Source organism: Rhamphochromis longiceps, linkage group LG3 (assembly GCF_057381845.1).
Source record: "Rhamphochromis longiceps isolate RC_006_pf linkage group LG3, R_longiceps_female_GT1.1, whole genome shotgun sequence".
Lineage (NCBI taxonomy): Eukaryota > Metazoa > Chordata > Actinopteri > Cichliformes > Cichlidae > Rhamphochromis > Rhamphochromis longiceps.
Genome location: NC_140559.1, coordinates 65215535 through 65359713, shown reverse-complemented (window position 1 = coordinate 65359713; position 144179 = coordinate 65215535).

Sequence of the window (144179 nt, the reverse complement as noted above, 5' to 3'; positions counted from 1 at the left end):
TAAGACTTCAGTGCACATTCGCAAAGATCAGCTGAAACAGATCGCTGGCACAGGCTGGTTAGTTATTTAATTGTTTCAGCTTAGTTTATCTAAAACTTCAGTGCACGGTTGCAGGGATCAGCTGACACAGATCGTTGGCACAGGCTGGTTAGTTATTTAATGGTTTCAACTTAGTTTATCTAAAACTTCAGTGCACGGTTGCAGGAATCAGCTGACACAGATCGCTGGCACAGGCTGGTTAGTTATTTAATGGTTTCGGTTTGGTTTATTTTATCTAAAACTTCAGTGCACGGTTGCAGGGATCAGCTGACACAGATCGCTGGCACAGGCTGGTTAGTTATTTAATGGTTTCAGCTTAGTTTATCTAAAACTTCAGTGCACGGTTGCAGAGATCAGCTGACACAGATCCCTGGCACAGGCTGGTTAGTTATTTAATGGTTTTAACTTAGTTTATTTGATCTAAAACTTCAGTGCACGATTGCAGGGATCAGCTGAAACAGATCGCTGGTACAGGCTGGTTAGTTATTTAATGGTTTCAGCCAAGTTTATCTAAAACTTCAGTGCGCGGTTGCAGGGATCAGCTGACACAAATCCCTTGCACAGGCTGGTTAGTTATTTAATGGTTTCAACTTAGTTTATTTTATCTAAAACTTCAGTGCACGGTCGCAGGGATCCGCTGACACAGATCGCTGGCACAGGCTGGTTAGTTATTTAATGGTTTCAGCTTAGTTTATTTGATCTAAAACTTCAGTGCACGGTTGCAGGGATCAGCTGACACAGATCGCTGGCACAGGCTGGTTAGTTATTTAATGGTTTCAGCTTAGTTTATCTAAAACTTCAGTGCACGGTTGCAGGGATCAGCTGACACAGATCGTTGGCACAGGCTGGTTAGTTATTTAATGGTTTCAACTTAGTTTATCTAAAACTTCAGTGCACGGTTGCAGGAATCAGCTGACACAGATCGCTGGCACAGGCTGGTTAGTTATTTAATGGTTTCGGTTTGGTTTATTTTATCTAAAACTTCAGTGCACGGTTGCAGGGATCAGCTGACACAGATCGCTGGCACAGGCTGGTTAGTTATTTAATGGTTTCAGCTTAGTTTATCTAAAACTTCAGTGCACGGTTGCAGAGATCAGCTGACACAGATCCCTGGCACAGGCTGGTTAGTTATTTAATGGTTTTAACTTAGTTTATTTGATCTAAAACTTCAGTGCACGATTGCAGGGATCAGCTGAAACAGATCGCTGGTACAGGCTGGTTAGTTATTTAATGGTTTCAGCCAAGTTTATCTAAAACTTCAGTGCGCGGTTGCAGGGATCAGCTGACACAGATCCCTTGCACAGGCTGGTTAGTTATTTAATGGTTTCAACTTAGTTTATTTTATCTAAAACTTCAGTGCACGGTCGCAGGGATCAGATGAAACAGATCGCTGGCACAGGCTGGTTAGTTATTTAATGGTTTCAGCTTAGTTTATTTGATCTAAAACTTCAGTGCACGATTGCAGGGATCAGCTGAAACAGATCGCTGGTACAGGCTGGTTAGTTATTTAATGGTTTCAGCCAAGTTTATCTAAAACTTCAGTGCGCGGTTGCAGGGATCAGCTGACACAAATCCCTTGCACAGGCTGGTTAGTTATTTAATGGTTTCAACTTAGTTTATTTTATCTAAAACTTCAGTGCACGGTCGCAGGGATCCGCTGACACAGATCGCTGGCACAGGCTGGTTAGTTATTTAATGGTTTCAGCTTAGTTTATTTGATCTAAAACTTCAGTGCACGGTTGCAGGGATCAGCTGACACAGATCGCTGGCACAGGCTGGTTAGTTATTTAATGGTTTCAGCTTAGTTTATCTAAAACTTCAGTGCACGGTTGCAGGGATCAGCTGACACAGATCGTTGGCACAGGCTGGTTAGTTATTTAATGGTTTCAACTTAGTTTATCTAAAACTTCAGTGCACGGTTGCAGGAATCAGCTGACACAGATCGCTGGCACAGGCTGGTTAGTTATTTAATGGTTTCGGTTTGGTTTATTTTATCTAAAACTTCAGTGCACGGTTGCAGGGATCAGCTGACACAGATCGCTGGCACAGGCTGGTTAGTTATTTAATGGTTTCAGCTTAGTTTATCTAAAACTTCAGTGCACGGTTGCAGAGATCAGCTGACACAGATCCCTGGCACAGGCTGGTTAGTTATTTAATGGTTTTAACTTAGTTTATTTGATCTAAAACTTCAGTGCACGATTGCAGGGATCAGCTGAAACAGATCGCTGGTACAGGCTGGTTAGTTATTTAATGGTTTCAGCCAAGTTTATCTAAAACTTCAGTGCGCGGTTGCAGGGATCAGCTGACACAGATCCCTTGCACAGGCTGGTTAGTTATTTAATGGTTTCAACTTAGTTTATTTTATCTAAAACTTCAGTGCACGGTCGCAGGGATCAGATGAAACAGATCGCTGGCACAGGCTGGTTAGTTATTTAATGGTTTCAGCTTAGTTTATTTGATCTAAAACTTCAGTGCACGTTCGCAAAGATCAGCTGACACAGATCGCTGGCACAGGCTGGCTAGTTATTTAATGGTTTCAGCTTAGTTTATCTAAAACTTCAGTGTACGGTTGCAGGAATCAGCTGACACAGATCGCTGGCACAGGCTGGTTAGTTATTTAATGGTTTCGGTTTGGTTTATTTTATCTAAAACTTCAGTGCACGGTTGCAGGGATCAGCTGACACAGATCGCTGGCACAGGCTGGTTAGTTATTTAATGGTTTCAGCTTAGTTTAACTAAAACTTCAGTGCACGGTTGCAGGGATCAGCTGAAACAGATCGCTGGTACAGGCTGGTTAGTTATTTAATGGTTTCAGCCAAGTTTATCTAAAACTTCAGTGCACGGTTGCAGGGATCAGCTGACACAGATCCCTGGCACAGGCTGGCTAGTTATTTAATGGTTTCAGCTTAGTTTATCTAAAACTTCAGTGCACGGTTGCAGGAATCAGCTGACACAGATCGCTGGCACAGGCTGGTTAGTTATTTAATGGTTTCGGTTTGGTTTATTTTATCTAAAACTTCAGTGCACGGTTGCAGGGATCAGCTGACACAGATCGCTGGCACAGGCTGGTTAGTTATTTAATAGTTTCAGCTTAGTTTATCTAAAACTTCAGTGCACGGTTGCAGGGATCAGATGAAACAGATCGCTGGCACAGGCTGGTTAGTTATTTAATGGTTTCAGCTTAGTTTATCTAAAACTTCAGTGCACGGTTGCAGGGATCAGCTGAAACAGATCGCTGGTACAGGCTGGTTAGTTATTTAATGGTTTCAGCCAAGTTTATCTAAAACTTCAGTGCACGGTTGCAGGGATCAGCTGACACAGATCCCTTGCACAGGCTGGTTAGTTATTTAATGGTTTCAACTTAGTTTATTTTATCTAAAACTTCAGTGCACATTTGCAGGGATCAGCTGACACAGATCCCTGACACACGCTGGTTAGTTATTTAATGGTTTCAACTTAGTTTATTTTATCTAAAACTTCAGTGCACATTTGCAGGGATCAGCTGACAAAGATTCCTGGCACAGGCTGGTTAGTTATTTAATGGTTTCAACTTAGTTTATTTTATCTAAAACTTCAGTGCACGGTTGCAGGGATCAGCTGACACAGATCCCTTGCACAGGCTGGTTAGTTATTTAATGGTTTCAACTTAGTTTATTTTATCTAAAACTTCAGTGCACGGTTGCAGGGATCAGTTGACAAAGATTCCTGGCACAGGCTGGTTAGTTATTTAATGGTTTCAACTTAGTTTATTTTCTCTAAAACTTCAGTGCACGGTTGCAGGGATCAGCTGACACAGATCGCTGGCACAGGCTGGTTAGTTATTTAATGGTTTCAACTTAGTTTATTTTATCTAAAACTTCAGTGCACATTTGCAGGGATCAGCTAACACAGATCCCTGACACAGGCTGGTTAGTTATTTAATGGTTTCAACTTAGTTTATTTTCTCTAAAAATTCAGTGCACGGTTGCAGGGATCAGTTGACAAAGATTCCTGGCACAGGCTGGTTAGTTATTTAATGGTTTCAACTTAGTTTATTTTCTCTAAAACTTCAGTGCACGGTTGCAGGAATCAGCTGACACAGATCGCTGGCACAGGCTGGTTAGTTATTTAATGGTTTCAGCTTATTTTATTTGATCTAAAACTTCAGTCCACGTTCGCAGGGATCAGCTGACACAGATCGCTGGCACAGGCTGGTTAGTTATTTAATGGTTTCAGCTTAGTTTATTTGATCTAAGACTTCAGTGCACGTTCGCAAAGATCAGCTGAAACAGATCGCTGGCACAGGCTGGTTAGTTATTTAATGGTTTCAACTTAGTTTATTTTATCTTAAACTTCAGTGCACGGTCGCGGGGATCCGCTGACACAGAACGCTGGTTAGTTATTTAATGGTTTCAGCTTAGTTTATTTTATCTAAAACTTCAGTGCACGGTCGCAGGGATCCGCTGACACAGATCGCTGGCACAGGCTGGTTAGTTATTTAATGGTTTCAGCTTAGTTTATTTGATCTAAAACTTCAGTGCACGGTTGCAGGGATCAGCTGACACAGATCGCTGGCACAGGCTGGTTAGTTATTTAATGGTTTCAGCTTAGTTTATCTAAAACTTCAGTGCACGGTTGCAGGGATCAGCTGACACAGATCGTTGGCACAGGCTGGTTAGTTATTTAATGGTTTCAACTTAGTTTATCTAAAACTTCAGTGCACGGTTGCAGGGATCAGATGAAACAGATCGCTGGCACAGGCTGGCTAGTTATTTAATGGTTTCAGCCAAGTTTATCTAAAACTTCAGTGTACGGTTGCAGGAATCAGCTGACACAGATCGCTGGTACAGGCTGGTTAGTTATTTAATGGTTTCAGCTTAGTTTATCTAAAACTTCAGTGTACGGTTGCAGGGATCAGATGAAACAGATCGCTGGCACAGGCTGGCTAGTTATTTAATGGTTTCAGCTTAGTTTATCTAAAACTTCAGTGTACGGTTGCAGGAATCAGCTGACACAGATCGCTGGCACAGGCTGGTTAGTTATTTAATGGTTTCGGTTTGGTTTATTTGATCTAAAACTTCAGTGCACGGTTGCAGGGATCAGCTGACACAGATCGCTGGCACAGGCTGGTTAGTTATTTAATGGTTTCAGCTTAGTTTATCTAAAACTTCAGTGCACGGTTGCAGGGATCAGATGAAACAGATCGCTGGCACAGGCTGGTTAGTTATTTAATGGTTTCAGCTTAGTTTATTTGATCTAAGACTTCAGTGCACGTTCGCAAAGATCAGCTGAAACAGATCGCTGGCACAGGCTGGTTAGTTATTTAATGGTTTCAACTTAGTTTATTTTATCTTAAACTTCAGTGCACGGTCGCAGGGATCCGCTGACACAGATCGCTGGTTAGTTATTTAATGGTTTCAGCTTAGTTTATTTTATCTAAAACTTCAGTGCACGGTCGCAGGGATCAGCTGACACAGATCGCTCGCACAGGCTGGTTAGTTATTTAATGGTTTCAGCTTAGTTTATCTAAAACTTCAGTGCACGGTCGCAGGGATCCGCTGACACAGATCGCTGGTTAGTTATTTCGTGGTTTCAGCTTAGTTTATTTTGATCTAAGACTTCAGTGCACATTCGCAAAGATCAGCTGAAAGAGATCGCTGGCACAGGCTGGTTAGTTATTTAATGGTTTCAGCTTAGTTTATCTAAAACTTCAGTGCACGGTTGCAGGGATCAGCTGACACAGATCGTTGGCACAGGCTGGTTAGTTATTTAATGGTTTCAACTTAGTTTATCTAAAACTTCAGTGCACGGTTGCAGGGATCAGATGAAACAGATCGCTGGCACAGGCTGGCTAGTTATTTAATGGTTTCAGCCAAGTTTATCTAAAACTTCAGTGTACGGTTGCAGGAATCAGCTGACACAGATCGCTGGTACAGGCTGGTTAGTTATTTAATGGTTTCAGCTTAGTTTATCTAAAACTTCAGTGTACGGTTGCAGGGATCAGATGAAACAGATCGCTGGCACAGGCTGGCTAGTTATTTAATGGTTTCAGCTTAGTTTATCTAAAACTTCAGTGTACGGTTGCAGGAATCAGCTGACACAGATCGCTGGCACAGGCTGGTTAGTTATTTAATGGTTTCGGTTTGGTTTATTTGATCTAAAACTTCAGTGCACGGTTGCAGGGATCAGCTGACACAGATCGCTGGCACAGGCTGGTTAGTTATTTAATGGTTTCAGCTTAGTTTATCTAAAACTTCAGTGCACGGTTGCAGGGATCAGATGAAACAGATCGCTGGCACAGGCTGGTTAGTTATTTAATGGTTTCAGCTTAGTTTATTTGATCTAAGACTTCAGTGCACGTTCGCAAAGATCAGCTGAAACAGATCGCTGGCACAGGCTGGTTAGTTATTTAATGGTTTCAACTTAGTTTATTTTATCTTAAACTTCAGTGCACGGTCGCAGGGATCCGCTGACACAGATCGCTGGTTAGTTATTTAATGGTTTCAGCTTAGTTTATTTTATCTAAAACTTCAGTGCACGGTCGCAGGGATCAGCTGACACAGATCGCTCGCACAGGCTGGTTAGTTATTTAATGGTTTCAGCTTAGTTTATCTAAAACTTCAGTGCACGGTCGCAGGGATCCGCTGACACAGATCGCTGGTTAGTTATTTCGTGGTTTCAGCTTAGTTTATTTTGATCTAAGACTTCAGTGCACATTCGCAAAGATCAGCTGAAACAGATCGCTGGCACAGGCTGGTTAGTTATTTAATGGTTTCAGCTTAGTTTATCTAAAACTTCAGTGCACGGTCGCAGGGATCAGCTGACACAGATCGCTGGCACAGGCTGGTTAGTTATTTAATGGTTTCAGCCAAGTTTATCTAAAACTTCAGTGCACGGTTGCAGGGATCAGCTGGCACAGATCGCTGGCACAGGCTGGTTAGTTATTTAATGGTTTCAGCTTACTTTATTTTCTGTAAAACTTCAGTGCACAGTTGCAGGGATCAGCTAACACAGATCCCTGACACACGCTGGTTAGTTGTTTAGTGGTTTCAGCTTAGTTTATTTGATCTAAAATTTCAGTGCACGGTTGCAGGGATCAGTTGACAAAGATTCCTGGCACAGGCTGGTTAGTTGTTTAGTGGTTTCAGCTTAGTTTATTTGATCTAAAACTTCAGTCCACGTTCGCAGGGATCAGCTGACACAGATCTCTGGCACAGCCTGGTTGGTTATTTAATGGTTTCAGCTTAGTTTATTTGATCTAAAACTTCAGTGCACGGTTGCAGGGATCAGCTGACACAGATCGCTGGTTAGTTATTTAATGGTTTCAACTTAGTTTATTTTCTCTAAAACTTCAGTGCACGGTTGCAGGGATCAGCTGACACAGATCGCTGGTTAGTTATTTAATGGTTTCAGCTTAGTTTATTTGATCTAAAACTTCAGTGCATGGTTGCAGGGATCAGCTGACACAGATCGCTGGTTAGTTATTTAATGGTTTCAACTTAGTTTATTTTCTCTAAAACTTCAGTGCACGGTTGCAGGGATCAGCTGACACAGATCGCTGGCACAGGCTGGTTAGTTATTTAATGGTTTCAACTTAGTTTATTTTATCTAAAACTTCAGTGCACGGTCGCAGGGATCCGCTGACACAGATCGCTGGCACAGGCTGGTTAGTTATTTAATGGTTTCAGCTTAGTTTATTTGATCTAAAACTTCAGTGCACGATTGCAGGGATCAGCTGAAACAGATCGCTGGTACAGGCTGGTTAGTTATTTAATGGTTTCAGCCAAGTTTATCTAAAACTTCAGTGCACGATTGCAGGGATCAGCTGAAACAGATCCCTTGCACAGGCTGGTTAGTTATTTAATGGTTTCAACTTAGTTTATTTTATCTAAAACTTCAGTGCACGGTCGCAGGGATCCGCTGACACAGATCGCTGGCACAGGCTCGTTAGTTATTTCGTGGTTTCAGCTTAGTTTATTTTATCTAAAACTTCAGTGCACGGTTGCAGGGATCAGCTGACACAGATCGCTGGCACAGGCTGGTTAGTTATTTAATGGTTTCGGTTTGGTTTATTTTATCTAAAACTTCAGTGCACGGTTGAAGGGATCAGCTGACACAGATCGCTGGCACAGGCTGGTTAGTTATTTAATGGTTTCAGCTTAGTTTATCTAAAACTTCAGTGCACGGTTGCAGGGATCAGCTGAAACAGATCGCTGGTACAGGCTGGTTAGTTATTTAATGGTTTCAGCCAAGTTTATCTAAAACTTCAGTGCACGGTTGCAGGGATCAGCTGACACAGATCCCTTGCACAGGCTGGCTAGTTATTTAATGGTTTCAGCTTAGTTTATCTAAAACTTCAGTGCACGGTTGCAGGGATCAGCTGACACAGATCCCTGGCACAGGCTGGTTAGTTATTTAATGGTTTTAACTTAGTTTATTTGATCTAAAACTTCAGTGCACGATTGCAGGGATCAGCTGAAACAGATCGCTGGTACAGGCTGGTTAGTTATTTAATGGTTTCAGCCAAGTTTATCTAAAACTTCAGTGCACGGTTGCAGGGATCAGCTGACACAGATTCCTGGCACAGGCTGGTTGGTTATTTAATGGTTTCAGCTTAGTTTATTTGATCTAAAACTTCAGTGCACGGTTGCAGGGATCAGCTGAAACAGATCGCTGGCACAGGCTGGTTAGTTATTTAATGGTTTCAACTTAGTTTATTTGATCTAAAACTTCAGTGCACGGTTGCAGGGATCAGCTGAAACAGATCGCTGGCACAGGCTGGCCAGTTATTTAATGGTTTCAACTTAGTTTATTTTATCTAAAACTTCAGTGCACGGTCGCAGGGATCAACTAACACAGATCCCTGACACACGCTGGTTAGTTATTTAAATGGTTTCAGGTTAGTTTATTTGATCTAAAACTTCAGTGCACGATTGCAGGGATCAGCTGAAACAGATCGCTGGCACAGGCTGGTCAGTTATTTAATGGTTTCAGCTTAGTTTATCTAAAACTTCAGTGCACGGTTGCAGGGATCAGCTGACACAGATCGCTGGCACAGGCTGGTTAGTTATTTAATGGTTTCAACTTAGTTTATTTGATCTAAAACTTCAGTGCACGGTTGCAGGGATCAGCTGACACAGATCGCTGGCACAGGCTGGTTAGTTATTTAATAGTTTCAACTTAGTTTATTTGATCTAAAACTTCAGTCCACGTTCGCAGGGATCCTCTGACACAGATCGCTGGCACAGGCTGGTTAGTTATTTAATGGTTTCGGTTTGGTTTATTTTATCTAAAACTTCAGTGCACGGTTGCAGGGATCAGCTGACACAGATCCCTGACACACGCTGGTTAGTTATTTAATGGTTTCAACTTAGTTTATTTTCTCTAAAAATTCAGTGCACGGTTGCAGGGATCAGCTGACACAGATCGCTGGCACAGGCTGGTTAGTTATTTAATGGTTTCAACTTAGTTTATTTTCTCTAAAACTTCAGTGCACGGTTGCAGGGATCAGCTGACACAGATCGCTGGCACAGGCTGGTTAGTTATTTCGTGGTTTCAGCTTAGTTTATTTTGGTCTAAGACTTCAGTGCAAATTCGCAAAGTTCAGCTGAAACAGATCGCTGGCACAGGCTGGTTAGTTATTTAATGGTTTCAGCTTAGTTTATCTAAAACTTCAGTGCACGGTTGCAGGGATCAGCTGAAACAGATCGCTGGTACAGGCTGGTTAGTTATTTAATGGTTTCAGCCAAGTTTATCTAAAACTTCAGTGCACGGTTGCAGGGATCAGCTGACACAGATCCCTTGCACAGGCTGGTTAGTTATTTAATGGTTTCAACTTAGTTTATTTTATCTAAAACTTCAGTGCACATTTGCAGGGATCAGCTGACACAGATCCCTGACACACGCTGGTTAGTTATTTAATGGTTTCAACTTAGTTTATTTTATCTAAAACTTCAGTGCACGGTTGCAGGGATCAGCTGACACAGATCCCTTGCACAGGCTGGTTAGTTATTTAATGGTTTCAACTTAGTTTATTTTATCTAAAACTTCAGTGCACGGTTGCAGGGATCAGTTGACAAAGATTCCTGGCACAGGCTGGTTAGTTATTTAATGGTTTCAACTTAGTTTATTTTCTCTAAAACTTCAGTGCACGGTTGCAGGGATCAGCTGACACAGATCGCTGGCACAGGCTGGTTAGTTATTTAATGGTTTAGGTTTGGTTTATTTGATCTAAAACTTCAGTGCACGGTTCGCAGGGATCAGCTGACACAGATCGCTGGCACAGGCTGGTTAGTTATTTAATTGTTTCAGCCAAGTTTATCTAAAACTTCAGTGCACGGTTGCAGGGATCAGCTGACACAGATCGCTGGCACAGGCTGGTTAGTTATTTAATGGTTTCAGCTTAGTTTATCTAAAACTTCAGTGCACGGTTGCAGGGATCAGCTGACACAGATCGCTCGCACAGGCTGGTTAGTTATTTAATGGTTTCAGGTTAGTTTATTTGATCTAAGACTTCAGTGCACGTTCGCAAAGATCAGCTGAAACAGATCGCTGGCACAGGCTGGTTAGTTATTTAATGGTTTCAACTTAGTTTATTTTATCTTAAACTTCAGTGCACGGTCGCAGGGATCCGCTGACACAGAACGCTGGTTAGTTATTTAATGGTTTCAGCTTAGTTTATTTTATCTAAAACTTCAGTGCACGGTCGCAGGGATCAGCTGACACAGATCGCTCGCACAGGCTGGTTAGTTATTTAATGGTTTCAACTTAGTTTATTTTATCTTAAACTTCAGTGCACGGTCGCAGGGATCCGCTGACACAGATCGCTGGTTAGTTATTTAATGGTTTCAGCTTTGTTTATTTGATCTAAAACTTCAGTCCACGTTCGCAGGGATCAGCTGACCCAGATCGCTGGCACAGGCTGGTTAGTTATTTAATGGTTTCAGCTTAGTTTATTTTATCTAAAACTTCAGTGCACGGTCGCAGGGATCAGCTGACACAGATCGCTGGTTAGTTATTTAATGGTTTCAGCTTTGTTTATTTGATCTAAAACTTCAGTCCACGTTCGCAGGGATCAGCTGACCCAGATCGCTGGCACAGGCTGGTTAGTTATTTAATGGTTTCAGCTTAGTTTATTTGATCTAAGACGTAAGTGCACGGTTGCAGGGATCAGCTGACACAGATCGCTGTCACAGGCTGGTTAGTTATTTAAATGGTTTCAACTTAGTTTATCTAAAACTTCAGTGCACGGTTGCAGGAATCAGCTGACACAGATCGCTGGCACAGGCTGGTTAGTTATTTAATGGTTTCAGCTTAGTTTATCTAAAACTTCAGTGCACGGTTGCAGGGATCAGATGAAACAGATCGCTGGCATAGGCTGGCTAGTTATTTAATGGTTTCAGCTTAGTTTATCTAAAACTTCAGTGCACGGTTGCAGGGATCAGCTGACACAGATCCCTGGCACAGGCTGGCTAGTTATTTAATGGTTTCAGCTTAGTTTATCTAAAACTTCAGTGCACGGTTGCAGGAATCAGCTGACACAGATCGCTGGCACAGGCTGGTTAGTTATTTAATGGTTTCGGTTTGGTTTATTTTATCTAAAACTTCAGTGCACGGTTGCAGGGATCAGCTGACACAGATCGCTGGCACAGGCTGGTTAGTTATTTAATGGTTTCAGCTTAGTTTATCTAAAACTTCAGTGCACGGTTGCAGGGATCAGCTGAAACAGATCGCTGGTACAGGCTGGTTAGTTATTTAATGGTTTCAGCCAAGTTTATCTAAAACTTCAGTGCACGGTCGCAGGGATCAGCTGACACAGATCGCTGGTTAGGTATTTAATGGTTTCAGCTTTGTTTATTTGATCTAAAACTTCAGTGCATGGTCGCAAAGATCAGCTGACACAGATCCCTGGCACAGGCTGGTTAGTTATTTAATTGTTTCAGCTTACTTTATTTTCTGTAAAACTTCAGTGCACAGTTGCAGGGATCAGCTAACACAGATCCCTGACACACACTGGTTAGTTATTTAATGGTTTCAGCTTAGTTTATCTAAAACTTCAGTGCACGGTTGCAGGGATCAGCTGACACAGATCGCTGGCACAGGCTGGTTAGTTATTTAGTGGTTTCAGCTTAGTTTATTTGATCTAAAACTTCAGTGCACGGTTGCAGGGATCAGCTGACACAGATCGCTCGCACAGGCTGGTTGGTTATTTAATGGTTTCAGGTTAGTTTATTTGATCTAAGACTTCAGTGCACGTTCGCTAAGATCAGCTGAAACAGATCGCTGGCACAGATCCCTTGCACAGGCTGGTTAGTTATTTAATGGTTTCAACTTAGTTTATTTTATCTTAAACTTCAGTGCACGGTTGCAGGGATCAGCTGACACAGATCGCTGGTTAGTTATTTAATGGTTTCAGCTTAGTTTATTTTATCTAAAACTTCAGTGCACGGTCACAGGGATCAGCTGACACAGATCGCTGGTTAGTTATTTAATGGTTTCAGCTTAGTTTATTTTATCTAAAACTTCAGTGCATGGTCGCAGGGATCCGCTGACACAGATCGCTGGCACAGGCTGGTTAGTTATTTAATGGTTTCAGCTTAGTTTATTTTATCTAAAACTTCAGTGCACGGTCGCAGGGATCCGCTGACACAGATCGCTGGCACAGGCTGGTTAGTTATTTAATGGTTTCAGCTTAGTTTATTTGATCTAAGACTTCAGTCCACGTTCGCAGGGATCAGCTGACACAGATCGCTGGCACAGCCTGGTTGGTTATTTAATGGTTTCAGCTTAGTTTATTTGATCTAAGACTTCAGTCCACGTTCGCAGGGATCCGCTGACACAGATCGCTGGCACAGCCTGGTTGGTTATTTAATGGTTTCAGCTTAGTTTATTTGATCTAAAACTTCAGTGCACGGTTGCAGGGATCAGCTGACACAGATCCCTGGCACAGGCTGGTTAGTTATTTAATGGTTTCAACTTAGTTTATTTTCTCTAAAAATTCAGTGCACGGTTGCAGGGATCAGTTGACACAGAGCGCTGGCACAGGCTGGTTAGTTATTTAATGGTTTCAGCTTAGTTTATTTGATCTAAGACTTCAGTGCACGGTCGCAGGGATCAACTAACACAGATCCCTGACACACGCTGGTTAGTTATTTAATGGTTTCAACTTAGTTTATTTTATCTAAAACTTCAGTGCACGGTCGCAGGGATCAACTAAAACAGATCCCTGACACACGCTGGTTAGTTATTTAATGGTTTCAACTTAGTTAATTTTATCTAAAACTTCTGTGCACGTTTGCAAGGATCAGCTGACAAAGATCGCTGGCACAGGCTGGTTAGTTATTTAATGGTTTCAGCTTAGTTTATTTTATCTAAAACTTCAGTGCACGGTTGCAGGGATCAGCTGACACAGATCGTTGGCACAGGCTGGTTAGTTATTTAATGGTTTCAGCTTAGTTTATTTTATCTAAAACTTCAGTGCACGGTTGCAGGGATCAGCTGACACAGATCGCTGGCACAGGCTGGTTAGTTACTTAATGGTTTCAGCTTAGTTTATCTAAAACTTCAGTGCACGGTTGCAGGAATCAGCTGACACAGATCGCTGGCACATGCTGGTTAGTTATTTAATGGTTTCAGCTTAGTTTATCTAAAACTTCAGTGCACGGTTGCAGGGATCAGCTGACACAGATCGCTGGCACAGGCTGGTTAGTTATTTAATGGTTTCAACTTAGTTTATTTGATCTAAAACTTCAGTGCACGGTTGCAGGGATCAGCTGACACAGATCGCTGGCACAGGCTGGCTAGTTATTTAATAGTTTCAACTTAGTTTATTTGATCTAAAACTTCAGTGCACGGTTGCAGGGATCAGCTGACACAGATCGCTGGCACAGGCTGGTTAGTTATTTAATGGTTTCAGCTTAGTTTATCTAAAACTTCAGTGCACGGTTGCAGGAATCAGCTGACACAGATCGCTGGCACATGCTGGTTAGTTATTTAATGGTTTCGGTTTGGTTTATTTTATCTAAAACTTCAGTGCACGGTTGCAGGGATCAGCTGACACAGATCCCTGGCACAGGCTGGTTAGTTATTTAATGGTTTTAACTTAGTTTATTTGATCTAAAACTTCAGTGCACGATTGCAGGGATCAGCTGAAACAGATCGCTGGCACAGGCTGGTTAGTTATTTAATGGTTTCAGCCAAGTTTATCTAAAACTTCAGTGCACGGTTGCAGGGATCAGCTGACACAGATCCCTGGCACAGGCTGGTTAGTTATTTAATGGTTTCAACTTAGTTTATTTTATCTAAAAATTCAGTGCACGGTTGCAGGGATCAGTTGACACAGATCGCTGGCACAGGCTGGTTAGTTATTTAATGGTTTCAGCTTAGTTTATTTGATCTAAGACTTCAGTGCACGTTCGCAAAGATCAGCTGAAACAGGTCGCTGGCACAGGCTGGTTAGTTATTTAATGGTTTCAACTTAGTTTATTTTATCTAAAACTTCAGTGCACGGTCGCAGGGATCAACTAACACAGATCCCTGACACACGCTGGTTAGTTATTTAATGGTTTCAACTTAGTTAATTTTATCTAAAACTTCAGTGCACGTTTGCAAGGATCAGCTGACAAAGATCGCTGGGACAGGCTGGTTAGTTATTTAATGGTTTCAGCTTAGTTTATTTTATCTAAAACTTCAGTGCACGGTTGCAGGGATCAGCTGACACAGATCGCTGGCACAGGCTGGTTAGTTATTTTGTGGTTTCAACTTAGTTTATTTTGATCTAAGACTTCAGTCCACGTTCGCAGGGATCAGCTGAAACAGATCGCTGGCACAGGCTGGTCAGTTATTTAATGGTTTCAGCTTAGTTTATCTAAAACTTCAGTGCACGGTTGCAGGGATCAGCTGACACAGATCGCTGGCACAGGCTGGTTAGTTATTTAATGGTTTAGGTTTGGTTTATTTAATCTAAAACTTCAGTGCACGGTTGCAGGGATCAGCTGACACAGAATCGCTGGTACAGACTGGTTAGATATTTAATGGTTTCAGCTTAGTTTATCTAAAACTTCAGTGCACAGTTGCAGGGATCAGCTGACACAGATCGCTGGCACAGGCTGGTTAGTTATTTAATGGTTTAGGTTTGGTTTATTTAATCTAAAACTTCAGTGCACGGTTGCAGGGATCAGCTGACACAGATCGCTGGCACAGGCTGGTTAGTTATTTAATGGTTTCAACTTAGTTTATCTAAAACTTCAGTGCACGGTTGCAGGAATCAGTTGACACAGAGCGCTGGCACAGGCTGGTTAGTTATTTAATGGTTTCAACTTAGTTTATTTTATCTTAAACTTCAGTGCACGGTCGCAGGGATCAACTAACACAGATCCCTGACACACGCTGGTTAGTTATTTAATGGTTTCAACTTAGTTAATTTTATCTAAAACTTCAGTGCACGTTTGCAAGGATCAGCTGACAAAGATCGCTGGCACAGGCTGGTTAGTTATTTAATGGTTTCAGCTTAGTTTATTTTATCTAAAACTTCAGTGCACGGTTGCAGGGATCAGCTGACACAGATCGCTGGCACAGGCTGGTTAGTTATTTAATGGTTTCAGGTTAGTTTATTTGATCTAAGACTTCAGTGCACGGTCGCAGGGATCCGCTGACACAGATCGCTGGTTAGTTATTTAATGGTTTCAGCTTAGTTTATTTTATCTAAAACTTCAGTGCACGGTCGCAGGGATCAGCTGACACAGATCGCTGGTTAGTTATTTAATGGTTTCAGCTTAGTTTATTTGATCTAAGACTTCAGTGCACGGTTGCAGGGATCAGCTGACACAGATCGCTGGCACAGGCTGGTTAGTTATTTAATGGTTTCAACTTAGTTTATTTTATCTAAAACTTCAGTGCACGGTCGCAGTGATCAGCTGACACAGATCGCTGGTTAGTTATTTAATGGTTTCAGCTTTGTTTATTTGATCTAAAACTTCAGTCCACGTTCGCAGGGATCAGCTGACACAGATCCCTTGCACAGGCTGGCTAGTTATTTAATGGTTTCAGCTTAGTTTATCTAAAACTTCAGTGCACGGTTGCAGGGATCAGCTGACACAGATCCCTGGCACAGGCTGGTTAGTTATTTAATGGTTTTAACTTAGTTTATTTGATCTAAAACTTCAGTGCACGATTGCAGGGATCAGCTGAAACAGATCGCTGGCACAGGCTGGTTAGTTATTTAATGGTTTCAGCCAAGTTTATCTAAAACTTCAGTGCACGGTTGCAGGGATCAGCTGACACAGATCCCTGGCACAGGCTGGTTGGTTATTTAATGGTTTCAGCTTAGTTTATTTGATCTAAAACTTCAGTGCACGGTTGCAGGGATCAGCTGAAACAGATCGCTGGCACAGGCTGGCCAGTTATTTAATGGTTTCAACTTAGTTTATTTTATCTAAAACTTCAGTGCACGGTCGCAGGGATCAACTAACACAGATCCCTGACATACGCTGGTTAGTTATTTAAATGGTTTCAGGTTAGTTTATTTGATCTAAAACTTCAGTGCACGATTGCAGGGATCAGCTGAAACAGATCGCTGGTACAGGCTGGTTAGTTATTTAATGGTTTCAGCCAAGTTTATCTAAAACTTCAGTGCACGGTTGCAGGGATCAGCTGACACAGATCCCTTGCACAGGCTGGTTAGTTATTTAATGGTTTCAGCTTAGTTTATTTTATCTAAAACTTCAGTGCACGGTCGCAGGGATCAACTAACACAGATCCCTGACACACGCTGGTTAGTTATTTAATGGTTTCAACTTAGTTAATTTTATCTAAAACTTCAGTGCACGTTTGCAAGGATCAGCTGACAAAGATCGCTGGCACAGGCTGGTTAGTTATTTAATGGTTTCAGCTTAGTTTATTTTATCTAAAACTTCAGTGCACGGTTGCAGGGATCAGCTGACACAGATCGCTGGCACAGGCTGGTTAGTTATTTTGTGGTTTCAGCTTAGTTTATTTTGATCTAAGACTTCAGTCCACGTTCGCAGGGATCAGCTGAAACAGATCGCTGGCACAGGCTGGTCAGTTATTTAATGGTTTCAACTTAGTATTTTTTGATCTAAAACTTCAGTGCACGGTCGCAGGGATCAGCTGAAACAGATCGCTGGCACAGGCTGGTCAGTTATTTAATGGTTTCAGCTTAGTTTATCTAAAACTTCAGTGCACGGTTGCAGGGATCAGCTGACACAGATCGCTGGCACAGGCTGGTTAGTTATTTAATGGTTTCAACTTAGTTTATTTGATCTAAAACTTCAGTGCACGGTTGCAGGGATCAGCTGACACAGATCGCTGGCACAGGCTGGTTAGTTATTTAATAGTTTCAACTTAGTTTATTTGATCTAAAACTTCAGTCCACGTTCGCAGGGATCCTCTGACACAGATCGCTGGCACAGGCTGGTTAGTTATTTAATGGTTTCGGTTTGGTTTATTTTATCTAAAACTTCAGTGCACGGTTGCAGGGATCAGCTGACACAGATCGCTGGCACAGGCTGGTTAGTTATTTTGTGGTTTCAGCTTAGTTTATTTTGATCTAAGACTTCAGTCCACGTTCGCAGGGATCAGCTGAAAAAGATCGCTGGCACAGGCTGGTCAGTTATTTAATGGTTTCAACTTAGTATTTTTTGATCTAAAACTTCAGTGCACGGTCGCAGGGATCAGCTGAAACAGATCGCTGGCACAGGCTGGTTAGTTATTTAATGGTTTCAACTTAGTTTATCTAAAACTTCAGTGCACGGTTGCAGGGATCAGCTGACACAGATCGCTGGCACAGGCTGGTTAGTTATTTAATGGTTTAGGTTTGGTTTATTTAATCTAAAACTTCAGTGCACGGTTGCAGGGATCAGCTGACACAGAATCGCTGGTACAGACTGGTTAGTTATTTAATGGTTTCAGCTTAGTTTATCTAAAACTTCAGTGCACGGTTGCAGGGATCAGCTGACACAGATCGCTGGTTAGTTATTTAATGGTTTCAGCTTAGTTTAATTTATCTAAAACTTCAGTGCACGGTCGCAGAGATCAGCTAACACAGATTCCTGACACACGCTGGTTAGTTATTTAATGGTTTCAACTTAGTTAATTTTATCTAAAACTTCAGTGCACGGTTGCAGGGATCAGCTGACACAGATCCCTGGCACAGGCTGGTTGGTTATTTAATGGTTTCAGCTTAGTTTATTTGATCTAAAACTTCAGTGCACGGTTGCAGGGATCAGCTGAAACAGATCGCTGGCACAGGCTGGCCAGTTATTTAATGGTTTCAACTTAGTTTATTTTATCTAAAACTTCAGTGCACGGTCGCAGGGATCAACTAACACAGATCCCTGACATACGCTGGTTAGTTATTTAAATGGTTTCAGGTTAGTTTATTTGATGTAAAACTTCAGTGCACGATTGCAGGGATCAGCTGAAACAGATCGCTGGTACAGGCTGGTTAGTTATTTAATGGTTTCAGCCAAGTTTATCTAAAACTTCAGTGCACGGTTGCAGGGATCAGCTGACACAGATCCCTTGCACAGGCTGGTTAGTTATTTAATGGTTTCAGCTTAGTTTATTTTATCTAAAACTTCAGTGCACGGTCGCAGGGATCAACTAACACAGATCCCTGACACACGCTGGTTAGTTATTTAATGGTTTCAACTTAGTTAATTTTATCTAAAACTTCAGTGCACGTTTGCAAGGATCAGCTGACAAAGATCGCTGGCACAGGCTGGTTAGTTATTTAATGGTTTCAGCTTAGTTTATTTTATCTAAAACTTCAGTGCACGGTTGCAGGGATCAGCTGACACAGATCGCTGGCACAGGCTGGTTAGTTATTTTGTGGTTTCAGCTTAGTTTATTTTGATCTAAGACTTCAGTGCACGGTTGCAGGGATCAGCTGAAACAGATCGCTGGCACAGGCTGGTCAGTTATTTAATGGTTTCAACTTAGTATTTTTTGATCTAAAACTTCAGTGCACGGTCGCAGGGATCAGCTGAAACAGATCGCTGGCACAGGCTGGTTAGTTATTTAATGGTTTCAACTTAGTTTATCTAAAACTTCAGTGCACGGTTGCAGGGATCAGCTGACACAGATCGCTGGCACAGGCTGGTTAGTTATTTAATGGTTTAGGTTTGGTTTATTTAATCTAAAACTTCAGTGCACGGTTGCAGGGATCAGCTGACACAGAATCGCTGGTACAGACTGGTTAGTTATTTAATGGTTTCAGCTTAGTTTATCTAAAACTTCAGTGCACGGTTGCAGGGATCAGCTGACACAGATCGCTGGTTAGTTATTTAATGGTTTCAGCTTAGTTTAATTTATCTAAAACTTCAGTGCACGGTCGCAGAGATCAGCTAACACAGATTCCTGACACACGCTGGTTAGTTATTTAATGGTTTCAACTTAGTTAATTTTATCTAAAACTTCAGTGCACGGTTGCAGGGATTAGCTGACACAGATCGCTGGCACAGGCTGGTTAGTTATTTAATGGTTTCAGCTTAGTTTATTTGATCTAAAACTTCAGTCCACGTTCGCAGGGATCAGCTGACACAGATCCCTTGCACAGGCTGGTTACTTATTTAATGGTTTCGGCTTAGTTATTTAATAGTTTCACCTTAGTTGATTTGATCTAAGACTTCAGTGCACGGTTGCAGGGATCAGCTGACACAGATCGCTGGCACAGGCTGGTTAGTTATTTAATGGTTTCAACTTAGTTTATTTTCTCTAAAACTTCAGTGCACGGTCGCAGGGATCAGCTAACACAGATCCCTGACACACGCTGGTTAGTTATTTAATGGTTTCAGCTTACTTTATTTTCTGTAAAACTTCAGTGCACAGTTGCAGGGATCAGCTAACACAGATCCCTGACACACGCTGGTTAGTTATTTAATGGTTTCAACTTAGTTTATTTTCTCTAAAACTTCAGTGCACGGTCGCAGGGATCAGCTGACACAGATCGCTGGTTAGTTATTTAATGGTTTCAGCTTAGTTTATTTTCTCTAAAACTTCAGTGCACGGTCGCAGGGATCAGCTGACACAGATCGCTGGTTAGTTATTTAATGGTTTCAACTTAGTTTATTTTATCTAAAACTTCAGTGCACGGTCGCAGGGATCCGCTGACACAGATCGCTGGCACAGGCTGGTTAGTTATTTAATGGTTTCAGCTTAGTTTATTTGATCTAAAACTTCAGTGCACAGTTGCAGGGATCAGCTGACACAGATCGCTGGCACAGGCTGGTTAGTTATTTAATGGTTTCAGCTTAGTTTATTTTATCTAAAACTTCAGTGCACGGTCGCAGGGATCCGCTGACATAGATCGCTGGCACAGGCTGGTTAGTTATTTAATGGTTTCAGCTTAGTTTATCTAAAACTTCAGTGCATGGTCGCAAAGATCAGCTGACACAGATCGCTGGCACAGGCTGGTTAGTTATTTAATAGTTTCACCTTAGTTTATTTGATCTAAGACTTCAGTGCACAGTTGCAGGGATCAGCTAACACAGATCCCTGACACACGCTGGTTAGTTATTTAATGGTTTCAACTTAGTTTATTTTCTCTAAAACTTCAGTGCACGGTCGCAGGGATCAGCTGACACAGATCGCTGGTTAGTTATTTAATGGTTTCAGCTTACTTTATTTTGTGTAAAACTTCAGTGCACAGTTGCAGGGATCAGCTAACACAGATCCCTGACACACGCTGGTTAGTTATTTAATGGTTTCAACTTAGTTTATTTTCTCTAAAACTTCAGTGCACGGTCGCAGGGATCAGCTGACACAGATCGCTGGTTAGTTATTTAATGGTTTCAGCTTTGTTTATTTGATCTACAACTTCAGTCCACGTTCGCAGGGATCAGCTGACACAGATCTCTGGCACACGCTGGTTGGTTATTTAATGGTTTCAGCTTAGTTTATCTAAAACTTCAGTGCACAGTTGCAGGGATCAGCTAACACAGATCCCTGACACACGCTGGTTGGTTATTTAATGGTTTCAGCTTAGTTTATCTAAAACTTCAGTGCACGGTTGCAGGGATCAGCTGACACAGATCGCTGGCACAGGCTGGTTAGTTATTTAATGGTTTCAGCTTAGTTTATTTGATCTAAAACTTCAGTGCACGGTTGCAGGGATCAGCTGACACAGATCCCTGGCACAGGCTGGTTAGTTATTTAATGGTTTCAGCTTAGTTTATTTGATCTAAAACTTCAGTGCACGGTTGCAGGGATCAGCTGACACAGATCCCTGGCACAGGCTGGTTAGTTATTTAATGGTTTCAGCCAAGTTTATCTAAAACTTCAGTGCACAGTTGCAGGGATCCGCTGACACAGATCGCTGGTACAGGCTGATTAGTTATTTAATGGTTTCAGCCAAGTTTATCTAAAACTTCAGTGCACGGTTGCAGGGATCAGCTGACACAGATCCCTTGCACAGGCTGGTTAGTTATTTAATGGTTTTAAGTTAGTTTAATTTATCTAAAACTTCAGTGCACGGTTGCAGGGATCAGCTGACACAGATCGCTGGTTAGTTATTTAATGGTTTCAGCTTAGTTTAATTTATCTAAAACTTCAGTGCACGGTTGCAGGGATCAGCTGACACAGATCGCTGGCACAGGCTGGTTAGTTATTTAATGGTTTCAGCTTAGTTTAATTTATCTAAAACTTCAGTGCACGTTTGCAGGGATCAGCTGACACAGATCGCTGGCACAGGCTGGTTAGTTATTTAATGGTTTCAGCTTAGTTTATTTGATCTAAGACTTCAGTGCACGGTCGCAGAGATCAGCTAACACAGATTCCTGACACACGCTGGTTAGTTATTTAATGGTTTCAACTTAGTTAATTTTATCTAAAACTTCAGTGCACGGTTGCAGGGATTAGCTGACACAGATCGCTGGCACAGGCTGGTTAGTTATTTAATGGTTTAGGTTTGGTTTATTTAATCTAAAACTTCAGTGCACGGTCGCAGGGATCAGCTAACACAGATTCCTGACACACGCTGGTTAGTTATTTAGTGGTTTCAGCTTAGTTTATTTGATCTAAGACTTCAGTGCACGTTCGCAGGGATCAGCTGACACAGATCGCTGGCACAGGCTGGTTAGTTATTTAATGGTTTCAGCTTAGTTTATTTGATCTAAAACTTCAGTCCACGTTCGCAGGGATCAGCTGACACAGATCGCTGGCACAGGCTGGTTAGTTATTTAATGGTTTCAGCTTAGTTTATTTTCTCTAAAAATTCAGTGCACGGTCGCAGGGATCAGCTAACACAGATCCCTGACACACGCTGGTTAGTTATTTAATGGTTTCAGCTTACTTTATTTTCTGTAAAACTTCAGTGCACAGTTGCAGGGATCAGCTAACACAGATCCCTGACACACGCTGGTTAGTTATTTAATGGTTTCAACTTAGTTTATTTTCTCTAAAACTTCAGTGCACGGTCGCAGGGATCAGCTGACACAGATCGCTGGTTAGTTATTTAATGGTTTCAGCTTAGTTTATTTTCTCTAAAACTTCAGTGCACGGTCGCAGGGATCAGCTGACACAGATCGCTGGTTAGTTATTTAATGGTTTCAACTTAGTTTATTTTATCTAAAACTTCAGTGCACGGTCGCAGGGATCCGCTGACACAGATCGCTGGCACAGGCTGGTTAGTTATTTAATGGTTTCAGCTTAGTTTATTTGATCTAAAACTTCAGTGCACGGTTGCAGGGATCAGCTGACACAGATCGCTGGCACAGGCTGGTTAGTTATTTAATGGTTTCAGCTTAGTTTATTTTATCTAAAACTTCAGTGCACGGTCGCAGGGATCCGCTGACATAGATCGCTGGCACAGGCTGGTTAGTTATTTAATGGTTTCAGCTTAGTTTATCTAAAACTTCAGTGCATGGTCGCAAAGATCAGCTGACACAGATCGCTGGCACAGGCTGGTTAGTTATTTAATAGTTTCACCTTAGTTTATTTGATCTAAGACTTCAGTGCACAGTTGCAGGGATCAGCTAACACAGATCCCTGACACACGCTGGTTAGTTATTTAATGGTTTCAGCTTAGTTTAATTTATCTAAAACTTCAGTGCACGGTTGCAGGGATCAGCTGACACAGATCGCTGGCACAGGCTGGTTAGTTATTTAATAGTTTCAGCTTAGTTTAATTTATCTAAAACTTCAGTGCACGGTTGCAGGGATCAGCTGACACAGATCGCTGGCACAGGCTGGTTAGTTATTTAATGGTTTCAGCTTAGTTTATTTGATCTAAGACTTCAGTGCACGGTCGCAGAGATCAGCTAACACAGATTCCTGACACACGCTGGTTAGTTATTTAATGGTTTCAACTTAGTTAATTTTATCTAAAACTTCAGTGCACGGTTGCAGGGATTAGCTGACACAGATCGCTGGCACAGGCTGGTTAGTTATTTAATGGTTTAGGTTTGGTTTATTTAATCTAAAACTTCAGTGCACGGTCGCAGGGATCAGCTAACACAGATTCCTGACACACGCTGGTTAGTTATTTAGTGGTTTCAGCTTAGTTTATTTGATCTAAGACTTCAGTGCACGTTCGCAGGGATCAGCTGACACAGATCGCTGGCACAGGCTGGTTAGTTATTTAATGGTTTCAGCTTAGTTTATTTGATCTAAAACTTCAGTCCACGTTCGCAGGGATCAGCTGACACAGATCGCTGGCACAGGCTGGTTAGTTATTTAATGGTTTCAGCTTAGTTTATTTGATCTAAAACTTCAGTCCACGTTCGCAGGGATCAGCTGACACAGATCCCTTGCACAGGCTGGTTACTTATTTAATGGTTTCGGCTTAGTTATTTAATAGTTTCACCTTAGTTGATTTGATCTAAGACTTCAGTGCACGGTTGCAGGGATCAGCTGACACAGATCGCTGGCACAGGCTGGTTAGTTATTTAATGGTTTCAGCTTAGTTTATTTGATCTAAAACTTCAGTGCACGCTTGCAGGGATCAGCTGACACAGATCGCTGTCACAGGCTGGTTAGTTATTTAAATGGTTTCAGGTTAGTTTATTTGATCTAAGACTTCAGTGCATGGTCGCAAAGATCAGCTGACACAGATCCCTGGCACAGGCTGGTTAGTTATTTAATGGTTTCAGCTTACTTTATTTTCTGTAAAACTTCAGTGCACAGTTGCAGGGATCAGCTAACACAGATCCCTGACACACGCTGGTTAGTTATTTAATGGTTTCAACTTAGTTTATTTTCTCTAAAACTTCAGTGCACGGTCGCAGGGATCAGCTGACACAGATCGCTGACACACGCTGGTTAGTTATTTAATGGTTTCAGCTTACTTTATTTTCTGTAAAACTTCAGTGCACAGTTGCAGGGATCAGCTAACACAGATCCCTGACACACGCTGGTTAGTTATTTAATGGTTTCAACTTAGTTTATTTTCTCTAAAACTTCAGTGCACGGTCGCAGGGATCAGCTGACACAGATCGCTGGTTAGTTATTTAATGGTTTCAACTTAGTTTATTTTCTCTAAAACTTCAGTCCACGTTCGCAGGGATCAGCTGACACAGATCCCTTGCACAGGCTGGTTAGTTATTTAATGGTTTCAACTTAGTTTATTTTATCTAAAACTTCAGTGCACGGTCGCAGGGATCCGCTGACACAGATCGCTGGCACAGGCTGGTTAGTTATTTAATGGTTTCAACTTAGTTTATTTTATCTTAAACTTCAGTGCACGGTCGCAGGGATCCGCTGACACAGATCGCTGGTTAGTTATTTAATGGTTTCAGCTTAGTTTATTTTATCTAAAACTTCAGTGCACGTTCGCAGGGATCAGCTGACACAGATCGCTGGTACAGACTGGTTAGTTATTTAATGGTTTCAGCTTAGTTTATTTTATCTAAAACTTCAGTGCACGTTCGCAGGGATCAGCTGACACAGATCGCTGGTACAGACTGGTTAGTTATTTAATGGTTTCAGCTTAGTTTATTTTATCTAAAACTTCAGTCCACGTTCGCAGGGATCAGCTGACAAAGATCGCTGGCACAGGCTGGTTAGTTATTTAATGGTTTCAACTTAGTTTATTTTCTCTAAAACTTCAGTGCACGGTCGCAGGGATCAGCTGACACAGATCGCTGGTTAGTTATTTAATGGTTTCAACTTAGTTTATTTTCTCTAAAATTTCAGTGCACGGTCGCAGGGATCAGCTGACACAGATCGCTGGTTAGTTATTTAATGGTTTCAACTTAGTTTATTTTCTCTAGAACTTCAGTCCACGTTCGCAGGGATCAGCTGACACAGATCGCTGGTTAGTTATTTAATGGTTTCAGCTTAGTTTATTTGATCTAAAACTTCAGTGCACGGTTGCAGGGATCAGCTGACACAGATCGCTCGCACAGGCTGGTTAGTTATTTAATGGTTTGAGGTTAGTTTATTTGATCTAATACTTCAGGGCATGGTCGCAAAGATCAGCTGACACAGATCGCTGGGACAGGCTGGTTAGTTATTTAATGGTTTCAGCTTAGTTTATTTGATCTAAAACTTCAGTGCACGATTGCAGGGATCAGCTGAAACAGATCGCTGGTACAGGCTGGTTAGTTATTTAATGGTTTCAGCTTAGTTTATCTAAAACTTCAGTGCACGGTCGCAGTGATCAGCTGACACAGATCGCTGGTTAGTTATTTAATGGTTTCAGCTTAGTTTATCTAAGACTTCAGTGCACGGTTGCAGGGATCAGCTGACACAGATCGCTGGCACAGGCTGGTTAGTTGTTTAGTGGTTTCAGCTTAGTTTATTTGATCTAAAACTTCAGTCCACGGTCGCAGGGATCCGCTGACACAGATCGCTGGCACAGGCTGGTTAGTTATTTAATGGTTTCAGCTTAGTTTATTTGATCTAAAACTTCAGTCCACGTTCGCAGGGATCAGCGGACACAGATCGCTGGCACAGGCTGGTTAGTTATTTAATGGTTTCAGCTTAGTTTATCTAAAACTTCAGTGCACGGTTGCAGGGATCAGCTGACACAGATCGCTGGCACAGGCTGGTTAGTTATTTAATGGCTTCAGCTTAGTTTATTTTCTCTAAAACTTCAGTGCACGGTTGCAGGGATCAGCTGACACAGATCGCTGGTACAGGCTGGATAGTTATTTAATGGTTTCAACTTAGTTAATTTTCTCTAAAACTTCAGTGCACAGTTGCAGGGATCAGCTGACACAGATCCCTGGCACAGGCTGGTTAGTTATTTAATGGTTTTAACTTAGTTTATTTTCTCTAAAACTTCAGTGCACGGTTGCAGGGATCAGCTGACACAGATCCCTTGCACAGGCTGGTTAGTTATTTAATGGTTTTAACTTAGTTTAATTTATCTAAAACTTCAGTGCACGGTTGCAGGGATCATCTGACACAGATCGCTGGTTAGTTATTTAATGGTTTCAGCTTAGTTTAATTTATCTAAAACTTCAGTGCACGGTTGCAGGGATCAGCTGACACAGATCGCTGGCACAGGCTGGTTAGTTATTTAATGGTTTCAGGTTAGTTTAATTTATCTAAAACTTCAGTGCACGGTTGCAGGGATCAGCTGACACAGATCGCTGGCACAGGCTGGTTAGTTATTTAATGGTTTCAGCTTAGTTTATTTGATCTAAGACTTCAGTGCACGGTCGCAGAGATCAGCTAACACAGATTCCTGACACACGCTGGTTAGTTATTTAATGGTCTCAACTTAGTTAATTTTATCTAAAACTTCAGTGCACGGTTGCAGGGATTAGCTGACACAGATCGCTGGCACAGGCTGGTTAGTTATTTAATGGTTTAGGTTTGGTTTATTTAATCTAAAACTTCAGTGCACGGTCGCAGGGATCAGCTAACACAGATTCCTGACACACGCTGGTTAGTTATTTAGTGGTTTCAGCTTAGTTTATTTGATCTAAGACTTCAGTGCACGTTCGCAGGGATCAGCTGACACAGATCGCTGGCACAGGCTGGTTAGTTATTTAATGGTTTCAGCTTAGTTTATTTGATCTAAAACTTCAGTCCACGTTCGCAAAGATCAGCTGAAACAGATCGCTGGCACAGGCTGGTTAGTTATTTAATGGTTTCAGCTTAGTTTATTTGATCTAAAACTTCAGTCCACGTTCGCAGGGATCAGCTGACACAGATCGCTGGCACAGGCTGGTTAGTTATTTAATGGTTTCAGCTTAGTTTATTTGATCTAAAACTTCAGTCCACGTTCGCAGGGATCAGCTGACACAGATCCCTTGCACAGGCTGGTTACTTATTTAATGGTTTCGGCTTAGTTATTTAATAGTTTCACCTTAGTTGATTTGATCTAAAACTTCAGTGCACGGTTGCAGGGATCAGCTGACACAGATCGCTGGCACAGGCTGGTTAGTTATTTAATGGTTTCAGCTTAGTTTATTTGATCTAAAACTTCAGTGCACGGTTGCAGGGATCAGCTGACACAGATCCCTGGCACAGGCTGGTTAGTTATTTAAATGGTTTCAGGTTAGTTTATTTGATCTAAGACTTCAGTGCATGGTCGCAAAGATCAGCTGACACAGATCCCTGACACACGCTGGTTAGTTATTTAATGGTTTCAACTTAGTTTATTTTCTCTAAAACTTCAGTGCACGGTCGCAGGGATCAGCTGACACAGATCGCTGACACACGCTGGTTAGTTATTTAATGGTTTCAGCTTACTTTATTTTCTGTAAAACTTCAGTGCACAGTTGCAGGGATCAGCTAACACAGATCCCTGACACACGCTGGTTAGTTATTTAATGGTTTCAGCTTACTTTATTTTCTGTAAAACTTCAGTGCACAGTTGCAGGGATCAGCTAACACAGATCCCTGACACACGCTGGTTAGTTATTTAATGGTTTCAACTTAGTTTATTTTCTCTAAAACTTCAGTGCACGGTCGCAGGGATCAGCTGACACAGATCGCTGGTTAGTTATTTAATGGTTTCAGCTTAGTTTATTTTCTCTAAAACTTCAGTCCACGTTCGCAGGGATCAGCTGACACAGATCCCTTGCACAGGCTGGTTAGTTATTTAATGGTTTCAGCTTAGTTTATTTGATCTAAAACTTCAGTGCACGGTTGCAGGGATCAGCTGAAACAGATCGCTGGTACAGGCTGGTTAGTTATTTAATGGTTTCAGGTTAGTTTATTTGATCTAAGACTTCAGTGCACGTTCGCAAAGATCAGCTGAAACAGATCGCTGGCACAGATCCCTTGCACAGGCTGGTTAGTTATTTAATGGTTTCAACTTAGTTTATTTTATCTTAAACTTCAGTGCACGGTCGCAGGGATCCGCTGACACAGATCGCTGGTTAGTTATTTAATGGTTTCAGCTTAGTTTATTTTATCTAAAACTTCAGTGCACGTTCGCAGGGATCAGCTGACACAGATCGCTGGTACAGACTGGTTAGTTATTTAATGGTTTCAGCTTAGTTTATTTTATCTAAAACTTCAGTCCACGTTCGCAGGGATCAGCTGACAAAGATCGCTGGCACAGGCTGGTTAGTTATTTAATGGTTTCAACTTAGTTTATTTTCTCTAAAACTTCAGTGCACGGTCACAGGGATCAGCTGACACAGATCGCTGGTTAGTTATTTAATGGTTTCAACTTAGTTTATTTTCTCTAGAACTTCAGTCCACGTTCGCAGGGATCAGCTGACACAGATCGCTGGTTAGTTATTTAATGGTTTCAGCTTAGTTTATTTGATCTAAAACTTCAGTGCACGGTTGCAGGGATCAGCTGACACAGATCGCTCGCACAGGCTGGTTAGTTATTTAATGGTTTCAGGTTAGTTTATTTGATCTAATACTTCAGGGCATGGTCGCAAAGATCAGCTGACACAGATCGCTGGGACAGGCTGGTTAGTTATTTAATGGTTTCAGCTTAGTTTATTTGATCTAAAACTTCAGTGCACGATTGCAGGGATCAGCTGAAACAGATCGCTGGTACAGGCTGGTTAGTTATTTAATGGTTTCAGCTTAGTTTATCTAAAACTTCAGTGCACGGTCGCAGTGATCAGCTGACACAGATCGCTTGTTAGTTATTTAATGGTTTCAGCTTAGTTTATCTAAGACTTCAGTGCATGGTCGCAAAGATCAGCTGACACAGATCGCTGGCACAGGCTGGTTAGTTATTTAATTGTTTCAGCTTACTTTATTTTCTGTAAAACTTCAGTGCACAGTTGCAGGGATCAGCTAACACAGATCCCTGACACACGCTGGTTAGTTATTTAATGGTTTCAACTTAGTTTATTTTCTCTAAAACTTCAGTGCACGGTTGCAGGGATCAGCTGACACAGATCGCTGGCACAGGCTGGTTAGTTGTTTAGTGGTTTCAGCTTAGTTTATTTGATCTAAAACTTCAGTCCACGTTCGCAGGGATCAGCTGACACAGATCTCTGGCACAGCCTGGTTGGTTATTTAATGGTTTCAGCTTAGTTTATTTTCTCTAAAACTTCAGTGCACGGTTGCAGGGATCAGCTGACACAGATCGCTGGCACAGGCTGGTTAGTTATTTAATGGTATCAGCTTAGTTTATTTTCTCTAAAACTTCAGTGCACGGTCGCAGGGATCAGCTGACACAGATCGCTGGTACAGGCTGGTTAGTTATTTAATGGTTTTAACTTAGTTTATTTTCTCTAAAACTTCAGTGCACGGTTGCAGGGATCAGCTAACACAGATTCCTGACACACGCTGGTTAGTTATTTAATGGTTTCAACTTAGTTTATTTTATCTAAAACTTCAGTGCACGGTTGCAGGGATCAGCTGACACAGATCCCTGGTACAGGCTGGTTAGTTATTTAATGGTTTTAACTTAGTTTATTTTCTGTAAAACTTCAGTGCACGGTTGCAGGGATTAGCTGACACAGATCGCTGGCACAGGCTGGTTAGTTATTTAGTGGTTTCAGCTTAGTTTATTTGATCTAAGACTTCAGTCCACGTTCGCAGGGATCCGCTGACACAGATCGCTGGCACAGGCTAGTTAGTTATTTAATGGTTTCAGCTTAGTTTATTTGATCTAAGACTTCAGTGCACGTTCGCAAAGATCAGCTGAAACAGAACCCTGGCACAGGCTGGTTAGTTATTTAATGGTTTCAGCTTAGTTTATCTAAAACTTCAGTGCACGGTCGCAGGGATCCGCTGACACAGATCGCTGGCACAGGCTGGTTAGTTATTTAATGGTTTCAGCTTAGTTTATTTGATCTAAAACTTCAGTCCACGTTCGCAGGGATCAGCTGACACAGATCGCTGGCACAGGCTGGTTAGTTATTTAATGGTTTCAGCTTAGTTTATCTAAAACTTCAGTGCACGGTTGCAGGGATCAGCTGACACAGATCGCTGGCACAGGCTGGTTAGTTATTTAATGGTTTCAGCTTAGTTTATTTGATCTAAAACTTCAGTCCACGTTCGCAGGGATCAGCTGACACAGATCGCTGGTTAGTTATTTAATGGTTTCAGCTTTGTTTATTTGATCTAAAACTTCAGTCCACGTTCGCAGGGATCAGCTGACACAGATCGCTGGCACAGGCTGGTTAGTTATTTAATGGTTTCAGCTTAGTTTATTTGATCTAAGACTTCAGTGCACGTTCGCAAAGATCAGCTGAAACAGAACCCTGGCACAGGCTGGTTAGTTATTTAATGGTTTCAGCTTAGTTTATCTAAAACTTCAGTGCACGGTCGCAGGGATCCGCTGACACAGATCGCTGGCACAGGCTGGTTAGTTATTTAATGGTTTCAGCTTAGTTTATTTGATCTAAAACTTCAGTCCACGTTCGCAGGGATCAGCTGACACAGATCGCTGGCACAGGCTGGTTAGTTATTTAATGGTTTCAGCTTAGTTTATCTAAAACTTCAGTGCACGGTTGCAGGGATCAGCTGACACAGATCGCTGGCACAGGCTGGTTAGTTATTTAATGGTTTCAGCTTAGTTTATTTTCTCTAAAACTTCAGTGCACGGTCGCAGGGATCCGCTGACACAGATCGCTGGCACAGGCTGGTTAGTTATTTAATGGTTTCAGCTTAGTTTATTTGATCTAAAACTTCAGTCCATGTTCGCAGGGATCAGCTGACAAAGATCGCTGGCACAGGCTGGTTAGTTATTTAATGGTTTCAGCTTAGTTTATTTTCTGTAAAACTTCAGTCCACGTTCGCAGGGATCAGCTGACAAAGATCGCTGGCACAGGCTGGTTAGTTATTTAATGGTTTCAACTTAGTTTATTTTCTCTAAAACTTCAGTGCACGGTCGCAGGGATCAGCTGACACAGATCGCTGGTTAGTTATTTAATGGTTTCAACTTAGTTTATTTTCTCTAAAATTTCAGTGCACGGTCGCAGGGATCAGCTGACACAGATCGCTGGTTAGTTATTTAATGGTTTCAGCTTAGTTTATTTGATCTAAAACTTCAGTGCACGGTTGCAGGGATCAGCTGACACAGATCGCTCGCACAGGCTGGTTAGTTATTTAATGGTTTCAGGTTAGTTTATTTGATCTAATACTTCAGGGCATGGTCGCAAAGATCAGCTGACACAGATCGCTGGGACAGGCTGGTTAGTTATTTAATGGTTTCAGCTTAGTTTATTTGATCTAAAACTTCAGTGCACGATTGCAGGGATCAGCTGAAACAGATCGCTGGTACAGGCTGGTTAGTTATTTAATGGTTTCAACTTAGTTTATTTTCTCTAAAACTTCAGTGCACGGTTGCAGGGATCAGCTAACACAGATCCCTGACACACGCTGGTTAGTTATTTAATGGTTTCAACTTAGTTTATTTTCTCTAAGACTTCAGTGCACGGTTGCAGGGATCAGCTGACACAGATCGCTGGCACAGGCTGGTTAGTTGTTTAGTGGTTTCAGCTTAGTTTATTTGATCTAAAACTTCAGTCCACGTTCGCAGGGATCAGCTGACACAGATCTCTGGCACAGCCTGGTTGGTTATTTAATGGTTTCAGCTTAGTTTATTTGATCTAAAACTTCAGTGCACGGTTGCAGGGATCAGCTGACACAGATCGCTGGCACAGGCTGGTTAGTTATTTAATGGTATCAGCTTAGTTTATTTTCTCTAAAACTTCAGTGCACGGTCGCAGGGATCAGCTGACACAGATCGCTGGTACAGGCTGGTTAGTTATTTAATGGTTTTAACTTAGTTAATTTTATCTAAAACTTCAGTGCACGGTTGCAGGGATCAGCTAACACAGATCCCTGGTACAGGCTGGTTAGTTATTTAATGGTTTTAACTTAGTTTATTTTCTGTAAAACTTCAGTGCACGGTTGCAGGGATTAGCTGACACAGATCGCTGGCACAGGCTGGTTAGTTATTTAGTGGTTTCAGCTTAGTTTATTTGATCTAAGACTTCAGTCCACGTTCGCAGGGATCCGCTGACACAGATCGCTGGTTAGTTATTTAATGGTTTCAGCTTAGTTTATTTGATCTAAAACTTCAGTCCACGTTCGCAGGGATCAGCTGACACAGATCGCTGGCACAGGCTGGTTAGTTATTTAATGGTTTCAGCTTAGTTTATTTGATCTAAGACTTCAGTGCACGTTCGCAAAGATCAGCTGAAACAGAACCCTGGCACAGGCTGGTTAGTTATTTAATGGTTTCAGCTTAGTTTATCTAAAACTTCAGTGCACGGTCGCAGGGATCCGCTGACACAGATCGCTGGCACAGGCTGGTTAGTTATTTAATGGTTTCAGCTTAGTTTATTTGATCTAAAACTTCAGTCCACGTTCGCAGGGATCAGCTGACACAGATCGCTGGCACAGGCTGGTTAGTTATTTAATGGTTTCAGCTTAGTTTATCTAAAACTTCAGTGCACGGTTGCAGGGATCAGCTGACACAGATCGCTGGCACAGGCTGGTTAGTTATTTAATGGTTTCAGCTTAGTTTATTTTCTCTAAAACTTCAGTGCACGGTCGCAGGGATCCGCTGACACAGATCGCTGGCACAGGCTGGTTAGTTATTTAATGGTTTCAGCTTAGTTTATTTGATCTAAAACTTCAGTCCACGTTCGCAGGGATCAGCTGACACAGATCGCTGGCACAGGCTGGTTAGTTATTTAATGGTTTCAGCTTAGTTTATCTAAAACTTCAGTGCACGGTTGCAGGGATCAGCTGACACAGATCGCTGGCACAGGCTGGTTAGTTATTTAATGGTTTCAGCTTAGTTTATTTTCTCTAAAACTTCAGTGCACGGTTGCAGGGATCAGCTGACACAGATCGCTGGTACAGGCTGGTTAGTTATTTAATGGTTTCAACTTAGTTAATTTTCTCTAAAACTTCAGTGCACAGTTGCAGGGATCAGCTGACACAGATCCCTGGCACAGGCTGGTTAGTTATTTAATGGTTTTAACTTAGTTTATTTTCTCTAAAACTTCAGTGCACGGTTGCAGGGATCAGCTGACACAGATCCCTTGCACAGGCTGGTTAGTTATTTAATGGTTTTAACTTAGTTTAATTTATCTAAAACTTCAGTGCACGGTTGCAGGGATCAGCTGACACAGATCGCTGGTTAGTTATTTAATGGTTTCAGCTTAGTTTAATTTATCTAAAACTTCAGTGCACGGTTGCAGGGATCAGCTGACACAGATCGCTGGCACAGGCTGGTTAGTTATTTAATGGTTTCAGCGTAGTTTATCTAAAACTTCAGTGCACGGTTGCAGGGATCAGCTGACACAGATCGCTGGCACAGGCTGGTTAGTTATTTAATGGTTTCAGCTTAGTTTATTTTCTCTAAAACTTCAGTGCACGGTTGCAGGGATCAGCTGACACAGATCGCTGGTACAGGCTGGTTAGTTATTTAATGGTTTCAACTTAGTTAATTTTCTCTAAAACTTCAGTGCACAGTTGCAGGGATCAGCTGACACAGATCCCTGGCACAGGCTGGTTAGTTATTTAATGGTTTTAACTTAGTTTATTTTCTCTAAAACTTCAGTGCACGGTTGCAGGGATCAGCTGACACAGATCCCTTGCACAGGCTGGTTAGTTATTTAATGGTTTTAACTTAGTTTAATTTATCTAAAACTTCAGTGCACGGTTGCAGGGATCAGCTGACACAGATCGCTGGTTAGTTATTTAATGGTTTCAGCTTAGTTTAATTTATCTAAAACTTCAGTGCACGGTTGCAGGGATCAGCTGACACAGATCGCTGGCACAGGCTGGTTAGTTATTTAATGGTTTCAGCTTAGTTTAATTTATCTAAAACTTCAGTGCACGGTTGCAGGGATCAGCTGACACAGATCGCTGGCACAGGCTGGTTAGTTATTTAATGGTTTCAGCTTAGTTTATTTGATCTAAGACTTCAGTGCACGGTCGCAGAGATCAGCTAACACAGATTCCTGACACACGCTGGTTAGTTATATAATGGTTTCAACTTAGTTAATTTTATCTAAAACTTCAGTGCACGGTTGCAGGGATTAGCTGACACAGATCGCTGGCACAGGCTGGTTAGTTATTTAATGGTTTAGGTTTGGTTTATTTAATCTAAAACTTCAGTGCACGGTCGCAGGGATCAGCTAACACAGATTCCTGACACACGCTGGTTAGTTATTTAGTGGTTTCAGCTTAGTTTATTTGATCTAAGACTTCAGTGCACGTTCGCAGGGATCAGCTGACACAGATCGCTGGCACAAGCTGGTTAGTTATTTAATGGTTTCAGCTTAGTTTATTTGATCTAAAACTTCAGTCCACGTTCGCAAAGATCAGCTGTAACATATCGCTGGCACAGGCTGGTTAGTTATTTAATGGTTTCAGCTTAGTTTATTTGATCTAAAACTTCAGTCCACGTTCGCAGGGATCAGCTGACACAGATCCCTTGCACAGGCTGGTTACTTATTTAATGGTTTCGGCTTAGTTATTTAATAGTTTCACCTTAGTTGATTTGATCTAAGACTTCAGTGCACGGTTGCAGGGATCAGCTGACACAGATCGCTGGCACAGGCTGGTTAGTTATTTAATGGTTTCAGCTTAGTTTATTTGATCTAAAACTTCAGTGCACGGTTGCAGGGATCAGCTGACACAGATCGCTGTCACAGGCTGGTTAGTTATTTAAATGGTTTCAGGTTAGTTTATTTGATCTAAGACTTCAGTGCATGGTCGCAAAGATCAGCTGACACAGATCCCTGGCACAGGCTGGTTAGTTATTTAATGGTTTCAGCTTACTTTATTTTCTGTAAAACTTCAGTGCACAGTTGCAGGGATCAGCTAACACAGATCCCTGACACACGCTGGTTAGTTATTTAATGGTTTCAACTTAGTTTATTTTCTCTAAAACTTCAGTGCACGGTCGCAGGGATCAGCTGACACAGATCGCTGACACACGCTGGTTAGTTATTTAATGGTTTCAGCTTACTTTATTTTCTGTAAAACTTCAGTGCACAGTTGCAGGGATCAGCTAACACAGATCCCTGACACACGCTGGTTAGTTATTTAATGGTTTCAGCTTACTTTATTTTCTGTAAAACTTCAGTGCACAGTTGCAGGGATCAGCTAACACAGATCCCTGACACACGCTGGTTAGTTATTTAATGGTTTCAACTTAGTTTATTTTCTCTAAAACTTCAGTGCACGGTCGCAGGGATCAGCTGACACAGATCGCTGGTTAGTTATTTAATGGTTTCAGCTTAGTTTATTTTCTCTAAAACTTCAGTCCACGTTCGCAGGGATCAGCTGACACAGATCCCTTGCACAGGCTGGTTAGTTATTTAATGGTTTCAACTTAGTTTATTTTATCTATAACTTCAGTGCACGGTCGCAGGGATCCGCTGACACAGATCGCTGGCACAGGCTGGTTAGTTATTTAATGGTTTCAGCTTAGTTTATTTGATCTAAAACTTCAGTGCACAGTTGCAGGGATCAGCTGACACAGATCGCTGTCACAGGCTGGTTAGTTTTTTAAATGGTTTCAGGTTAGTTTATTTGATCTAAGACTTCAGTGCATGGTCGCAAAGATCAGCTGACACAGATCGCTGGCACAGGCTGGTTAGTTATTTAATAGTTTCACCTTAGTTTATTTGATCTAAGACTTCAGTGCACAGTTGCAGGGATCAGCTAACACAGATCCCTGACACACGCTGGTTAGTTATTTAATGGTTTCAACTTAGTTTATTTTCTCTAAAACTTCAGTGCACGGTCGCAGGGATCAGCTGACACAGATCGCTGGTTAGTTATTTAATGGTTTCAGCTTTGTTTATTTGATCTACAACTTCAGTCCACGTTCGCAGGGATCAGCTGACACAGATCTCTGGCACAGGCTGGTTGGTCATTTAATGGTTTCAGCTTAGTTTATCTAAAACTTCAGTGCACAGTTGCAGGGATCAGCTGACACAGATCGCTGGCACAGGCTGGTTAGTTATTTAATGGTTTCAGCTTAGTTTTTTTGATCTAAAACTTCAGTGCACGGTTGCAGGGATCAGCTAACACAGATCCCTGACACACGCTGGTTGGTTATTTAATGGTTTCAGCTTAGTTTATCTAAAACTTCAGTGCACGGTTGCAGGGATCAGCTGACACAGATCGCTGGCACAGGCTGGTTAGTTATTTAATGGTTTCAGCTTAGTTTATTTGATCTAAAACTTCAGTGCACGGTTGCAGGGATCAGCTGACACAGATCCCTGGCACAGGCTGGTTAGTTATTTAATGGTTTCAGCTTAGTTTATTTGATCTAAAACTTCAGTGCACGGTTGCAGGGATCAGCTGACACAGATCCCTGGCACAGGCTGGTTAGTTATTTAATGGTTTCAGCCAAGTTTATCTAAAACTTCAGTGCACAGTTGCAGGGATCAGCTGACACAGATCGCTGGTACAGGCTGGTTAGTTATTTAATGGTTTCAGCCAAGTTTATCTAAAACTTCAGTGCACGGTTGCAGGGATCAGCTGACACAGATCCCTTGCACAGGCTGGTTAGTTATTTAATGGTTTCAGCTTAGTTTATTTGATCTAAAACTTCAGTGCACGGTTGCAGGGATCAGCTGACACAGATCGCTCGCACAGGCTGGTTAGTTATTTAATGGTTTCAGGTTAGTTTATTTGATCTAAGACTTCAGTGCATGGTCGCAAAGATCAGCTGACACAGATCCCTGGCACAGGCTGGTTAGTTATTTAATTGTTTCAGCTTACTTTATTTTCTGTAAAACTTCAGTGCACAGTTGCAGGGATCAGCTAACACAGATCCCTGACACACGCTGGTTAGTTATTTAATGGTTTCAACTTAGTTTATTTTCTCTAAAACTTCAGTGCACGGTCGCAGGGATCAGCTGACACAGATCGCTGACACACGCTGGTTAGTTATTTAATGGTTTCAGCTTACTTTATTTTCTGTAAAACTTCAGTGCACAGTTGCAGGGATCAGCTAACACAGATCCCTGACACACGCTGGTTAGTTATTTAATGGTTTCAGCTTACTTTATTTTCTGTAAAACTTCAGTGCACAGTTGCAGGGATCAGCTAACACAGATCCCTGACACACGCTGGTTAGTTATTTAATGGTTTCAACTTAGTTTATTTTCTCTAAAACTTCAGTGCACGGTCGCAGGGATCAGCTGACACAGATCGCTGGTTAGTTATTTAATGGTTTCAGCTTAGTTTATTTTCTCTAAAACTTCAGTCCACGTTCGCAGGGATCAGCTGACACAGATCCCTTGCACAGGCTGGTTAGTTATTTAATGGTTTCAACTTAGTTTATTTTATCTAAAACTTCAGTGCACGGTCGCAGGGATCCGCTGACACAGATCGCTGGCACAGGCTGGTTAGTTATTTAATGGTTTCAGCTTAGTTTATTTGATCTAAAACTTCAGTGCACAGTTGCAGGGATCAGCTGACACAGATCGCTGTCACAGGCTGGTTAGTTTTTTAAATGGTTTCAGGTTAGTTTATTTGATCTAAGACTTCAGTGCATGGTCGCAAAGATCAGCTGACACAGATCGCTGGCACAGGCTGGTTAGTTATTTAATAGTTTCACCTTAGTTTATTTGATCTAAGACTTCAGTGCACAGTTGCAGGGATCAGCTAACACAGATCCCTGACACACGCTGGTTAGTTATTTAATGGTTTCAACTTAGTTTATTTTCTCTAAAACTTCAGTGCACGGTCGCAGGGATCAGCTGACACAGATCGCTGGTTAGTTATTTAATGGTTTCAGCTTTGTTTATTTGATCTACAACTTCAGTCCACGTTCGCAGGGATCAGCTGACACAGATCTCTGGCACAGGCTGGTTGGTCATTTAATGGTTTCAGCTTAGTTTTTTTGATCTAAAACTTCAGTGCACGGTTGCAGGGATCAGCTGACACAGATCGCTGGCACAGGCTGGTTAGTTATTTAATGGTTTCAGCTTAGTTTTTTTGATCTAAAACTTCAGTGCACGGTTGCAGGGATCAGCTAACACAGATCCCTGACACACGCTGGTTGGTTATTTAATGGTTTCAGCTTAGTTTATCTAAAACTTCAGTGCACGGTTGCAGGGATCAGCTGACACAGATCGCTGGCACAGGCTGGTTAGTTATTTAATGGTTTCAGCTTAGTTTATTTGATCTAAAACTTCAGTGCACGGTTGCAGGGATCAGCTGACACAGATCCCTGGCACAGGCTGGTTAGTTATTTAATGGTTTCAGCTTAGTTTATTTGATCTAAAACTTCAGTGCACGGTTGCAGGGATCAGCTGACACAGATCCCTGGCACAGGCTGGTTAGTTATTTAATGGTTTCAGCCAAGTTTATCTAAAACTTCAGTGCACAGTTGCAGGGATCAGCTGACACAGATCGCTGGTACAGGATGGTTAGTTATTTAATGGTTTCAGCCAAGTTTATCTAAAACTTCAGTGCACGGTTGCAGGGATCAGCTGACACAGATCCCTTGCACAGGCTGGTTAGTTATTTAATGGTTTCAGCTTAGTTTATTTGATCTAAAACTTCAGTGCACGGTTGCAGGGATCAGCTGACACAGATCGCTCGCACAGGCTGGTTAGTTATTTAATGGTTTCAGGTTAGTTTATTTGATCTAAGACTTCAGTGCATGGTCGCAAAGATCAGCTGACACAGATCCCTGGCACAGGCTGGTTAGTTATTTAATTGTTTCAGCTTACTTTATTTTCTGTAAAAATTCAGTGCACGGTTGCAGGGATCAGTTGACAAAGATTCCTGGCACAGGCTGGTTAGTTATTTAATGGTTTCAACTTAGTTTATTTTCTCTAAAACTTCAGTGCACGGTTGCAGGGATCAGCTGACAAAGATTCATGGCACAGGCTGGTTAGTTATTTAGTGGTTTCAGCTTAGTTTATTTGATCTAAAACTTCAGTGCACGATTGCAGGGATCAGCTGAAACAGATCGCTGGTACAGGCTGGTTAGTTATTTAATGGTTTCAGCTTAGTTTATCTAAAACTTCAGTGCACGGTTGCAGGGATCAGCTGAAATAGATCGCTGGTACAGGCTGGTTAGTTATTTAATGGTTTCAGGTTAGTTTATTTGATCTAAGACTTCAGTGCACGTTCGCAAAGATCAGCTGAAACAGATCGCTGGCACAGATCCCTTGCACAGGCTGGTTAGTTATTTAATGGTTTCAACTTAGTTTATTTTATCTTAAACTTCAGTGCACGGTCGCAGGGATCCGCTGACACAGATCGCTGGTTAGTTATTTAATGGTTTCAGCTTAGTTTATTTTATCTAAAACTTCAGTGCACGTTCGCAGGGATCAGCTGACACAGATCGCTGGTACAGACTGGTTAGTTATTTAATGGTTTCAGCTTAGTTTATTTTATCTAAAACTTCAGTCCACGTTCGCAGGGATCAGCTGACAAAGATCGCTGGCACAGGCTGGTTAGTTATTTAATGGTTTCAGCTTAGTTTATTTTATCTAAAACTTCAGTCCACGTTCGCAGGGATCAGCTGACAAAGATCGCTGGCACAGGCTGGTTAGTTATTTAATGGTTTCAACTTAGTTTATTTTCTCTAAAATTTCAGTGCACGGTCGCAGGGATCAGCTGACACAGATCGCTGGTTAGTTATTTAATGGTTTCAGCTTAGTTTATTTGATCTAAAACTTCAGTGCACGGTTGCAGGGATCAGCTGACACAGATCGCTCGCACAGGCTGGTTAGTTATTTAATGGTTTCAGGTTAGTTTATTTGATCTAATACTTCAGGGCATGGTCGCAAAGATCAGCTGACACAGATCGCTGGGACAGGCTGGTTAGTTATTTAATGGTTTCAGCTTAGTTTATTTGATCTAAAACTTCAGTGCACGATTGCAGGGATCAGCTGAAACAGATCGCTGGTACAGGCTGGTTAGTTATTTAATGGTTTCAGCTTAGTTTATCTAAAACTTCAGTGCACGGTCGCAGGGATCAGCTGACACAGATCGCTGGTTAGTTATTTAATGGTTTCAGCTTAGTTTATTTGATCTAAAACTTCAGTGCACGATTGCAGGGATCAGCTGAAACAGATCGCTGGCACAGGCTGGTTAGTTATTTAATGGTTTCAGCTTTGTTTATTTGATCTACAACTTCAGTCCACGTTCGCAGGGATCAGCTGACACAGATCTCTGGCACAGCCTGGTTGGTTATTTAATGGTTTCAGCTTAGTTTATTTGATCTAAGACTTCAGTGCATGGTCGCAGGGATCAGCTGACACAGATCTCTGGCACAGCCTGGTTAGTTATTTAATTGTTTCAGCTTACTTTATTTTCTGTAAAACTTCAGTGCACAGTTGCAGGGATCAGCTGACACAGATCCCTGACACACGCTGGTTAGTTATTTAATGGTTTCAACTTAGTTTATTTTCTCTAAAACTTCAGTGCACGGTTGCAGGGATCAGCTGACACAGATCGCTGGCACAGGCTGGTTAGTTGTTTAGTCGTTTCAGCTTAGTTTATTTGATCTAAAACTTCAGTGCATGGTCGCAAAGATCAGCTGACACAGATCCCTGGCACAGGCTGGTTAGTTATTTAATGGTTTCAAATTAGTTTATTTGATCTAAAAATTCAGTGCACGGTTGCAGGGATCAGCTGACACAGATCTCTGGCACAGCCTGGTTGGTTATTTAATGGTTTCAGGTTAGTTTATTTGATCTAAGACTTCAGTGCACGTTCGCAAAGATCAGCTGAAACAGATCGCTGGCACAGATCCCTTGCACAGGCTGGTTAGTTATTTAATGGTTTCAACTTAGTTTATTTTATCTTAAACTTCAGTGCACGGTCGCAGAGATCCGCTGACACAGATCGCTGGTTAGTTATTTAATGGTTTCAGCTTAGTTTATCTAAAACTTCAGTGCACGGTTGCAGGGATCAGCTGACACAGATCCCTGGCACAGGCTGGTTAGTTATTTAATGGTTTTAACTTAGTTTATTTGATCTAAAACTTCAGTGCACGATTGCAGGGATCAGCTGAAACAGATCGCTGGTACAGGCTGGTTAGTTATTTAATGGTTTCAGCCAAGTTTATCTAAAACTTCAGTGCACGGTTGCAGGGATCAGCTGAAACAGATCGCTGGTACAGGCTGGTTAGTTATTTAATGGTTTCAGCTTAGTTTATCTAAAACTTCAGTGCACGGTTGCAGGGATCAGCTGACACAGATCGCTGGCAGAGGCTGGTTAGTTATTTAATGGTTTCAGCTTAGTTTATTTGATCTAAGACTTCAGTCCACGTTCGCAGGGATCAGCTGACACAGATCCCTGGCACAGCCTGGTTGGTTATTTAATGGTTTCAGCTTAGTTTATCTAAAACTTCAGTGCACGGTTGCAGGAATCAGCTGACACAGATCGCTGGCACAGGCTGGTTAGTTATTTAATGGTTTCAGCTTAGTTTATCTAAAACTTCAGTGCACGGTTGCAGGAATCAGCTGACACAGATCGCTGGCACAGGCTGGTTAGTTATTTAATGGTTTCAGCTTAGTTTATCTAAAACTTCAGTGCACGGTTGCAGGAATCAGCTGACACAGATCGCTTGCACAGGCTGGTTAGTTATTTCGTGGTTTCAGCTTAGTTTATTTTGATCTAAGACTTCAGTGCACGTTCGCAAAGATCAGCTGAAACAGATTGCTGGCACAGGCTGGTTAGTTATTTAATGGTTTCAGCTTAGTTTATCTAAAACTTCAGTGCACGGTCGCAGGGATCCGCTGACACGGATCGCTGGCACAGGCTGGTTAGTTATTTAATGGTTTCAGCTTAGTTTATCTAAAACTTCAGTGCACGGTTGCAGGGATCAGCTGACACAGATCCCTGGCACAGGCTGGTTAGTTATTTAATGGTTTCAGCCAAGTTTATCTAAAACTTCAGTGCACGGTTGCAGGGATCAGCTGACACAGATCGCTCGCACAGGCTGGTTAGTTATTTAATGGTTTCAGCTTACTTTATTTTCTGTAAAACTTCAGTGCACAGTTGCAGGGATCAGCTAACACAGATCCCTGACACACGCTGGTTAGTTATTTAATGGTTTCAACTTAGTTTATTTTCTCTAAAAATTCAGTGCACGGTTGCAGGGATCAGTTGACAAAGATTCCTGGCACAGGCTGGTTAGTTATTTAATGGTTTCAACTTAGTTTATTTTCTCTAAAACTTCAGTGCACGGTTGCAGGGATCAGCTGACACAGACCGCTGGCACAGGCTGGTTAGTTATTTAGTGGTTTCAGCTTAGTTTATTTTATCTTAAACTTCAGTGCACGGTTGCAGGAATCAGCTGACACAGATCGCTGGCACATGCTGGTTAGTTATTTAATGGTTTCAGCTTAGTTTATCTAAAACTTCAGTGCACGGTTGCAGGGATCAGCTGACACAGATCGCTGGCACAGGCTGGTTAGTTATTTAATGGTTTCAGCTTAGTTTATTTTATCTAAGACTTCAGTGCACGGTTGCAGGGATCAGCTGACACAGATCGCTGGCACAGGCTGGTTAGTTATTTTGTGGTTTCAGCTTAGTTTATTTTGATCTAAGACTTCAGTCCACGTTCGCAGGGATCAGCTGAAACAGATCGCTGGCACAGGCTGGTCAGTTATTTAATGGTTTCAGCTTAGTTTATCTAAAACTTCAGTGCACGGTTGCAGGGATCAGCTGACACAGATCGCTGGCACAGGCTGGTTAGTTATTTAATGGTTTCAACTTAGTTTATTTGATCTAAAACTTCAGTGCACGGTTGCAGGGATCAGCTGACACAGATCGCTGGCACAGGCTGGTTAGTTATTTAATAGTTTCAACTTAGTTTATTTGATCTAAAACTTCAGTGCACGGTTGCAGGGATCAGCTGACACAGATCGCTGGCACAGGCTGGTTAGTTATTTAATGGTTTCAGCTTAGTTTATATAAAACTTCAGTGCACGGTTGCAGGGATCAGCTGACACAGATCGCTGGTACAGGCTGGTTAGTTATTTAATGGTTTCAGCTTAGTTTATCTAAAACTTCAGTGCACGGTTGCAGGGATCAGCTGACACAGATCGCTGGCACAGGCTGGTTAGTTATTTAATGGTTTAGGTTTGGTTTATTTAATCTAAAACTTCAGTGCACGGTTGCAGGGATCAGCTGACACAGAATCGCTGGTACAGACTGGTTAGTTATTTAATGGTTTAGGTTTGGTTTATTTAAACTAAAACTTCAGTGCACGGTTGCAGGGATCAGCTGACACAGATCGCTGGCACAGGCTGGTTAGTTATTTAATGGTTTAGGTTTGGTTTATTTGATCTAAAACTTCAGTCCACGTTCGCAGGGATCAGCTGACACAGATCGCTGGTACAGACTGGTTAGTTATTTAATGGTTTCAGCTTAGTTTATTTTATCTAAAACTTCAGTCCACGTTCGCAGGGATCAGCTGACAAAGATCGCTGGCACAGGCTGGTTCGTTATTTAATGGTTTCAGCTTAGTTTATTTTATCTAAAACTTCAGTCCACGTTCGCAGGGATCAGCTGACAAAGATCGCTGGCACAGGCTGGTTAGTTATTTAATGGTTTCAACTTAGTTTATTTTCTCTAAAACTTCAGTGCACGGTCGCAGGGATCAGCTGACACAGATCGCTGGTTAGTTATTTAATGGTTTCAGCTTAGTTTATTTTCTCTAAAACTTCAGTCCACGTTCGCAGGGATCAGCTGACACAGATCTCTGGCACAGCCTGGTTGGTTATTTAATGGTTTCAGCTTAGTTTATTTGATCTAAAACTTCAGTGCACGGTTGCAGGGATCAGCTGACACAGATCGCTCGCACAGGCTGGTTAGTTATTTAATGGTTTCAGGTTAGTTTATTTGATCTAATACTTCAGGGCATGGTCGCAAAGATCAGCTGACACAGATCGCTGGGACAGGCTGGTTAGTTATTTAATGGTTTCAGCTTAGTTTATTTGATCTAAAACTTCAGTGCAGGGTTGCAGGGATCAGCTGACACAGATCCCTGGCACAGGCTGGTTAGTTATTTAATGGTTTCAGCTTAGTTTATTTGATCTAAAACTTCAGTGCACGATTGCAGGGATCAGCTGAAACAGATCGCTGGTACAGGCTGTTTAGTTATTTAATGGTTTCAGCTTAGTTTATCTAAAACTTCAGTGCACGGTTGCAGGGATCAGCTGAAACAGATCGCTGGTACAGGCTGGTTAGTTATTTAATGGTTTCAGGTTAGTTTATTTGATCTAAGACTTCAGTGCACGTTCGCAAAGATCAGCTGAAACAGATCGCTGGCACAGATCCCTTGCACAGGCTGGTTAGTTATTTAATGGTTTCAACTTAGTTTATTTTATCTAAAACTTCAGTGCACGGTCGCAGGGATCCGCTGACACAGATCGCTGGTTAGTTATTTAATGGTTTCAGCTTTGTTTATTTGATCTAAAACTTCAGTCCACGTTCGCAGGGATCAGCTGACACAGATCGCTGGCACAGGCTGGTTAGTTATTTAATGGTTTCAGCTTTGTTTATTTGATCTAAAACTTCAGTCCACGTTCGCAGGGATCAGCTGACACAGATCGCTGGCACAGGCTGGTTAGTTATTTAATGGTTTCAACTTAGTTTATTTTATCTAAAACTTCAGTGCACGGTCGCAGGGATCCGCTGACACAGATCGCTGGTTAGTTATTTAATGGTTTCAGCTTTGTTTATTTGATCTAAAACTTCAGTCCACGTTCGCAGGGATCAGCTGACACAGATCGCTGGCACAGGCTGGTTAGTTATTTAATGGTTTCAGCTTAGTTTATTTGATCTAAGACTTCAGTGCACGGTTGCAGGGATCAGCTGACACAGATCGCTGGCACAGGCTGGTTAGTTATTTAATGGTTTCAGCTTAGTTTATCTAAAACTTCAGTGCACGGTCGCAGGGATACGCTGACACAGATCGCTGGCACAGGCTGGTTAGTTATTTAATGGTTTCAGCTTAGTTTATCTAAAACTTCAGTGCACGGTTGCAGGGATCAGCTGACACAGATCGCTGGCACAGGCTGGTTAGTTATTTAATGGTTTCAGCCAAGTTTATCTAAAACTTCAGTGCACGGTTGCAGGGATCAGCTGACACAGATCCCTGGCACAGGCTGGTTAGTTATTTAATGGTTTCAGCCAAGTTTATCTAAAACTTCAGTGCACGGTTGCAGGGATAAGCTGACACAGATCGCTCGCACAGGCTGGTTAGTTATTTAATGGTTTCAGCTTTTCAGCTTACTTTTCTCTAAATTGTGTAAAGTGTAAATTGTATAAACTGTCTTGTGTTGTTGAATTTCTTCTGTGTGGATCCAGAGTGTGAAAAAACGATTTGATTTGAGAACTTTGTGTGATTGCTGGGAGATTTTTTAGTTGGGTCGTATTTCTTCTCTACCTGGAAAAGGCAGAGATCTGTGCTTCATTTGATGTTGTGTAAATAAAGCTTTTAAAAAAGTTGGTTGAGTCTCTCGTATAAGGAGGGAAAACGGTGCATGGTAGATTGTCTGGATTATTTTTCTATGTGAAAACTTTGTAGTTGTTAGGGAAGTGAATGTGAGAGTGAATTTTCGCTGGCTTTGCGTGCTTAAAACTGTTGCAGTGGACGTTTGTGAAGTTTTGTTGTGAAAGGACGATTAGAGTGTGTGTGTGTGTGTAGGTGTGTCTGTGAGAGAAAGACAAGGTGGGGGCCGAGTGCTGTGTGTGTGTGACTTTCTGCATGACAGAAGAGGAAGGAGAAGTAGGTCAGTTGATTTTCTGTGAAATAATAATAGTCAAGAAAAAGGGAAAACAATAAAGTGTGGAAGTGTGAGTGAGATATTGTCTCTGACTGGGGAAGCAGTGAGAGTAGAGGTCACCTTATTCCCCTGCTGGACACAAGAGAGAACATGATTTGGAGTGTTGTGGAGGAAAATGATTAGTAATAACATCAAGCAGTTTTTGTGTTTGCAGTCAAGAACATATGAAATTTTTACTTGTGGGGTTTAAAGTTAGTAAAGAGTTAAATCTACCCTCCTCAAGACTAGGAGTGAGTGATAAATACGGGAAATGAAGCAGGATTTATAAGGTCTTCAACTGATCCTTGGTTCAGTTCAATAATTTAGGCAGTTATGTTTTCACAAATACTAAAGGTATGTTTAGTGTCTTCATACAGGTGTTTTTTCTTAACCTGGAAACCTGAGTACGGCAGCAGAAGACAGGCCAAGCTTTGGCTAAAATTCACGGCTGGACACCAGAGTTGTCCCCACCCCTCCCGGGAAAAAAAAAAAAAAAAAAAAAAAAAAAAAGAGAGAATGAAGTTTTAGGCAGGTTTTTCTCGCTGAACTGCTCTGGGTGCTGTGTCCCTGAATCTCACCAGTTTTAAACCTCTGGCGGAAGACATGGAAAAAAGGAAAAGATGTTCCTGGTAAATGACCGAAACAAATAAAACCACACACAACCAGAGAAAGGTATGAGAAGTGTGAGGTACAGACACATGTGCGTGTGAGAGAAATGCCTCATTTGAGAAAAAGTTAGATTAACCCATACACTGCATTTCGTTGCCCTGTACCTGTGCATGTGCAATGACAATAAAGTGGAATTCTATTCTATTCTATATACAGACGCACCCATACATGCAATGAAGAAACAGCTTACATACATGTGCACGTACATGCAAGGTTAAAGTAGCGACACTTAACATACACCTGTTTTTAAATGATATAGTTTATACATTACTGACAAATAAACTCTCTGGGTTGCAGGACGACAACTTAACGTGAAAAGACAAAGACACTGGTCTGATGATTAAGTGAGGATACGACAAATTTAGTGGTTAAATTGGGACATGTTTTTGTTGATTGTTTAAGACAAATGACTACTGAATGGTAGAAAATTCCTTTTTAGGTTTCTAAACAGGATTTTAAGAATTTTAACACGTATCTGTGTTGTCCTGTCAACTTGGGGGGTCATGAGTTGATTATGTGGTGAGAAAAAACAAAAAAGGGGGGAGACGAGATTTCGTTGTTTCTCCCCTCTCGGGATAACACAGCCAACACAACATCATTTTCCTGTTCGCCTGTTTTGTTTGTTTTTGTTTTTTCTGAAAGCCGAAGCTGACCTGGACTCCTACCCTCCCCTCTACCATCGTTGCCCTCTCCGCGACCATCTTTGACCCTTTGACCCCTGAAGGCCACAGCAGCTGGACTCATAACAACAACTTGAGGATGTCAACAGTGCTGCAAAAGAAAAAAGCGATCTCATGCAGCAGAGACGGAGAGCACTAAACCTAAAGCCCGTTTCACTACACGGGGGAAATTCCCAGGCTGCATCAGCTGACAGAGCTGTGACGAGACGCGCATTAAGCCCGGAGGAAAAGGGAGGGTGAGCAAAAGAATGCTGACCTCTGAGAAGAGCCGAACAGCAGAGCTGCAGAAGGCCGTGGAGCAAAGTAAGGACAACATAAACAGACTCCAATCTGACGTGGAAGGAAAAGACTCTGAGGTTTTTGCCCTCAGTAAGAGCTCAAGGCATCAGAGCAGAAATTGAGCATGGCTCCGGAGGAGCTGGCTGCTAATTGAACTCATCAGTCAGACTTGGAGTTTCACGTACAGGACTTGTAATCAGGCGGAAGCTTGCTGGAGCAGGAGGTCGTCAGACTTGACGCAAAGTTCCAACAGCAGGAGTAAACCCTGAAAGAGCTACAGAAGCAAAAGGGTCAAGTTACAAGGAGAAGATGCAGGCAGCTGCAACAACGGATGAAAACAGACCCAAAGAGGAGGGGAGGACCCCAGGGCATGCTTCAGGCCGCTGGTTTACCTAAACTACAGAACAGGAAGGTGATGAACACAAACATACACCAACACACGAACACACACTTCTGCAGGCGCCGACTTAGAATGAAGAGAAACACACACATGAACACTTATGCACTCGTTGAGGGAGTGAAAACTGATACATACCCATGCACCAAAATCAAAATGTTGATTTAATTCACTAAGAAGTGACACACAATGCTCCAGCTGCTGCAATGAAGAATGCTTTACTGACAAAGGCTCAATGCTGCACACAACAAAGTCAAATACAGAATTTGCTATAATAATAAGACCAGAGGGCATTTGTGTGGTCTGGGGAGCAGAGTCCGGAGCGGTTTGGTTATAAAAACGATGCCTGTGCGAGATATCTGGGGCTTAAGGCCTCGACTCAATTGTTTACTGTACACTAAAAAGAAAAGAAAACAGCCTGAGCAGTGGTGCAGAATGAAAACGATGAATTAACAGTGTGAGTCTTATTTCAGAGCGCCACATCATTGTGATGGAGATTGAATAGAAGGAGGAACACACGGACAAAGAAGAAGAGAAAGGGGGGGCAGCCCTTGAACACGATTGCCTGAGGTATTAAAGTTCTGTGCTAAATTCTGGTTTCCAGTGTGAGAAAAGTCACGCAGTGCCAGTAGTAGAGCTAGGTTGAGTGATGATTCTAAATTACTGTAAGTAAATCATCGTACACCGTTCAAGTTTCATGATAACGGGGATCTAGACTTTGTTGAACCCTAGGCAATTTGAACAGGTAAAATTTGAGTGACCAAGTAGCAGTTGAATAAAAGTCATTGAATAAGTGTTGAAATAAACAGGCAGAATTAAGAGAATTAAAATATTTCAAGAGTTCAAATTACTTAATATGGAAACGGTTCTATTTTGTTTCACGAACGCAAAACATATAGGTTTATGAATATGAAAAGGTTGAGGTGGTGTTGATTTGACTCTGTGTAGGTTTAGGTGGGTATTTTTATTGATGGGAGGAATATTCAGTGACAAGTCCTAAGACCCGGGCGTCTGCATTTTGTTTTTGTTATTTTTCATTTTATTTTGTTTTATATTTTGAACAGTGCACTGATTTTTGTTTCTGAATCTTTTCTTTAAGCAGATCTGCACATCGGAAATTACAAGCATTACACGTCGGCGAGAAAATTGTTGGAAGTGAGTTTCTCCGCATTGAAATGGGTTCTGGAGGAAACACTTGTGGGGACAATTAGAAACGAGAGTCCCTGTCTAAAAAAGGATTCAGCGAGGTAATCCGATCTCAAGTTCTTCTTTTTCTTTTTGAAATGAGCTCATTTTGCTGAGGGCGGAAATCTAAATGCGGCGATGGTTTCCGCTATCAGCAAAGAAAGAAAAATGGATGAATGAATGAATGGATGAAAGACTGGAAATAAAACAAACGGACTGACTGGTAAAAGCTGACAAGACTTGACTACGACTTAAGGTTAACCTCCACCGAGATAGAACAAGAGGGTGGATGAATTTATGTGTGATTCTTTTTACAGGAAATCTTTTTATAGCACCTCTGGAATGTGGATGGGCTGCTAATGTTTGCTTTGCTGTGTTAAGAATGTGTGAGGAGGGTGCAGTAGAAAACAGACAAGTGACATGAAAACAAGTAATAATAACAAATAACTAATTTGGGGACAGTTTGACAGAGCTCACTAACTGGCCAATTAGGGAGCTCTTGGTAGGGATACACAAGTGGAGTAACATTGCCCAAAGGGTGAATAAAACAAATTGTGGCAATAATAGTGATTTAATGATCAGAGAAATCCTGAACATGATACTTGTCTGTTGTGCTGAATCTTTTATTACTCTTATGATTTGCAGGTGGTTGTAAATAAGCTGTTTGCTTTAACAGGTTTGCTTTTTAGCTGAATTGCAAAATACAACTAGAACAATTAATTGAGACTAATTAAAACTAACCTGACACTGAGGAGGTTCTATATAAGGAAGAACTAAAACAGGTATAAAGTGCATTTGATCTTTAATTGCAGGTTGTTGCTCATTATTGAAGTGTGCTCATAAAGGCAAAAGCTATATAGGGGGTCTATGATTTGGTCTGTGTTTTAATAATTTAGGTATGGCAAAATTAAAGGTTTTTAGACAATTTAGGGGACCAGTGAGAAGCATAATTAGATGATCAGAAACTGAGTACTACACTCAAGTTAGAATTAAGAATGCCCAATTTGTTTGAGGTCTGTTGTTCATTTTTATACACACATTGCAAATGTGCTTATAAGGAGCTGGCACTTAGTCTGTGAAGGTCAAAAGCTTCATCCGACAACGGATCGGATTGATATATTGGAGCTATTGACTTCACGTGCAGAGGGTTAAGTGCATGCACGCTTACACACATAAGCATGGCATAGGATTGGAATAAACAAAGTCAACAACATTAGGTTAGGAGAGCCAGCGCAGGAGAGGTGGTGGCTTTCTGTCTCTTGCAGAGAAGGGAACAGACACCAGACGGGGACACGGAGATATGGGGACCCTCCACAGCAACGGGGGTCAAGTGTCATGGCCTTGGGGCTCCTTGAGAAGATGGATCCCATAACCACAGCGATAACCAGGAAGGGGTTGGCGAAAACTAGGAACACCAGAGACCAACGAGGTTCGAGAGGCTTTTGGCAAAAAGGGGGACACGGCGGTGACAACGGACAACTAACATACAGATCTTTGTTTGAAAGTGGGGCAGAATAATCCCCAGATCTGTGTAACGACTGAAGGGTGGTCTAACCCCGGAAGTCGAAGAAAGAAGAATCCGAGGGCGTTTCTTCACTCCAAGAGGAGGTGGTAAAGGGGCCTGAAGCGTGTCAGGCTGAAACTCGAGTCTGAAGCTAAAAGAACAGCTGGGTTGTGGGAAAATTGGAAATTGGAAAACAACGGAGGTGTTGGGGTTGATAAGTGTCATAACGTGTTTGTTTGGTTTGGAGACAAATCCTGGTGTGAGTTGGGCTGGCAAGCCAGCCCAAAGAGGAGGAATGTGACCAGGAGATATTTTATTTTGTATTCTTATGATCACAGTTATAATTAGAAGTATCAATCATTAATCATTTATCATTGTGGAATCTGAGGACAGTATAATCTTTGTTTTATATCTATGGTAATCTGAGTAAAGATTAATGTATGCAGGTTATCATCATTGTACTCAAGTCTCAAATGGTATCCACAGCATTGTATTCACCGTCCATAACTGGAGGGTCTAGCAGGACCTTGTTCTAATTCATTTGCAGGCCTACATCAGAACATGCACATAGAGAGTTATGTAAACACGCACGTTCACCCTTATTTACACAGGGAGGTCATGTCAGGACATTCTCTAGTTGGACACACAGGCTCACCGAACTGCACAACATGACATGTCACACACTTGGTTTTCTCTAAAGTATCATCTGATGTTTGTATAAGGAGAACTTTGGACTATGGGGAGACTGTTATCATTTCCAGTAAGGTCTAACTGTGTGATGTCATCATGGGTTATATAAGGATGGGGAACGGTCCACTCTTAGGAGATCTGTGGCTGTACGCTTGTCTTCCCATGCTTCTGTCTTAGAAGTGTGCAATAAAATCACTATGTTTGTCACCTACACGGACTCGGCTGTTTTTCCTTCTTACCCAAACTGAACCAGACGTAACAATTTTCTGTAAAACTTCAGTGCACAGTTGCAGGGATCAGCTAACACAGATCCCTGACACACGCTGGTTAGTTATTTAATGGTTTCAACTTAGTTTATTTTCTCTAAAAATTCAGTGCACGGTTGCAGGGATCAGTTGACAAAGATTCCTGGCACAGGCTGGTTAGTTATTTAATGGTTTCAACTTAGTTTATTTTCTCTAAAACTTCAGTGCACGGTTGCAGGGATCAGCTGACACAGACCGCTGGCACAGGCTGGTTAGTTATTTAGTGGTTTCAGCTTAGTTTATTTTATCTTAAACTTCAGTGCACGGTCGCAGGGATCAGCTGACACAGATCGCTGGTTAGTTATTTAGTGGTTTCAGCTTAGTTTATTTTATCTTAAACTTCAGTGCACGGTTGCAGGGATCAGCTGACACAGATCTCTGGCACAGCCTGGTTGGTTATTTAATGGTTTCAGCTTAGTTTATTTGATCTAAAACTTCAGTGCACGGTTGCAGGGATCAGCTGACACAGATCGCTCGCACAGGCTGGTTAGTTATTTAATGGTTTCAGGTTAGTTTATTTGATATAAGACTTCAGTGCATGGTCGCAAAGATCAGCTGACACAGATCTCTGGCACAGGCTGGTTAGTTATTTAATGGTTTCAACTTAGTTTATTTTCTCTAAAAATTCAGTGCACGGTTGCAGGGATCAGTTGACAAATATTCCTGGCACAGGCTGGTTAGTTATTTAATGGTTTCAACTTAGTTTATTTTCTCTAAAAATTCAGTGCACGGTTGCAGGGATCAGCTGACACAGATCGCTGGCACAGGCTGGTTAGTTATTTAGTGGTTTCAGCTTAGTTTATTTGATCTAAAACTTCAGTACACGTTCGCAGGGATCAGCTGACACAGATCTCTGGCACAGGCTGGTTAGTTATTTAATGGTTTCAACTTAGTTTATCTAAAACTTCAGTGCACGGTTGCAGGAATCAGCTGACACAGATCGCTGGCACAGGCTGGTTAGTTATTTAATGGTTTCGGTTTGGTTTATTTTATCTAAAACTTCAGTGCACGGTTGCAGGGATCAGCTGACACAGATCGCTGGCACAGGCTGGTTAGTTATTTAATGGTTTCAGCTTAGTTTATCTAAAACTTCAGTGCGCGGTTGCAGGGATCAGATGAAACAGATCGCTGGTACAGGCTGGTTAGTTATTTAATGGTTTCAGCCAAGTTTATCTAAAACTTCAGTGCGCGGTTGCAGGGATCAGCTGACACAGATCCCTTGCACAGGCTGGTTAGTTATTTAATGGTTTCAACTTAGTTTATTTTATCTAAAACTTCAGTGCACGGTCGCAGGGATCCGCTGACACAGATCGCTGGCACAGGCTGGTTAGTTATTTAATGGTTTCAGCTTAGTTTATTTGATCTAAAACTTCAGTGCACGCTTGCAGGGATCAGCTGACACAGATCGCTGTCACAGGCTGGTTAGTTATTTAAATGGTTTCAGGTTAGTTTATTTGATCTAAGACTTCAGTGCATGGTCGCAAAGATCAGCTGACACAGATCCCTGGCACAGGCTGGTTAGTTATTTAATGGTTTCAACTTAGTTTATTTTCTCTAAAACTTCAATGCACGGTTGCAGGGATCAGCTAACACAGATCCCTGACACACGCTAGTTAGTTATTTAATGGTTTCAACTTAGTTTATTTTCTCTAAAACTTCAGTGCACGGTTGCAGGGATCAGCTGACACAGATCGCTGGCACAGGCTGGTTAGTTATTTAGTGGTTTCAGCTTAGTTTATTTGATCTAAAACTTCAGTGCACGTTCGCAGGGATCAGCTGACACAGATCGCTGTCACAGGCTGGTTAGTTATTTAATGGTTTCAACTTAGTTTATTTTATCTTAAAATTCAGTGCACGGTCGCAGGGATCCGCTGACACAGATCGCTGGTTAGTTATTTAATGGTTTCAGCTTAGTTTATTTTATCTAAAACTTCAGTGCACGGTCGCAGGGATCAGCTGACACAGATCGCTGGTTAGTTATTTAATGGTTTCAGCTTTGTTTATTTGATCTAAAACTTCAGTCCACGTTCGCAGGGATCAGCTGACCCAGATCGCTGGCACAGGCTGGTTAGTTATTTAATGGTTTCAGCTTAGTTTATTTGATCTAAGACTTCAGTGCACGGTTGCAGGGATCAGCTGACACAGATCGCTGGCACAGGCTGGTTAGTTATTTAATGGTTTCAACTTAGTTTATTTTATCTAAAACTTCAGTGCACGGTCGCAGGGATCAGCTGACACAGATCGCTGGTTAGTTATTTAATGGTTTCAGCTTTGTTTATTTGATCTAAAACTTCAGTGCACGGTTGCAGGGATCAGCTGACACAGATCGCTGTCACAGGCTGGTTAGTTATTTAAATGGTTTCAACTTAGTTTATCATAAAAAACTTCAGTGCACGGTTGCAGGAATCAGCTGAAACAGATCGCTGGCACAGGCTGGTTAGTTATTTAATGGTTTCAGCTTAGTTTATCTAAAACTTCAGTGCACGGTTGCAGGGATCAGCTGACACAGATCGTTGGCACAGGCTGGTTAGTTATTTAATGGTTTCAACTTAGTTTATCTAAAACTTCAGTGCACGGTTGCAGGAATCAGCTGACACAGATCGCTGGCACAGGCTGGTTAGTTATTTAATGGTTTCAGCTTAGTTTATCTAAAACTTCAGTGCACGGTTGCAGGGATCAGATGAAACAGATCGCTGGCACAGGCTGGTTAGTTATTTAATGGTTTCGGTTTGGTTTATTTTATCTAAAACTTCAGTGCACGGTTGCAGGGATCAGCTGACACAGATCGCTGGCACAGGCTGGTTAGTTATTTAATGGTTTCAGCTTAGTTTATCTAAAACTTCAGTGCACGGTTGCAGGGATCAGATGAAACAGATCGCTGGCACAGGCTGGCTAGTTATTTAATGGTTTCAACTTAGTTTATCTAAAACTTCAGTGCACGGTTGCAGGGATCAGCTGACACAGATCCCTGGCACAGGCTGGCTAGTTATTTAATGGTTTCAGCTTAGTTTATCTAAAACTTCAGTGCACGGTTGCAGGGATCAGCTGACACAGATCCCTTGCACAGGCTGGTTAGTTATTTAATGGTTTCAACTTAGTTTATTTGATCTAAAACTTCAGTGCACGGTTGCAGGGATCAGCTGACACAGATCCCTTGCACAGGCTGGTTAGTTATTTAATGGTTTCAACTTAGTTTATTTTATCTAAAACTTCAGTGCACGGTTGCAGGGATCAGCTGAAACAGATCGCTGGCACAGGCTGGTTAGTTATTTAATGGTTTCGGTTTGGTTTATTTTATCTAAAACTTCAGTGCACGGTTGCAGGGATGAGCTGAAACAGATCGCTGGCACAGGCTGGTTAGTTATTTAATGGTTTCAGCTTAGTTTATCTAAAACTTCAGTGCACGGTTGCAGGGATCAGCTGACACAGATCCCTTGCACAGGCTGGTTAGTTATTTAATGGTTTCAACTTAGTTTATTTGATCTAAAACTTCAGTGCACGGTTGCAGGGATCAGCTGACACAGATCCCTTGCACAGGCTGGTTAGTTATTTAATGGTTTCAACTTAGTTTATTTTATCTAAAACTTCAGTGCACGGTTGCAGGGATCAGCTGAAACAGATCGCTGGCACAGGCTGGTTAGTTATTTAATGGTTTCGGTTTGGTTTATTTTATCTAAAACTTCAGTGCACGGTTGCAGGGATGAGCTGAAACAGATCGCTGGCACAGGCTGGTTAGTTATTTAATGGTTTCAGCTTAGTTTATCTAAAACTTCAGTGCACGGTTGCAGGGATCAGCTGACACAGATCCCTGACACAGGCTGGTTAGTTATTTAATGGTTTTAACTTAGTTTATTTGATCTAAAACTTCAGTGCACGATTGCAGGGATCAGCTGAAACAGATCGCTGGTACAGGCTGGTTAGTTATTTAATGGTTTCAGCCAAGTTTATCTAAAACTTCAGTGCGCGGTTGCAGGGATCAGCTGACACAGATCGCTGGCACAGGCTGGTTAGTTATTTAATGGTTTCAGCTTAGTTTATTTGATCTAAAACTTCAGTGCACGCTTGCAGGGATCAGCTGACACAGATCGCTGTCACAGGCTGGTTAGTTATTTAAATGGTTTCAGGTTAGTTTATTTGATCTAAGACTTCAGTGCATGGTCGCAAAGATCAGCTGACACAGATCCCTGGCACAGGCTGGTTAGTTATTTAATGGTTTCAACTTATTTTATTTTCTCTAAAACTTCAGTGCACGGTTGCAGGGATCAGCTAACACAGATCCCTGACACACGCTGGTTAGTTATTTAATGGTTTCAACTTAGTTTATTTTCTCTAAAACTTCAGTGCACGGTTGCAGGGATCAGCTAACACAGATCCCTGACACACGCTGGTTAGTTATTTAATGGTTTCAGCTTAGTTTATTTGATCTAAAACTTCAGTCCACGTTCGCAGGGATCAGCTGACACAGATCTCTGGCACAGCCTGGTTGGTTATTTAATGGTTTCAGCTTAGTTTATTTGATCTAAAACTTCAGTGCACGGTTGCAGGGATCAGCTGACACAGATCGCTCGCACAGGCTGGTTGGTTATTTAATGGTTTCAGGTTAGTTTATTTGATCTAAGACTTCAGTGCACGTTCGCAAAGATCAGCTGAAACAGATCCCTGGCACAGATCCCTTGCACAGGCTGGTTAGTTATTTAATGGTTTCAACTTAGTTTATTTTATCTTAAACTTCAGTGCACGGTCGCAGGGATCCGCTGACACAGATCGCTGGTTAGTTATTTAATGGTTTCAGCTTAGTTTATTTTATCTAAAACTTCAGTGCACGGTCGCAGGGATCAGCTGACACAGATCGCTGGTTAGTTATTTAATGGTTTCAGCTTTGTTTATTTGATCTAAAACTTCAGTCCACGTTCGCAGGGATCAGCTGACCCAGATCGCTGGCACAGGCTGGTTAGTTATTTAATGGTTTCAGCTTAGTTTATTTGATCTAAGACTTCAGTGCACGGTTGCAGGGATCAGCTGACACAGATCGCTGGCACAGGCTGGTTAGTTATTTAATGGTTTCAACTTAGTTTATTTTATCTAAAACTTCAGTGCACGGTCGCAGTGATCAGCTGACACAGATCGCTGGTTAGTTATTTAATGGTTTCAGCTTTGTTTATTTGATCTAAAACTTCAGTCCACGTTCGCAGGGATCAGCTGACACAGATCTCTGGCACAGGCTGGTTAGTTATTTAAATGGTTTCAACTTAGTTTATCATAAAAAACTTCAGTGCACGGTTGCAGGAATCCGCTGACACAGATCGCTGGCACAGGCTGGTTAGTTATTTAATGGTTTCAGCTTAGTTTATTTTATCTAAAACTTCAGTGCACGGTCGCAGGGATCAGCTGACACAGATCGCTGGTTAGTTATTTAATGGTTTCAACTTAGTTTATCATAAAAAACTTCAGTGCACGGTTGCAGGAATCAGCTGAAACAGATCGCTGGCACAGGCTGGTTGGTTATTTAATGGTTTCAGCTTAGTTTATTTGATCTAAAACTTCAGTGCACGGTTGCAGGGATCATCTGACACAGATCGCTGGCACAGGCTGGTTAGTTATTTAATGGTTTCAGCTTTGTTTATTTGATCTAAAACTTCAGTCCACGTTCGCAGGGATCAGCTGACACAGATCTCTGGCACAGGCTGGTTAGTTATTTAATGGTTTCAGCTTAGTTTATTTGATCTAAGACTTCAGTGCACGGTTGCAGGGATCAGCTGACACAGATCGCTGGCACAGGCTGGTTAGTTATTTAATGGTTTCAGCTTAGTTTATTTGATCTAAGACTTCAGTGCACGGTCGCAGTGATCAGCTGACACAGATCGCTGGTTAGTTATTTAATGGTTTCAGCGTTGTTTATTTGATCTAAAACTTCAGTGCACGGTTGCAGGGATCAGATGAAACAGATCGCTGGCACAGGCTGGCTAGTTATTTAATGGTTTCAGCTTAGTTTATCTAAAACTTCAGTGCACGGTTGCAGGGATCAGCTGACACAGATCCCTGGCACAGGCTGGTTGGTTATTTAATGGTTTCGGTTTGGTTTATTTTATCTAAAACTTCAGTGCACGGTTGCAGGCATCAGCTGACACAGATCGCTGGCACAGGCTGGTTAGTTATTTAATGGTTTCGGTTTGGTTTATTTTATCTAAAACTTCAGTGCACGGTTGCAGGGATCAGCTGACACAGATCGCTGGCACAGGCTGGTTAGTTATTTAATGGTTTCAGCTTAGTTTATCTAAAACTTCAGTGCACGGTTGCAGGGATCAGATGAAACAGATCGCTGGCACAGGCTGGCTAGTTATTTAATGGTTTCAGCTTAGTTTATCTAAAACTTCAGTGCACGGTTGCAGGGATCAGCTGACACAGATCCCTGGCACAGGCTGGTTAGTTATTTAATGGTTTTAACTTAGTTTATTTGATCTAAAACTTCAGTGCAGGATTGCAGGGATCAGCTGACACAGATCGCTGGTACAGGCTGGTTAGTTATTTAATGGTTTCAGCTTAGTTTATCTAAAACTTCAGTGCGCGGTTGCAGGGATCAGCTGACACAGATCGCTGGCACAGGCTGGTTAGTTATTTAATGGTTTCAACTTAGTTTATTTTATCTAAAACTTCAGTGCACGGTCGCAGGGATCCGCTGACACAGATCGCTGGCACAGGCTGGTTAGTTATTGAATGGTTTCAGCTTAGTTTATTTGATCTAAAACTTCAGTGCACGGTTGCAGGGATCAGCTGACACAGATCGCTGTAACAGGCTGGTTAGTTATTTAAATGGTTTCAGGTTAGTTTATTTGATCTAAGACTTCAGTGCATGGTCGCAAAGATCAGCTGACACAGATCGCTGGCACACGCTGGTTAGTTATTTAATGGTTTCAACTTAGTTTATTTTCTCTAAAACTTCAGTGCACGGTTGCAGGGATCAGCTGACACAGATCGCTGGTTAGTTATTTAATGGTTTCAGCTTTGTTTATTTGATCTACAACTTCAGTCCACGTTCGCAGGGATCAGCTGACACAGATCTCTGGCACAGGCTGGTTGGTTATTTAATGGTTTCAGCTTAGTTTATTTGATCTAAGACTTCAGTGCACGGTTGCAGGGATCAGCTGACACAGATCTCTGGCACAGCCTGGTTGGTTATTTAATGGTTTCAGCTTAGTTTATTTGATCTAAGACTTCAGTGCACGGTTGCAGGGATCAGCTGACACAGATCTCTGGCACAGCCTGGTTGGTTATTTAATGGTTTCAGCTTAGTTTATTTGATCTAAGACTTCAGTGCATGGTCGCAAAGATCAGCTGACACAGATCTCTGGCAGAGGCTGGTTAGTTATTTAATTGTTTCAGCTTACTTTTTTTTCTGTAAAACTTCAGTGCACATTTGCAGGGATCAGCTAACACAGATCCCTGACACACGCTGGTTAGTTATTTAATGGTTTCAACTTAGTTTATTTTCTCTAAAAATTCAGTGCACGGTTGCAGGGATCAGCTGACACAGATCGCTCGCACAGGCTGGTTGGTTATTTAATGGTTTCAGGTTAGTTTATTTGATCTAAGACTTCAGTGCACGTTCGCAAAGATCAGCTGAAACAGATCGCTGGCACAGATCCCTTGCACAGGCTGGTTAGTTATTTAATGGTTTCAACTTAGTTTATTTTATCTAAAACTTCAGTGCACGGTCGCAGGGATCAGCTGAAACAGATCGCTTGTTAGTTATTTAATGGTTTCAGCTTAGTTTATCTAAAACTTCAGTGCACGTTTGCAGGGATCAGCTGACACAGATCGCTGGCACAGGCTGGTTAGTTATTTAATGGTTTCAGCTTAGTTTATTTTATCTAAAACTTCAGTGCACGGTTGCAGGGATCAGCTGACACAGATCGCTGGCACAGGCTGGTTAGTTATTTAGTGGTTTCAGCTTAGTTTATTTGATCTAAAACTTCAGTCCACGTTCGCAGGGATCAGCTAACACAGATCCCTGACACACGCTGGTTAGTTATTTAATGGTTTCAACTTAGTTTATTTTCTCTAAAACTTCAGTGCACGGTTGCAGGGATCAGCTGACACAGATCGCTCGCACAGGCTGGTTAGTTATTTAATGGTTTCAGGTTAGTTTATTTGATCTAAGACTTCAGTGCACGTTCGCAAAGATCAGCTGAAACAGATCCCTGGCACAGGCTGGTTAGTTATTTAATTGTTTCAGCTTAGTTTATCTAAAACTTCAGTGCACGGTTGCAGGGATCAGCTGACACAGATCGTTGGCACAGGCTGGTTAGTTATTTAATGGTTTCAACTTAGTTTATCTAAAACTTCAGTGCACGGTTGCAGGAATCAGCTGACACAGATCGCTGGCACAGGCTGGTTAGTTATTTAATGGTTTCGGTTTGGTTTATTTTATCTAAAACTTCAGTGCACGGTTGCAGGGATCAGCTGACACAGATCGCTGGCACAGGCTGGTTAGTTACTTAATGGTTTCAGCTTAGTTTATCTAAAACTTCAGTGCACGGTTGCAGGGATCAGATGAAACAGATCGCTGGTACAGGCTGGTTAGTTATTTAATGGTTTCAGCCAAGTTTATCTAAAACTTCAGTGCGCGGTTGCAGGGATCAGCTGACACAGATCCCTTGCACAGGCTGGTTAGTTATTTAATGGTTTCAACTTAGTTTATTTTATCTAAAACTTCAGTGCACGGTCGCAGGGATCCGCTGACACAGATCGCTGGCACAGGCTGGTTAGTTATTTAATGGTTTCAGCTTAGTTTATTTGATCTAAAACTTCAGTGCACGCTTGCAGGGATCAGCTGACACAGATCGCTGTCACAGGCTGGTTAGTTATTTAAATGGTTTCAGGTTAGTTTATTTGATCTAAGACTTCAGTGCATGGTCGCAAAGATCAGCTGACACAGATCCCTGGCACAGGCTGGTTAGTTATTTAATGGTTTCAACTTAGTTTATTTTCTCTAAAACTTCAATGCACGGTTGCAGGGATCAGCTAACACAGATCCCTGACACACGCTGGTTAGTTATTTAATGGTTTCAACTTAGTTTATTTTCTCTAAAACTTCAGTGCACGGTTGCAGGGATCAGCTGACACAGATCGCTGGCACAGGCTGGTTAGTTATTTAGTGGTTTCAGCTTAGTTTATTTGATCTAAGACTTCAGTGCACGTTCGCAGGGATCAGCTGACACAGATCGCTGTCACAGGCTGGTTAGTTATTTAATGGTTTCAACTTAGTTTATTTTATCTTAAAATTCAGTGCACGGTCGCAGGGATCCGCTGACACAGATCGCTGGTTAGTTATTTAATGGTTTCAGCTTAGTTTATTTTATCTAAAACTTCAGTGCACGGTCGCAGGGATCAGCTGACACAGATCGCTGGTTAGTTATTTAATGGTTTCAGCTTTGTTTATTTGATCTAAAACTTCAGTCCACGTTCGCAGGGATCAGCTGACCCAGATCGCTGGCACAGGCTGGTTAGTTATTTAATGGTTTCAGCTTAGTTTATTTGATCTAAGACTTCAGTGCACGGTTGCAGGGATCAGCTGACACAGATCGCTGGCACAGGCTGGTTAGTTATTTAATGGTTTCAACTTAGTTTATTTTATCTAAAACTTCAGTGCACGGTCGCAGGGATCAGCTGACACAGATCGCTGGTTAGTTATTTAATGGTTTCAGCTTTGTTTATTTGATCTAAAACTTCAGTGCACGGTTGCAGGGATCAGCTGACACAGATCGCTGTCACAGGCTGGTTAGTTATTTAAATGGTTTCAACTTAGTTTATCATAAAAAACTTCAGTGCACGGTTGCAGGAATCAGCTGAAACAGATCGCTGGCACAGGCTGGTTAGTTATTTAATGGTTTCAGCTTAGTTTATCTAAAACTTCAGTGCACGGTTGCAGGGATCAGCTGACACAGATCGTTGGCACAGGCTGGTTAGTTATTTAATGGTTTCAACTTAGTTTATCTAAAACTTCAGTGCACGGTTGCAGGAATCAGCTGACACAGATCGCTGGCACAGGCTGGTTAGTTATTTAATGGTTTCAGCTTAGTTTATCTAAAACTTCAGTGCACGGTTGCAGGGATCAGATGAAACAGATCGCTGGCACAGGCTGGTTAGTTATTTAATGGTTTCGGTTTGGTTTATTTTATCTAAAACTTCAGTGCACGGTTGCAGGGATCAGCTGACACAGATCGCTGGCACAGGCTGGTTAGTTATTTAATGGTTTCAGCTTAGTTTATCTAAAACTTCAGTGCACGGTTGCAGGGATCAGATGAAACAGATCGCTGGCACAGGCTGGCTAGTTATTTAATGGTTTCAACTTAGTTTATCTAAAACTTCAGTGCACGGTTGCAGGGATCAGCTGACACAGATCCCTGGCACAGGCTGGCTAGTTATTTAATGGTTTCAGCTTAGTTTATCTAAAACTTCAGTGCACGGTTGCAGGGATCAGCTGACACAGATCCCTGGCACAGGCTGGTTAGTTATTTAATGGTTTCAGCTTAGTTTATCTAAAACTTCAGTGCACGGTTGCAGGGATCAGATGAAACAGATCGCTGGCACAGGCTGGCTAGTTATTTAATGGTTTCAGCTTAGTTTATCTAAAACTTCAGTGCACGGTTGCAGGGATCAGCTGACACAGATCCCTGGCACAGGCTGGTTAGTTATTTAATGGTTTTAACTTAGTTTATTTGATCTAAAACTTCAGTGCACGATTGCAGGGATCAGCTGACACAGATCGCTGGTACAGGCTGGTTAGTTATTTAATGGTTTCAGCCAAGTTTATCTAAAACTTCAGTGCGCGGTTGCAGGGATCAGCTGACACAGATCCCTTGCACAGGCTGGTTAGTTATTTAATGGTTTCAACTTAGTTTATTTTATCTAAAACTTCAGTGCACGGTTGCAGGGATCAGCTGTCACAGATCGCTGTCACAGGCTGGTTAGTTATTTAAATGGTTTCAGCTTAGTTTATTTGATCTAAGACTTCAGTGCATGGTCGCAAAGATCAGCTGACACAGATCCCTGACACACGCTGGTTAGTTATTTAATGGTTTCAGCTTAGTTTATTTGATCTAAAACTTCAGTGCACGGTCGCAGTGATCAGCTGACACAGATCGCTGGTTAGTTATTTAATGGTTTCAGCTTAGTTTATTTGATCTAAAACTTCAGTGCACGGTTGCAGGGATCAGCTGACACAGATCGCTCGCACAGGCTGGTTAGTTATTTAATGGTTTCAGCTTAGTTTATTTTATCTAAAACTTCAGTGCATGGTCGCAAAGATCAGCTGACACAGATCCCTGGCACAGGCTGGTTAGTTATTTAATTGTTTCAGCTTACTTTATTTTCTGTAAAACTTCAGTGCACAGTTGCAGGGATCAGCTAACACAGATCCCTGACACACACTGGTTAGTTATTTAATGGTTTCAACTTAGTTTATTTTCTCTAAAAATTCAGTGCACGGTTGCAGGGATCAGCTGACACAGATCGCTCGCACAGGCTGGTTAGTTATTTAATGGTTTCAACTTAGTTTATTTTATCTTAAACTTCAGTGCACGGTCGCAGGGATCCGCTGACACAGATCGCTGGTTAGTTATTTAATGGTTTCAGCTTAGTTTATCTTATCTAAAACTTCAGTGCACGGTCGCAGGGATCAGCTGAAACAGATCGCTGGTTAGTTATTTAATGGTTTCAGCTTAGTTTATTTTATCTTAAACTTCAGTGCACGGTCGCAGGGATCCGCTGACACAGATCGCTGGTTAGTTATTTAATGGTTTCAGCTTAGTTTATTTTATCTAAAACTTCAGTGCACGGTTGCAGGGATCAGCTGACACAGATCCCTGGCACAGGCTGGTTAGTTATTTAATGGTTTCAGCTTAGTTTATTTGATCTAAAACTTCAGTGCACGGTTGCAGGGATCAGCTGACACAGATCGCTCGCACAGGCTGGTTAGTTATTTTGTGGTTTCAACTTAGTTAATTTTATCTAAAACTTCAGTGCACGTTTGCAAGGATCAGCTGACAAAGATCGCTGGCACAGGCTGGTTAGTTATTTAATGGTTTCAGCTTAGTTTATTTTATCTAAAACTTCAGTGCACGGTTGCAGGGATCAGCTGACACAGATCGCTGGCACAGGCTGGTTAGTTATTTTGTGGTTTCAGCTTAGTTTATTTTGATCTAAGACTTCAGTCCACGTTCGCAGGGATCAGCTGAAACAGATCGCTGGCACAGGCTGGTTAGTTATTTAATGGTTTCAGCTTAGTTTATTTTATCTAAAACTTCAGTGCACGGTTGCAGGGATCAGCTGACACAGATCGCTGGCACAGGCTGGTTAGTTATTTAATTGTTTCAGCTTAGTTTATCTAAAACTTCAGTGCACGGTTGCAGGGATCAGCTGACACAGATCCCTGACACAGGCTGGTTAGTTATTTAATGGTTTTAACTTAGTTTATTTGATCTAAAACTTCAGTGCACGATTGCAGGGATCAGCTGAAACAGATCGCTGGTACAGGCTGGTTAGTTATTTAATGGTTTCAGCCAAGTTTATCTAAAACTTCAGTGCGCGGTTGCAGGGATCAGCTGACACAGATCCCTTGCACAGGCTGGTTAGTTATTTAATGGTTTCAGCTTAGTTTATTTGATCTAAGACTTCAGTGCATGGTCGCAAAGATCAGCTGACACAGATCCCTGGCACAGGCTGGTTAGTTATTTAATGGTTTCAACTTATTTTATTTTCTCTAAAACTTCAGTGCACGGTTGCAGGGATCAGCTGACACAGATCGCTCGCACAGGCTGGTTAGTTATTTAATGGTTTCAGGTTAGTTTATTTGATCTAAGACTTCAGTGCACGTTCGCAAAGATCAGCTGAAACAGATACCTTGCACAGGCTGGTTAGTTATTTAATGGTTTCAACTTAGTTTATTTTATCTTAAACTTCAGTGCACGGTCGCAGGGATCCGCTGACACAGATCGCTGGTTAGTTATTTAATGGTTTCAGCTTAGTTTATTTGATCTAAAACTTCAGTGCACGGTCGCAGGGATCCGCTGACACAGATCGCTGGTTAGTTATTTAATGGTTTCAGCTTAGTTTATTTTATCTAAAACTTCAGTGCACGGTCGCAGGGATCCGCTGACACAGATCGCTGGTTAGTTATTTAATGGTTTCAGCTTAGTTTATTTGATCTAAAACTTCAGTGCACGGTTGCAGGGATCAGCTGACACAGATCGCTGGCACAGGCTGGTTAGTTATTTAATGGTTTCAGCTTAGTTTATTTGATCTAAGACTTCAGTGCACGGTTGCAGGGATCAGCTGACACAGATCGCTGGCACAGGCTGGTTAGTTATTTAATGGTTTCAACTTAGTTTATTTTATCTAAAACTTCAGTGCACGGTCGCAGTGATCAGCTGACACAGATCGCTGGTTAGTTATTTAAATGGTTTCAACTTAGTTTATCATAAAAAACTTCAGTGCACGGTTGCAGGAATCAGCTGAAACAGATCGCTGGTTAGTTATTTAATGGTTTCAACTTAGTTTATTTTATCTAAAACTTCAGTGCACGGTCGCAGGGATCAGCTGACACAGATCGCTGGTTAGTTATTTAATGGTTTCAACTTAGTTTATCATAAAAAACTTCAGTGCACGGTTGCAGGAATCAGCTGAAACAGATCGCTGGCACAGGCTGGTTAGTTATTTAATGGTTTCAGCTTTGTTTATTTGATCTAAAACTTCAGTCCACGTTCGCAGGGATCAGCTGACACAGATCTCTGGCACAGGCTGGTTAGTTATTTAATGGTTTCAGCTTAGTTTATTTGATCTAAGACTTCAGTGCACGGTTGCAGGGATCAGCTGACACAGATCGCTGGCACAGGCTGGTTAGTTATTTAATGGTTTCAGCTTAGTTTATTTGATCTAAAACTTCAGTGCACGGTCGCAGTGATCAGCTGACACAGATCGCTGGTTAGTTATTTAATGGTTTCAGCTTTGTTTATTTGATCTAAAACTTCAGTCCACGTTCGCAGGGATCAGCTGACACAGATCGCTGGCACAGGCTGGTTAGTTATTTAATGGTTTCAGCTTAGTTTATTTGATCTAAAACTTCAGTGCACGGTTGCAGGGATCAGCTGACACAGATCGCTGTCACAGGCTGGTTAGTTATTTAAATGGTTTCAACTTAGTTTATCATAAAAAACTTCAGTGCACGGTTGCAGGAATCAGCTGACACAGATCGCTGGCACAGGCTGGTTAGTTATTTAATGGTTTCAGCTTAGTTTATCTAAAACTTCAGTGCACGGTTGCAGGGATCAACTGACACAGATCGTTGGCACAGGCTGGTTAGTTATTTAATGGTTTCAACTTAGTTTATCTAAAACTTCAGTGCACGGTTGCAGGAATCAGCTGACACAGATCGCTGGCACAGGCTGGTTAGTTATTTAATGGTTTCGGTTTGGTTTATTTTATCTAAAACTTCAGTGCACGGTTGCAGGGATCAGCTGACACAGATCGCTGGCACAGGCTGGTTAGTTATTTAATGGTTTCAGCTTAGTTTATCTAAAACTTCAGTGCACGGTTGCAGGGATCAGATGAAACAGATCGCTGGCACAGGCTGGCTAGTTATTTAATGGTTTCAGCTTAGTTTATCTAAAACTTCAGTGCACGGTTGCAGGGATCAGCTGACACAGATCCCTGGCACAGGCTGGCTAGTTATTTAATGGTTTCAGCTTAGTTTATCTAAAACTTCAGTGCACGGTTGCAGGAATCAGCTGACACAGATCGCTGGCACAGGCTGGTTAGTTATTTAATGGTTTCGGTTTGGTTTATTTTATCTAAAACTTCAGTGCACGGTTGCAGGGATCAGCTGACAGATCGCTGGCACAGGCTGGTTAGTTATTTAATGGTTTCAGCTTAGTTTATCTAAAACTTCAGTGCACGGTTGCAGGGATCAGCTGACACAGATCCCTGGCACAGGCTGGTTAGTTATTTAATGGTTTTAACTTAGTTTATTTGATCTAAAACTTCAGTGCACGATTGCAGGGATCAGCTGACACAGATCGCTGGTACAGGCTGGTTAGTTATTTAATGGTTTCAGCCAAGTTTATCTAAAACTTCAGTGCGCGGTTGCAGGGATCAGCTGACACAGATCCCTTGCACAGGCTGGTTAGTTATTTAATGGTTTCAACTTAGTTTATTTTATCTAAAACTTCAGTGCACGGTTGCAGGGATCAGCTGTCACAGATCGCTGTCACAGGCTGGTTAGTTATTTAATGGTTTCAGCTTAGTTTATTTGATCTAAAACTTCAGTGCACGGTTGCAGGGATCAGCTGTCACAGATCGCTGTCACAGGCTGGTTAGTTATTTAAATGGTTTCAGCTTAGTTTATTTGATCTAAGACTTCAGTGCATGGTCGCAAAGATCAGCTGACACAGATCCCTGACACACGCTGGTTAGTTATTTAATGGTTTCAGCTTAGTTTATTTGATCTAAAACTTCAGTGCACGGTCGCAGTGATCAGCTGACACAGATCGCTGGTTAGTTATTTAATGGTTTCAGCTTTGTTTATTTGATCTACAACTTCAGTCCACGTTCGCAGGGATCAGCTGACACAGATCTCTGGCACAGCCTGGTTGGTTATTTAATGGTTTCAGCTTAGTTTATTTGATCTAAAACTTCAGTGCACGGTTGCAGGGATCAGCTGACACAGATCGCTCGCACAGGCTGGTTAGTTATTTAATGGTTTCAGCTTAGTTTATTTTATCTAAAACTTCAGTGCATGGTCGCAAAGATCAGCTGACACAGATCCCTGGCACAGGCTGGTTAGTTATTTAATTGTTTCAGCTTACTTTATTTTCTGTAAAACTTCAGTGCACAGTTGCAGGGATCAGCTAACACAGATCCCTGACACACACTGGTTAGTTATTTAATGGTTTCAACTTAGTTTATTTTCTCTAAAAATTCAGTGCACGGTTGCAGGGATCAGCTGACACAGATCGCTCGCACAGGCTGGTTAGTTATTTAATGGTTTCAACTTAGTTTATTTTATCTTAAACTTCAGTGCACGGTCGCAGGGATCCGCTGACACAGATCGCTGGTTAGTTATTTAATGGTTTCAGCTTAGTTTATTTTATCTAAAACTTCAGTGCACGGTCGCAGGGATCAGCTGAAACAGATCGCTGGTTAGTTATTTAATGGTTTCAGCTTAGTTTATTTTATCTTAAACTTCAGTGCACGGTCGCAGGGATCCGCTGACACAGATCGCTGGTTAGTTATTTAATGGTTTCAGCTTAGTTTATTTTATCTAAAACTTCAGTGCACGGTTGCAGGGATCAGCTGACACAGATCCCTGGCACAGGCTGGTTAGTTATTTAATGGTTTCAGCTTAGTTTATTTGATCTAAAACTTCAGTGCACGGTTGCAGGGATCAGCTGACACAGATCGCTCGCACAGGCTGGTTAGTTATTTTGTGGTTTCAACTTAGTTAATTTTATCTAAAACTTCAGTGCACGTTTGCAAGGATCAGCTGACAAAGATCGCTGGCACAGGCTGGTTAGTTATTTAATGGTTTCAGCTTAGTTTATTTTATCTAAAACTTCAGTGCACGGTTGCAGGGATCAGCTGACACAGATCGCTGGCACAGGCTGGTTAGTTATTTTGTGGTTTCAGCTTAGTTTATTTTGATCTAAGACTTCAGTCCACGTTCGCAGGGATCAGCTGAAACAGATCGCTGGCACATGCTGGTTAGTTATTTAATGGTTTCAGCTTAGTTTATTTTATCTAAAACTTCAGTGCACGGTTGCAGGGATCAGCTGACACAGATCGCTGGCACAGGCTGGTTAGTTATTTTGTGGTTTCAGCTTAGTTTATTTTGTTCTAAGACTTCAGTCCACGTTCGCAGGGATCAGCTGACACAGATCGCTGGCACAGGCTGGTTAGTTATTTAATTGTTTCAGCTTAGTTTATCTAAAACTTCAGTGCACGGTTGCAGGGATCAGCTGACACAGATCCCTGACACAGGCTGGTTAGTTATTTAATGGTTTTAACTTAGTTTATTTGATCTAAAACTTCAGTGCACGATTGCAGGGATCAGCTGAAACAGATCGCTGGTACAGGCTGGTTAGTTATTTAATGGTTTCAGCCAAGTTTATCTAAAACTTCAGTGCGCGGTTGCAGGGATCAGCTGACACAGATCCCTTGCACAGGCTGGTTAGTTATTTAATGGTTTCAGCTTAGTTTATTTGATCTAAGACTTCAGTCCACGTTCGCAGGGATCAGCTGACACAGATCGCTGGCACAGGCTGGTCAGTTATTTAATGGTTTCAGCTTAGTTTATCTAAAACTTCAGTGCACGGTTGCAGGGATCAGCTGACACAGATCGCTGGCACAGGCTGGTTAGTTATTTAATTGTTTCAGCTTAGTTTATTTTGATCTAAGACTTCAGTCCAGGTTCGCAGGGATCAGCTGACACAGATCGCTGGCACAGGCTGGTCAGTTATTTAATGGTTTCAGCTTAGTTTATCTAAAACTTCAGTGCACGGTTGCAGGGATCAGCTGACACAGATCGCTGGCACAGGCTGGTTAGTTATTTAATGGTTTCAACTTAGTTTATTTTCTCTAAAACTTCAGTGCACGGTTGCAGGGATCAGCTGACACAGATCGCTGGCACAGGCTGGTTAGTTGTTTAGTGGTTTCAGCTTAGTTTATTTGATCTAAAACTTCAGTCCACGTTCGCAGGGATCAGCTGACACAGATCTCTGGCACAGCCTGGTTGGTTATTTAATGGTTTCAGCTTAGTTTATTTGATCTAAAACTTCAGTGCACGGTTGCAGGGATCAGCTGACACAGATCGCTCGCACAGGCTGGTTGGTTATTTAATGGTTTCAGGTTAGTTTATTTGATCTAAGACTTCAGTGCACGTTCGCAAAGATCAGCTGAAACAGATCGCTGGCACAGATCCCTTGCACAGGCTGGTTAGTTATTTAATGGTTTCAACTTAGTTTATTTTATCTTAAACTTCAGTGCACGGTCGCAGGGATCCGCTGACATAGATCGCTGGTTAGTTATTTAATGGTTTCAGCTTAGTTTATTTTATCTAAAACTTCAGTGCACGGTCGCAGGGATCAGCTGACACAGATCGCTGGTTAGTTATTTAATGGTTTCAGCTTTATTTATTTGATCTAAAACTTCAGTCCACGTTCGCAGGGATCAGCTGACCCAGATCGCTGGCACAGGCTGGTTAGTTATTTAATGGTTTCAGCTTAGTTTATTTGATCTAAGACTTCAGTGCACGGTTGCAGGGATCAGCTGACACAGATCGCTGGCACAGGCTGGTTAGTTATTTAATGGTTGCAACTTAGTTTATTTTATCTAAAACTTCAGTGCACGGTCGCAGTGATCAGCTGACACAGATCGCTGGTTAGTTATTTAATGGTTTCAACTTAGTTTATCATAAAAAACTTCAGTGCACGGTTGCAGGAATCAGCTGAAACAGATCGCTGGCACAGGCTGGTTAGTTATTTAATGGTTTCAGCTTAGTTTATCTAAAACTTCAGTGCACAGTTGCAGGGATCAGCTGACACAGATCGTTGGCACAGGCTGGTTAGTTATTTAATGGTTTCAACTTAGTTTATCTAAAACTTCAGTGCACGGTTGCAGGAATCAGCTGAAACAGATCGCTGGCACAGGCTGGTTAGTTATTTAATGGTTTCAGTTTAGTTTATGTAAAACTTCAGTGCACGGTTGCAGGGATCAGATGAAACAGATCGCTGGCACAGGCTGGCTAGTTATTTAATGGTTTCAGCTTAGTTTATCTAAAACTTCAGTGCACGGTTGCAGGGATCAGCTGACACAGATCCCTGGCACAGGCTGGCTAGTTATTTAATGGTTTCAGCTTAGTTTATCTAAAACTTCAGTGCACGGTTGCAGGGATCAGCTGACACAGATCGCTGGCACAGGCTGGTTAGTTATTTAATGGTTTCGGTTTGGTTTATTTTATCTAAACCTTCAGTGCACGGTTGCAGGGATCAGCTGACACAGATCGCTGGCACAGGCTGGTTAGTTATTTAATGGTTTCAGCTTAGTTTATCTAAAACTTCAGTGCACGGTTGCAGGGATCAGCTGAAACAGATCGCTGGTACAGGCTGGTTAGTTATTTAATGGTTTCAGCCAAGTTTATCTAAAACTTCAGTGCACGGTTGCAGGGATCAGCTGACACAGATCCCTGGCACAGGCTGGCTAATTATTTAATGGTTTCAGCTTAGTTTATCTAAAACTTCAGTGCACGGTTGCAGGAATCAGCTGACACAGATCGCTGGCACAGGCTGGTTAGTTATTTAATGGTTTCGGTTTGGTTTATTTTATCTAAAACTTCAGTGCACGGTTGCAGGGATCAGCTGGCACAGATCGCTCGCACAGGCTGGTTAGTTATTTAATGGTTTCAGGTTAGTTTATTTGATCTAAGACTTCAGTGCATGGTCGCAAAGATCAGCTGACACAGATCCCTGGCACAGGCTGGTTAGTTATTTAATGGTTTCAACTTAGTTTATTTTCTCTAAAACTTCAGTGCACGGTTGCAGGGATCAGCTGACACAGATCGCTGGCACAGGCTGGTTAGTTATTTAGTGGTTTCAGCTTAGTTTATTTGATCTAAAACTTCAGTCCACGTTCGCAGGGATCAGCTGACACAGATCGCCCGCACAGGCTGGTTGGTTATTTAATGGTTTCAGGTTAGTTTATTTTATATTAAACTTCAGTGCACGGTCGCAAAGATCAGCTGAAACAGATCGCTGGCACAGATCCCTTGCACAGGCTGGTTAGTTATTTAATGGTTTCAACTTAGTTTATTTTATATTAAACTTCAGTGCACGGTCGCAGGGATCCGCTGACACAGATCGCTGGTTAGTTATTTAATGGTTTCAGCTTAGTTTATTTTATCTAAAACTTCAGTGCACGATTGCAGGGATCAGCTGACACAGATCGCTGGTACAGGCTGGTTAGTTATTTAATGGTTTCAGCCAAGTTTATCTAAAACTTCAGTGCACGGTTGCAGGGATCAGTTGACAAAGATTCCTGGCACAGGCTGGTTAGTTATTTAATGGTTTCAACTTAGTTTATTTTCTCTAAAACTTCAGTGCACGGTTGTAGGGATCAGCTGACACAGATCGCTCGCACAGGCTGGTTGGTTATTTAATGGTTTCAGGTTAGTTTATTTGATCTAAGACTTCAGTGCACGTTCGCAAAGATCAGCTGAAACAGATCGCTGGCACAGATCCCTCGCACAGGCTGGTTAGTTATTTAATGGTTTCAACTTAGTTTATTTTATCTTAAACTTCAGTGCACATTCGCAGGGATCCGCTGACACAGATCGCTGGCACAGGCTGGTTAGTTATTTAATGGTTTCAGCTTAGTTTATTTGATCTAAAACTTCAGTGCACGGTTGCAGGGATCAGCTGACACAGATCGCTGGCACAGGCTGGTTAGTTATTTAAATGGTTTCAGGTTAGTTTATTTGATCTAAGACTTCAGTGCATGGTCGCAAAGATCAGCTGACACAGATCCCTGACACACGCTGGTTAGTTATTTAATGGTTTCAACTTAGTTTATTTTCTCTAAAACTTCAGTGCACGGTTGCAGGGATCAGCTGACACAGATCGCTGGCACAGGCTGGTTAGTTATTTAAATGGTTTCAGGTTAGTTTATTTGATCTAAGACTTCAGTGCATGGTCGCAAAGATCAGCTGACACAGATCCCTGACACACGCTGGTTAGTTATTTAATGGTTTCAGCTTAGTTTATTTGATCTACAACTTCAGTCCACGTTCGCAGGGATCAGCTGACACAGATCGCTGGTTAGTTATTTAATGGTTTCAGCTTTGTTTATTTGATCTACAACTTCAGTCCACGTTCGCAGGGATCAGCTGACACAGATCTCTGGCACAGCCTGGTTGGTTATTTAATGGTTTCAGCTTAGTTTATTTTCTGTAAAACTTCAGTGCACAGTTGCAGGGATCAGCTAACACAGATCCCTGACACACACTGGTTAGTTATTTAATAGTTTCAGCTTAGTTTATTTGATCTAAAACTTCAGTGCACGGTCGCAGTGATCAGCTGACACAGATCGCTGGTTAGTTATTTAATGGTTTCAGCTTTGTTTATTTGATCTACAACTTTAGTCCACGTTCGCAGGGATCAGCTGACACAGATCTCTGGCACAGCCTGGTTGGTTATTTAATGGTTTCAGCTTAGTTTATTTTATCTAAAACTTCAGTGCATGGTCGCAAAGATCAGCTGACACAGATCCCTGGCACAGGCTGGTTAGTTATTTAATTGTTTCAGCTTACTTTATTTTCTGTAAAACTTCAGTGCACAGTTGCAGGGATCAGCTAACACAGATCCCTGACACACACTGGTTAGTTATTTAATGGTTTCAACTTAGTTTATTTTCTCTAAAAATTCAGTGCACGGTTGCAGGGATCAGCTGACACAGATCGCTGGCACAGGCTGGTTAGTTATTTAATGGTTGCAACTTAGTTTATTTTATCTAAAACTTCAGTGCACGGTCGCAGTGATCAGCTGACACAGATCGCTGGTTAGTTATTTAATGGTTTCAGCTTAGTTTATTTGATCTAAAACTTCAGTGCACGGTTGCAGGGATCAGCTGACACAGATCGCTGTCACAGGCTGGTTAGTTATTTAAATGGTTTCAACTTAGTTTATCATAAAAAACTTCAGTGCACGGTTGCAGGAATCAGCTGAAACAGATCGCTGGCACAGGCTAGTTAGTTATTTAATGGTTTCAGCTTAGTTTATCTAAAACTTCAGTGCACGGTTGCAGGGATCAGCTGACACAGATCGTTGGCACAGGCTGGTTAGTTATTTAATGGTTTCAACTTAGTTTATCTAAAACTTCAGTGCACGGTTGCAGGAATCAGCTGAAACAGATCGCTGGCACAGGCTGGTTAGTTATTTAATGGTTTCAGCTTAGTTTATCTAAAACTTCAGTGCACGGTTGCAGGGATCAGATGAAACAGATCGCTGGCACAGGCTGGCTAGTTATTTAATGGTTTCGGTTTGGTTTATTTTATCTAAACCTTCAGTGCACGGTTGCAGGGATCAGCTGACACAGATCGCTGGCACAGGCTGGTTAGTTATTTAATGGTTTCAGCTTAGTTTATCTAAAACTTCAGTGCACGGTTGCAGGGATCAGCTGAAACAGATCGCTGGTACAGGCTGGTTAGTTATTTAATGGTTTCAGCCAAGTTTATCTAAAACTTCAGTGCACGGTTGCAGGGATCAGCTGACACAGATCCCTGGCACAGGCTGGCTAGTTATTTAATGGTTTCAGCTTAGTTTATCTAAAACTTCAGTGCACGGTTGCAGGAATCAGCTGAAACAGATCGCTGGCACAGGCTGGTTAGTTATTTAATGGTTTCGGTTTGGTTTATTTTATCTAAAACTTCAGTGCACGGTTGCAGGGATCAGCTGGCACAGATCGCTCGCACAGGCTGGTTAGTTATTTAATGGTTTCAGGTTAGTTTATTTGATCTAAGACTTCAGTGCATGGTCGCAAAGATCAGCTGACACAGATCCCTGGCACAGGCTGGTTAGTTATTTAATGGTTTCAACTTAGTTTATTTTCTCTAAAACTTCAGTGCACGGTTGCAGGGATCAGCTGACACAGATCGCTGGCACAGGCTGGTTAGTTATTTAGTGGTTTCAGCTTAGTTTATTTGATCTAAAACTTCAGTCCACGTTCGCAGGGATCAGCTGACACAGATCGCTGGCACAGGCTGGTTGGTTATTTAATGGTTTCAGCTTAGTTTATTTGATCTAAAACTTCAGTGCACGGTTGCAGGGATCACCTGACACAGATCGCCCGCACAGGTTGGTTGGTTATTTAATGGTTTCAGGTTAGTTTATTTGATCTAAGACTTCAGTGCACGTTCGCAAAGATCAGCTGAAACAGATCGCTGGCACAGATCCCTTGCACAGGCTGGTTAGTTATTTAATGGTTTCAACTTAGTTTATTTTATCTTAAACTTCAGTGCACGGTCGCAGGGATCCGCTGACACAGATCGCTGGTTAGTTATTTAATGGTTTCAGCTTAGTTTATTTTATCTAAAACTTCAGTGCACGGTCGCAGGGATCCGCTGACACAGATCGCTGGTTAGTTATTTAATGGTTTCAGCTTAGTTTATTTTATCTAAAACTTCAGTGCACGGTCGCAGGGATCCGCTGACACAGATCGCTGGTTAGTTATTTAATGGTTTCAACTTTGTTTATTTTATCTTAAACTTCAGTGCACGGTCGCAGGGATCCGCTGACACAGATCGCTGGTTAGTTATTTAATGGTTTCAGCTTAGTTTATTTTATCTAAAACTTCAGTGCACGGTCGCAGGGATCAGCTGACACAGATCGCTGGTTAGTTATTTAATGGTTTCAGCTTTGTTTATTTGATCTAAAACTTCAGTCCACGTTCGCAGGGATCAGCTGACCCAGATCGCTGGCACAGGCTGGTTAGTTATTTAATGGTTTCAGCTTAGTTTATTTGATCTAAGACGTAAGTGCACGGTTGCAGGGATCAGCTGACACAGATCGCTGGCACAGGCTGGTTAGTTATTTAATGGTTTCAGCTTAGTTTATTTGATCTAAGACGTAAGTGCACGGTTGCAGGGATCAGCTGACACAGATCGCTGGCACAGGCTGGTTAGTTATTTAATTGTTTCAGCTTAGTTTATCTAAAACTTCAGTGCACGGTTGCAGGGATCAGCTGACACAGATCGTTGGCACAGGCTGGTTAGTTATTTAATGGTTTCAACTTAGTTTATCTAAAACTTCAGTGCACGGTTGCAGGAATCAGCTGACACAGATCGCTGGCACAGGCTGGTTAGTTATTTAATGGTTTCAGCTTAGTTTATCTAAAACTTCAGTGCACGGTTGCAGGGATCAGCTGACACAGATCCCTGGCACAGGCTGGTTAGTTATTTAATGGTTTTAACTTAGTTTATTTGATCTAAAACTTCAGTGCACGATTGCAGGGATCAGCTGAAACAGATCGCTGGTACAGGCTGGTTAGTTATTTAATGGTTTCAGCCAAGTTTATCTAAAACTTCAGTGCACGGTTGCAGGGATCAGCTGACACAGATCCCTTGCACAGACTGGTTAGTTATTTAATGGTTTCAACTTAGTTTATTTTATCTAAAACTTCAGTGCACGGTCGCAGGGATCCGCTGACACAGATCGCTGGCACAGGCTGGTTAGTTATTTAATGGTTTCAGCTTAGTTTATTTGATCTAAAACTTCAGTGCACGGTTGCAGGGATCAGCTGACACAGATCGCTGGCACAGGCTGGTTAGTTATTTAATGGTTTCAACTTAGTTTATTTTCTCTAAAAATTCAGTGCACTGTTGCAGGGATCAGTTGACACAGAGCGCTGGCACAGGCTGGTTAGTTATTTAATGGTTTCAGCTTAGTTTATTTGATCTAAGACTTCAGTGCACGTTCGCAAAGATCAGCTGAAACAGATCGCTGGCACAGGCTGGTTAGTTATTTAATGGTTTCAACTTAGTTTATTTTATCTAAAACTTCAGTGCACGGTCGCAGGGATCAACTAACACAGATCCCTGGCACAGGCTGGTTAGTTATTTAATGGTTTCAACTTAGTTTATTTTCTCTAAAAATTCAGTGCACGGTTGCAGGGATCAGTTGACACAGAGCGCTGGCACAGGCTGGTTAGTTATTTTGTGGTTTCAGCTTAGTTTATTTTGATCTAAGACTTCAGTCCACGTTCGCAGGGATCAGCTGAAACAGATCGCTGGCACAGGCTGGTCAGTTATTTAATGGTTTCAGCTTAGTTTATTTGATCTAAAACTTCAGTGCACGGTTGCAGGGATCAGTTGACACAGATCGCTGGCACAGGCTGGTCAGTTATTTAATGGTTTCAGCTTAGTTTATTTGATCTAAAACTTCAGTGCACGGTTGCAGGGATCAGCTGACACAGATCGCTGGCACAGGCTGGTTAGTTATTTAATGGTTTCAGCTTAGTTTATCTAAAACTTCAGTGCACGGTTGCAGGAATCAGCTGACACAGATCGCTGGCACATGCTGGTTAGTTATTTAATGGTTTCGGTTTGGTTTATTTTATCTAAAACTTCAGTGCACGGTTGCAGGGATCAGCTGACACAGATCGCTGGCACAGGCTGGTTAGTTATTTAATGGTTTCAGCTTAGTTTATCTAAAACTTCAGTGCACGGTCGCAGGGATCCGCTGACACAGATCCCTGGCACAGGCTGGTTAGTTATTTAATGGTTTCAACTTAGTTTATTTTATCTAAAACTTCAGTGCACGGTTGCAGGGATCAGCTGACACAGATCCCTGGCACAGGCTGGTTAGTTATTTAATGGTTTTAACTTAGTTTATTTGATCTAAAACTTCAGTGCACGATTGCAGGGATCAGCTGAAACAGATCGCTGGTACAGGCTGGTTAGTTATTTAATGGTTTCAGCCAAGTTTATCTAAAACTTCAGTGCACGGTTGCAGGGATCAGCTGACACAGATCCCTTGCACAGGCTGGTTAGTTATTTAATGGTTTCAACTTAGTTTATTTTATCTAAAACTTCAGTGCACGTTCGCAGGGATCCGCTGACACAGATCGCTGGCACAGGCTGGTTAGTTATTTAATGGTTTCAACTTAGTTAATTTTATCTAAAACTTCAGTGCACGGTTGCAGGGATCAGCTGACACAGATCGCTGGCACAGGCTGGTTAGTTATTTAATGGTTTCAACTTAGTTAATTTTATCTAAAACTTCAGTGCACGTTTGCAAGGATCAGCTGACAAAGATCGCTGGCACAGGCTGGTTAGTTATTTAATGGTTTCAACTTAGTTAATTTTATCTAAAACTTCAGTGCACGGTTGCAGGGATCAGCTGACACAGATCGCTGGCACAGGCTGGTTAGTTATTTAATGGTTTCAGCTTAGTTTATTTTATCTAAAACTTCAGTCCACGTTCGCAGGGATCAGCTGACACAGATCGCTGGCACAGGCTGGTTAGTTATTTAATGGTTTCAGCTTAGTTTATTTTATCTAAAACTTCAGTGCACGGTTGCAGGGATCAGCTGACACAGATCGCTGGCACAGGCTGGTTAGTTATTTAATGGTTTCAGCTTAGTTTATTTGATCTAAAACTTCAGTGCACGGTTGCAGGGATCAGCTGACACAGATCGCTCGCACAGGCTGGTTAGTTATTTTGTGGTTTCAGCTTAGTTTATTTTGATCTAAGACTTCAGTCCACGTTCGCAGGGATCAGCTGAAACAGATCGCTGGCACAGGCTGGTCAGTTATTTAATGGTTTCATTTTAGTTTATCTAAAACTTCAGTGCACGGTTGCAGGGATCAGCTGACACAGATCGCTGGCACAGGCTGGTTAGTTATTTAATGGTTTCAACTTAGTTTTTTTGATCTAAAACTTCAGTGCACGGTTGCAGGGATCAGCTGACACAGATCGCTGGCACAGGCTGGTCAGTTATTTAATGGTTTCAACTTAGTTTATTTGATCTAAAACTTCAGTGCACGGTTGCAGGGATCAGCTGACACAGATCGCTGGCACAGGCTGGTTAGTTATTTAATGGTTTCAACTTAGTTTATTTTCTCTAAAACTTCAGTGCACGGTTGCAGGGATCAGCTAACACAGATCCCTGACACACGCTGGTTAGTTATTTAATGGTTTCAACTTAGTTTATTTTCTCTAAAACTTCAGTGCACGGTTGCAGGGATCAGCTGACACAGATCGCTGGCACAGGCTGGTTAGTTATTTAATTGTTTCAGCTTAGTTTATCTAAAACTTCAGTGCACGGTTGCAGGGATCAGCTGACACAAATCATTGGCACAGGCGGGTTAGTTATTTAATGGTTTCAACTTAGTTTATCTAAAACTTCAGTGCACGGTTGCAGGAATCAGCTGACACAGATCGCTGGCACAGGCTGGTTAGTTATTTAATGGTTTCAGCTTAGTTTATCTAAAACTTCAGTGCACGGTTGCAGGGATCAGCTGACACAGATCCCTGGCACAGGCTGATTAGTTATTTAATGGTTTCGGTTTGGTTTATTTTATCTAAAACTTCAGTGCACGGTTGCAGGGATCAGCTGACACAGATCGCTGGCACAGGCTGGTTAGTTATTTAATGGTTTCAGCTTAGTTTATCTAAAACTTCAGTGCACGGTTGCAGGGATCAGCTGACACAGATCCCTGGCACAGGCTGGTTAGTTATTTAATGGTTTTAACTTAGTTTATTTGATCTAAAACTTCAGTGCACGATTGCAGGGATCAGCTGAAACAGATCGCTGGCACAGGCTGGTTAGTTATTTAATGGTTTCAGCCAAGTTTATCTAAAACTTCAGTGCGCGGTTGCAGGGATCCGCTGACACAGATCGCTGGCACAGGCTGGTTAGTTATTTAATGGTTTCAGCTTAGTTTATTTGATCTAAGACTTCAGTGCATGGTCGCAAAGATCAGCTGACACAGATCCCTGGCACAGGCTGGTTAGTTATTTAATGGTTTCAACTTAGTTTATTTTCTCTAAAACTTCAGTGCACGGTTGCAGGGATCAGCTAACACAGATCCCTGACACACGCTGGTTAGTTATTTAATGGTTTCAACTTAGTTTATTTTCTCTAAAACTTCAGTGCACGGTTGCAGGGATCAGCTGACACAGATCGCTGGCACAGGCTGGTTAGTTATTTAGTGGTTTCAGCTTAGTTTATTTGATCTAAAACTTCAGTGCACGGTCGCAGTGATCAGCTGACACAGATCGCTGGTTAGTTATTTAATGGTTTCAGCTTTGTGTATTTGATCTACAACTTCAGTCCACGTTCGCAGGGATCAGCTGACACAGATCTCTGGCACAGCCTGGTTAGTTATTTAATGGTTTCAGGTTAGTTTATTTGATCTAAGACTTCAGTGCATGGTCGCAAAGATCAGCTGACACAGATCCCTGGCACAGGCTGGTTAGTTATTTAATTGTTTCAGCTTACTTTATTTTCTGTAAAACTTCAGTGCACAGTTGCAGGGATCAGCTAACACAGATCCCTGACACACGCTGGTTAGTTATTTAATGGTTTCAACTTAGTTTATTTTCTCTAAAAATTCAGTGCACGGTTGCAGGGATCAGTTGACAAAGATTCCTGGCACAGGCTGGTTAGTTATTTAATGGTTTCAACTTAGTTTATTTTCTCTAAAACTTCAGTGCACGGTTGCAGGGATCAGCTGACACAGATCGCTGGCACAGGCTGGTTAGTTGTTTAGTGGTTTCAGCTTAGTTTATTTGATCTAAAACTTCAGTCCACGTTCGCAGGGATCAGCTGACACAGATCGCTGGCACAGCCTGGTTGGTTATTTAATGGTTTCAGCTTAGTTTATTTGATCTAAAACTTCAGTGCACGGTTGCAGGGATCAGCTGACACAGATCGCTCGCACAGGCTGGTTGGTTATTTAATGGTTTCAGCTTTGTTTATTTGATCTAAAACTTCAGTCCACGTTCGCAGGGATCAGCTGACCCAGATCGCTGGCACAGGCTGGTTAGTTATTTAATGGTTTCAGCTTAGTTTATTTGATCTAAGACTTCAGTGCACGGTTGCAGGGATCAGCTGACACAGATCGCTGGCACAGGCTGGTTAGTTATTTAATGGTTTCAACTTAGTTTATTTTATCTAAAACTTCAGTGCACGGTCGCAGTGATCAGCTGACACAGATCGCTGGTTAGTTATTTAATGGTTTCAGCTTTGTGTATTTGATCTACAACTTCAGTCCACGTTCGCAGGGATCAGCTGACACAGATCTCTGGCACAGCCTCGTTAGTTATTTAATGGTTTCAGGTTAGTTTATTTGATCTAAGACTTCAGTGCATGGTCGCAAAGATCAGCTGACACAGATCCCTGGCACAGGCTGGTTAGTTATTTAATTGTTTCAGCTTACTTTATTTTCTGTAAAACTTCAGTGCACAGTTGCAGGGATCAGCTAACACAGATCCCTGACACACGCTGGTTAGTTATTTAATGGTTTCAACTTAGTTTATTTTCTCTAAAAATTCAGTGCACGGTTGCAGGGATCAGTTGACAAAGATTCCTGGCACAGGCTGGTTAGTTATTTAATGGTTTCAACTTAGTTTATTTTCTCTAAAACTTCAGTGCACGGTTGCAGGGATCAGCTGACACAGATCGCTGGCACAGGCTGGTTAGTTGTTTAGTGGTTTCAGCTTAGTTTATTTGATCTAAAACTTCAGTCCACGTTCGCAGGGATCAGCTGACACAGATCGCTGGCACAGCCTGGTTGGTTATTTAATGGTTTCAGCTTAGTTTATTTGATCTAAAACTTCAGTGCACGGTTGCAGGGATCAGCTGACACAGATCGCTCGCACAGGCTGGTTGGTTATTTAATGGTTTCAGCTTTGTTTATTTGATCTAAAACTTCAGTCCACGTTCGCAGGGATCAGCTGACCCAGATCGCTGGCACAGGCTGGTTAGTTATTTAATGGTTTCAGCTTAGTTTATTTGATCTAAGACTTCAGTGCACGGTTGCAGGGATCAGCTGACACAGATCGCTGGCACAGGCTGGTTAGTTATTTAATGGTTTCAACTTAGTTTATTTTATCTAAAACTTCAGTGCACGGTCGCAGTGATCAGCTGACACAGATCGCTGGTTAGTTATTTAATGGTTTCAGCTTTGTTTATTTGATCTAAAACTTCAGTCCACGTTCGCAGGGATCAGCTGACACAGATCGCTGGCACAGGCTGGTTAGTTATTTAATGGTTTCAGCTTAGTTTATTTGATCTAAAACTTCAGTGCACGGTTGCAGGAATCAGCTGACACAGATCGCTGGCACAGGCTGGTTAGTTATTTAATGGTTTCGGTTTGGTTTATTTTATCTAAAACTTCAGTGCACGGTTGCAGGGATCAGCTGACACAGATCGCTGGCACAGGCTGGTTAGTTATTTAATGGTTTCAGCTTAGTTTATCTAAAACTTCAGTGCACGGTTGCAGGGATCAGATGAAACAGATCGCTGGCACAGGCTGGCTAGTTATTTAATGGTTTCAGCTTAGTTTATCTAAAACTTCAGTGCAGGTTGCAGGGATCCGCTGACACAGATCGCTGGCACAGGCTGGTTAGTTATTTAATGGTTTCAGCTTAGTTTATTTGATCTAAAACTTCAGTCCACGTTCGCAGGGATCAGCTGACCCAGATCGCTGGCACAGGCTGGTTAGTTATTTAATGGTTTCAGCTTAGTTTATTTGATCTAAGACGTAAGTGCACGGTTGCAGGGATCAGCTGACACAGATCGCTGGCACAGGCTGGTTAGTTATTTAATGGTTTCAGCTTAGTTTATTTGATCTAAGATGTAAGTGCACGGTTGCAGGGATCAGCTGACACAGATCGCTGGCACAGGCTGGTTAGTTATTTCGTGGTTTCAGCTTAGTTTATTTTGATCTAAGACTTCAGTGCACATTCGCAAAGATCAGCTGAAACAGATCGCTGGCACAGGCTGGTTAGTTATTTAATTGTTTCAGCTTAGTTTATCTAAAACTTCAGTGCACGGTTGCAGGAATCAGCTGACACAGATCGCTGGCACAGGCTGGTTAGTTATTTAATGGTTTCGGTTTGGTTTATTTTATCTAAAACTTCAGTGCACGGTTGCAGGGATCAGCTGACACAGATCGCTGGCACAGGCTGGTTAGTTATTTAATGGTTTCAGCTTAGTTTATCTAAAACTTCAGTGCACGGTTGCAGGGATCAGATGAAACAGATCGCTGGCACAGGCTGGCTAGTTATTTAATGGTTTCAGCTTAGTTTATCTAAAACTTCAGTGCACGGTTGCAGGGATCAGCTGACACAGATCCCTGGCACAGGCTGGTTAGTTATTTAATGGTTTTAACTTAGTTTATTTGATCTAAAACTTCAGTGCACGATTGCAGGGATCAGCTGAAACAGATCGCTGGTACAGGCTGGTTAGTTATTTAATGGTTTCAACTTAGTTTATTTTCTCTAAAACTTCAGTGCACGGTCGCAGGGATCAGCTGAAACAGATCGCTGGCACAGGCTGGTTAGTTATTTAAATGGTTTCAACTTAGTTTATTTTCTCTAAAACTTCAGTGCACGGTCGCAGGGATCAGCTGACACAGATCGCTGGTTAGTTATTTAATGGTTTCAGCTTTGTTTATTTGATCTAAAACTTCAGTGCATGGTCGCAAAGATCAGCTGACACAGATCCCTTGCACAGGCTGGTTAGTTATTTAAATGGTTTCAACTTAGTTTATTTTCTCTAAAACTTCAGTGCACGGTCGCAGGGATCAGCTGACACAGATCGCTGGTTAGTTATTTAATGGTTTCAGCTTTGTTTATTTGATCTAAAACTTCAGTGCATGGTCGCAAAGATCAGCTGACACAGATCCCTGGCACAGGCTGGTTAGTTATTTAATTGTTTCAGCTTACTTTATTTTCTGTAAAACTTCAGTGCACAGTTGCAGGGATCAGCTAACACAGATCCCTGACACACACTGGTTAGTTATTTAATGGTTTCAACTTAGTTTATTTTCTCTAAAAATTCAGTGCACGGTTGCAGGGATCAGCTGACACAGATCGCTCGCACAGGCTGGTTGGTTATTTAATGGTTTCAGGTTAGTTTATTTGATCTAAGACTTCAGTGCACGTTCGCAAAGATCAGCTGAAACAGATCGCTGGCACAGATCCCTTGCACAGGCTGGTTAGTTATTTAATGGTTTCAACTTAGTTTATTTTATCTTAAACTTCAGTGCACGGTCGCAGGGATCCGCTGACACAGATCGCTGGTTAGTTATTTAATGGTTTCAGCTTAGTTTATTTTATCTAAAACTTCAGTGCACGGTCACAGGGATCAGCTGACACAGATCGCTGGTTAGTTATTTAATGGTTTCAGCTTAGTTTATTTTATCTAAAACTTCAGTGCATGGTCGCAGGGATCCGCTGACACAGATCGCTGGCACAGGCTGGTTAGTTATTTAATGGTTTCAGCTTAGTTTATTTTATCTAAAACTTCAGTGCACGGTCGCAGGGATCCGCTGACACAGATCGCTGGCACAGGCTGGTTAGTTATTTAATGGTTTCAGCTTAGTTTATTTGATCTAAGACTTCAGTCCACGTTCGCAGGGATCAGCTGACACAGATCGCTGGCACAGCCTGGTTGGTTATTTAATGGTTTCAGCTTAGTTTATTTGATCTAAAACTTCAGTGCACGGTTGCAGGGATCAGCTGACACAGATCCCTGGCACAGGCTGGTTAGTTATTTAATGGTTTCAACTTAGTTTATTTTCTCTAAAAATTCAGTGCACGGTTGCAGGGATCAGTTGACACAGAGCGCTGGCACAGGCTGGTTAGTTATTTAATGGTTTCAGCTTAGTTTATTTGATCTAAGACTTCAGTGCACGGTCGCAGGGATCAACTAACACAGATCCCTGACACACGCTGGTTAGTTATTTAATGGTTTCAACTTAGTTTATTTTCTCTAAAAATTCAGTGCACGGTTGCAGGGATCAGTTGACACAGATCGCTGGCACAGGCTGGTTAGTTACTTAATGGTTTCAGCTTAGTTTATCTAAAACTTCAGTGCACGGTTGCAGGAATCAGCTGACACAGATCGCTGGCACAGGCTGGTTAGTTATTTAATGGTTTCAACTTAGTTTATTTGATCTAAAACTTCAGTGCACGGTTGCAGGGATCAGCTGACACAGATCGCTGGCACAGGCTGGCTAGTTATTTAATAGTTTCAACTTAGTTTATTTGATCTAAAACTTCAGTGCACGGTTGCAGGGATCAGCTGACACAGATCGCTGGCACAGGCTGGTTAGTTATTTAATGGTTTCAGCTTAGTTTATCTAAAACTTCAGTGCACGGTTGCAGGAATCAGCTGACACAGATCGCTGGCACATGCTGGTTAGTTATTTAATGGTTTCGGTTTGGTTTATTTTATCTAAAACTTCAGTGCACGGTTGCAGGGATCAGCTGACACAGATCCCTGGCACAGGCTGGTTAGTTATTTAATGGTTTTAACTTAGTTTATTTGATCTAAAACTTCAGTGCACGATTGCAGGGATCAGCTGAAACAGATCGCTGGCACAGGCTGGTTAGTTATTTAATGGTTTCAGCCAAGTTTATCTAAAACTTCAGTGCACGGTTGCAGGGATCAGCTGACACAGATCCCTGGCACAGGCTGGTTAGTTATTTAATGGTTTCAACTTAGTTTATTTTATCTAAAACTTCAGTGCACGGTTGCAGGGATCAGCTGAAACAGATCGCTGGCACAGGCTGGTTAGTTATTTAATGGTTTCAGCCAAGTTTATCTAAAACTTCAGTGCACGGTTGCAGGGATCAGCTGACACAGATCCCTGGCACAGGCTGGTTAGTTATTTAATGGTTTCAACTTAGTTTATTTGATCTAAGACTTCAGTGCACGTTCGCAAAGATCAGCTGAAACAGGTCGCTGGCACAGGCTGGTTAGTTATTTAATGGTTTCAACTTAGTTTATTTTATCTAAAACTTCAGTGCACGGTCGCAGGGATCAACTAACACAGATCCCTGACACACGCTGGTTAGTTATTTAATGGTTTCAACTTAGTTAATTTTATCTAAAACTTCAGTGCACGTTTGCAAGGATCAGCTGACAAAGATCGCTGGGACAGGCTGGTTAGTTATTTAATGGTTTCAGCTTAGTTTATTTTATCTAAAACTTCAGTGCACGGTTGCAGGGATCAGCTGACACAGATCGCTGGCACAGGCTGGTTAGTTATTTTGTGGTTTCAGCTTAGTTTATTTTGATCTAAGACTTCAGTCCACGTTCGCAGGGATCAGCTGAAACAGATCGCTGGCACAGGCTGGTTAGTTATTTAATGGTTTCAAATTAGTTTATTTGATCTAAAACTTCAGTGCACGGTTGCAGGGATCAGCTGACACAGATCGCTGGCACAGGCTGGTTAGTTATTTAATGGTTTCAACTTAGTTTATTTGATCTAAAACTTCAGTGCACGGTTGCAGGAATCAGCTGACACAGATCGCTGGCACATGCTGGTTAGTTATTTAATGGTTTCAGCTTAGTTTATCTAAAACTTCAGTGCACGGTTGCAGGGATCAGCTGACACAGATCGCTGGCACAGGCTGGTTAGTTATTTAATGGTTTCAGCTTAGTTTATCTAAAACTTCAGTGCACGGTTGCAGGGATCAGCTGACACAGATCGCTGGTACAGGCTGGTTAGTTATTTAATGGTTTCAGCCAAGTTTATCTAAAACTTCAGTGCACGGTTGCAGGGATCAGCTGACACAGATCGCTGGCACAGGCTGGTTAGTTATTTAATGGTTTAGGTTTGGTTTATTTAATCTAAAACTTCAGTGCACGGTTGCAGGGATCAGCTGACACAGAATCGCTGGTACAGACTGGTTAGTTATTTAATGGTTTCAGCTTAGTTTATCTAAAACTTCAGTGCACAGTTGCAGGGATCAGCTGACACAGATCGCTGGCACAGGCTGGTTAGTTATTTAATGGTTTCAGCTTAGTTTATTTTATCTAAAACTTCAGTGCACGGTCGCAGGGATCAACTAACACAGATCCCTGACACACGCTGGTTAGTTATTTAATGGTTTCAACTTAGTTAATTTTATCTAAAACTTCAGTGCACGTTTGCAAGGATCAGCTGACAAAGATCGCTGGCACAGGCTGGTTAGTTATTTAATGGTTTCAACTTAGTTTTTTTGATCTAAAACTTCAGTGCACGGTCGCAGGGATCAGCTGAAACAGATTGCTGGCACAGGCTGGTTAGTTATTTAATGGTTTCAGCTTAGTTTATCTAAAACTTCAGTGCACGGTTGCAGGGATCAGCTGACACAGATCGCTGGCACAGGCTGGTTAGTTATTTAATGGTTTCAACTTAGTTTATTTGATCTAAAACTTCAGTGCACGGTTGCAGGAATCAGCTGACACAGATCGCTGGCACATGCTGGTTAGTTATTTAATGGTTTCAGCTTAGTTTATCTAAAACTTCAGTGCACGGTTGCAGGGATCAGCTGACACAGATCGCTGGCACAGGCTGGTTAGTTATTTAATGGTTTCAGCCAAGTTTATCTAAAACTTCAGTGCACGGTTGCAGGGATCAGATGACAAAGATAGCTGGCACAGGCTGGTTAGTTATTTAATGGTTTCAGCTTAGTTTATCTAAAACTTCAGTGCACGGTTGCAGGGATCAGCTGACACAGATCGCTGGCACAGGCTGGTTAGTTATTTAATGGTTTAGGTTTGGTTTATTTAATCTAAAACTTCAGTGCACGGTTGCAGGGATCAGCTGACACAGAATCGCTGGTACAGACTGGTTAGTTATTTAATGGTTTCAGCTTAGTTTATCTAAAACTTCAGTGCACGGTTGCAGGGATCAGCTGACACAGATCGCTGGCACAGGCTGGTTAGTTATTTAATGGTTTAGGTTTGGTTTATTTAATCTAAAACTTCAGTGCACGGTTGCAGGGATCAGCTGACACAGATCGCTGGCACAGGCTGGTTAGTTATTTAATGGTTTAGGTTTGGTTTATTTGATCTAAAACTTCAGTCCACGTTCGCAGGGATCAGCTGACACAGATCGCTGGTACAGGCTGGTTAGTTATTTAATGGTTTCAGCCAAGTTTATCTAAAACTTCAGTGCGCGGTTGCAGGGATACGCTGACACAGATCGCTGGCACAGGCTGGTTAGTTATTTAGTGGTTTCAGCTTAGTTTATTTGATCTAAAACTTCAGTGCACGGTCGCAGTGATCAGCTGACACAGATCGCTGGTTAGTTATTTAATGGTTTCAGCTTTGTTTATTTGATCTACAACTTCAGTCCACGTTCGCAGGGATCAGCTGACACAGATCTCTGGCACAGCCTGGTTGGTTATTTAATGGTTTCAGCTTAGTTTATTTGATCTAAAACTTCAGTGCACGGTTGCAGGGATCAGCTGACACAGATCGCTGGCACAGGCTGGTTAGTTATTTAATTGTTTCAGCTTACTTTATTTTCTGTAAAACTTCAGTGCACAGTTGCAGGGATCAGCTAACACAGATCCCTGACACACGCTGGTTAGTTATTTAATGGTTTCAACTTAGTTTATTTTCTCTAAAAATTCAGTGCACGGTTGCAGGGATCAGTTGACAAAGATTCCTGGCACAGGCTGGTTAGTTATTTAATGGTTTCAACTTAGTTTATTTTCTCTAAAACTTCAGTGCACGGTTGCAGGGATCAGCTGACACAGATCTCTGGCACAGGCTGGTTAGTTATTTAATGGTTTCAGCTTAGTTTATTTGATCTAAGACTTCAGTGCACGTTCGCAAAGATCAGCTGAAACAGATCGCTGGCACAGATCCCTTGCACAGGCTGGTTAGTTATTTAATGGTTTCAACTTAGTTTATTTTATCTTAAACTTCAGTGCACGGTCGCAGGGATCCGCTGACACAGATCGCTGGTTAGTTATTTAATGGTTTCAGCTTAGTTTATTTTATCTAAAACTTCAGTGCACGGTCGCAGGGATCAGCTGACACAGATCGCTGGTTAGTTATTTAATGGTTTCAGCTTTGTTTATTTAATCTAAAACTTCAGTCCACGTTCGCAGGGATCAGCTGACCCAGATCGCTGGCACAGGCTGGTTAGTTATTTAATGGTTTCAGCTTAGTTTATTTGATCTAAGACTTCAGTGCACGGTTGCAGGGATCAGCTGACACAGATCGCTGGCACAGGCTGGTTAGTTATTTAATGGTTTCAGCTTAGTTTATTTGATCTAAAACTTCAGTGCACGGTTGCAGGGATCAGCTGACACAGATCGCTGTCACAGGCTGGTTAGTTATTTAAATGGTTTCAACTTAGTTTATCATAAAAAACTTCAGTGCACGGTTGCAGGAATCAGCTGAAACAGATCGCTGGCACAGGCTGGTTAGTTATTTAATGGTTTCAGCTTAGTTTATCTAAAACTTCAGTGCACGGTTGCAGGGATCAGCTGACACAGATCGCTGGCACAGGCTGGTTAGTTATTTAATGGTTTCAGCTTAGTTTATCTAAAACTTCAGTGCACGGTTGCAGGGATCAGCTGACACAGATCCCTGGCACAGGCTGGTTAGTTATTTAATGGTTTTAACTTAGTTTATTTGATCTAAAACTTCAGTGCACGATTGCAGGGATCAGCTGAAACAGATCGCTGGTACAGGCTGGTTAGTTATTTAGTGGTTTCAGCTTAGTTTATTTGATCTAAAACTTCAGTGCACGGTCGCAGTGATCAGCTGACACAGATCCCTGACACACGCTGGTTAGTTATTTAATGGTTTCAACTTAGTTTATTTTCTCTAAAACTTCAGTGCACGGTTGCAGGGATCAGCTGACACAGATCGCTGGCACAGGCTGGTTAGTTATTTAGTGGTTTCAGCTTAGTTTATTTGATCTAAAACTTCAGTGCACGGTCGCAGTGATCAGCTGACACAGATCGCTGGTTAGTTATTTAATGGTTTCAGCTTTGTTTATTTGATCTACAACTTCAGTCCACGTTCGCAGGGATCAGCTGACACAGATCTCTGGCACAGCCTGGTTGGTTATTTAATGGTTTCAGCTTAGTTTATTTGATCTAAAACTTCAGTGCACGGTTGCAGGGATCAGCTGACACAGATCGCTGGCACAGGCTGGTTAGTTATTTAATGGTTTCAGCTTAGTTTATTTTATCTAAAACTTCAGTGCACGGTTGCAGGGATCAGCTGACACAGATCGCTGGCACAGGCTGGTTAGTTATTTTGTGGTTTCAGCTTAGTTTATTTTGATCTAAGACTTCAGTCCACGTTCGCAGGGATCAGCTGAAACAGATCGCTGGCACAGGCTGGTCAGTTATTTAATGGTTTCAGCTTAGTTTATCTAAAACTTCAGTGCACGGTTGCAGGGATCAGCTGACACAGATCGCTGGTACAGGCTGGTTAGTTATTTAATGGTTTCAACTTTGTTTTTTTGATCTAAAACTTCAGTGCACGGTCGCAGGGATCAGCTGAAACAGATCGCTGGCACAGGCTGGTCAGTTATTTAATGGTTTCAGCTTAGTTTATCTAAAACTTCAGTGCACGGTTGCAGGGATCAGCTGACACAGATTGCTGGCACAGGCTGGTTAGTTATTTAATGGTTTCAACTTAGTTTATTTGATCTAAAACTTCAGTGCACGGTTGCAGGGATCAGCTGACACAGATCGCTGGCACAGGCTGGTTAGTTATTTAATGGTTTCAACTTAGTTTATTTGATCTAAAACTTCAGTGCACGGTTGCAGGAATCAGCTGACACAGATCGCTGGCACATGCTGGTTAGTTATTTAATGGTTTCAGCTTAGTTTATCTAAAACTTCAGTGCACGGTTGCAGGGATCAGCTGACACAGATCGCTGGCACAGGCTGGTTAGTTATTTAATGGTTTCAGCTTAGTTTATCTAAAACTTCAGTGCACGGTTGCAGGGATCAGCTGACACAGATCGCTGGTACAGGCTTGTTAGTTATTTAATGGTTTCAGCCAAGTTTATCTAAAACTTCAGTGCACGGTTGCAGGGATCAGCTGACACAGATCGCTGGCACAGGCTGGTTAGTTATTTAATGGTTTAGGTTTGGTTTATTTAATCTAAAACTTCAGTGCACGGTTGCAGGGATCAGCTGACACAGATCGCTGGCACAGGCTGGTTAGTTATTTAATGGTTTCAACTTAGTTTATCTAAAACTTCAGTGCACGGTTGCAGGAATCAGTTGACACAGAGCGCTGGCACAGGCTGGTTAGTTATTTAATGGTTTCAACTTAGTTTATTTTATCTAAAACTTCAGTGCACGGTCGCAGGGATCAACTAACACAGATCCCTGACACACGCTGGTTAGTTATTTAATGGTTTCAGCTTAGTTTATTTTATCTAAAACTTCAGTGCACGGTTGCAGGGATCAGCTGACACAGATCGCTGGCACAGGCTGGTTAGTTATTTAATGGTTTCAGCTTAGTTTATTTGATCTAAAACTTCAGTCCACGTTCGCAGGGATCAGCTGACACAGATCGCTGGCACAGGCTGGTTAGTTATTTAATGGTTTCAGCTTAGTTTATTTGATCTAAAACTTCAGTGCACGGTTGCAGGGATCAGCTGACACAGATCGCTGGCACAGGCTGGTTAGTTATTTTGTGGTTTCAGCTTAGTTTATTTTGATCTAAGACTTCAGTCCACGTTCGCAGGGATCAGCTGAAACAGATCGCTGGCACAGGCTGGTCAGTTATTTAATGGTTTCAACTTAGTTTTTTTGATCTAAAACTTCAGTGCACGGTCGCAGGGATCAGCTGAAACAGATCGCTGGCACAGGCTGGTTAGTTATTTAATGGTTTCAGCTTAGTTTATCTAAAACTTCAGTGCACGGTTGCAGGGATCAGCTGACACAGATCGCTGGCACAGGCTGGTTAGTTATTTAATGGTTTCAACTTAGTTTATTTGATCTAAAACTTCAGTGCACGGTTGCAGGGATCAGCTGACACAGATCGCTGGCACAGGCTGGTTAGTTATTTAATGGTTTCAACTTAGTTTATTTGATCTAAAACTTCAGTGCACGGTTGCAGGAATCAGCTGACACAGATCGCTGGCACATGCTGGTTAGTTATTTAATGGTTTCAGCTTAGTTTATCTAAAACTTCAGTGCACGGTTGCAGGGATCAGCTGACACAGATCGCTGGCACAGGCTGGTTAGTTATTTAATGGTTTCAGCCAAGTTTATCTAAAACTTCAGTGCACGGTTGCAGGGATCAGATGACAAAGATAGCTGGCACAGGCTGGTTAGTTATTTAATGGTTTCAGCTTAGTTTATCTAAAACTTCAGTGCACGGTTGCAGGGATCAGCTGACACAGATCGCTGGCACAGGCTGGTTAGTTATTTAATGGTTTAGGTTTGGTTTATTTAATCTAAAACTTCAGTGCACGGTTGCAGGGATCAGCTGACACAGAATCGCTGGTACAGACTGGTTAGTTATTTAATGGTTTCAGCTTAGTTTATCTAAAACTTCAGTGCACGGTTGCAGGGATCAGCTGACACAGATCGCTGGCACAGGCTGGTTAGTTATTTAATGGTTTAGGTTTGGTTTATTTAATCTAAAACTTCAGTGCACGGTTGCAGGGATCAGCTGACACAGATCGCTGGCACAGGCTGGTTAGTTATTTAATGGTTATGTTTGGTTTATTTGATCTAAAACTTCAGTCCACGTTCGCAGGGATCAGCTGACACAGATCGCTGGCACAGGCTGGTTAGTTATTTAATTGTTTCAGCTTAGTTTATCTAAAACTTCAGTGCACGGTTGCAGGGATCAGCTGACACAGATCGTTGGCACAGGCTGGTTAGTTATTTAATGGTTTCAACTTAGTTTATCTAAAACTTCAGTGCACGGTTGCAGGAATCAGCTGACACAGATCGCTGGCACAGGCTGGTTAGTTATTTAATGGTTTCGGTTTGGTTTATTTTATCTAAAACTTCAGTGCACGGTTGCAGGGATCAGCTGACACAGATCGCTGGCACAGGCTGGTTAGTTATTTAATGGTTTCAGCTTAGTTTATCTAAAACTTCAGTGCACGGTTGCAGGGATCAGCTGACACAGATCCCTGGCAGAGGCTGGTTAGTTATTTAATGGTTTTAACTTAGTTTATTTGATCTAAAACTTCAGTGCACGATTGCAGGGATCAGCTGAAACAGATCGCTGGTACAGGCTGGTTAGTTATTTAATGGTTTCAGCCAAGTTTATCTAAAACTTCAGTGCGCGGTTGCAGGGATCCGCTGACACAGATCGCTGTCACAGGCTGGTTAGTTATTTAGTGGTTTCAGCTTAGTTTATTTGATCTAAAACTTCAGTGCACGGTCGCAGTGATCAGCTGACACAGCTCGCTGGTTAGTTATTTAATGGTTTCAGCTTTGTTTATTTGATCTACAACTTCAGTCCACGTTCGCAGGGATCAGCTGACACAGATCTCTGGCACAGCCTGGTTGGTTATTTAATGGTTTCAGCTTAGTTTATTTGATCTAAAACTTCAGTGCACGGTTGCAGGGATCAGCTGACACAGATCGCTGGCACAGGCTGGTTAGTTATTTAATTGTTTCAGCTTACTTTATTTTCTGTAAAACTTCAGTGCACAGTTGCAGGGATCAGCTAACACAGATCCCTGACACACGCTGGTTAGTTATTTAATGGTTTCAACTTAGTTTATTTTCTCTAAAAATTCAGTGCACGGTTGCAGGGATCAGTTGACAAAGATTCCTGGCACAGGCTGGTTAGTTATTTAATGGTTTCAACTTAGTTTATTTTCTCTAAAACTTCAGTGCACGGTTGCAGGGATCAGCTGACACAGATCTCTGGCACAGGCTGGTTAGTTATTTAATGGTTTCAGCTTAGTTTATTTGATCTAAAACTTCAGTGCACGGTTGCAGGGATCAGCTGACACAGATCTCTGGCACAGCCTGGTTGGTTATTTAATGGTTTCAGCTTAGTTTATTTGATCTAAAACTTCAGTGCACGGTTGCAGGGATCAGCTGACACAGATCGCTCGCACAGGCTGGTTGGTTATTTAATGGTTTCAGGTTAGTTTATTTGATCTAAGACTTCAGTGCACGTTCGCAAAGATCAGCTGAAACAGATCGCTGGCACAGATCCCTTGCACAGGCTGGTTAGTTATTTAATGGTTTCAGCTTAGTTTATTTTATCTAAAACTTCAGTGCACGGTCGCAGGGATCAGCTGACACAGATCGCTGGTTAGTTATTTAATGGTTTCAGCTTAGTTTATTTAATCTAAAACTTCAGTCCACGTTCGCAGGGATCAGCTGACCCAGATCGCTGGCACAGGCTGGTTAGTTATTTAATGGTTTCAGCTTAGTTTATTTGATCTAAGACTTCAGTGCACGGTTGCAGGGATCAGCTGACACAGATCGCTGGCACAGGCTGGTTAGTTATTTAATGGTTTCAACTTAGTTTATTTGATCTAAGACGTAAGTGCACGGTTGCAGGGATCAGCTGACACAGATCGCTGGCACAGGCTGGTTAGTTATTTAATGGTTTCAGCTTAGTTTATTTGATCTAAAACTTCAGTGCACGGTTGCAGGGATCAGCTGACACAGATCGCTGTCACAGGCTGGTTAGTTATTTAAATGGTTTCAACTTAGTTTATCATAAAAAACTTCAGTGCACGGTTGCAGGAATCAGCTGAAACAGATCGCTGGCACAGGCTGGTTAGTTATTTAATGGTTTCAGCTTAGTTTATCTAAAACTTCAGTGCACGGTTGCAGGGATCAGCTGACACAGATCGCTGGCACAGGCTGGTTAGTTATTTAATGGTTTCAGCTTAGTTTATCTAAAACTTCAGTGCACGGTTGCAGGGATCAGCTGACACAGATCCCTGACACACGCTGGTTAGTTATTTAATGGTTTCAACTTAGTTTATTTTCTCTAAAACTTCAGTGCACGGTTGCAGGGATCAGCTGACACAGATCGCTGGCACAGGCTGGTTAGTTATTTAGTGGTTTCAGCTTAGTTTATTTGATCTAAAACTTCAGTGCACGGTCGCAGTGATCAGCTGACACAGATCGCTGGTTAGTTATTTAATGGTTTCAGCTTTGTTTATTTGATCTACAACTTCAGTCCACGTTCGCAGGGATCAGCTGACACAGATCTCTGGCACAGCCTGGTTGGTTATTTAATGGTTTCAGCTTAGTTTATTTGATCTAAAACTTCAGTGCACGGTTGCAGGGATCAGCTGACACAGATCGCTCGCACAGGCTGGTTAGTTATTTAATGGTTTCAGGTTAGTTTATTTGATCTAAGACTTCAGTGCATGGTCGCAAAGATCAGCTGACACAGATCCCTGGCACAGGCTGGTTAGTTATTTAATTGTTTCAGCTTAGTTTATTTTATCTTAAACTTCAGTGCACGGTCGCAGGGATCAGCTGACACAGATCGCTGGTTAGTTATTTAATGGTTTCAGCTTTGTTTATTTGATCTAAAACTTCAGTGCACGGTTGCAGGGATCAGCTGACACAGATCGCTGGCACAGGCTGGTTAGTTATTTAATGGTTTCAACTTAGTTTATTTTATCTAAAACTTCAGTCCACGTTCGCAGGGATCAGCTGACCCAGATCGCTGGCACAGGCTGGTTAGTTATTTAATGGTTTCAGCTTAGTTTATTTGATCTAAGACTTCAGTGCACGGTTGCAGGGATCAGCTGACACAGATCGCTGGCACAGGCTGGTTAGTTATTTAATGGTTTCAACTTAGTTTATTTTATCTAAAACTTCAGTGCACGGTCACAGTGATCAGCTGACACAGATCGCTGGTTAGTTATTTAATGGTTTCAGCTTTGTTTATTTGATCTAAAACTTCAGTCCACGTTCGCAGGGATCAGCTGACACAGATCTCTGGCACAGGCTGGTTGGTTATTTAATGGTTTCAGCTTAGTTTATTTGATCTAAGACGTAAGTGCACGGTTGCAGGGATCAGCTGACACAGATCGCTGTCACAGGCTGGTTAGTTATTTAAATGGTTTCAACTTAGTTTATCATAAAAAACTTCAGTGCACGGTTGCAGGAATCAGCTGAAACAGATCGCTGGCACAGGCTGGTTAGTTATTTAATGGTTTCGGTTTGGTTTATTTTATCTAAAACTTCAGTGCACGGTTGCAGGGATCAGCTGACACAGATCGCTGTCACAGGCTGGTTAGTTATTTAAATGGTTTCAACTTAGTTTATCTAAAACTTCAGTGCACGGTTGCAGGAATCAGCTGACACAGATCGCTGGCACAGGCTGGTTAGTTATTTAATGGTTTCAGCTTAGTTTATCTAAAACTTCAGTGCACGGTTGCAGGGATCAGATGAAACAGATCGCTGGCACAGGCTGGCTAGTTATTTAATGGTTTCAGCTTAGTTTATCTAAAACTTCAGTGCACGGTTGCAGGGATCAGCTGACACAGATCGCTGGCACAGGCTGGTTAGTTATTTAATGGTTTCAGCTTAGTTTATCTAAAACTTCAGTGCACGGTTGCAGGGATCAGCTGAAACAGATCGCTGGTACAGGCTGGTTAGTTATTTAATGGTTTCAGCCAAGTTTATCTAAAACTTCAGTGCACGGTCGCAGGGATCAGCTGACACAGATCGCTGGTTAGTTATTTAATGGTTTCAGCTTTGTTTATTTGATCTAAAACTTCAGTGCATGGTCGCAAAGATCAGCTGACACAGATCCCTGGCACAGGCTGGTTAGTTATTTAATTGTTTCAGCTTACTTTATTTTCTGTAAAACTTCAGTGCACAGTTGCAGGGATCAGCTAACACAGATCCCTGACACACACTGGTTAGTTATTTAATGGTTTCAACTTAGTTTATTTTCTCTAAAAATTCAGTGCACGGTTGCAGGGATCAGCTGACACAGATCGCTGGCACAGGCTGGTTAGTTATTTAGTGGTTTCAGCTTAGTTTATTTGATCTAAAACTTCAGTGCACGGTTGCAGGGATCAGCTGACACAGATCGCTCGCACAGGCTGGTTGGTTATTTAATGGTTTCAGGTTAGTTTATTTGATCTAAGACTTCAGTGCACGTTCGCAAAGATCAGCTGAAACAGATCGCTGGCACAGATCCCTTGCACAGGCTGGTTAGTTATTTAATGGTTTCAACTTAGTTTATTTTATCTTAAACTTCAGTGCACGGTCGCAGGGATCCGCTGACACAGATCGCTGGTTAGTTATTTAATGGTTTCAGCTTAGTTTATTTTATCTAAAACTTCAGTGCACGGTCACAGGGATCAGCTGACACAGATCGCTGGTTAGTTATTTAATGGTTTCAGCTTAGTTTATTTTATCTAAAACTTCAGTGCATGGTCGCAGGGATCCGCTGACACAGATCGCTGGCACAGGCTGGTTAGTTATTTAATGGTTTCAGCTTAGTTTATTTTATCTAAAACTTCAGTGCACGGTCGCAGGGATCCGCTGACACAGATCGCTGGCACAGGCTGGTTAGTTATTTAATGGTTTCAGCTTAGTTTATTTGATCTAAGACTTCAGTCCACGTTCGCAGGGATCAGCTGACACAGATCGCTGGCACAGCCTGGTTGGTTATTTAATGGTTTCAGCTTAGTTTATTTGATCTAAAACTTCAGTGCACGGTTGCAGGGATCAGCTGACACAGATCCCTGGCACAGGCTGGTTAGTTATTTAATGGTTTCAACTTAGTTTATTTTCTCTAAAAATTCAGTGCACGGTTGCAGGGATCAGTTGACACAGAGCGCTGGCACAGGCTGGTTAGTTATTTAATGGTTTCAGCTTAGTTTATTTGATCTAAGACTTCAGTGCACGGTCGCAGGGATCAACTAACACAGATCCCTGACACACGCTGGTTAGTTATTTAATGGTTTCAACTTAGTTTATTTTATCTAAAACTTCAGTGCACGGTCGCAGGGATCAACTAACACAGATCCCTGACACACGCTGGTTAGTTATTTAATGGTTTCAACTTAGTTAATTTTATCTAAAACTTCTGTGCACGTTTGCAAGGATCAGCTGACAAAGATCGCTGGCACAGGCTGGTTAGTTATTTAATGGTTTCAGCTTAGTTTATTTTATCTAAAACTTCAGTGCACGGTTGCAGGGATCAGCTGACACAGATCCCTGGCACAGGCTGGTTAGTTATTTAATGGTTTCAGCTTAGTTTATTTTATCTAAAACTTCAGTGCACGGTTGCAGGGATCAGCTGACACAGATCGCTGGCACAGGCTGGTTAGTTATTTAATGGTTTCAGCTTAGTTTATCTAAAACTTCAGTGCACGGTTGCAGGGATCAGCTGACACAGATCGCTGGCACAGGCTGGTTAGTTATTTAATGGTTTCAACTTAGTTTATTTGATCTAAAACTTCAGTGCACGGTTGCAGGGATCAGCTGACACAGATCGCTGGCACAGGCTGGCTAGTTATTTAATAGTTTCAACTTAGTTTATTTGATCTAAAACTTCAGTGCACGGTTGCAGGGATCAGCTGACACAGATCGCTGGCACAGGCTGGTTAGTTATTTAATGGTTTCAGCTTAGTTTATCTAAAACTTCAGTGCACGGTTGCAGGAATCAGCTGACACAGATCGCTGGCACATGCTGGTTAGTTATTTAATGGTTTCGGTTTGGTTTATTTTATCTAAAACTTCAGTGCACGGTTGCAGGGATCAGCTGACACAGATCCCTGGCACAGGCTGGTTAGTTATTTAATGGTTTTAACTTAGTTTATTTGATCTAAAACTTCAGTGCACGATTGCAGGGATCAGCTGAAACAGATCGCTGGCACAGGCTGGTTAGTTATTTAATGGTTTCAGCCAAGTTTATCTAAAACTTCAGTGCACGGTTGCAGGGATCAGCTGACACAGATCCCTGGCACAGGCTGGTTAGTTATTTAATGGTTTCAACTTAGTTTATTTTATCTAAAAATTCAGTGCACGGTTGCAGGGATCAGTTGACACAGAGCGCTGGCACAGGCTGGTTAGTTATTTAATGGTTTCAGCTTAGTTTATTTGATCTAAGACTTCAGTGCACGTTCGCAAAGATCAGCTGAAACAGGTCGCTGGCACAGGCTGGTTAGTTATTTAATGGTTTCAACTTAGTTTATTTTATCTAAAACTTCAGTGCACGGTCGCAGGGATCAACTAACACAGATCCCTGACACACGCTGGTTAGTTATTTAATGGTTTCAACTTAGTTTATTTTATCTAAAACTTCAGTGCACGGTTGCAGGGATCAGCTGACACAGATCGCTGGCACAGGCTGGTTAGTTATTTTGTGGTTTCAGCTTAGTTTATTTTGATCTAAGACTTCAGTCCACGTTCGCAGGGATCAGCTGAAACAGATCGCTGGCACAGGCTGGTCAGTTATTTAATGGTTTCAGCTTAGTTTATCTAAAACTTCAGTGCACGGTTGCAGGGATCAGCTGACACAGATCGCTGGTACAGGCTGGTTAGTTATTTAATGGTTTCAGCCAAGTTTATCTAAAACTTCAGTGCACGGTTGCAGGGATCAGCTGACACAGATCGCTGGCACAGGCTGGTTAGTTATTTAATGGTTTAGGTTTGGTTTATTTAATCTAAAACTTCAGTGCACGGTTGCAGGGATCAGCTGACACAGAATCGCTGGTACAGACTGGTTAGTTATTTAATGGTTTCAGCTTAGTTTATCTAAAACTTCAGTGCACAGTTGCAGGGATCAGCTGACACAGATCGCTGGCACAGGCTGGTTAGTTATTTAATGGTTTAGGTTTGGTTTATTTAATCTAAAACTTCAGTGCACGGTTGCAGGGATCAGCTGACACAGATCGCTGGCACAGGCTGGTTAGTTATTTAATGGTTTCAACTTAGTTTATCTAAAACTTCAGTGCACGGTTGCAGGAATCAGTTGACACAGAGCGCTGGCACAGGCTGGTTAGTTATTTAATGGTTTCAACTTAGTTTATTTTATCTAAAACTTCAGTGCACGGTCGCAGGGATCAACTAACACAGATCCCTGACACACGCTGGTTAGTTATTTAATGGTTTCAACTTAGTTAATTTTATCTAAAACTTCAGTGCACGTTTGCAAGGATCAGCTGACAAAGATCGCTGGCACAGGCTGGTTAGTTATTTAATGGTTTCAGCTTAGTTTATTTTATCTAAAACTTCAGTGCACGGTTGCAGGGATCAGCTGACACAGATCGCTGGCACAGGCTGGTTAGTTATTTAATGGTTTCAGCTTAGTTTATTTTATCTAAAACTTCAGTCCACGTTCGCAGGGATCAGCTGACACAGATCGCTGGCACAGGCTGGTTAGTTATTTAATGGTTTCAGCTTAGTTTATTTGATCTAAAACTTCAGTGCACGGTTGCAGGGATCAGCTGACACAGATCGCTGGCACAGGCTGGTTAGTTATTTTGTGGTTTCAGCTTAGTTTATTTTGATCTAAGACTTCAGTCCACGTTCGCAGGGATCAGCTGAAACAGATCGCTGGCACAGGCTGGTTAGTTATTTAATGGTTTCAACTTAGTTTTTTTGATCTAAAACTTCAGTGCACGGTCGCAGGGATCAGCTGAAACAGATTGCTGGCACAGGCTGGTTAGTTATTTAATGGTTTCAGCTTAGTTTATCTAAAACTTCAGTGCACGGTTGCAGGGATCAGCTGACACAGATCGCTGGCACAGGCTGGTTAGTTATTTAATGGTTTCAACTTAGTTTATTTGATCTAAAACTTCAGTGCACGGTTGCAGGGATCAGCTGACACAGATCGCTGGCACAGGCTGGTTAGTTATTTAATGGTTTCAACTTAGTTTATTTGATCTAAAACTTCAGTGCACGGTTGCAGGAATCAGCTGACACAGATCGCTGGCACATGCTGGTTAGTTATTTAATGGTTTCAGCTTAGTTTATCTAAAACTTCAGTGCACGGTTGCAGGGATCAGCTGACACAGATCGCTGGCACAGGCTGGTTAGTTATTTAATGGTTTCAGCCAAGTTTATCTAAAACTTCAGTGCACGGTTGCAGGGATCAGATGACAAAGATAGCTGGCACAGGCTGGTTAGTTATTTAATGGTTTCAGCTTAGTTTATCTAAAACTTCAGTGCACGGTTGCAGGGATCAGCTGACACAGATCGCTGGCACAGGCTGGTTAGTTATTTAATGGTTTAGGTTTGGTTTATTTAATCTAAAACTTCAGTGCACGGTTGCAGGGATCAGCTGACACAGAATCGCTGGTACAGACTGGTTAGTTATTTAATGGTTTCAGCTTAGTTTATCTAAAACTTCAGTGCACGGTTGCAGGGATCAGCTGACACAGATCGCTGGCACAGGCTGGTTAGTTATTTAATGGTTTAGGTTTGGTTTATTTGATCTAAAACTTCAGTCCACGTTCGCAGGGATCAGCTGACACAGATCGCTGGCACAGGCTGGTTAGTTATTTAATTGTTTCAGCTTAGTTTATCTAAAACTTCAGTGCACGGTTGCAGGGATCAGCTGACACAGATCGTTGGCACAGGCTGGTTAGTTATTTAATGGTTTCAACTTAGTTTATCTAAAACTTCAGTGCACGGTTGCAGGAATCAGCTGACACAGATCGCTGGCACAGGCTGGTTAGTTATTTAATGGTTTCGGTTTGGTTTATTTTATCTAAAACTTCAGTGCACGGTTGCAGGGATCAGCTGACACAGATCGCTGGCACAGGCTGGTTAGTTATTTAATGGTTTCAGCTTAGTTTATCTAAAACTTCAGTGCACGGTTGCAGGGATCAGCTGACACAGATCCCTGGCAGAGGCTGGTTAGTTATTTAATGGTTTTAACTTAGTTTATTTGATCTAAAACTTCAGTGCACGATTGCAGGGATCAGCTGAAACAGATCGCTGGTACAGGCTGGTTAGTTATTTAATGGTTTCAGCCAAGTTTATCTAAAACTTCAGTGCACGGTTGCAGGGATCAGATGACAAAGATAGCTGGCACAGGCTGGTTAGTTATTTAATGGTTTCAGCTTAGTTTATCTAAAACTTCAGTGCGCGGTTGCAGGGATCAGCTGACACAGATCGCTGGCACAGGCTGGTTAGTTATTTAGTGGTTTCAGCTTAGTTTATTTGATCTAAAACTTCAGTGCACGGTCGCAGTGATCAGCTGACACAGATTGCTGGTTAGTTATTTAATGGTTTCAGCTTTGTTTATTTGATCTACAACTTCAGTCCACGTTCGCAGGGATCAGCTGACACAGATCTCTGGCACAGCCTGGTTGGTTATTTAATGGTTTCAGCTTAGTTTATTTGATCTAAAACTTCAGTGCACGGTTGCAGGGATCAGCTGACACAGATCGCTCGCACAGGCTGGTTAGTTATTTAATGGTTTCAGGTTAGTTTATTTGATCTAAGACTTCAGTGCATGGTCGCAAAGATCAGCTAACACAGATCCCTGACACACGCTGGTTAGTTATTTAATGGTTTCAACTTAGTTTATTTTCTCTAAAACTTCAGTGCACGGTTGCAGGGATCAGCTGACACAGATCGCTGGCACAGGCTGGTTAGTTATTTAATGGTTTCAACTTAGTTTATTTGATCTAAAACTTCAGTGCACGGTTGCAGGAATCAGCTGACACAGATCGCTGGCACATGCTGGTTAGTTATTTAATGGTTTCAGCTTAGTTTATCTAAAACTTCAGTGCACGGTTGCAGGAATCAGCTGACACAGATCGCTGGCACAGGCTGGTTAGTTATTTAATGGTTTCAGCTTAGTTTATCTAAAACTTCAGTGCACGGTTGCAGGGATCAGCTGACACAGATCGCTGGTACAGGCTGGTTAGTTATTTAATGGTTTCAGCCAAGTTTATCTAAAACTTCAGTGCACGGTTGCAGGGATCAGCTGACACAGATCGCTGGCACAGGCTGGTTAGTTATTTAATGGTTTAGGTTTGGTTTATTTAATCTAAAACTTCAGTGCACGGTTGCAGGGATCAGCTGACACAGATCGCTGGCACAGGCTGGTTAGTTATTTAATGGTTTCAACTTAGTTTATCTAAAACTTCAGTGCACGGTTGCAGGAATCAGTTGACACAGAGCGCTGGCACAGGCTGGTTAGTTATTTAATGGTTTCAACTTAGTTTATTTTATCTAAAACTTCAGTGCACGGTCGCAGGGATCAACTAACACAGATCCCTGACACACGCTGGTTAGTTATTTAATGGTTTCAACTTAGTTAATTTTATCTAAAACTTCAGTGCACGTTTGCAAGGATCAGCTGACAAAGATCGCTGGCACAGGCTGGTTAGTTATTTAATGGTTTCAGCTTAGTTTATTTTATCTAAAACTTCAGTGCACGGTTGCAGGGATCAGCTGACACAGATCGCTGGCACAGGCTGGTTAGTTATTTAATGGTTTCAGCTTAGTTTATTTGATCTAAAACTTCAGTCCACGTTCGCAGGGATCAGCTGACACAGATCGCTGGCACAGGCTGGTTAGTTATTTAATGGTTTCAGCTTAGTTTATTTGATCTAAAACTTCAGTGCACGGTTGCAGGGATCAGCTGACACAGATCGCTGGCACAGGCTGGTTAGTTATTTTGTGGTTTCAGCTTAGTTTATTTTGATCTAAGACTTCAGTCCACGTTCGCAGGGATCAGCTGAAACAGATCGCTGGCACAGGCTGGTTAGTTATTTAATGGTTTCAACTTAGTTTTTTTGATCTAAAACTTCAGTGCACGGTCGCAGGGATCAGCTGAAACAGATTGCTGGCACAGGCTGGTTAGTTATTTAATGGTTTCAGCTTAGTTTATCTAAAACTTCAGTGCACGGTTGCAGGGATCAGCTGACACAGATCGCTGGCACAGGCTGGTTAGTTATTTAATGGTTTCAACTTAGTTTATTTGATCTAAAACTTCAGTGCACGGTTGCAGGGATCAGCTGACACAGATCGCTGGCACAGGCTGGTTAGTTATTTAATGGTTTCAACTTAGTTTATTTGATCTAAAACTTCAGTGCACGGTTGCAGGAATCAGCTGACACAGATCGCTGGCACATGCTGGTTAGTTATTTAATGGTTTCAGCTTAGTTTATCTAAAACTTCAGTGCACGGTTGCAGGGATCAGCTGACACAGATCGCTGGCACAGGCTGGTTAGTTATTTAATGGTTTCAGCCAAGTTTATCTAAAACTTCAGTGCACGGTTGCAGGGATCAGATGACAAAGATAGCTGGCACAGGCTGGTTAGTTATTTAATGGTTTCAGCTTAGTTTATCTAAAACTTCAGTGCACGGTTGCAGGGATCAGCTGACACAGATCGCTGGCACAGGCTGGTTAGTTATTTAATGGTTTAGGTTTGGTTTATTTAATCTAAAACTTCAGTGCACGGTTGCAGGGATCAGCTGACACAGAATCGCTGGTACAGACTGGTTAGTTATTTAATGGTTTCAGCTTAGTTTATCTAAAACTTCAGTGCACGGTTGCAGGGATCAGCTGACACAGATCGCTGGCACAGGCTGGTTAGTTATTTAATGGTTTAGGTTTGGTTTATTTGATCTAAAACTTCAGTCCACGTTCGCAGGGATCAGCTGACACAGATCGCTGGCACAGGCTGGTTAGTTATTTAATTGTTTCAGCTTAGTTTATCTAAAACTTCAGTGCACGGTTGCAGGGATCAGCTGACACAGATCGTTGGCACAGGCTGGTTAGTTATTTAATGGTTTCAACTTAGTTTATCTAAAACTTCAGTGCACGGTTGCAGGAATCAGCTGACACAGATCGCTGGCACAGGCTGGTTAGTTATTTAATGGTTTCGGTTTGGTTTATTTTATCTAAAACTTCAGTGCACGGTTGCAGGGATCAGCTGACACAGATCGCTGGCACAGGCTGGTTAGTTATTTAATGGTTTCAGCTTAGTTTATCTAAAACTTCAGTGCACGGTTGCAGGGATCAGCTGACACAGATCCCTGGCAGAGGCTGGTTAGTTATTTAATGGTTTTAACTTAGTTTATTTGATCTAAAACTTCAGTGCACGATTGCAGGGATCAGCTGAAACAGATCGCTGGTACAGGCTGGTTAGTTATTTAATGGTTTCAGCCAAGTTTATCTAAAACTTCAGTGCACGGTTGCAGGGATCAGATGACAAAGATAGCTGGCACAGGCTGGTTAGTTATTTAATGGTTTCAGCTTAGTTTATCTAAAACTTCAGTGCGCGGTTGCAGGGATCAGCTGACACAGATCGCTGGCACAGGCTGGTTAGTTATTTAGTGGTTTCAGCTTAGTTTATTTGATCTAAAACTTCAGTGCACGGTCGCAGTGATCAGCTGACACAGATTGCTGGTTAGTTATTTAATGGTTTCAGCTTTGTTTATTTGATCTACAACTTCAGTCCACGTTCGCAGGGATCAGCTGACACAGATCTCTGGCACAGCCTGGTTGGTTATTTAATGGTTTCAGCTTAGTTTATTTGATCTAAAACTTCAGTGCACGGTTGCAGGGATCAGCTGACACAGATCGCTCGCACAGGCTGGTTAGTTATTTAATGGTTTCAGGTTAGTTTATTTGATCTAAGACTTCAGTGCATGGTCGCAAAGATCAGCTAACACAGATCCCTGACACACGCTGGTTAGTTATTTAATGGTTTCAACTTAGTTTATTTTCTCTAAAACTTCAGTGCACGGTCGCAGGGATCGGCTGACACAGATCGCTGGCACAGGCTGGTTAGTTATTTAATGGTTTCAGCTTAGTTTATTTGATCTAAAACTTCAGTGCACGGTTGCAGGGATCAGCTGACACAGATCCCTGGCATAGGCTGGTTAGTTATTTAATGGTTTCAACTTAGTTTATTTTCTCTAAAAATTCAGTGCACGGTTGCAGGGATCAGTTGACACAGAGCGCTGGCACAGGCTGGTTAGTTATTTAATGGTTTCAGCTTAGTTTATTTGATCTAAGACTTCAGTGCACGTTCGCAAAGATCAGCTGAAACAGGTCTCTGGCACAGGCTGGTTAGTTATTTAATGGTTTCAACTTAGTTAATTTTATCTAAAACTTCAGTGCACGTTTGCAAGGATCAGCTGACAAAGATCGCTGGCACAGGCTGGTTAGTTATTTAATGGTTTCAGCTTAGTTTATTTTATCTAAAACTTCAGTGCACGGTTGCAGGGATCAGCTGACACAGATCGCTGGCACAGGCTGGTTAGTTATTTTGTGGTTTCAGCTTAGTTTATTTTGATCTAAGACTTCAGTCCACGTTCGCAGGGATCAGCTGAAACAGATCGCTGGCACAGGCTGGTCAGTTATTTAATGGTTTCAGCTTAGTTTATCTAAAACTTCAGTGCACGGTTGCAGGGATCAGCTGACACAGATCGCTGGCACAGGCTGGTTAGTTATTTAATGGTTTCAACTTTGTTTTTTTGATCTAAAACTTCAGTGCACGGTCGCAGGGATCAGCTGAAACAGATCGCTGGCACAGGCTGGTCAGTTATTTAATGGTTTCAGCTTAGTTTATCTAAAACTTCAGTGCACGGTTGCAGGGATCAGCTGACACAGATTGCTGGCACAGGCTGGTTAGTTATTTAATGGTTTCAACTTAGTTTATTTGATCTAAAACTTCAGTGCACGGTTGCAGGGATCAGCTGACACAGATCGCTGGCACAGGCTGGTTAGTTATTTAATGGTTTCAACTTAGTTTATTTGATCTAAAACTTCAGTGCACGGTTGCAGGAATCAGCTGACACAGATCGCTGGCACATGCTGGTTAGTTATTTAATGGTTTCAGCTTAGTTTATCTAAAACTTCAGTGCACGGTTGCAGGAATCAGCTGACACAGATCGCTGGCACAGGCTGGTTAGTTATTTAATGGTTTCAGCTTAGTTTATCTAAAACTTCAGTGCACGGTTGCAGGGATCAGCTGACACAGATCGCTGGTACAGGCTGGTTAGTTATTTAATGGTTTCAGCCAAGTTTATCTAAAACTTCAGTGCACGGTTGCAGGGATCAGCTGACACAGATCGCTGGCACAGGCTGGTTAGTTATTTAATGGTTTAGGTTTGGTTTATTTAATCTAAAACTTCAGTGCACGGTTGCAGGGATCAGCTGACACAGATCGCTGGCACAGGCTGGTTAGTTATTTAATGGTTTCAACTTAGTTTATCTAAAACTTCAGTGCACGGTTGCAGGAATCAGTTGACACAGAGCGCTGGCACAGGCTGGTTAGTTATTTAATGGTTTCAACTTAGTTTATTTTATCTAAAACTTCAGTGCACGGTCGCAGGGATCAACTAACACAGATCCCTGACACACGCTGGTTAGTTATTTAATGGTTTCAACTTAGTTAATTTTATCTAAAACTTCAGTGCACGTTTGCAAGGATCAGCTGACAAAGATCGCTGGCACAGGCTGGTTAGTTATTTAATGGTTTCAGCTTAGTTTATTTTATCTAAAACTTCAGTGCACGGTTGCAGGGATCAGCTGACACAGATCGCTGGCACAGGCTGGTTAGTTATTTAATGGTTTCAGCTTAGTTTATTTGATCTAAAACTTCAGTCCACGTTCGCAGGGATCAGCTGACACAGATCGCTGGCACAGGCTGGTTAGTTATTTAATGGTTTCAGCTTAGTTTATTTGATCTAAAACTTCAGTGCACGGTTGCAGGGATCAGCTGACACAGATCGCTGGCACAGGCTGGTTAGTTATTTTGTGGTTTCAGCTTAGTTTATTTTGATCTAAGACTTCAGTCCACGTTCGCAGGGATCAGCTGAAACAGATCGCTGGCACAGGCTGGTCAGTTATTTAATGGTTTCAACTTAGTTTTTTTGATCTAAAACTTCAGTGCACGGTCGCAGGGATCAGCTGAAACAGATCGCTGGCACAGGCTGGTTAGTTATTTAATGGTTTCAGCTTAGTTTATCTAAAACTTCAGTGCACGGTTGCAGGGATCAGCTGACACAGATCGCTGGCACAGGCTGGTTAGTTATTTAATGGTTTCAACTTAGTTTATTTGATCTAAAACTTCAGTGCACGGTTGCAGGGATCAGCTGACACAGATCGCTGGCACAGGCTGGTTAGTTATTTAATGGTTTCAACTTAGTTTATTTGATCTAAAACTTCAGTGCACGGTTGCAGGAATCAGCTGACACAGATCGCTGGCACATGCTGGTTAGTTATTTAATGGTTTCAGCTTAGTTTATCTAAAACTTCAGTGCACGGTTGCAGGGATCAGCTGACACAGATCGCTGGCACAGGCTGGTTAGTTATTTAATGGTTTCAGCCAAGTTTATCTAAAACTTCAGTGCACGGTTGCAGGGATCAGATGACAAAGATAGCTGGCACAGGCTGGTTAGTTATTTAATGGTTTCAGCTTAGTTTATCTAAAACTTCAGTGCACGGTTGCAGGGATCAGCTGACACAGATCGCTGGCACAGGCTGGTTAGTTATTTAATGGTTTAGGTTTGGTTTATTTAATCTAAAACTTCAGTGCACGGTTGCAGGGATCAGCTGACACAGAATCGCTGGTACAGACTGGTTAGTTATTTAATGGTTTCAGCTTAGTTTATCTAAAACTTCAGTGCACGGTTGCAGGGATCAGCTGACACAGATCGCTGGCACAGGCTGGTTAGTTATTTAATGGTTTAGGTTTGGTTTATTTAATCTAAAACTTCAGTGCACGGTTGCAGGGATCAGCTGACACAGATCGCTGGCACAGGCTGGTTAGTTATTTAATGGTTTAGGTTTGGTTTATTTGATCTAAAACTTCAGTCCACGTTCGCAGGGATCAGCTGACACAGATCGCTGGCACAGGCTGGTTAGTTATTTAATTGTTTCAGCTTAGTTTATCTAAAACTTCAGTGCACGGTTGCAGGGATCAGCTGACACAGATCGTTGGCACAGGCTGGTTAGTTATTTAATGGTTTCAACTTAGTTTATCTAAAACTTCAGTGCACGGTTGCAGGAATCAGCTGACACAGATCGCTGGCACAGGCTGGTTAGTTATTTAATGGTTTCGGTTTGGTTTATTTTATCTAAAACTTCAGTGCACGGTTGCAGGGATCAGCTGACACAGATCGCTGGCACAGGCTGGTTAGTTATTTAATGGTTTCAGCTTAGTTTATCTAAAACTTCAGTGCACGGTTGCAGGGATCAGCTGACACAGATCCCTGGCAGAGGCTGGTTAGTTATTTAATGGTTTTAACTTAGTTTATTTGATCTAAAACTTCAGTGCACGATTGCAGGGATCAGCTGAAACAGATCGCTGGTACAGGCTGGTTAGTTATTTAATGGTTTCAGCCAAGTTTATCTAAAACTTCAGTGCGCGGTTGCAGGGATCCGCTGACACAGATCGCTGGCACAGGCTGGTTAGTTATTTAGTGGTTTCAGCTTAGTTTATTTGATCTAAAACTTCAGTGCACGGTCGCAGTGATCAGCTGACACAGATCGCTGGTTAGTTATTTAATGGTTTTGTTATGATATTTTGATACCACGTTTAGCATTTACAGGATATTGTTTTATACAGGAAAACTGTTACTCAATAAGGTCCATCTACTAGTTGTTTTTCTCTTTCTCTGTGACCCAAGAATTAATGTGTAAGACTCACAGGCTGGTACCCCAAGGTCGAAAACACCACAGAGATGAGACCACTTCCTTACTCCCATCCTCCCTTCCTTATCTCTTAGAAAAAAGCTCGTTAAAGGCCAGGTGGTTTGTTTCAGAATTCACTAATGAAAGAACTCTGTATTCTATGTCAAGGAGTGTATTTTGCTGGGATGATCATAAATTGTAGCTGAACTGATAAACTACACACAGGATACTTCTTTGCTCACAAGGCAGGAAGACGTTTCCTTATTTGGTCTGTACCGGTTTGAACTGAGAACTTGCTGACACACGAACCTTTTTTTCCTCTATATAAGCTGTTATGTACTAAATAAACCTTTGAGTCGATTGGGAAGGCAACCTAAAGCAGTCTCTGTTTTCTTGTTCTCCCAAGCTGCTCCCGAGCTCGTACTAACACGCTGAATGGCATACCTGAGTGTTACTTTAAATAATTAGGAATCTTAGAAGGAAAGGACAGAACTCTGCTTATCGCTCACGCCACGGAGGAAACCCGGGACGGCAATTTCCTTCAGGTTTCAGCTTTGTTTATTTGATCTACAACTTCAGTCCACGTTCGCAGGGATCAGCTGACACAGATCTCTGGCACAGCCTGGTTGGTTATTTAATGGTTTCAGCTTAGTTTATTTGATCTAAAACTTCAGTGCACGGTTGCAGGGATCAGCTGACACAGATCGCTGGCACAGGCTGGTTAGTTATTTAATTGTTTCAGCTTACTTTATTTTCTGTAAAACTTCAGTGCACAGTTGCAGGGATCAGCTAACACAGATCCCTGACACACGCTGGTTAGTTATTTAATGGTTTCAACTTAGTTTATTTTCTCTAAAAATTCAGTGCACGGTTGCAGGGATCAGTTGACAAAGATTCCTGGCACAGGCTGGTTAGTTATTTAATGGTTTCAGCTTAGTTTATTTTCTCTAAAACTTCAGTGCACGGTTGCAGGGATCAGCTGACACAGATCTCTGGCACAGGCTGGTTAGTTATTTAATGGTTTCAGCTTAGTTTATTTGATCTAAAACTTCAGTGCACGGTTGCAGGGATCAGCTGACACAGATCTCTGGCACAGGCTGGTTGGTTATTTAATGGTTTCAGGTTAGTTTATTTGATCTAAGACTTCAGTGCACGTTCGCAAAGATCAGCTGACACAGATCGCTGGCACAGGCTGGTTAGTTATTTAATGGTTTCAACTTAGTTTATTTTATCTTAAACTTCAGTGCACGGTCGCAGGGATCCGCTGACACAGATCGCTGGTTAGTTATTTAATGGTTTCAGCTTAGTTTATTTTATCTAAAACTTCAGTGCACGGTCGCAGGGATCAGCTGACACAGATCGCTGGTTAGTTATTTAATGGTTTCAGCTTTGTTTATTTAATCTAAAACTTCAGTCCACGTTCGCAGGGATCAGCTGACCCAGATCGCTGGCACAGGCTGGTTAGTTATTTAATGGTTTCAGCTTAGTTTATTTGATCTAAGACTTCAGTGCACGGTTGCAGGGATCAGCTGACACAGATCGCTGGCACAGGCTGGTTAGTTATTTAATGGTTTCAACTTAGTTTATTTGATCTAAGACGTAAGTGCACGGTTGCAGGGATCAGCTGACACAGATCGCTGGCACAGGCTGGTTAGTTATTTAATGGTTTCAGCTTAGTTTATTTGATCTAAAACTTCAGTGCACGGTTGCAGGGATCAGCTGACACAGATCGCTGTCACAGGCTGGTTAGTTATTTAAATGGTTTCAACTTAGTTTATCATAAAAAACTTCAGTGCACGGTTGCAGGAATCAGCTGAAACAGATCGCTGGCACAGGCTGGTTAGTTATTTAATGGTTTCAGCTTAGTTTATCTAAAACTTCAGTGCACGGTTGCAGGGATCAGCTGACACAGATCGCTGGCACAGGCTGGTTAGTTATTTAATGGTTTCAGCTTAGTTTATCTAAAACTTCAGTGCACGGTTGCAGGGATCAGCTGACACAGATCCCTGGCACAGGCTGGTTAGTTATTTAATGGTTTTAACTTAGTTTATTTGATCTAAAACTTCAGTGCACGATTGCAGGGATCAGCTGAAACAGATCGCTGGTACAGGCTGGTTAGTTATTTAGTGGTTTCAGCTTAGTTTATTTGATCTAAAACTTCAGTGCACGGTCGCAGTGATCAGCTGACACAGATCCCTGACACACGCTGGTTAGTTATTTAATGGTTTCAACTTAGTTTATTTTCTCTAAAACTTCAGTGCACGGTTGCAGGGATCAGCTGACACAGATCGCTGGCACAGGCTGGTTAGTTATTTAGTGGTTTCAGCTTAGTTTATTTGATCTAAAACTTCAGTGCACGGTCGCAGTGATCAGCTGACACAGATCGCTGGTTAGTTATTTAATGGTTTCAGCTTTGTTTATTTGATCTACAACTTCAGTCCACGTTCGCAGGGATCAGCTGACACAGATCTCTGGCACAGCCTGGTTGGTTATTTAATGGTTTCAGCTTAGTTTATTTGATCTAAAACTTCAGTGCACGGTTGCAGGGATCAGCTGACACAGATCGCTCGCACAGGCTGGTTAGTTATTTAATGGTTTCAGGTTAGTTTATTTGATCTAAGACTTCAGTGCATGGTCGCAAAGATCAGCTGACACAGATCCCTGGCACAGGCTGGTTAGTTATTTAATTGTTTCAGCTTAGTTTATTTTATCTAAAACTTCAGTGCACGGTCGCAGGGATCAGCTGACACAGATCGCTGGTTAGTTATTTAATGGTTTCAGCTTTGTTTATTTGATCTAAAACTTCAGTCCACGTTCGCAGGGATCAGCTGACCCAGATCGCTGGCACAGGCTGGTTAGTTATTTAATGGTTTCAGCTTAGTTTATTTGATCTAAGACTTCAGTGCACGGTTGCAGGGATCAGCTGACACAGATCGCTGGCACAGGCTGGTTAGTTATTTAATGGTTTCAACTTAGTTTATTTTATCTAAAACTTCAGTGCACGGTCACAGTGATCAGCTGACACAGATCGCTGGTTAGTTATTTAATGGTTTCAGCTTAGTTTATTTGATCTAAAACTTCAGTGCACGGTTGCAGGGATCAGCTGACACAGATCGCTGTCACAGGCTGGTTAGTTATTTAAATGGTTTCAACTTAGTTTATCATAAAAAACTTCAGTGCACGGTTGCAGGAATCAGCTGAAACAGATCGCTGGCACAGGCTGGTTAGTTATTTAATGGTTTCGGTTTGGTTTATTTTATCTAAAACTTCAGTGCACGGTTGCAGGGATCAGCTGACACAGATCGCTGTCACAGGCTGGTTAGTTATTTAAATGGTTTCAACTTAGTTTATCTAAAACTTCAGTGCACGGTTGCAGGAATCAGCTGACACAGATCGCTGGCACAGGCTGGTTAGTTATTTAATGGTTTCAGCTTAGTTTATCTAAAACTTCAGTGCACGGTTGCAGGGATCAGATGAAACAGATCGCTGGCACAGGCTGGCTAGTTATTTAATGGTTTCAGCTTAGTTTATCTAAAACTTCAGTGCACGGTTGCAGGGATCAGCTGACACAGATCCCTGGCACAGGCTGGTTAGTTATTTAATGGTTTCGGTTTGGTTTATTTTATCTAAAACTTCAGTGCACGGTTGCAGGGATCAGCTGACACAGATCGCTGGCACAGGCTGGTTAGTTATTTAATGGTTTCAGCTTAGTTTATCTAAAACTTCAGTGCACGGTTGCAGGGATCAGCTGAAACAGATCGCTGGTACAGGCTGGTTAGTTATTTAATGGTTTCAGCCAAGTTTATCTAAAACTTCAGTGCACGGTTGCAGGGATCAGCTGACACAGATCCCTGGCACAGGCTGGCTAGTTATTTAATGGTTTCAGCTTAGTTTATCTAAAACTTCAGTGCACGGTTGCAGGAATCAGCTGACACAGATCGCTGGCACAGGCTGGTTAGTTATTTAATGGTTTCGGTTTGGTTTATTTTATCTAAAACTTCAGTGCACGGTTGCAGGGATCAGCTGACACAGATCGCTGGCACAGGCTGGTTAGTTATTTAATGGTTTCAGCTTAGTTTATCTAAAACTTCAGTGCACGGTTGCAGGGATCAGATGAAACAGATCGCTGGCACAGGCTGGCTAGTTATCAGAATCAGAATCAGAATCAGAATGGGTTTATTGCCAGATGTTGAGGTTTACAACATTAGGAATTTGCTGCGGTGCTTCAGTGCAAACAATAAGAATTAAAGTGCTATGTAGAAAGAAAGATATGTGCATGAGATATACATGAGATATATACATGAGAATAAGAATTAAGAGTGCTACGTAGAAAGATATATACATGAGTGCAGGTGGTGATCAGTGCCAGACATGAAATGATGCAGTGACACAGCGTAGGGTCATGTGTTAGTGGCGGGGGCAGTCATGTGGTTATTGTTCATGTGTCCAACAGCAGAGGGGAAGAAACTGTTCTTGTGGCGAGAGGTTCTGGTGCGAATGGACCGGAGCCTCCTGCCTGAGGGGAGCAGGTCAAACAGACTGTGTCCAGGGTGAGAAGGGTCAGCTGAGATCCGGGCTGCACGCCGCAGTGTCCTGGAGGTGTACAGGTCCTGCAGAGATGGGAGTCTGCAGCCAATCACCTTCTCAGCAGAGCGCACAACACGCTGCAGTCTCTGTTTGTCCCTGATAGTGGCTCCAGCGTACCACACGGTGATGGAGGAGGTGAGGATGGACTCGATGATTGCAGTGTAGAATTGCATCATCGTCCGTGTTGGCAGGTTGAATTTCTTCAGCTGCCTCAGGAAGTACATCCTCTGCTGGGCTTTCTTGATGACGGAGGTGATGGTGGGCTCCCACTTCAGGTCCTGGGTGATGGTGGTACCCAGGAAGCGGAATGAGTCCACAGAGGTGATGGGGGTGTCAGTCAGGATGATGGGGGGGAGTGGGGCTGTGTGCTTCCTGAAGTCCACAATAATCTCCACTGTCTTCTGGGCATTCAGCACCAGGTTGTTGTGGCTGCACCAGGACACCAGACGTTCAACCTCCCTCCTGTAGGCAGACTCATCCCCGTCAGAGATGAGCCCAATGACGGTGGTGTCATCTGCGAACTTGATTAGCTTGACAGACTGGTGGGTGGAGGTGCAGCAGTTGGTGTACAGGGAGAAGAGCAGAGGAGAAAGAACACAGCCCTGAGGGGAGCCGGTGCTGATGGTCCGGGAGTCCGAGACATTCTTCCCCAGCCTCACGTGCTGCTTCCTGTCCGTCAGGAAGTCAGTGATCCACCGGCAGATGGGATCAGGCACATTCATCTGGCAAAGCTTGCCTCGGAGATGGTCTGGAAGGATGGTGTTGAAGGCAGAGCTGAAGTCCACAAACAGGATCCTGGCGTAGGTTCCTGGGGAGTCCAGATGCTGCAGGATGAAGTGTAGGGCCATGTTGATGGCGTCGTCTACAGACCTGTTGGCTCTATATGCAAACTGCAGGGGGTCCAGGAGGGGGGCCGTGAGGGTCTTGAGATGGGAGAGAACTAGGCGCTCAAATGACTTCATGACCACAGATGTCAGAGCCACGGGTCTGTAGTCATTTAGTCCAGTGATCCTAGGTTTCTTGGGGACAGGGATTATGGTGGAGGACTTGAAGCAGGCAGGCACATGACATGCCTGCAGTGAGGAGTTGAAGATGCCAGAAAACACTGGGGCCAGCTCGTTTGCACAGTGTCTGAGGGTGGCAGGAGACACACCGTCTGGGCCGGGAGCTTTCCGAGCATTCAGACTCTTAAACTGCTTCCTCACATCTGCTTCATGAATATGAAGAGTTGTGGTCGGAGGAGGTGGTGTGAAATCCTCTTTTGTGTGGGGTGAGGAGGGGGGTGTTGTAGGTGAACAGTTTGAAGGTGGTGATGGCTCTATGGAGGGGGGAGAGGTGGGGGAATGAGTGTCCAAAGTGCCTCTATTGTTGGGGTCGTTGGAGGTGTGAAGGCTGCCTGATGGCTCGTCAAAACGACAGTAGAAGTCGTTGAGGGTGTTGGCCAAGAGCAAGTCGTCAGTGGAGTGGGGGGTTTTAGGCTTGTAGTTTGTAATATTCCTAAAACCTTTCCACACAGAGGCCGAGTCATTCTCTGAGATCTGCTGCTGCATCTTCTCAGAGTGCTGATGTTTAGCAATGTCCACTTCCTTAGTGAACTTGTACTTTGCCTCTCTGTAGCAGTCCCTGTCTCCGCTTCTGAACGCCTTACTCTTTTCCAGCCACAGCTTTTTGAGTTTAGGGGTAAACCAGGGTTTGTCATTGTTATAACTCACCCTGGTGCGTGATGGCACAATGCTGTCCTCACAGAAGTGGATATAGGAGGTGACAGTGTCCGTAAACTCGTCCAAGCTGTTAGAAGCAGCCTTCAATGTGTCCCAGTCTGTGGTCTCCAAACACGTGCGAAGCTCCTCCACAGCCTCGTTGCTCCACAGTTTTTTGGTCCTCACGACAGGTTTGGAGAGCTTCAGCCTCTGTCTGTACGCGGGGATTAGGTGGATCATGACGTGATCAGAAAGTCCGAGTGAAGCGCGCGTCACCGCGCGATAGGCCCCGCTGATCGTGCTGTAGCAGTGATCCAATGTCCTCTCCTCTCTGGTCGGGCATTTAATATACTGCTTGTATTTCGGAAGCTCATGGCTCAGATTGGCTTTGTTAAAGTCCCCAAGAGCAATGATGAGAGAGTCCGGGTATGTCCGCTCCGTGTGGAGAATCTGCTCTGCGAGTGCGCACTGAGCTGCTCGCGCATCCGCGTCTGGCGGGATGTAAACAGCGGCCAGGATGAATGAAGCAAACTCCCGCGGAGAATAAAACGGTTTGCAGTGAATAAAAAGATATTCCAGAGAGGGAGAGCAGTGCTGAGCAATCACTGTTACATCTGTGCACCAGCCACTATTGATGTAGAAGCAGACACCTCCACCTTTGGTTTTACCGGAGAGAGCGGCCTGCCGGTCCGCGCGCAGCAGATGAAAGCCCTCCAGCTTGAGCGCGCAGTCCGGGATGTCCTCACTGAGCCACGACTCCGTAAAACATAAGACACAGGAGGAGGCAAAGTCTCTGTTCATGCTTCTCATCAGGGCCAGTTCGTCTATCTTATTCCAGAGTGAGCGTACATTAGAAAGGAAGATCCCAGGAAGGGCCGTTCTCAGTCCGCGTTTCCTCAAACGCACGAGTACGCCGGCTCGCTTACCTCTCTTTCGACGTCTCACTTTCCTGATCAGAGTCAGCAGTAAATCTGCCGCAGATGCGACAAATATTGGAAATAAATCCACAGGCGTTGTAGTCCTGCAGTTAAGGAGCTCTTCTCTGGTGTAAGAATATCCAGAGGAGTGCCCAGACACAGAAGAAATGCACAAAAACAAGACAAAAGTAACGCACTGAAGCACCAGGGCATCCATACGCGGCGCCATCTTGGATTGCATTATTTAATGGTTTCAGCTTAGTTTATCTAAAACTTCAGTGCACGGTTGCAGGGATCAGCTGACACAGATCCCTGGCACAGGCTGGTTAGTTATTTAATGGTTATAACTTAGTTTATTTGATCTAAAACTTCAGTGCACGATTGCAGGGATCAGCTGAAACAGATCGCTGGTACAGGCTGGTTAGTTATTTAATGGTTTCAGCCAAGTTTATCTAAAACTTCAGTGCGCGGTTGCAGGGATCAGCTGACACAGATCCCTTGCACAGGCTGGTTAGTTATTTAATGGTTTCAACTTAGTTTATTTTATCTAAAACTTCAGTGCACGGTCGCAGGGATCCGCTGACCCAGATCGCTGGCACAGGCTGGTTAGTTATTTAATGGTTTCAGCTTAGTTTATTTGATCTAAGACGTAAGTGCACGGTTGCAGGGATCAGCTGACACAGATCGCTGGCACAGGCTGGTTAGTTATTTCGTGGTTTCAGCTTAGTTTATTTTGATCTAAGACTTCAGTGCACATTCGCAAAGATCAGCTGAAACAGATCGCTGGCACAGGCTGGTTAGTTATTTAATTGTTTCAGCTTAGTTTATCTAAAACTTCAGTGCACGATTGCAGGGATCAGCTGACACAGATCGTTGGCACAGGCTGGTTAGTTATTTAATGGTTTCAACTTAGTTTATCTAAAACTTCAGTGCACGGTTGCAGGAATCAGCTGACACAGATCGCTGGCACAGGCTGGTTAGTTATTTAATGGTTTCGTTTTGGTTTATTTGATCTAAAACTTCAGTGCACGGTTGCAGGGATCAGCTGACACAGATCGCTGGCACAGGCTGGTTAGTTATTTAATGGTTTCGTTTTGGTTTATTTTATCTAAAACTTCAGTGCACGGTTGCAGGGATCAGCTGACACAGATCGCTGGCACAGGCTGGTTAGTTATTTAATGGTTTCAACTTAGTTTATTTGATCTAAAACTTCAGTGCACGGTTGCAGGGATCAGCTGACACAGATCGCTGGCACAGGCTGGTTAGTTATTTTGTGGTTTCAGCTTAGTTTATTTTGATCTAAGACTTCAGTCCACGTTCGCAGGGATCAGCTGAAACAGATCGCTGGCACAGGCTGGTCAGTTATTTAATGGTTTCAACTTAGTTTTTTTGATCTAAAACTTCAGTGCACGGTCGCAGGGATCAGCTGAAACAGATCGCTGGCACAGGCTGGTCAGTTATTTAATGGTTTCAGCTTAGTTTATCTAAAACTTCAGTGCACGGTTGCAGGGATCAGCTGACACAGATCGCTGGCACAGGCTGGTTAGTTATTTAATGGTTTCAACTTAGTTTATTTGATCTAAAACTTCAGTGCACGGTTGCAGGGATCAGCTGACACAGATCGCTGGCACAGGCTGGTTAGTTATTTAATGGTTTCAACTTAGTTTATTTGATCTAAAACTTCAGTGCACGGTTGCAGGGATCAGCTGACACAGATCGCTGGCACAGGCTGGTTAGTTATTTAATGGTTTCAGCCAAGTTTATCTAAAACTTCAGTGCACGGTTGCAGGGATCAGATGACAAAGATAGCTGGCACAGGCTGGTTAGTTATTTAATGGTTTAGGTTTGGTTTATTTAATCTAAAACTTCAGTGCACGGTTGCAGGGATCAGCTGACACAGATCGCTGGCACAGGCTGGTTAGTTATTTAATGGTTTAGGTTTGGTTTATTTAATCTAAAACTTCAGTGCACGGTTGCAGGGATCAGCTGACACAGATCGCTCGCACAGGCTGGTTAGTTATTTAATGGTTTCAGCTTAGTTTATTTTCTCTAAAACTTCAGTGCACGGTCGCAGGGATCAGCTGACACAGATCGCTGGTTAGTTATTTAATGGTTTCAGCTTAGTTTATTTGATCTACAACTTCAGTACACGTTCGCAGGGATCAGCTGACACAGATCTCTGGCACAGGCTGGTTGGTTATTTAATGGTTTCAGCTTAGTTTATTTGATCTACAACTTCAGTGCATGGTCGCAAAGATCAGCTGACACAGATCGCTGGCACAGGCTGGTTAGTTATTTAATGGTTTCAGCCAAGTTTATCTAAAACTTCAGTGCACGGTTGCAGGGATCAGCTGAAACAGATCGCTGGCACAGGCTGGTTAGTTATTTAATGGTTTTAACTTAGTTTATTTTATCTTAAACTTCAGTGCACGGTCGCAGGGATCCGCTGACACAGATCGCTGGTTAGTTATTTAATGGTTTCAGCTTAGTTTATTTGATCTAAAACTTCAGTGCACGATTGCAGGGATCAGCTGAAACAGATCGCTGGTACAGGCTGGTTAGTTATTTAATGGTTTTAACTTAGTTTATTTTATCTTAAACTTCAGTGCACGGTCGCAGGGATCCGCTGACACAGATCGCTGGTTAGTTATTTAATGGTTTCAGCTTTGTTTATTTGATCTAAAACTTCAGTCCACGTTCGCAGGGATCAGCTGACACAGATCGCTGGCACAGGCTGGTTAGTTAATTAATGGTTTCAGCTTAGTTTATCTAAAACTTCAGTGCACGGTTGCAGGGATCAGCTGACACAGATCCCTGGCACAGGCTGGTTAGTTATTTAATGGTTTTAACTTAGTTTATTTGATCTAAAACTTCAGTGCACGATTGCAGGGATCAGCTGAAACAGATCGCTGGTACAGGCTGGTTAGTTATTTAATGGTTTCAGCCAAGTTTATCTAAAACTTCAGTGCACGGTTGCAGGGATCAGCTGACACAGATCCCTTGCACAGGCTGGTTAGTTATTTAATGGTTTCAACTTAGTTTATTTTATCTAAAACTTCAGTGCACGGTCGCAGGGATCCGCTGACACAGATCGCTGGCACACGCTGGTTAGTTATTTAATGGTTTCAGCTTAGTTTATCTAAAACTTCAGTGCACGGTTGCAGGGATCAGCTAACACAGATCCCTGACACACGCTGGTTAGTTATTTAATGGTTTCAACTTAGTTTATTTTCTCTAAAACTTCAGTGCACGGTTGCAGGGATCAGCTGACACAGATCGCTGGCACAGGCTGGTTAGTTATTTAGTGGTTTCAGCTTAGTTTATCTAAAACTTCAGTGCACGGTTGCAGGGATCAGCTGACACAGATCGCTGGCACAGGCTGGTTAGTTATTTAATTGTTTCAGCTTAGTTTATCTAAAACTTCAGTGCACGGTTGCAGGGATCAGCTGACACAGATCGTTGGCACAGGCTGGTTAGTTATTTAATGGTTTCAACTTAGTTTATCTAAAACTTCAGTGCACGGTTGCAGGAATCAGCTGACACAGATCGCTGGCACAGGCTGGTTAGTTATTTAATGGTTTCGGTTTGGTTTATTTTATCTAAAACTTCAGTGCACGGTTGCAGGGATCAGCTGACACAGATCGCTGGCACAGGCTGGTTAGTTATTTAATGGTTTCAGCTTAGTTTATCTAAAACTTCAGTGCACGGTTGCAGGGATCAGCTGACACAGATCCCTGGCACAGGCTGGTTAGTTATTTAATGGTTTTAACTTAGTTTATTTGATCTAAAACTTCAGTGCACGATTGCAGGGATCAGCTGAAACAGATCGCTGGTACAGGCTGGTTAGTTATTTAATGGTTTCAGCCAAGTTTATCTAAAACTTCAGTGCACGGTTGCAGGGATCAGCTGACACAGATCCCTTGCACAGGCTGGTTAGTTATTTAATGGTTTCAACTTAGTTTATTTTATCTAAAACTTCAGTGCACGGTCGCAGGGATCCGCTGACACAGATCGCTGGCACAGGCTGGTTAGTTATTTAATGGTTTCAGCTTAGTTTATTTGATCTAAAACTTCAGTGCACGGTCGCAGTGATCAGCTGACACAGATCGCTGGTTAGTTATTTAATGGTTTCAGCTTTGTTTATTTGATCTACAACTTCAGTCCACGTTCGCAGGGATCAGCTGACACAGATCTCTGGCACAGACTGGTTAGTTATTTAATGGTTTTAACTTAGTTTATTTGATCTAAAACTTCAGTGCACGATTGCAGGGATCAGCTGAAACAGATCGCTCGCACAGGCTGGTTGGTTATTTAATGGTTTCAGCTTACTTTATTTTCTGTAAAACTTCAGTTCACAGTTGCAGGGATCAGCTAACACAGATCCCTGACACACGCTGGTTAGTTATTTAATGGTTTCAACTTAGTTTATTTTCTCTAAAACTTCAGTGCACGGTTGCAGGGATCAGTTGACAAAGATTCCTGGCACAGGCTGGTTAGTTATTTAATGGTTTCAACTTAGTTTATTTTCTCTAAAACTTCAGTGCACGGTTGCAGGGATCAGCTGACACAGATCGCTGGCACAGGCTGGTCAGTTGTTTAGTGGTTTCAGCTTAGTTTATTTGATCTAAAACTTCAGTCCACGTTCGCAGGGATCAGCTGACACAGATCTCTGGCACAGCCTGGTTGGTTATTTAATGGTTTCAGCTTAGTTTATTTGATCTAAAACTTCAGTGCACGGTTGCAGGGATCAGCTGACACAGATCGCTCGCACAGGCTGGTTGGTTATTTAATGGTTTCAGCTTAGTTTATTTGATCTAAGACTTCAGTGCACGTTCGCAAAGATCAGCTGAAACAGATCGCTGGCACAGATCCCTTGCACAGGCTGGTTAGTTATTTAATGGTTTCAACTTAGTTTATTTTATCTTAAACTTCAGTGCACGGTCGCAGGGATCCGCTGACACAGATCGCTGGTTAGTTATTTAATGGTTTCAGCTTAGTTTATTTTATCTAAAACTTCAGTGCACGGTCGCAGGGATCAGCTGACACAGATCGCTGGTTAGTTATTTAATGGTTTCAGCTTAGTTTATTTGATCTAAGACGTAAGTGCAGGGTTGCAGGGATCAGCTGACACAGATCGCTGTCACAGGCTGGTTAGTTATTTAAATGGTTTCAACTTAGTTTATCATAAAAAACTTCAGTGCACGGTTGCAGGAATCAGCTGAAACAGATCGTTGGCACAGGCTGGTTAGTTATTTAATGGTTTCAGCTTAGTTTATCTAAAACTTCAGTGCACGGTCGCAGGGATCAGCTGACACAGATCGCTGGTTAGTTATTTAATGGTTTCAGCTTAGTTTATTTGATCTAAGACGTAAGTGCAGGGTTGCAGGGATCAGCTGACACAGATCGCTGTCACAGGCTGGTTAGTTATTTAAATGGTTTCAACTTAGTTTATCATAAAAAACTTCAGTGCACGGTTGCAGGAATCAGCTGAAACAGATCGCTGTCACAGGCTGGTTAGTTATTTAAATGGTTTCAACTTAGTTTATCATAAAAAACTTCAGTGCACGGTTGCAGGAATCAGCTGAAACAGATCGCTGTCACAGGCTGGTTAGTTATTTAAATGGTTTCAACTTAGTTTATCATAAAAAACTTCAGTGCACGGTTGCAGGAATCAGCTGAAACAGATCGCTGGCACAGGCTGGTTAGTTATTTAATGGTTTCAGCTTAGTTTATCTAAAACTTCAGTGCACGGTTGCAGGGATCAGCTGACACAGATCGTTGGCACAGGCTGGTTAGTTATTTAATGGTTTCAACTTAGTTTATCTAAAACTTCAGTGCACGGTTGCAGGAATCAGCTGACACAGATCGCTGGCACAGGCTGGTTAGTTATTTAATGGTTTCAGCTTAGTTTATCTAAAACTTCAGTGCACGGTTGCAGGGATCAGCTGACACAGATCGTTGGCACAGGCTGGTTAGTTATTTAATGGTTTCAACTTAGTTTATCTAAAACTTCAGTGCACGGTTGCAGGAATCAGCTGACACAGATCGTTGGCACAGGCTGGTTAGTTATTTAATGGTTTCAGCTTAGTTTATCTAAAACTTCAGTGCACGGTTGCAGGAATCAGCTGACACAGATCGCTGGCACAGGCTGGTTAGTTATTTAATGGTTTCAGCTTAGTTTATCTAAAACTTCAGTGCACGGTTGCAGGGATCAGATGAAACAGATCGCTGGCACAGGCTGGCTAGTTATTTAATGGTTTCAGCTTAGTTTATCTAAAACTTCAGTGCACGGTTGCAGGGATCAGCTGACACAGATCCCTGGCACAGGCTGGCTAGTTATTTAATGGTTTCAGCTTAGTTTATCTAAAACTTCAGTGCACGGTTGCAGGAATCAGCTGACACAGATCGCTGGCACAGGCTGGTTAGTTATTTAATGGTTTCGGTTTGGTTTATTTTATCTAAAACATCAGTGCACGGTTGCAGGGATCAGCTGACACAGATCGCTGGCACAGGCTGGTTAGTTATTTAATGGTTTCAGCCAAGTTTATCTAAAACTTCAGTGGGTGGTTGCAGGGATCAGCTGACACAGATCCCTTGCACAGGCTGGTTAGTTATTTAATGGTTTTAACTTAGTTTATTTTATCTAAAACTTCAGTGCACGGTCGCAGGGATCCGCTGACACAGATCGCTGGCACAGGCTGGTTAGTTATTTAATGGTTTCAGCCAAGTTTATCTAAAACTTCAGTGGGTGGTTGCAGGGATCAGCTGACACAGATCCCTTGCACAGGCTGGTTAGTTATTTAATGGTTTTAACTTAGTTTATTTTATCTAAAACTTCAGTGCACGGTCGCAGGGATCCGCTGACAAAGATCGCTGGCACAGGCTGGTTAGTTATTGAATGGTTTCAGCTTAGTTTATTTGATCTAAAACTTCAGTGCACGGTTGCAGGGATCAGCTGACACAGATCGCTGTCACAGGCTGGTTAGTTATTTAAATGGTTTCATGTTAGTTTATTTGATCTAAGACTTCAGTGCATGGTCGCAAAGATCAGCTGACACAGATCCCTGACACACGCTGGTTAGTTATTTAAATGGTTTCAACTTAGTTTATTTTCTCTAAAACTTCAGTGCACGGTTGCAGGGATCAGCTGACACAGATCGCTGGTTAGTTATTTAATGGTTTCAGCTTTGTTTATTTGATCTAAAACTTCAGTGCACGGTCGCAGGGATCAGCTGACACAGATCTCTGGCACAGCCTGGTTGGTTATTTAATGGTTTCAGCTTAGTTTATTTGATCTAAAACTTCAGTGCACGGTTGCAGGGATCAGCTGACACAGATCGCTCGCACAGGCTGGTTAGTTATTTAATGGTTTCAGGTTAGTTTATTTGATCTAAGACTTCAGTGCATGGTCGCAAAGATCAGCTGACACAGATCCCTGGCACAGGCTGGTTAGTTATTTAATTGTTTCAGCTTACTTTATTTTCTGTAAAACTTCAGTGCACATTTGCAGGGATCAGCTAACACAGATCCCTGACACACGCTGGTTAGTTATTTAATGGTTTCAACTTACTTTATTTTCTCTAAAAATTCAGTGCACGGTTGCAGGGATCAGTTGACAAAGATTCCTGGCACAGGCTGGTTAGTTATTTAATGGTTTCAACTTAGTTTATTTTCTCTAAAACTTCAGTGCACGGTTGCAGGGATCAGCTGACACAGATCGCTGGCACAGGCTGGTTAGTTATTTAGTGGTTTCAGCTTAGTTTATTTGATCTAAAACTTCAGTCCACGTTCGCAGGGATCAGCTGACACAGATCGCTGGCACAGCCTGGTTGGTTATTTAATGGTTTCAGCTTAGTTTATTTGATCTAAGACTTCAGTGCACGGTTGCAGGGATCAGCTGACACAGATCGCTGGCACAGGCTGGTTAGTTATTTAATGGTTTCAACTTAGTTTATTTTCTGTAAAACTTCAGTGCACATTTGCAGGGATCAGCTAACACAGATCCCTGACACACGCTGGTTAGTTATTTAATGGTTTCAACTTAGTTTATTTTCTCTAAAAATTCAGTGCACGGTTGCAGGGATCAGTTGACAAAGATTCCTGGCACAGGCTGGTTAGTTATTTAGTGGTTTCAGCTTAGTTTATTTGATCTAAAACTTCAGTGCACGGTTGCAGGGATCAGCTGACACAGATCGCTGGCACAGGCTGGTTAGTTATTTAATGGTTTCAGTTTAGTTTATTTGATCTAAGACTTCAGTGCACGTTCGCAAAGATCAGCTGAAACAGATCGCTGGCACAGATCCCTTGCACAAGCTGGTTAGTTATTTAATGGTTTCAACTTAGTTTATTTTATCTTAAACTTCAGTGCACGGTCGCAGGGATCCGCTGACACAGATCGCTGGTTAGTTATTTAATGGTTTCAGCTTAGTTTATTTGATCTAAAACTTCAGTGCACGGTCGCAGGGATCAGCTGACACAGATCGCTGGTTAGTTATTTAATGGTTTCAACTTAGTTTATTTTATCTTAAACTTCAGTGCACGGTCGCAGGGATCCGCTGACACAGATCGCTGGTTAGTTATTTAATGGTTTCAGCTTAGTTTATTTTATCTAAAACTTCAGTGCACGGTCGCAGGGATCAGCTGACACAGATCGCTGGTTAGTTATTTAATGGTTTCAGCTTAGTTTATTTGATCTAAGACGTAAGTGCACGGTTGCAGGGATCAGCTGACACAGATCGCTGGCACAGGCTGGTTAGTTATTTCGTGGTTTCAGCTTAGTTTATTTTGATCTAAGACTTCAGTGCACATTCGCAAAGATCAGCTGAAACAGATCGCTGGCACAGGCTGGTTAGTTATTTAATTGTTTCAGCTTAGTTTATCTAAAACTTCAGTGCACGGTTGCAGGGATCAGCTGACACAGATCGCTGGCACAGGCTGGTTAGTTATTTAATGGTTTCAGCTTAGTTTATCTAAAACTTCAGTGCACGGTTGCAGGGATCAGATGAAACAGATCCCTGGCACAGGCTTGTTAGTTATTTAATGGTTTTAGCTTAGTTTATTTGATCTAAAACTTCAGTGCACGATTGCAGGGATCAGCTGAAACAGATCGCTGGTACAGGCTGGTTAGTTATTTAATGGTTTCAGCCAAGTTTATCTAAAACTTCAGTGCGCGGTTGCAGTGATCAGCTGACACAGATCCCTTGCACAGGCTGGTTAGTTATTTAATGGTTTCAACTTAGTTTATTTTATCTAAAACTTCAGTGCACGGTCGCAGGGATCCGCTGACACAGATCGCTGGCACAGGCTGGTTAGTTATTTAATGGTTTCAGCTTAGTTTATTTGATCTAAAACTTCAGTGCACGGTTGCAGGGATCAGCTGACACAGATCGCTGTCACAGGCTGGTTAGTTATTTAAATGGTTTCAGGTTAGTTTATTTGATCTAAGACTTCAGTGCATGGTCGCAAAGATCAGCTGACACAGATCCCTGACACACGCTGGTTAGTTATTTAATGGTTTCAACTTAGTTTATTTTCTCTAAAACTTCAGTGCACGGTGGTAGGGATCAGCTGACACAGATCGCTGGCACAGGCTGGTAGGTTATTTAATGGTTTCAGCTTTGTTTATTTGATCTACAACTTCAGTCCACGTTCGCAGGGATCAGCTGACACAGATCGCTCGCACAGGCTGGTTAGTTATTTAATGGTTTCAGCTTAGTTTATTTGATCTAAAACTTCAGTGCATGGTCGCAAAGATCAGCTGACACAGATCCCTGGCACAGGCTGGTTAGTTATTTAATTGTTTCAGCTTAGTTTATTTTCTGTAAAACTTCAGTGCACGGTTGCAGGGATCAGCTGACACAGATCCCTTGCACAGGCTGGTTAGTTATTTAATGGTTTCAACTTAGTTTATTTTATCTAAAACTTCAGTGCACGGTCGCAGGGATCCGCTGACACAGATCGCTGGCACAGGCTGGTTAGTTATTTAATGGTTTCAGCTTAGTTTATTTGATCTAAAACTTCAGTGCACGGTCGCAGTGATCAGCTGACACAGATCGCTGGTTAGTTATTTAATGGTTTCAGCTTTGTTTATTTGATCTACAACTTCAGTCCACGTTCGCAGGGATCAGCTGACACAGATCTCTGGCACAGACTGGTTAGTTATTTAATGGTTTTAACTTAGTTTATTTGATCTAAAACTTCAGTGCACGATTGCAGGGATCAGCTGAAACAGATCGCTCGCACAGGCTGGTTGGTTATTTAATGGTTTCAGCTTACTTTATTTTCTGTAAAACTTCAGTTCACAGTTGCAGGGATCAGTTGACAAAGATTCCTGGCACAGGCTGGTTAGTTATTTAATGGTTTCAACTTAGTTTATTTTCTCTAAAACTTCAGTGCACGGTTGCAGGGATCAGCTGACACAGATCCCTGACACACGCTGGTTAGTTATTTAATGGTTTCAACTTAGTTTATTTTCTCTAAAAATTCAGTGCACGGTTGCAGGGATCAGTTGACAAAGATTCCTGGCACAGGCTGGTTAGTTATTTAATGGTTTCAACTTAGTTTATTTTCTCTAAAACTTCAGTGCACGGTTGCAGGGATCAGCTGACACAGATCGCTGGCACAGGCTGGTTAGTTGTTTAGTGGTTTCAGCTTAGTTTATTTGATCTAAAACTTCAGTCCACGTTCGCAGGGATCAGCTGACACAGATTTCTGGCACAGCCTGGTTGGTTATTTAATGGTTTCAGCTTAGTTTATTTGATCTAAGACGTAAGTGCACGGTTGCAGGGATCAGCTGACACAGATCGTTGGCACAGGCTGGTTAGTTATTTAATGGTTTCAACTTAGTTTATCTAAAACTTCAGTGCACGGTTGCAGGGATCAGCTGACACAGATCGTTGGCACAGGCTGGTTAGTTATTTAATGGTTTCAGCTTAGTTTATCTAAAACTTCAGTGCACGGTTGCAGGAATCAGCTGACACAGATCGCTGGCACAGGCTGGTTAGTTATTTAATGGTTTCGTTTTGGTTTATTTTATCTAAAACTTCAGTGCACGGTTGCAGGGATCAGCTGACACAGATCGCTGGCACAGGCTGGTTAGTTATTTAATGGTTTCAGCTTAGTTTATCTAAAACTTCAGTGCACGGTTGCAGGGATCAGCTGACACAGATCCCTGGCACAGGCTGGTTAGTTATTTAATGGTTTTAACTTAGTTTATTTGATCTAAAACTTCAGTGCACGGTTGCAGGGATCAGCTGACACAGATCCCTTGCACAGGCTGGTTAGTTATTTAATGGTTTTAACTTAGTTTATTTTATCTAAAACTTCAGTGCACGGTCGCAGGGATCCGCTGACACAGATCGCTGGCACAGGCTGGTTAGTTATTGAATGGTTTCAGCTTAGTTTATTTGATCTAAAACTTCAGTGCACGGTTGCAGGGATCAGCTGACACAGATCGCTGTCACAGGCTGGTTAGTTATTTAAATGGTTTCAGGTTAGTTTATTTGATCTAAGACTTCAGTGCATGGTCGCAAAGATCAGCTGACACAGATCCCTGACACACGCTGGTTAGTTATTTAATGGTTTCAACTTAGTTTATCTAAAACTTCAGTGCACGGTTGCAGGAATCAGCTGAAACAGATCGCTGGCACAGGCTGGTTAGTTATTTAATGGTTTCAGCTTAGTTTATCTAAAACTTCAGTGCACGGTTGCAGGAATCAGCTGACACAGATCGCTGGCACAGGCTGGTTAGTTATTTAATGGTTTCGGTTTGGTTTATTTTATCTAAAACTTCAGTGCACGGTTGCAGGGATCAGCTGACACAGATCGCTGGTTAGTTATTTAATGGTTTCAGCTTTGTTTATTTGATCTAAAACTTCAGTCCACGTTCGCAGGGATCAGCTGACACAGATCGCTGGCACAGGCTGGTTAGTTATTTAATGGTTTCAGCTTAGTTTATTTGATCTAAAACTTCAGTGCACGGTTGCAGGGATCAGCTGACATAGATCGCTGGCACAGGCTGGTTAGTTATTTAATGGTTTCAGCTTAGTTTATTTGATCTAAGACTTCAGTGCACGGTCGCAGTGATCAGCTGACACAGATCGCTGGTTAGTTATTTAATGGTTTCAGCTTTGTTTATTTGATCTAAAACTTCAGTCCACGTTCGCAGGGATCAGCTGACACAGATCGCTGGCACAGGCTGGTTAGTTATTTAATGGTTTCAGCTTAATTTATTTGATCTAAAACTTCAGTGCACGGTTGCAGGGATCAGCTGACACAGATCGCTGTCACAGGCTGGTTAGTTATTTAAATGGTTTCAGGTTAGTTTATTTGATCTAAGACTTCAGTGCATGGTCGCAAAGATCAGCTGACACAGATCCCTGACACAGGCTGGTTAGTTATTTAGTGGTTTCAGCTTTGTTTATTTGATCTACAACTTCAGTCCACGTTCGCAGGGATCAGCTGACACAGATCTCTGGCACAGCCTGGTTGGTTATTTAATGGTTTCAGCTTAGTTTATTTGATCTAAGACTTCAGTGCACGGTTGCAGGGATCAGCTGACACAGATCCCTGGCACAGGCTGGTTAGTTATTTAATGGTTTCAGCTTAGTTTATTTGATCTAAAACTTCAGTGCACGATTGCAGGGATCAGCTGAAACAGATCGCTGGTACAGGCTGGTTAGTTATTTAATGGTTTCAGCTTAGTTTATCTAAAACTTCAGTGCACGGTTGCAGGGATCAGCTGAAACAGATCGCTGGTACAGGCTGGTTAGTTATTTAATGGTTTCAGGTTAGTTTATTTGATCTAAGACTTCAGTGCACGTTCGCAAAGATCAGCTGAAACAGATCCCTTGCACAGGCTGGTTAGTTATTTAATGGTTTCAACTTAGTTTATTTTATCTTAAACTTCAGTGCACGGTCGCAGGGATCCGCTGACACAGATCGCTGGTTAGTTATTTAATGGTTTCAGCTTAGTTTATTTTATCTAAAACTTCAGTGCACGGTCGCAGGGATCAGCTGACACAGATCGCTGGTTAGTTATTTAATGGTTTCAGCTTTGTTTATTTGATCTAAAACTTCAGTCCACGTTCGCAGGGATCAGCTGACACAGATCGCTGGCACAGGCTGGTTAGTTATTTAATGGTTTCAGCTTAGTTTATTTGATCTAAGACTTCAGTGCACGGTCGCAGTGATCAGCTGACACAGATCGCTGGTTAGTTATTTAATGGTTTCAGCTTAGTTTATTTGATCTAAGACTTCAGTGCACGGTTGCAGGGATCAGCTGACAGAGATCGCTGGCACAGGCTGGTTAGTTATTTCGTGGTTTCAGCTTAGTTTATTTTGATCTAAGACTTCAGTGCGCGTTCGCAAAGATCAGCTGAAACAGATTGCTGGCACAGGCTGGTTAGTTATTTCGTGGTTTCAGCTTAGTTTATTTTGATCTAAGACTTCAGTGCGCGTTCGCAAAGATCAGCTGAAACAGATTGCTGGCACAGGCTGGTTAGTTATTTAATGGTTTCAACTTAGTTTATTTTCTCTAAAACTTCAGTGTACAGTTGCAGGGATCAGCTGACACAGATCCCTGGCACAGGCTGGTTAGTTATTTAATGGTTTCATCTTAGTTTATCTAAAACTTCAGTGCACGGTTGCAGGGATCAGCTGACACAGATCGCTCGCACAGGCTGGTTAGTTATTTAATGGTTTCAGCTTAGTTTATCTAAAACTTCAGTGCACGGTTGCAGGGATCAGCTGACACAGATCGCTGGCACAGGCTGGTTAGTTATTTAATGGTTTCAGCCAAGTTTATCTAAAACTTCAGTGCACGGTCGCAGGGATCAGCTGACACAGATCGCTGGTTAGTTATTTAATGGTTTCAGCTTTGTTTATTTGATCTAAAACTTCAGTCCACGTTCGCAGGGATCAGCTGACACAGATCTCTGGCACAGGCTGGTTGGTTATTTAATGGTTTCAGCTTAGTTTATTTTATCTTAAACTTCAGTGCACGGTCGCAGGGATCAGCTGACACAGATCGCTGGTTAGTTATTTAATGGTTTCAGCTTTGTTTATTTGATCTAAAACTTCAGTCCACGTTCGCAGGGATCAGCTGACACAGATCGCTGGCACAGGCTGGTTAGTTATTTAATGGTTTCAGCTTAGTTTATTTGATCTAAAACTTCAGTGCACGGTTGCAGGGATCAGCTGACATAGATCGCTGGCACAGGCTGGTTAGTTATTTAATGGTTTCAGCTTAGTTTATTTGATCTAAGACTTCAGTGCACGGTCGCAGTGATCAGCTGACACAGATCGCTGGTTAGTTATTTAATGGTTTCAGCTTTGTTTATTTGATCTAAAACTTCAGTCCACGGTTGCAGGGATCAGCTGACACAGATCGCTGTCACAGGCTGGTTAGTTATTTAAATGGTTTCAGGTTAGTTTATTTGATCTAAGACTTCAGTGCATGGTCGCAAAGATCAGCTGACACAGATCCCTGACACAGGCTGGTTAGTTATTTAATGGTTTCAGCTTAGTTTATTTGATCTAAGACGTAAGTGCACATTCGCAAAGATCAGCTGAAACAGATCGCTGGCATAGGCTGGTTAGTTATTTAATGGTTTCAGCTTAGTTTATCTAAAACTTCAGTGCACGGTTGCAGGGATCAGATGAAACAGATCGCTGGCACAGGCTGGTTAGTTATTTAATTGTTTCAGCTTAGTTTATCTAAAACTTCAGTGCACGGTTGCAGGGATCAGCTGACACAGATCGCTGGCACAGGCTGGTTAGTTATTTAATGGTTTCAGCTTAGTTTATTTTATCTAAAACTTCAGTGCACGGTCGCAGGGATCCGCTGACACAGATCGCTGGCACAGGCTGGTTAGTTATTTAATGGTTTCAGCTTAGTTTATTTGATCTAAAACTTCAGTGCACGGTTGCAGGGATCAGCTGACACAGATCGCTGTCACAGGCTGGTTAGTTATTTAATGGTTTCAGGTTAGTTTATTTGATCTAAGACTTCAGTGCATGGTCGCAAAGATCAGCTGACACAGATCCCTGACACACGCTCGTTAGTTATTTAATGGTTTCAACTTAGTTTATTTTCTCTAAAACTTCAGTGCACGGTTGCAGTGATCAGCTGACACAGATCGCTGGTTAGTTATTTAATGGTTTCAGCTTTGTTTATTTGATCTACAACTTCAGTCCACGTTCGCAGGGATCAGCTGACACAGATCTCTGGCACAGCCTGGTTGGTTATTTAATGGTTTCAGCTTAGTTTATTTGATCTAAAACTTCATTGCACGGTTGCAGGGATCAGCTGACACAGGTCGCTCGCACAGGCTGGTTAGTTATTTAATGGTTTCAGCTTAGTTTATTTTATCTAAAACTTCAGTGCATGGTCGCAAATATCAGCTGACACAGATCCCTGGCACAGGCTGGTTAGTTATTTAATTGTTTCAGCTTACTTTATTTTCTGTAAAACTTCAGTGCACAGTTGCAGGGATCAGCTAACACAGATCGCTGGCACAGGCTGGTTAGTTATTTAATGGTTTCAGCTTAGTTTATTTGATCTAAAACTTCAGTGCACGGTTGCAGGGATCAGCTGACACAGATCCCTGGCACAGGCTGGTTAGTTATTTAATGGTTTCAGCTTAGTTTATTTGATCTAAAACTTCAGTGCACGATTGCAGGGATCAGCTGAAACAGATCGCTGGTACAGGCTGGTTAGTTATTTAATGGTTTCAGCCAAGTTTATCTAAAACTTCAGTGCACGGTTGCAGGGATCAGCTGACACAGAATCGCTGGCACAGGCTGGTTAGTTATTTAATGGTTTAGGTTTGGTTTATTTAATCTAAAACTTCAGTGCACGGTTGCAGGGATCAGCTGACACAGATCGCTGGCACAGGCTGGTTAGTTATTTAATGGTTTAGGTTTGGTTTATTTAATCTAAAACTTCAGTGCACGGTTGCAGGGATCAGCTGACACAGATCGCTGGCACAGGCTGGTTAGTTATTTAATGGCTTAGGTTTGGTTTATTTAATCTAAAACTTCAGTGCACGGTTGCAGGGATCAGCTGACACAGATCGCTCGCACAGGCTGGTTAGTTATTTAATGGTTTCAGCTTACTTTATTTTCTGTAAAACTTAAGTGCACAGTTGCAGGGATCAGCTAACACAGATCCCTGACACACGCTGGTTAGTTATTTAATGGTTTCAACTTAGTTTATTTTCTCTAAAAATTCAGTGCACGGTCGCAGGGATCCGCTGACACAGATCGCTGGTTAGTTATTTAATGGTTTCAGCTTTGTTTATTTGATCTAAAACTTCAGTGCACGGTTGCAGGGATCAGCTGACACAGATCGCTGGCACAGGCTGGTTAGTTATTTAATGGTTTCAGCTTAGTTTATTTGATCTAAAACTTCAGTGCACGGTTGCAGGGATCAGCTGACACAGATCCCTGGCACAGGCTGGTTAGTTATTTAATGGTTTCAGCTTAGTTTATCTAAAACTTCAGTGCACGGTTGCAGGGATCAGCTGACACAGATCGCTGGCACAGGCTGGTTAGTTATTTAATGGTTTCAGCTTAGTTTATTTGATCTAAAACTTCAGTGCACGATTGCAGGGATCAGCTGAAACAGATCGCTGGTACAGGCTGGTTAGTTATTTAATGGTTTCAGCCAAGTTTATCTAAAACTTCAGTGCACGGTTGCAGGGATCAGCTGACACAGATCCCTTGCACAGGCTGGTTAGTTATTTAATGGTTTCAACTTAGTTTATTTTATCTAAAACTTCAGTGTACAGTTGCAGGGATCAGATGACAAAGATAGCTGGCACAGGCTGGTTAGTTATTTAATGGTTTCAGCTCAGTTTATCTAAAACTTCAGTGCATGGTTGCAGGGATCAGCTGACACAGATCGCTGGCACAGGCTGGTTAGTTATTTAATAGTTTAGGTTTGGTTTATTTAATCTAAAACTTCAGTGCACGGTTGCAGGGATCAGCTGACACAGAATCGCTGGCACAGGCTGGTTAGTTATTTAATGGTTTAGGTTTGGTTTATTTAATCTAAAATTTCAGTGCACGGTTGCAGGGATCAGCTGACACAGATCGCTGGCACAGGCTGGTTAGTTATTTAATGGTTTAGGTTTGGTTTATTTAATCTAAAACTTCAGTCCACAGTTGCAGGGATCAGCTAACACAGATCCCTGACACACGCTGGTTAGTTATTTAATGGTTTCAACTTAGTTTATTTTCTCTAAAACTTCAGTGTATGGTTGCAGGGATCAGCTGACCCAGATCGCTGGCACAGGCTGGTTAGTTATTTAATGGTTTAGGTTTGGTTTATTTAATCTAAAACTTCAGTGCACGGTTGCAGGGATCAGCTGACACAGATCGCTGTCACAGGCTGGTTAGTTATTTAAATGGTTTCAGGTTAGTTTATTTGATCTAAGACTTCAGTGCACGGTTGCAGGGATCAGCTGACACAGATCGCTCGCACAGGCTGGTTAGTTATTTAATGGTTTCAGCTTAGTTTATTTGATCTAAGACTTCAGTGCACGGTCGCAGTGATCAGCTGACACAGATCGCTGGTTAGTTATTTAATGGTTTCAGCTTAGTTTATTTGATCTAAGACTTCAGTGCACGGTTGCAGGGATCAGCTGACAGAGATCGCTGGCACAGGCTGGTTAGTTATTTCGTGGTTTCAGCTTAGTTTATTTTGATCTAAGACTTCAGTGCGCGTTCGCAAAGATCAGCTGAAACAGATTGCTGGCACAGGCTGGTTAGTTATTTCGTGGTTTCAGCTTAGTTTATTTTGATCTAAGACTTCAGTGCGCGTTCGCAAAGATCAGCTGAAACAGATTGCTGGCACAGGCTGGTTAGTTATTTAATGGTTTCAACTTAGTTTATTTTCTCTAAAACTTCAGTGTACAGTTGCAGGGATCAGCTGACACAGATCCCTGGCACAGGCTGGTTAGTTATTTAATGGTTTCATCTTAGTTTATCTAAAACTTCAGTGCACGGTTGCAGGGATCAGCTGACACAGATCGCTCGCACAGGCTGGTTAGTTATTTAATGGTTTCAGCTTAGTTTATCTAAAACTTCAGTGCACGGTTGCAGGGATCAGCTGACACAGATCGCTGGCACAGGCTGGTTAGTTATTTAATGGTTTCAGCCAAGTTTATCTAAAACTTCAGTGCACGGTCGCAGGGATCAGCTGACACAGATCGCTGGTTAGTTATTTAATGGTTTCAGCTTTGTTTATTTGATCTAAAACTTCAGTCCACGTTCGCAGGGATCAGCTGACACAGATCTCTGGCACAGGCTGGTTGGTTATTTAATGGTTTCAGCTTAGTTTATTTTATCTTAAACTTCAGTGCACGGTCGCAGGGATCAGCTGACACAGATCGCTGGTTAGTTATTTAATGGTTTCAGCTTTGTTTATTTGATCTAAAACTTCAGTCCACGTTCGCAGGGATCAGCTGACACAGATCGCTGGCACAGGCTGGTTAGTTATTTAATGGTTTCAGCTTAGTTTATTTGATCTAAAACTTCAGTGCACGGTTGCAGGGATCAGCTGACATAGATCGCTGGCACAGGCTGGTTAGTTATTTAATGGTTTCAGCTTAGTTTATTTGATCTAAGACTTCAGTGCACGGTCGCAGTGATCAGCTGACACAGATCGCTGGTTAGTTATTTAATGGTTTCAGCTTTGTTTATTTGATCTAAAACTTCAGTCCACGGTTGCAGGGATCAGCTGACACAGATCGCTGTCACAGGCTGGTTAGTTATTTAAATGGTTTCAGGTTAGTTTATTTGATCTAAGACTTCAGTGCATGGTCGCAAAGATCAGCTGACACAGATCCCTGACACAGGCTGGTTAGTTATTTAATGGTTTCAGCTTAGTTTATTTGATCTAAGACGTAAGTGCACATTCGCAAAGATCAGCTGAAACAGATCGCTGGCATAGGCTGGTTAGTTATTTAATGGTTTCAGCTTAGTTTATCTAAAACTTCAGTGCACGGTTGCAGGGATCAGATGAAACAGATCGCTGGCACAGGCTGGTTAGTTATTTAATTGTTTCAGCTTAGTTTATCTAAAACTTCAGTGCACGGTTGCAGGGATCAGCTGACACAGATCGCTGGCACAGGCTGGTTAGTTATTTAATGGTTTCAGCTTAGTTTATTTTATCTAAAACTTCAGTGCACGGTCGCAGGGATCCGCTGACACAGATCGCTGGCACAGGCTGGTTAGTTATTTAATGGTTTCAGCTTAGTTTATTTGATCTAAAACTTCAGTGCACGGTTGCAGGGATCAGCTGACACAGATCGCTGTCACAGGCTGGTTAGTTATTTAATGGTTTCAGGTTAGTTTATTTGATCTAAGACTTCAGTGCATGGTCGCAAAGATCAGCTGACACAGATCCCTGACACACGCTCGTTAGTTATTTAATGGTTTCAACTTAGTTTATTTTCTCTAAAACTTCAGTGCACGGTTGCAGTGATCAGCTGACACAGATCGCTGGTTAGTTATTTAATGGTTTCAGCTTTGTTTATTTGATCTACAACTTCAGTCCACGTTCGCAGGGATCAGCTGACACAGATCTCTGGCACAGCCTGGTTGGTTATTTAATGGTTTCAGCTTAGTTTATTTGATCTAAAACTTCATTGCACGGTTGCAGGGATCAGCTGACACAGGTCGCTCGCACAGGCTGGTTAGTTATTTAATGGTTTCAGCTTAGTTTATTTTATCTAAAACTTCAGTGCATGGTCGCAAATATCAGCTGACACAGATCCCTGGCACAGGCTGGTTAGTTATTTAATTGTTTCAGCTTACTTTATTTTCTGTAAAACTTCAGTGCACAGTTGCAGGGATCAGCTAACACAGATCGCTGGCACAGGCTGGTTAGTTATTTAATGGTTTCAGCTTAGTTTATTTGATCTAAAACTTCAGTGCACGGTTGCAGGGATCAGCTGACACAGATCCCTGGCACAGGCTGGTTAGTTATTTAATGGTTTCAGCTTAGTTTATTTGATCTAAAACTTCAGTGCACGATTGCAGGGATCAGCTGAAACAGATCGCTGGTACAGGCTGGTTAGTTATTTAATGGTTTCAGCCAAGTTTATCTAAAACTTCAGTGCACGGTTGCAGGGATCAGCTGACACAGAATCGCTGGCACAGGCTGGTTAGTTATTTAATGGTTTAGGTTTGGTTTATTTAATCTAAAACTTCAGTGCACGGTTGCAGGGATCAGCTGACACAGATCGCTGGCACAGGCTGGTTAGTTATTTAATGGTTTAGGTTTGGTTTATTTAATCTAAAACTTCAGTGCACGGTTGCAGGGATCAGCTGACACAGATCGCTGGCACAGGCTGGTTAGTTATTTAATGGCTTAGGTTTGGTTTATTTAATCTAAAACTTCAGTGCACGGTTGCAGGGATCAGCTGACACAGATCGCTCGCACAGGCTGGTTAGTTATTTAATGGTTTCAGCTTACTTTATTTTCTGTAAAACTTAAGTGCACAGTTGCAGGGATCAGCTAACACAGATCCCTGACACACGCTGGTTAGTTATTTAATGGTTTCAACTTAGTTTATTTTCTCTAAAAATTCAGTGCACGGTCGCAGGGATCCGCTGACACAGATCGCTGGTTAGTTATTTAATGGTTTCAGCTTTGTTTATTTGATCTAAAACTTCAGTGCACGGTTGCAGGGATCAGCTGACACAGATCGCTGGCACAGGCTGGTTAGTTATTTAATGGTTTCAGCTTAGTTTATTTGATCTAAAACTTCAGTGCACGGTTGCAGGGATCAGCTGACACAGATCCCTGGCACAGGCTGGTTAGTTATTTAATGGTTTCAGCTTAGTTTATCTAAAACTTCAGTGCACGGTTGCAGGGATCAGCTGACACAGATCGCTGGCACAGGCTGGTTAGTTATTTAATGGTTTCAGCTTAGTTTATTTGATCTAAAACTTCAGTGCACGATTGCAGGGATCAGCTGAAACAGATCGCTGGTACAGGCTGGTTAGTTATTTAATGGTTTCAGCCAAGTTTATCTAAAACTTCAGTGCACGGTTGCAGGGATCAGCTGACACAGATCCCTTGCACAGGCTGGTTAGTTATTTAATGGTTTCAACTTAGTTTATTTTATCTAAAACTTCAGTGTACAGTTGCAGGGATCAGATGACAAAGATAGCTGGCACAGGCTGGTTAGTTATTTAATGGTTTCAGCTCAGTTTATCTAAAACTTCAGTGCATGGTTGCAGGGATCAGCTGACACAGATCGCTGGCACAGGCTGGTTAGTTATTTAATAGTTTAGGTTTGGTTTATTTAATCTAAAACTTCAGTGCACGGTTGCAGGGATCAGCTGACACAGAATCGCTGGCACAGGCTGGTTAGTTATTTAATGGTTTAGGTTTGGTTTATTTAATCTAAAATTTCAGTGCACGGTTGCAGGGATCAGCTGACACAGATCGCTGGCACAGGCTGGTTAGTTATTTAATGGTTTAGGTTTGGTTTATTTAATCTAAAACTTCAGTCCACAGTTGCAGGGATCAGCTAACACAGATCCCTGACACACGCTGGTTAGTTATTTAATGGTTTCAACTTAGTTTATTTTCTCTAAAACTTCAGTGTATGGTTGCAGGGATCAGCTGACCCAGATCGCTGGCACAGGCTGGTTAGTTATTTAATGGTTTAGGTTTGGTTTATTTAATCTAAAACTTCAGTGCACGGTTGCAGGGATCAGCTGACACAGATCGCTGTCACAGGCTGGTTAGTTATTTAAATGGTTTCAGGTTAGTTTATTTGATCTAAGACTTCAGTGCACGGTTGCAGGGATCAGCTGACACAGATCGCTCGCACAGGCTGGTTAGTTATTTAATGGTTTCAGGTTAGTTTATTTGATCTAAGACTTCAGTGCATGGTCGCAAAGATCAGCTGACACAGATCCCTGGCACAGGCTGGTTAGTTATTTAATTGTTTCAGCTTACTTTATTTTCTCTAAAAATTCAGTGCACGGTTGCAGGGATCACTTGACAAAGATTCCTGGCACAGGCTGGTTAGTTATTTAATGGTTTCAACTTAGTTTATTTTCTCTAAAACTTCAGTGCACGGTTGCAGGGATCAGCTGACACAGATCGCTGGCACAGGCTGGTTAGTTATTTAATGGTTTCAGCTTAGTTTATTTGATCTAAAACTTCAGTGCACGGTTGCAGGGATCAGCTGACACAGATCGCTGGCACAGGCTGGTTAGTTATTTAGTGGTTTCAGCTTAGTTTATTTGATCTAAGACTTCAGTGCACGTTCGCAAAGATGAGCTGAAACAGATCGCTGGCACAGGCTGGTTAGTTATTTAATGGTTTCAACTTAGTTTATTTTATCTTAAACTTCAGTGCACGGTCGCAGGGATCCGCTGACACAGATCGCTGGTTAGTTATTTAATGGTTTCAGCTTAGTTTATTTGATCTAAAACTTCAGTGCACGGTTGCAGGGATCAGCTGAAACAGATCGCTCGCACAGGCTGGTTGGTTATTTAATGGTTTCAGGTTAGTTTATTTGATCTAAGACTTCAGTGCACGTTCGCAAAGATCAGCTGAAACAGATCGCTGGCACAGATCCCTTGCACAGGCTGGTCAGTTATTTAATGGTTTCAACTTAGTTTATTTTATCTTAAACTTCAGTGCACGGTCGCAGGGATCCGCTGACACAGATCGCTGGTTAGTTATTTAATGGTTTCAGCTTTGTTTATTTGATCTAAAACTTCAGTCCACGTTCGCAGGGATCAGCTGACCCAGATCGCTGGCACAGGCTGGTTAGTTATTTAATGGTTTCAGCTTAGTTTATTTGATCTAAGATGTAAGTGCACGGTTGCAGGGATCAGCTGACACAGATCGCTGGCACAGGCTGGTTAGTTATTTCGTGGTTTCAGCTTAGTTTATTTTGATCTAAGACTTCAGTGCACATTCGCAAAGATCAGCTGAAACAGATCGCTGGCACAGGCTGGTTAGTTATTTAATTGTTTCAGCTTAGTTTATCTAAAACTTCAGTGCACGGTTGCAGGAATCAGCTGACACAGATCGTTGGCACAGGCTGGTTAGTTATTTAATGGTTTCATCTTAGTTTATCTAAAACTTCAGTGCACGGCTGCAGGGATCAGCTGACACAGATCGCTCGCACAGGCTGGTTAGTTATTTAATGGTTTCAGCTTAGTTTATTTGATCTAAGACTTCAGTGCATGGTCGCAAAGATCAGCTGACACAGATCCCTGGCACAGGCTGGTTAGTTATTTAATGGTTTCAACTTAGTTTATTTTCTCTAAAACTTCAGTGCACGGTCGCAGGGATCAGCTGACACAGATCGCTGGTTAGTTATTTAATTGTTTCAGCTTAGTTTATCTAAAACTTCAGTGCACGATTGCAGGGATCAGCTGACACAGATCGCTGGCACAGGCTGGTTAGTTATTTAATGGTTTCAGCTTAGTTTATTTGATCTAAAACTTCAGTGCACGGTTGCAGGGATCAGCTGAAACAGATCGCTGGTACAGGCTGGTTAGTTATTTAATGGTTTCAACTTAGTTTATCTAAAACTTCAGTGCACGATTGCAGGGATCAGCTAACACAGATCGCTGGCACAGGCTGGTTAGTTATTTAATGGTTTCAGCTTAGTTTATTTGATCTAAAACTTCAGTGCACGGTTGCAGGGATCAGCTGACACAGATCCCTGGCACAGGCTGGTTAGTCATTTAATGGTTTCAGCTTTGTTTATTTGATCTAAAACTTCAGTGCACGGTTGCAGGGATCAGCTGACACAGATCCCTGGCACAGGCTGGTTAGTTATTTAATGGTTTCATCTTAGTTTATCTAAAACTTCAGTCCACGTTCGCAGGGATCAGCTGACACAGATCTCTGGCACAGCCTGGTTGGTTATTTAATGGTTTCAGCTTAGTTTATTTGATCTAAAACTTCAGTGCACGGTTGCAGGGATCAGCTGACACAGATCGCTCGCACAGGCTGGTTAGTTATTTAATGGTTACAGGTTAGTTTATTTGATCTAAGTCTTCAGTGCACGGTTGCAAAGATCAGCTGACACAGATCCCTGGCACAGGCTGGTTAGTTATTTAATGGTTTCAGCTTTGTTTATTTTCTGTAAAACTTCAGTGCACGGTTGCAGGGATCAGTTGACAAAGATTCCTGGCACAGGCTGGTTAGTTATTTAATGGTTTCAACTTAGTTTATTTTCTCTAAAACTTCAGTGCACGGTTGTAGGGATCAGCTGACACAGATCGCTGGCACAGGCTGGTTAGTTATTTAGTGGTTTCAGCTTAGTTTATTTGATCTAAAACTTCAGTCCACGTTCGCAGGGATCAGCTGACACAGATCTCTGGCACAGGCTGGTTGGTTATTTAATGGTTTCAGGTTAGTTTATTTGATCTAAGACTTCAGTGCACGTTCGCAAAGATGAGCTTAAACAGATCGCTGGCACAGGCTGGTTAGTTATTTAATGGTTTCAACTTAGTTTATTTTATCTTAAACTTCAGTGCACGGTCGCAGGGATCCGCTGACACAGATTGCTGGTTAGTTATTTAATGGTTTCAGCTTAGTTTATTTGATCTAAAACTTCAGTGCACGGTTGCAGGGATCAGCTGAAACAGATCGCTCGCACAGGCTGGTTGGTTATTTAATGGTTTCAGGTTAGTTTATTTGATCTAAGACTTCAGTGCACGTTCGCAAAGATCAGCTGAAACAGATCGCTGGCACAGATCCCTTGCACAGGCTGGTCAGTTATTTAATGGTTTCAACTTAGTTTATTTTATCTTAAACTTCAGTGCACGGTCGCAGGGATCCGCTGACACAGATCGCTGGTTAGTTATTTAATGGTTTCAGCTTTGTTTATTTGATCTAAAACTTCAGTCCACGTTCGCAGGGATCAGCTGACCCAGATCGCTGGCACAGGCTGGTTAGTTATTTAATGGTTTCAGCTTAGTTTATTTGATCTAAGATGTAAGTGCACGGTTGCAGGGATCAGCTGACACAGATCGCTGGCACAGGCTGGTTAGTTATTTAATGGTTTCAGCTTAGTTTATTTGATCTAAGACGTAAGTGCACGGTTGCAGGGATCAGCTGACACAGATCGCTGGCACAGGCTGGTTAGTTATTTCGTGGTTTCAGCTTAGTTTATTTTGATCTAAGACTTCAGTGCACATTCGCAAAGATCAGCTGAAACAGATCGCTGGCACAGGCTGGTTAGTTATTTAATTGTTTCAGCTTAGTTTATCTAAAACTTCAGTGCACGGCTGCAGGGATCAGCTGACACAGATCGCTCGCACAGGCTGGTTGGTTATTTAATGGTTTCAGCTTAGTTTATCTAAAACTTCAGTGCACGGTTGCAGGAATCAGCTGACACAGATCGCTGGCACAGGCTGGTTAGTTATTTAATGGTTTCAGCTTAGTTTATCTAAAACTTCAGTGCACGGCTGCAGGGATCAGCTGACACAGATCGCTCGCACAGGCTGGTTGGTTATTTAATGGTTTCAGGTTAGTTTATTTGATCTAAGACTTCAGTGCACGGTCGCAGGGATCCTCTGACACAGATCGCTGGTTAGTTATTTAATGGTTTCAGCTTAGTTTATTTTATCTAAAACTTCAGTGCACGGTCGCAGGGATCAGCTGACACAGATCGCTGGTTAGTTATTTAATGGTTTCAGCTTAGTTTATTTGATCTAAGACTTCAGTGCACGGTTGCAGGGATCAGCTGACACAGATCGCTGGCACAGGCTGGTTAGTTATTTAATGGTTTCAGCTTAGTTTATTTGATCTAAGACTTCAGTGCACGGTTGCAGGGATCAGCTGACACAGATCGCTGGCACAGGCTGGTTAGTTATTTAAATGGTTTCAGCTTAGTTTATTTGATCTAAGACTTCAGTGCATGGTCGCAAAGATCAGCTGACACAGATCCCTGGCACAGGCTGGTTAGTTATTTAATGGTTTCAACTTAGTTTATTTTCTCTAAAACTTCAGTGCACGGTTGCAGGGATCAGCTAACACAGATCCCTGACACACGTTGGTTAGTTATTTAATGGTTTCAACTTAGTTTATTTTCTCTAAAACTTCAGTGCACGGTTGCAGGGATCAGCTGACACAGATCGCTGGTTAGTTATTTAATGGTTTCAGCTTAGTTTATTTGATCTAAGACTTCAGGGCATGATCGCAAAGATCAGCTGACACAGATCGCTGGTTAGTTATTTAATGGTTTCAGCTTAGTTTATTTTATCTAAAACTTCAGTGCACGGTCGCAGGGATCCGCTGACACAGATCGCTGGCACAGGCTGGTTAGTTATTTAATGGTTTCAGCTTAGTTTATCTAAAACTTCAGTGCACGGTTGCAGGGATCAGCTGACACAGATCGCTCGCACAGGCTGGTTAGTTATTTAATGGTTTCAGCTTAGTTTATCTAAAACTTCAGTGCACGGTTGCAGGGATCAGCTAACACAGATCGCTGGCACAGGCTGGTTAGTTATTTAATGGTTTCAGCCAAGTTTATCTAAAACTTCAGTGCACGGTTGCAGGGATCAGCTGACACAGATCGCTCGCACAGGCTGGTTAGTTATTTAATGGTTTCAGCTTAGTTTATCTAAAACTTCAGTGCACGGTTGCAGGGATCAGCTGACACAGATCGCTGGCACAGGCTGGTTAGTTATTTAATGGTTTCAGCTTAGTTTATCTAAAACTTCAGTGCACGGTTGCAGGGATCAGCTGGCACAGATCGCTGGCACAGGCTGGTTAGTTATTTAATGGTTTCAGCTTACTTTATTTTCTGTAAAACTTCAGTGCACAGTTGCAGGGATCAGCTGACACAGACCGCTGGCACAGGCTGGTTAGTTATTTAATGGTTTCAGCTTAGTTTATTTTGATCTAAGACTTCAGTGCACATTCGCAAAGATCAGCTGAAACAGATCGCTGGCACAGGCTGGTTAGTTATTTAATTGTTTCAGCTTAGTTTATCTAAAACTTCAGTGCACGGTTGCAGGGATCAGCTGACACAGATCGCTGGCACAGGCTGGTTAGTTATTTCGTGGTTTCAGCTTAGTTTATTTTGATCTAAGACTTCAGTGCACATTCGCAAAGATCAGCTGAAACAGATCGCTGGTACAGGCTGGTTAGTTATTTAATGGTTTCAGCCAAGTTTATCTAAATCTTCAGTGCACGGTTGCAGGGATCAGCTGACACAGATCGCTGGTTAGTTATTTAATGGTTTCAGCTTTGTTTATTTGATCTAAAACTTCAGTCCACGTTCGCAGGGATCAGCTGACCCAGATCGCTGGCACAGGCTGGTTAGTTATTTAATGGTTTCAGCTTAGTTTATTTGATCTAAGACTTCAGTGCATGGTCGCAAAGATCAGCTGACACAGATCCCTGGCACAGGCTGGTTAGTTATTTAATGGTTTCAGCTTTGTTTATTTTCTCTAAAACTTCAGTGCACGGTCGCAGGGATCAGCTGACACAGATCGCTGGTTAGTTATTTAATGGTTTCAGCTTAGTTTATCTAAAACTTCAGTGCACGATTGCAGGGATCAGCTGACCCAGATCGCTGGCACAGGCTGGTTAGTTATTTAATGGTTTCAGCTTAGTTTATTTGATCTAAGACTTCAGTGCATGGTCGCAAAGATCAGCTGACACAGATCCCTGGCACAGGCTGGTTAGTTATTTAATGGTTTCAGCTTTGTTTATTTTCTCTAAAACTTCAGTGCACGGTCGCAGGGATCAGCTGACACAGATCGCTGGTTAGTTATTTAATGGTTTCAGCTTAGTTTATCTAAAACTTCAGTGCACGATTGCAGGGATCAGCTGACACAGATCGCTGGCACAGGCTGGTTAGTTATTTAATGGTTTCAGCTTAGTTTATCTAAAACTTCAGTGCACGGTTGCAGGGATCAGCTGAAACAGATCGCTGGTACAGGCTGGTTAGTTATTTAATGGTTTCAGGTTAGTTTATTTGATCTAAGACTTCGGTGCACGTTCGCAAAGATCAGCTGAAACA